At 47.0% G+C, this 112,086-nt stretch overlaps 1 protein-coding gene and 1 non-coding gene across 3 annotated transcripts; both read left to right on the plus strand.

Moving 5' to 3' along the window:
* The first annotated feature begins 9,401 nt into the window (after positions 1-9,401).
* Fkbp5 (FKBP prolyl isomerase 5) lies at positions 9,402-93,756 on the plus strand. 2 transcript variants are annotated; one of them, XM_057751236.1, is made up of 11 exons: positions 9,402-9,586; positions 47,278-47,403; positions 51,720-51,864; positions 62,608-62,750; positions 63,550-63,664; positions 75,551-75,707; positions 80,411-80,501; positions 83,382-83,465; positions 87,672-87,857; positions 90,386-90,625; positions 91,592-93,756. In XM_057751236.1, exons 2-11 carry the CDS (start codon positions 47,299-47,301, stop codon positions 91,694-91,696), a joined length of 1,371 nt encoding a protein of 456 aa, XP_057607219.1. In that variant the 5' UTR covers positions 9,402-9,586; positions 47,278-47,298; the 3' UTR covers positions 91,697-93,756. The 2 variants fall into 2 exon arrangements, with proteins under 2 accessions (XP_057607219.1, XP_057607220.1); XM_057751237.1 differs by lacking the exon at positions 9,402-9,586 and adding an exon at positions 10,478-10,499.
* On the plus strand, positions 32,260-32,365 carry LOC130862468 (U6 spliceosomal RNA). Its single transcript, XR_009055642.1, has one exon. It is a non-coding gene; the product is annotated as a U6 spliceosomal RNA (small nuclear RNA).
* Positions 93,757-112,086: the final 18,330 nt, after the last annotated feature.

Genomic DNA, 112,086 nt, shown 5'->3' on the forward strand with positions numbered 1-112,086 from the left:
TGACAGAAAATGTAAAATAACATCAGTAGGATAAACCTTCCTATCTCTGTCCAGTGAAGTCCAGAGGATTCTACAGTTATCAGAAACCCAGATTCCTTCTGTCTTTGTCATGCTGTCTTCAACAGGGAATTTGACCTATTGATCCAGCACAGTACTGGGCTCCTGCCATTGCATCTGCATTTATCTAGCAAAAAGATGATTTAAGGTGGTGCGGGGGGAGCTCCTTTTTTTTTTCTTGTTTTTTTTTTGTTTTTTTTTTTTTTGTTTTTTTTTTGAGACAGGGTTTCTCTATAGCTTTGGAACCTGTCTTGAAACTTGCTCTATAGACCAGGCTGGCCTTGAACTCACAGAGATTCGCTTGTCTTTGCCTCCCGAGTGCAGGGATTAAAGGCGTGCGCCACCGCCGTCCTGCGAGCTCCTCTCCTTAAAGACAATTCCGTGTTCTTCTTTTCTTCTCTCATTAGCAGAAGATGGACAAGGGAGGTTGGGAAAGGGAGAAGACGGTGCAAGGGAGGCTGGGAAACGTATCCCTTATTCTAGGTAGCCAAGTACCTACTCCAACATCAGAGGGGAAGGGAAATGAATAATGGAGGAAGAATAGAATTTTTGCTATATTCACGGAAATTTACCTCATTAAAAAGAAAAAAAGGGCAGTTTCAGGGCATTTAAACATCCTCCAGCCTCCACAGCACCAGGCATATGGTGCACGGACATTCACGTCAGCAAACCACCCATGCACATAAAAACACATACATATCAATTTTCGAGACAGGGTTTCTCAGTAGCTATGGAGCCAGTCTTGGAACTTGCTCTGTAGACCAGGCTGGCCTCGAACTCACAGAGATCTTCCACCTGCCTCTGTCTCCCAAGTGCTGGGATTAAAGGCCTATGCCACCACTGCCCAGTGGAAAGTACCATCCACTTGTCATTTGTATTCCTACGGGCGATGCTTCAATAAGCTGTATGTTTTCTACCACCTCTTTGGCATCGAGGGATTATTTTGGCTGGGTGAACTCCCAGAAGGGGAAGTGCTAGGTCAGAGACTGAGTGCTCACTGCCAAATTGCTCTTTGAAGAAGTTTCAACAATTTCTGCTCACCAGTAATACCTTTCCCGTACCCTGACCTTGCGGACATTGCCAGCCTCAGGTAGAAAAGGGCTATCTCTTTCGGATAAGAGCAGGAAGTGAGGTTTGTTTCTGTTTTTACGAGTCAGTTTAAACGTCTTTTCAAGTGTATGAATGACTTATGGATGTTTTTGATGATTTTTGGGTGTGTGTCAGGTGTGTATATGTGCGCTCGTGTGTGTGTGTGTGTGTGTGTATGTGTGTGTGTGCTTTTAGTTGGGAATTCCTCCCCTTCAGACACTCCCCTCCTGGTTTTTTTGAGACAGGGTCTCTCACTGGCCTGGAATTCACTAAGTGGTCTAGGCTGACTGGGACAGTAAGCCCCAGAGATCTGCCTGTCTCTGTGGGCTCAGCACTGAGATTATAATTGCATATTGCCATGCCTTGCTTTTTTTTTTTTTTTTTTTTTTTTTTGGTTTTTTGAGACAGGGTTTCTCTGTGGTTTTGGAGCCTGTCCTGGAACTAGCTCTTGTAGACCAGGCTGGTCTCGAACTCACAGAGATCCGCCTGCCTCTGCCTCCCAAGTGCTGGGATTAAAGGCGTGCGCCACCACCGCCCGGCCATGCCTTGCTCTTTTAAGTGTGATCTCTGGGCATCGAATTCAGGTCCTTGTGTTTTTGTGGCAAGCAGTTTTCAACTGAGCCATCTCTAGCTGTAGTCTGAACTTTTTTTCTTGTGTGTGTGGAGAGTGTCTAAGAAATAAAGTAGGGTGAGGACCCGAGTTTAGAGTCCAGCATTCCCACTGGCTAGCTCTGTGACCCCAGTTCCATGGGTACCTGTTTTCAGGTACACACACCCATACACATGCACATATGATTCAAAATAAAAATGGGTGGTGGCGCACGTCTTTAATCCCAGCACTTGGGAGGCAGAGGCAGGCGGATCTCTGTGAGTTCGAGGCCAGCCTGGTCTACACAGCGAGTTCCAGGACAGCCAGGGGTACATAGAGAAACTCTGTCATTCCCCCCCAACCCCCGCCAAATAAAATAAATCAATTGTTTGGGTTGTAAAGATGGTGCAGAGGTTAAAAGAGGACATGAGTTCAGTTCCCAGAAGTAAGATAAGAATCTGGGTTTCTTCACCTCGTTCCCCCCAGAGATCAAATCCGCTCTCACAACATGACCTATGAAAGCACATCTGGTTGACATTGCTCTGAGACGTGTGTATAGGCAGGATAGGGCTATGTCTATATTTTATATTACTTAATAAAACTGTAGTTATTATTATTATTGAGATAGTGTATCACTGTGTAGCACTGGCAGGCCCAAAACTCACCTACCCGTATATCCGGAGTGCTGGGATTAAAGGTGTGTGTCACCATACCTGGCAAAATCTAGATATATATTTTAACAATGTATTTATTTTTTATTTTATGTGTATAGTGTTTTGCCTGCATGTACATTTGTATGCCATAGCATTAAATATCCGAGGACATCAGAAGGGGGCTTGGAACCCCTGGAATTGTAGTTACGGACAGTTAGGAGCTGCCATGTGGGTGCTGGGAACCAAACCTGGGTCCTCTGGAAGAACAGCCTAACCTCTAAGCCATCTCTCCAGCATCAAAATAGAGGGTTTTTTTTTAAATGTCCATTCTAACATGTGTTGGTGATGATGGCCCTGCAGTACGCCGAAGCTTCTGGTGGGTACTGCGTGGTTCTTTTTCGGAGTTTTCCTCCACGTCTGTACACTCATGCTTCCAGAATAAATGGCAGCTGTAACCTCATCACTACTGCTATTGGGATTGCAATAATCTACGAAAACAAGACTCATGAATGGTGTGCAATGTTGTCGCGTGACTTTCCTGTGGAGACGTGAAGTCGTCTCTTCCTCCCGGGTAGAGCACTGACAACATCAAAAGCGATTCCACCTTCTCTGGGTGTCGTCGAATTCAATTCGTAGACCAGGTTGGACCCAGCTCACAGAGATCCACCTTCCTCTGCCTCAGGGCAAGATAAACCCTCCCTCCCTTGCTCAGGCTGCTTCTTGTTAGGTCGTGGATCACAGTCGAAGAAACCTAGCTAGTTACCATGCCACCTCCAGTGGAGGTGACTCTGATGCCTTGAGCAACTCGCTTCTTCAGCCTGAAAGTCTGCAGAGGATGACCAAGGTCACGGGAGGTCATCGGCCCTGGTTTAGATGTGGAGGCTTTGGGCTTCAGGCTCAACCTGGTACTGGAATATTGGGCCTTGGGACAATGGTCCACGGCGTCAGGAAGGGACAGGTTGAACTGTACTAGGTTACTGTATGTGCAGGTGAGACTGATGTCTGAGTCCTTGCCATACTTATTCCTTTCCCTTGAACCCGTCTTTCTTTAACCAAGCTGGAGGTGCTAGAATTGGTGCTTTGTTAATTGGAGGCCCGATTCCTAAAGAGTTAAATGGTCTTTAGGAATTTTTACATATGTGTGAACCATCCCGATAATCAGTAACATTCAAAGAGTATTTTTTATTTGTACTGTGTGTGTGTGTGTGTGTGTATCATTGGGGACTGAACCCAGGTCTCTGTGCACTTGAAGCAGGACCTTCCCCATCGCCCCAGCCCCTCCTCAAGGATTCAGGTCTTTAATTTCTTTCAGTGATGTAAATGTTCACGGTATGGGGAGTTTTACACTTCTTTTGTTGAGGGCAACCTGAAGTATGCTGTTCTGGGATTTGGCTAAATGATAGAAGAGCCGCGAGGACCAGGCCTTGACTTCAATGAACTACAAAAACAAAACACAATTTATTTATTTTAATGCACCATAAATGAGTTTTTTACATTCTGAATTTCATTTTGGATTATTCAGTGCAGGCACACAGAGTTACAGCTACTGGCTGTTACTGAGTGTGTAGCCTAAAGTCTTGCTGAGTTTGCTAGCTCTGAGTTTTGATGCACAGAATATCATATACCTGGGAAAAGCCATTCTATCTTTCGCTCCTTCTCCCTTCCTTTTCCCTTCCTCCTTTCCTTCATTCTTTTGGAAACAGGGTCTCTAGCTCAGACTGGCTTTAAACATACTGCATAGCCCACGATGACCTCAAACTGCTGGTCCCCGACTCCACTCCTCAAGTGCTGGGATGCCAGATGACAGATAAGTGCCACCACATCCTTTCTTTGTCTGTTTGTTTGTTTTCGAGACAGGGTTTCTCTGTAGCTTTGGAGCCTGTCCTGGAACTAGCGCTTGTAGACCAGGCTGGCCTCGAACTCACAGAGATCCCCCGCCTCTGCCTCCCGAGTGCTGGGATTAAAGGCTTGTGCCACCACTGCCTGGTGACGCAACATTCTGTTTATTCAGTGTTGCAGATCAAACTCAGGACTTTGTGCATGGCAGATGGCATTCTGCCAAGTGACCCCCACCATCACAGCCTGCGGGGAGTGGATGAAGTCATGAGCGAATGTGCGTTCATACCGTGAGTGTATCCACGTAAAGGGCCCCAGTGCCTCAGACCCACGGGAATGGCAGTCTTCTCCTGGTGGAAGTCCAGATGTTGACAGTTGTGCAGAAAGTGTCAAGTGTAGCCTTCTCTTCGCACTGACTGTTCCTCTGCAGAGAGCCCTTCTGACATCAGCCGGCACACATCCTGTTCAGATGCATATAGTAAACCAGCCCCTCCTCGAGAGCCGCTTATAATAAACATGAGTTTCTAGGCGTGTCGCAGCTCCATCCCAGCACGTGGCCCAGCCAATCCCAGCTTTTCTGCATATGTGTCCTTGGTTTTCATCTCCTTCACTCCAGCCGGGCAGCACCAAAGCTGGCAGGTCCTGACACCAGCCCAGGTTACTTTTTTTTTTTTTTTGGTTTGTTTCATTTGTTGAGACAGGGTTTCTCTCTGTAACAGCTCTGGCTGTCCTGGAACTCGCTCTGTAGACCAGGCTGGCCTCAAACTCACAGAGATTCACTTGCCTCTGCCTCCTGAGTGCTGGGATTAAAGGCATGCACCACCACTGCCCGGCCTCTTTTACTTTTTTTTTTTAAAGTATTTATTTATTAAGTATACAATATTCTGTCTGCATATAATGCCTGCAGGCCAGAAGAGGGCACCAGATCTCATTACAGATGGTTGTGAGCCACCATGTGGTTGCTGGGAATTGAACTCAGGACCTTCGGAAGAGCAGGCAATGCTCTTAACCGCTGAGCCATCTCGCCAGCCCCCTCTTTTACTTTTTAAAACCATATCCTTCTTTATGTATGTCTTATTTAACTGTCCTGACTAGTACACTTAGTCCAGCATTAAACACACATGGCCAGCCAGGCATGAGGATCAGGAATTTAAGTTCATCTTCAGCAACACAGCAAGTTTGGGACCAGCCTGGCTTTCATGAATACTTGACTCAAAAACAAACACAAAATAAAAGTTAAAAGTGACCAGAGTGGACATCCTTGTCCTGTTCTTATTCACAAGCACCCACTCTTTCATTATTATGATGTTAGTTATGGGTTTCCATAGATGACTTTGGGTGTAGGGTGGGGCCTGATTTTATAAATAAAGTTTTATACAAACACAGCCATGCAATTCATTTACATATAGCAATGGCAATTGAGTCAGTGTGACAAAGAATATGGTTTCTAAGCTTAGAATATTTCTCTTTGGTTCTTTAAGAAGTCCACTGGACAGGCTCCAAAACCACAGAGAAACCCTGTCTCAAAAAACCAAAAAAAAAAAAAAAAAAAAAAAAAAGAAGTCCACTGGAGTCGTTTTCAGTTTTGGGCTAGTTTGTTAGGAAGCAATATATAAGGAAAATGTCTCTTAGATTGAGGCCCCCCAAGCTGTGTCATTTAATAAAAGGGAACTCCCAGAGGCTGCAGAGGTGGCTTTGCAGGTGAGGTGCTGTCTAGTCTGACTAGCGGAGCTTCATTCCTGGGGTCCACATGGTAGAAGGAGAGAACTCCCTAAAGTTGCCTCTGACTGCCATGTGCACACCATGGCACACACACATATGCACACACAAACACGCCGCAACAACAAAGATCACAGGGCTGGAGAGAGGTCTGAGCAGCTGATAGCATGACCTGCTCATCCCATGGATCTGAACTCCTGCACCTGTGACTCTGCCCCAGAGGACCCAGGGATCTCTTCAGGGCTCTCGGAGCACCCATCCTCATGTGCCCTCTCCCCTACAGACACACACATATAAATAACAAGTAAAAAATCTTTAAAAAAGCAAATTAAATAGCAGTGCTGGGGCTATGGCTCAGGGGTCACAGAGGACCAGCGTCCATGTGGCGGTGGCTCACTACTGGATATAATTTTAGTTCTAGAGGAACCCATGCCCTCTTCTGCCGTTTTGTGGGCACTGAGCATGCACGTGGCACACAGGCATACATACATGAAAACAAAACACTCACATATAGAAAGTAAGGCTGAGAAACCTTTTAAAAAGTGAGGAAGAATTATAAGCTCTGGTCTAGCCTGTCCTGACCACTGTGCTCTTGTTTCACCAACAAAAAGTCCCATAAAACTGGAATTTGTGAGCTGAAACAGAGAAAGGAGATAGAGAACACCGAAGAATGGGGTGGATTGGGGTCAGCCCCGGGCTTAGACTGGAGTCCCAGAAGCAAAGAGAGAGACAAGACCTACACATTCTACGATTGAGATCTGTCCAGTATGGGTGACAAACCATTCGAAGGGACAGCCATGCAATGGCGGAGGCCCACTTCACTGTGTCTTCTGACTTCCCAAGCAGGCTCTCCTCCGTGTGCACAGCTGCCTCAGGAAAAGGTTCTCACACTGGGCTGGGGCTCTCTTGTGGGGAGCACAAGGGCTTTGGACGAGCGGAGTGTGAACACGGCCTCTGCCCACTTCCTATGCAGGCCACCCGGAGAAGGTTCCAATCTGCAGCGTCTCTCCCCCCTATTACATTTATTTCTTTGTGTGTGTGTGTAAAGTGGGGGAGGTGATGTGTGTGCCACACGGGTGAGTTTGTAGAGGGGAGAGGCCAACTTGCAAGAGTTCTTTTTCTTCTTCCATTATGTGAAACCCAGGGATCAAATTCAGGTCTCCAGGCTTAGCCACAAGGCCCTTTACCAGCTGAGCCCTCTCATTGGCCCTCCGCTGCAGCTCTCTCAATGAGTAAGAGAAAAGAAATGGATGCCACATGACAACAGCAAGCATCGAGTTACCCACGCTGTGGGAACAAACCTGTGGACACCGAGTGCTTTAAGACTGAGATGTGGTTTGAATTCTATCACAGACACAAAGGGCTATAGCACCGGATGTGCAATTTGCAGAAATCGGTGCAAAAAGAACACACAGGGCCCCTTGTTGAAAAATGACTATGTCAAGATGACCACAGCAGTACTTTAAACGGAGCACCGGGGACTTTCTTAGTGTGTGTCACTAAAAAAGATGACACACCCATGAAGCCAGCCTCGGTGACACGACCTGCAAAGAACGGCTCCATACGACGGGCTTCTCCTGCCACATCCAGGGCATCCATGCTTAGGGAAAATGCCGAGGAGGGTGAGTTTGGTGACCTGAGTGGTTTTTCTGGGGGAGTGGGTGGGGCCAGCCAGGCTGCCATAGGAGCAGAAGAACTGACTGTTCCCCACAGACTCTGGCCTAGAAAAAAAAAAAGCCTGCAGCTGTATCTACAGCCCCTGTTGTTTGCTGTGGTGTGTTACAACACAGCCTGGCAGCCTCCCGGGCTTTTCTTCCTCCTGGAAGAGTCTCCTCTCAGAACACGTGACAAGCCGACACAACCCTGCAGACTGGCCCACACTGCCCCTCGCTGTTCACTCAGCTCCTCAGCAGTTCCAGGGCTGCATGCTTTGTTAACTCCGGGCTGTCCCGTTCCACCTTCGGCCGAGTCCGTTCCTTATCAATCTCGGAAGAGTGGGTTCTATGAGACCTCATCAATGAAGCCCCTCCCCTGCCTCTCACAGGGGCACCGACTCTCTTCCCTGGAGAGAGCGCCCCACTCTTCTATGAAGACACGCACCACGAGCCCTGGAACATTACTCAAGTGTGGATGTCCCTGTCTGCTAGCTCGGAGCCTTTGTGGGCTGGCGCGGTGCCTTCTCACCTCCATGCGCCCTCCTCCACACAGGGCACACTTCTTGTTCTCTGTGGGCAGAGCAGACGTAGAAGCATCTGGCGTTAGTGAGCGGTGCTATCCACATCACGGTGATGAATTCACGTAAACAGCCCGTGGCCCTCCCGGGAGGCTGGTCCGGGGGAAGCTTCCAATTATTGGGAAAACTCAAGTGACTAAGACAGGACCCCTGCCCAAGAGGAGGGTCCTAGGTCAGTTTTGTCTTTTCTGAAGACAGGAAAGGAATGACCATTCTATCACCCAGCATGGTGACATAAAGAATGTCTTCCAAAATTCTAAATATGACAACGCAGAAGAAACAAAAATAACTAAAATAAAAGCAGTCACGGAGCCAGAAACCAGGGATTTTCATGTGTCTACGAGGCATTTCCATAGGCAATTGAGACTTTTGATTTTTCTTCTGAGCGAGCCAGAGAGAGAGAGAGAGAGAGAGAGAGAGAGAGAGAGAGAGAGAGAACACTCAGTGGCTGCTCTCCCAGGGGATCTGGGTGCCACCCCCAGCACCCACATGGCAGCTCACAACTCCAGTCCCAGGAGACCAGACGCCCTCTTCTGGCCTCTGCTGGGCACTGCATGCACACAGTGCACAGTCATACATTCAGATGAGACACCACAACACTCATTTAAAAAAATTGAAAAAAGGAACAGTTCACGCTCAAGTCCCCAGGTACAGCTCCTGCATGTCCACGGGAGTCACCCAGGATTGGCCACGTGGTTGGGGCAGGGGAACCCACCCTTCGGGCTCCTTCCCGTTCCCTTCACCTGGGCGACTGTGTTGGACAGGGCAGAGGCCCAGAGGAGCTAGGTGCTAACCTGGGGGCTTCCCAGTCTCTAAGGAGCATCCTGGAGTCCATGAGGTTGCTTCCTGGGGTCAGCATGGCCTGATCCCTCCGGCCTCGCGAAGGGCGGGCTGGGTGGACAGACAGGCAGGGCAGGCTTAGCAGGAGTGCGTCTGGAGGCCAAGGACGACGCCAAGAGGTGTCAGTCAGCTTCCTCCATCCCTCCTCTCCGGCCCCCACAAAGGGCAAGGGCCAGACACGTGGGCTGCTGCGGAGAGGCGGGGAGGCACCCGAAGGGGGCGGAGTCTATTTGCATAGACTGTGCGCGGCCACCAATGGGGGCAGGCGGAGCCATAGCCCGCGCGCCTTTTGGGGGCGGATTGACAGCCCCGCGGGCCTATGGGAGGCGGGTCCTGCGGCCGGTGGGGGCGGGACGACGGCGGGCGCTGCCCGGCGCACTAGCCGGCTCGCGGGCGCTGCCAGTCTCCGGCGGCGGTGTCCGGCGCGCGGCTGAGCGACTGGAGCGTGCGGTCCGGCGAGCGAGCGAGCGAGCGGACGGGCGGGCGGCCTGCTGGGCGGGCTGAGAGGCTGAGCGGCGGCGCGCGCCGCGGAGAGACGCGGAGCCCGAGACGCGGCGGCGGCGGCGACAGGTACGGGCGCCATGGCCGCGGGGATGGAACGCGCGCGCGCGCGCGGTGGACCCGGGAATCGGCCCGGCGCTGGCGATCCCGCCTCCGCCATCCCTCACGCGGCTTTCCCCGGGGCGGCGTGGACGGGGCGTGCGGCAGACGGGGGCCACGCGTGGGAGGCGGAGCGGCCGCACCTCGGGTCAGCGATCTCTCAGCGCGGCGCCGGCTCGCCCGCCCGCGCGCGGCTTTTGTTTCCCGCGCAGCCTGTGCACAGGTCCAGGAGCCCCGTGTCGCCACGCCACGCCGCCGCCGGGCGCGGAGGAAACTTGGCCTTCCGGAGCCCCGCGAGCCCGCACGCGCGCGCGGATAACGGAGCGCCCCGCCGCGTCCGCCGGGCCGTGCGATGGGCGTGCCGCCCGGGCGCCGCCCTCACCTGCCATTCCCGGGCCGGCTCGCCGCCGGCGGGCAGGTGACCCGCGGGCTCGGAAGTGGACGTGGGAGGGAAAGCCAATTAAAAGTTGCTTTTGGGGCCTCCGAGGTGGCTGAGCAGGGACAGGCGCTTGTCACCAAATCTGACGACCGGAGTTCGATCCCCGAACCGACCGTCGAGAGTTGTCCTCTGACCTGCACGTGTACACACACACACACACACACACACACACACACACACGCTCACACTCACTCTCTCTAAATATGTAAGTTGTTTTAGGAGCCTCCATTCCCTTCAGCCCTGGGACATCACAGTCCGGGCGTTAGCCCGTGACTCGGAACCCAGCCTTTGCTGCGCGCGCGCGCGCGTATGAAGCTAAGGGAGCACACTGCATTATGATCATCTTCATCATCCTCTTCGCTGTGGGTGAGCCAGGTTGGAGCGCCTGCGCCTCGGGTTTTGAATAATGGGCTTCTGCGGCGGCTGTGGCGAAAGCTTTGGAAGGTACAGGTCGTAAGCAGAGCGTGCAGGGCTCGGGACAGTGTGTTCCGCGCTTGGCCGCCTTTCAGTCAATTCTGCAGGCAGCAGTTGGGAGCTGGTGGTTTGGGGATTTTTTTTCCCCCCAGCGGACTGAGGTTGAGCGTTGAATGGGCACTTTCTTTGCCTTTCCTAGGGTAGGAGAGAGTTTATTTTCATTGTATTTCCATTTTCTTAGGGTAGAGGACAAGGGAAAAATTAAGGTGAATTTGGGTTAAGAATTTTGTCCCTTCTTTCCCGCTCTTGCTGTTAGTGTTTGTTGTTATTATTACTATAGAATTGTAGTAGCTCCTTCTCTTGTTGTCTGAATCAATTCAAGAAATAACTGAAACTATCTTATCCTGGTGGGACATTCTTGTTCCGTCGTACTTTCCCTTAACCGTTTTTCTGGTAGCTTGTCTTCCAGCTGTCCGGTATGTGCCGAACAGGCTTCTAAGAGCTTTCACTTTGTGGATCCTACAGAAATGGCATATTTTAGCTATTTTTAAATGGGAAGGTTAATAACATTCTTTATTTGTTAGAAACACGTGGTTTAGTTCTCTCCCTTTCTCTCTAATGTGTCCTGTTGGAACTGTGTTGGGTATAATCTGTACTTAGAGGAGTTGAACTCAGAGTAGTTAGTCTTTACTTAATTACACTAATTAATTGAGTGGCCATTTTATTCATCTAGCTAATTTGAGTTAGCTATTAGTTGGGACCACTCGAGATTATTTTAAATTAATGTAGGAATATTACTTTTAAATTGTTTTAAAACAGCAAGTTTATACATTAATGAGGTTTTTGTCATTCCAACATTTTTTAAAAGTTTGCTTCTCAATATTTACTTTTCAGTTATGTGACATGAGTGTATTTATTTTTATTCTCTTTTAAATTTTAATTTATGTATTTGTTTATCTGTCTGTTGTCAGTGTTGGTGCGACCACGCTGGCACAGGTGTGGCTGTCAGAGGACAACTCTGAGTTGTTTCTCTCCTTCCACGATGTGGGTCCTGGACTTCACTTTCAGGTGGTCTCCTCAGCAACCCCACCAGCCTAAGACATAATTTAATTCACTTCAGCATGAAAAACCTACGGTTTTGGATTAGGCAAGTCAGTTGATTTTGAAATTCTTCCTTGTTCTTGAGTTGGGAAAGAATGCGCATTCTGTGTTGTTAGTTCCTAAGGCATTTCAGTTTAGAGTGAACTAGCGTACTCCGTGGTGTGGAGAGGTTCAGTCTGGCTAAAGTTCCTGATGGTTCCTGAAGGCACATTAAGTGACTCTTCGCCATGTAGAATGGGCTGCTTCAAAAAGGGGGATTTCTTTGTTTTAGATGATTTAATTCCACTTTGGTGTTTCACTACACGAAGTTGGAGGGTTTATAATCCTGTGTCTTATGATGCTGCTTACATGTACCAAAAACCATAAGTCGCATTAATTTTTTTAAATTTGTTTATGCTTATGGGTCTTTCATCTGTATGTCAGTATGCTATTTGCATGTCTGATGCTGGCAGCATCAGAGGCCCGGAGAGGGCTCTAGGTCAGGAGCTGAAGTGTGGGTGCCCTGGAAGGGCAGCCGGGACCTCCCCGCCCTTCACGGCGTGTTTCATCTAGTTACACAGAGGCATAGGTGGCCTGTGCCTGAACTAGAAAAGTGCTTTTTGATGCCCATTTTTCAGGTATTTTAATTACTGATTTTTGTTTACTTTGTCTTATTTGTGGTAGACCAGATCACATAATTATCAACCACATTTCACTTTCAAAATTAGTGCACAAGTTGTTTCTCACATCTAGACACACACACAATATTAGGCTGTTTATTAGGCAGTTACCTTCAAGTGTAGCTCCTTTTGAGTCTGGATATTCCTGTTAAGTTTCTTTTCTCCTTCTTCCCTCACTTCCCTCCTTCCCTCCTTTTTTCTCTCCTAGGCTTGAACCCACTCCTTGTGCATACTAGGCAGATGCTGTACCCTTAAGTGAATACTATGACTGACATTAAGAACATGCTCTAAACGCCTTTAACATTTCCATGATTTCCAAAGAAGATACTGTTGTGCATATTTTGACACTCTTAAGTCTGTAATTAATGCACACTGAACCATTATCTCCATTTTGTCATGCATGAGCTTTTCAGCTTAACCAGTAACTAGACTTTTCCCTGTTATTTTATATTTCTGAAATTCTCTGCAGTATATTTTAATGCTTTTTAATTTTTTTAATTTTTATTTTTTATCTTTGCTGTCCTGGGGATTCAGCCCATGGTCTTATGGGTGCTAGACAAACGATCTACCATTGAGCCCTTTGGTGCATTTTAAAGTTCTGACATACGTGCTGCCTCAAATGTTTCAAACATTAAACCTCATGCATCGAAGCCTGGGTGGATGATATGTAAGTCCTGTATGTGTTGTCTTAAAACAAGGACTGCCTATGTGTGAGCTTACTTGCGAATAATGATTACTTTGTATAAAAGCCAGTTCTGTAAGGGAGACAGGCTGAAAGAATTTGTTAGAGAATGTAGTATTTATTAAGGATATTATAGTAGTATTTAGAGCACTAAAATTCCACTATTCAGAATCGTTTGTCCGTCATAGTTTGGTAAGAGAATTTGACTTGTGCTGTAGGGTACATGCCTTTTTACTCCCAGCATCCAGGACGCAGAGGCAGCCAGATCTTCACATGGAGTTCCAGGCCGTATGTAATAGGACTGCGGGAAGCCCTGCTACAAACAATACCACGGACAAAAAAATCCACCAGTGATAACTGTCTCCATTGTATGCATTAATCAGTATTTACTACTAGTTGTTCTGGAAACATTTGATTCGTTAGAGTGAAGGACCACCAAAGGGAGTGTAGGGTCTACACATTTGGTGTGCCTGGTTTTAACCCTTAGTTTGGAAGCAAAACCTTGTCAAAAGTAAGAAAAAGTGTTAGTTATTTTAGTTATCTGGAACAACCAGGCCAGCTTTCAGTAGTGAAAGTAGGAGATTGTAGATGTTTGGAGTTGCTGTGTTTTCTGTAACAAAGCTCAAGGCTTCATTGAGCCTCTCTCTCTCTTTTTTTTTCTTTTAGAAGAAGATACGATTATTACAGAAATGAAAATGATACATTTTCAGAGGGAAACAGTGGGTTTTTTAATACACAGTCATACAGCAATGAAAGGGAGCATCCACAGGCTCAGAATGTTTCTTCATATTTACAGTGTGGCACATTCGAATTGTATAGTTTTGAAATTTCTCAGTGTTCACAAAGAGCACAAGACGAGGAAAGATCAAAGACGAGAAGAGGTTGCATTTTCCCTCTCCCGGTTGCAAGCCTTCCTTTGGTGCCAGTGGTAAATCTCTAGAAGCATCTGTAGCACTCTGTCTCTGCCCGGGCTACTGTTAGTGTGTCTCCTGAGAATGTTCATCAGGGTGTCAGAGCAGGGCTGCACTTTCCAAGTTGTCTTTTAAAAGTCAGATAGATTAGTGTTCTTACTCCAGCATCTTTCAAGCTTTTTTTTTTTTTTAAAAAAAAAACTAACTAAAAATTACTATGAGAATTGTAATGACAAGCAAATTATCTAGAGAAGCCAACAGAGCGCTTGCTTTTCACCCTTTTTTTTTTTTTTTTTTTTTTTTTTGGATTTTCGAGACAGGGTTTCTCCGTGGTTTTTGGTTCCTGTCCTGGAACTAGCTCTTCTAGACCAGGCTGGCCTCGAACTCACAGAGATCTGCCTGCCTCTGCCTCCCGAGTGCTGGGATTAAAGGCGTGCGCCACCACCGCCTGGCTTGCTTTTCACGCTTAATATTAATAATTAACATTGGAGGAACATTTAAGATTTGGAGGGTTGGTTTTAATAGACTTAAGTTTGAGTGATGAGGTAAAGTTTTTATTTTAAAAAAAAGATTTGTGGCTGGGCGGTGGTGGCGCACGCCTTTAATCCCAGCACTCGGGAGGCAGAGGCAGGCGGATCTCTGTGAGTTCGAGACCAGCCTGGTCTACAAGAGCTAGTTCCAGGACAGGCTCCAAAAAACCACAGAGAAACCCTGTCTCGAAAAACCAAAAAAAAAAAAAAATAGATTTGTGTGTGTTTTAATGTTTGTATGTCTGGAAATGAAGTCCTTTCTCTTGTCAGCTGAAATTAATTATACAGGAGCATTAGAGTCAGTTTCCTCGTCATAGACTTCATGTTGTGGTGAGCTACTTTTTGGACTGGAGAGAACATTAGCGATTGAGCCTTTATCAGCATATATTCAGAATAAGCATGGAATGCTCTTCGCCTGTGTAAACTGTTTACTGATGAAATTGTTCCCATGTGTAAGTTTCGACAGAGTTAAAAAATCTTAAACATTTTGTGTTTTGTCTTTGGTGTAAAAAAATTCTTGTGCAGTAGATGGTAAGATCCCAGTGTTGTGTGTTTGGAAGAGATCTGTGAGGACACATTTGTCTTGCGGAAGTGCAGCACCAGTTCAAGTGGGAGAAAGATGTTTCTATTCTTCTGCTCCCGGATAGGTTGAAAATTAAGAAAAGCTAAAATGGTCATCTTTCCATCGTGGATTTTATTTACTTTGAATTTAGTAAGCTCTGCAAAATGAGTATTTGTGGGGCTGGTTAAGAGTGCTTAGTGCAGGGCTGGAGAGGTGGCTCAGAGGTTAAGAGCACTCACTGGCTGCTCTTCCAGAGGTCCTGAGTTCAATTCCCAACAACCACAAATGGCGGTTCACAACCATCTCTAATGAGATCTGGTGCCCTCTTCTGGTGTGTGTATACATAATAAATAAAAATTTTAAAGTTAAAAAAAAGTCTTGTAGAGGACCCAAGTTTGGTTTTGACACCTACAGTTCCAGAGGATCTGACACCTTCTTCTAACCTCTATGAGTACATGGTCTGCATACAGACATGCAGGCAAAACACTCATATACATAAAATAAATCTTTACAAAACAGTTTTGGGTTCACAGCTAATATGTACAAATATACATTGCATCTATGTGTGTGTGTGTATATACCAGATTATCAGTTGTCCACATTACATATAACAACATAATTGTGTATATATGAATATGCACACATAAATATATACACACATAATTGCTGTATGTATATCTGTATGTAGCTATCCATTCCAGTTTACTCCAGTGAACCTCTCCCCTTTTTCCCTTGTGCTCAGGAACAGGTACAGGTGTGCACAGCAGCTCGCCTGCAGTAGAAACAAACTGCTGAGCCCACAGCAGAGTAGCGGGAAAAACACAGGAACAGGCAAATCAGGACATGATGGTAGAAATGAGGACTGCTGCTAGGGGGACCGTGGGTCACAGGAAGGGGTTCAGGGGACCTTTATGGGATGATGGAAAAAGTGATTTACCTTTTAGGTAATGTTATTTTTCTTAAATTTTTTTTTTTTGTGTGTACGTATGTGTGGAGATTTACTTGCCCGTGTGTGTGCAGGGAGGCCAACATTCTCTTTCCTATTGCTCATCCACCTTCATTTTTTTTTTTTTTTGGTTTTTCGAGACAGGGTTTCTCTGTGGCTTTGGAGCTTGTCCTGGAACTAGCTCTTGTAGACCAGGCTGGTCTCGAACTCACAGAGATCCGCCTGCCTCTGCCTCCCGAGTGCTGGGATTAAAGGCGTGCGCCACCACCGCCTGGCTCACCTTCATTTTTAAAACCAGGAGCTTTTAGCCAGTCTGGCTGGCCAGTCTGCGCTCTTCAGACTGGTGTTCACGGTGTTCCAGGCCTGCACCACCATGCCTGCTTTTGCACAGGCACTTGGAATTCGAACTCAGGTTCTCACGCTTGCGCAGCAGACACATTACCCACGGAGTTACCTCCCGGTCTCTCTCTCATTTTTAACTTCCAGAAAAGTGCAAAATCAGTACAGAGGATGTTATACAGCTTTGTCCAGACTCCAGCTGGTTCCATGTGCTCAGACTCACTAAACTCTGCGCTGTATGGTGTGTACATTGCATTCTTAGTAAAGGAAAAAGTGTGCTGAAAGTGAGAAATGATCTTACCTGAAAAAGTGAAATAACCAACCATAAATTAGCTAATCAATTAATGACAGGGAAAGAGAACTGTCTCGGTGTGTGTGTGTGTGTGTGTGTGTGTGTGTGTGTGTTGCTTTTCACTGACATTCCGAATGTTTTTGTTGGAAGAGGCAGGGTCCAGAGGATGATTCAAGGCGTAGCTACGGTGAGGAAACCCTGCTTTATTTTGTCATCCTGTGTGTGCCACCAGGGACAGATCAGCCTAGCAGCAGCTTTCCTGGAATTGAAGGTGGCGTTCATTCTTACGAAAGAGTCGCACACCTACAGTGTGCTGGGTTCTGCATAGACATGTACCAGTTTTAGCGTTCCGGACCCTAGACAAAGGTGGAGGAGGCCAGAAAGCTTGGTTGTCATCTCTGGGTGGTGCTCTTTATTAGAGAGAGGCCGGCTTGGTGTTTGCAAACCGTGTTGCTCGGGGTGAGTCTCCCGTAGCCTCCGCATGACTAATAGAAACCAAACCTGATTAAGTCGTGGTTTAAATAGTGATGGTTTTAAACATCTTTCCCCTCTTGATGGTTTGTGTAATTTTCAGTGTATGTTCTTTGGCTCTTAGCTATTCAAGGTTAATTCTATATAATTTATAGGTGTTAGTTTATTTTTTACAAACAACTTTTTTTCTTCTTTTTTTTTTTAAACACCTCTGTGTCAAAGTTTTTGGTTATTTCTACGTTGGGAGATATTTAAAATATCTAGAGGGCTAGCCAGAGGCTTCAGTAGGTTAGTCACTGGTATATTTTTCCACAAAACCAAAGGTGCATTAAACAGAAAAATGATAGTTGTCTGCTGTCAGCCCAGATCAAGGAATGATTTTCTCTAAAGAGCATGTTGAGGGCTGGAGAGATGGCTCAGCGGTTAAGAGCATTGCCTGCTCTTCCAAAGGTCCTGAGTTCAATTCCCAGCAACCACATGGTGGCTCACAACCATCTGTAATAAGGTTTGGTGCCCTCTTCTGGCCTGCAGGCATACATATACACAGAATATTGTATATATAATAAATATTAAAAAAAAAGCGTGTTGATGATACTCTGAAGTGGCAGACTAGATCTTTTCTCCTGTTTATACAGTGAATTTCTATGTGCAAAGGTTTGAACTCAGGGTCTTTTATATTAGGCAGGTATTCTGCTGCCGTACTAACTCACCCGGTCCTATCTGCTGGATCTGGTTTTGTCAGTCTCCACTAGAGATAGAAGTTTTAACACACCTGTAGGTGATGCTGACCCCTCGTGTTTTGCTGGGTTGTCCACATAATCAAGTGCAGGCCCGGAGAGAGGAAAACAGTGCCCTCCACATTCTCCAGACTCATTACTTACCGACATTTTGATCAGTGAGCCTTTTGTTTTATTTTGGTTGGTTTAGTTGTTTTTGAGATAAAGTCCCACTCTTTAGTTTGGCTGGCCTTGAACTTGTGATCTTCTTGACAGTCTCCCAGTTGCTGGCATTATGATTGGTGTGCTTTTAAAACTTCATGAAATTTGGTAAGGTGAGATGACTCAGGAGAACCAGAGTTTGCTTCCCAGTACCCGTGTTGAGCAGCTTGCCACCGCCTTAACTCCGGCTCCAGGGAGTTCTGGCCTTCAAGGGCACCTGCACACGTGTGCACACTCCCAGTCAGAAATAAGCGAATACACATACTTAAGTTAAAGAAAATCTTGAAAGCTTGTTAGCTTCATACAGAGGGGAGAAATGGCAGCACTATTGGTGTTCCAGACTTTGTTATAAACAGAATCAGTACTGAGATCAGCTGAGAGATTTGGCTTTGGACAAATGGAAATTGTGAAACTTTTGTCTTTAGTTTCTTGTTTCATGGACTAAAAAACAAAGGTTGGGTTTTTTTTTTGTTTTGTTTTTTTTGTTTTTAATTGCTTATTATTAGGATAACTGCGCCTAACCAGTGTCTGTCGAATGCAGCGGCACTCGCCTAGGGAGTTAGGTTATCTTTATTGCAGTAGTTAGAGAATGCAGTTGTCCAAAGGTAGTACTCTTTCTTTCTCTAAACCCCTGGTGCTGGGGCTGAGAAGATTGCTCAGTGACCAGAGCACTGGTTGTGCATGCATGAGGACTGGAGCTCTGGCCCCCGGCATCACATAAAAGTTGTGTGCACGGCAGCCCATTTGTAATCCCAGTGGTCAGGAGGCAGAGACAGTATTCTGAGACCATGCTGGGCAAGTAGACCAGCTGAATCAGTGAACTTTGGGTTCAGCTGAGAGACCCTGCCTCTACTTAAGGTGGAGAGCAGTTGAGAAAGTCACCTACAGTAACCTCTAGCCTCCACATGCATGAACACATGTGAGCCCACACTCGTGATACCATATCCCATACACGTGCACACTCAAACAAAATGGACGCCTTCCTACACCCCAGCCCATGGTGTTGTTTGGAAGTGGACTACTGTAGATACCATCGCTAGCTGCTCTGCAGCATCTCCGCAATCGCCCCTTCCAGCCAAGGCAGTTCTCTTCAGTCTGGACTCTTTAGCCTTAATGACTCCATTATTCTTACTGGTCATTTTTGATTGCTTTTTAAAACCTCAGTGACTCACTAAATTCCTTTGTTTCTGACTTTTTTTATATACTTTTTTTTATATGCTTTTTTTTTTTTTTTTTCTGAGACAGGGTTTCACTGTGTAGCCCTGGCTGTCCTGAAATTCGCTCTGTAGACCAGACTGGTCTTGAACTCACAGAGATCCGCCTGCCTCCACCTCCCGAGTGCTGGAATTAAAAGCATGCACCACCACACCTGGTTTCGATGCCTCTTTTTCATCTTTCCCTTTGATTTTCCACTATGCTTGTCCTAGATTGATTGACTGGATAAAGCAAATCATCCCTGTCTGTCGAGAGCGTCATATATGTAAGCCATGAAGGCAATACGTGGGCCAGAGACGGCTTCAGTCAGCCTTGTGGTGTAGGCATGTTCTGGCTTCTGCTGGGGCTGTTGTTGCTCACCTTGCTTGCTTACTTTTGGAGCTGGGATCTCCCACTTTAGCCCGAGATGTCTGCAAATTCTTGGTCCTCCGGCTTGAATCTCCAGGGTGCTTTGAAAAGCTGTCTTTGCTGAGCATCCTTAACTCAAATGGAGATTACGCTCTGGCCTTCATGTGTGCTCGTTAAGTGCTCTCCCGCCGAGCTAAACGCCCGGCCCTAGAACTCATAAGGCCTAGATGAGTTTGTATCTAAGCTGTGTTAAAATCATGGGGACTCTGCCATAGGGACTTTTCACACTCCAAGTTTGGGTTACGGTTTACAGGTATACACCTCATGCCCTTCAGGTCCTGGAGTCTTTAATGGACTATGAGCTTGTTGGAAGCAGTCTCTACCTCTTGATTTTCACTCTCCAGCATTTAAAAGTGCTGCTTTCACAGTGAATTTTTTTTTTTTTTTTTTTTTTTTTTTTGGCTTTTCAAGACAGGGTTTCTCTGTAGCTTTGGAGCCTGTCCTGGAACTAGCTCTTGTAGACCAGGCTGGTCTCGAACTCACAAAGATCTGCCTGCTTCTGCCTCCCGAGTGCTGAAATTAAAGGTGTGTGCCACCACTGTCCGGCTCACAGTGAATTTTTTCATGGTGTTCTGTGGTGGCTGTGCAATATTACACACACTTTTTTTTTTTTGATGTCTCATGTAGCCAAGGCTGAACTTGAACTCACTGTGTAGCTGAACTTCTGGTCCTCCTGCTTCTACCTCCCGAGTGTTGGGATTGCAGGTATGTGTTACCGTGTCCAATCTTATGTGGTGCGGGGACAAAGCTTAAGACTTCGTGCATACTAGACAAGCAACCCGAGCTGGACCCCGCCCCAGCTAGGCGCTTCTAGAAACAGCAGATGTAGCGTCCGCAGGTCCGGGGTCTGTGCCTTCAGGAGCGCTTCTCTACCTGAGCAGTTTTCATTAACTAACAAGCACCACTGTGCTCAGATATTTTAGGGTCCAGTGTGTTCTTAGCAGTGTTAGGAAACAAGACACTGTCCTTTCAGAAAAGAGAACATAGGCACAAAGATAAATAGCAGTCCAGATCCCATGGTAACTGGCAAATTTCTGAAGAGGTGAAGAGGCATGGATAACTGCCAGGCAGATGGCAACTTAAAGAAGGTGACGGGAACGTCGAAGGACTAGTTAGCAAGTTGGCAGGCTGAATCCTTGCTCTGCTAGTAGGTTTCCTAACCTCCGCCCCGAGATCACAGAGAATTAGCCGAGTTCATCCTGTAAAGATGTTTGAAACAGCCGGGCGGTGGTGGCGCACGCCTTTAATCCCAGCACTTGGGAGGCAGAGGTAGGCGGATCTCTGTGAGTTCGAGACCAGCCTGGTCTACAAGAGCTAGTTCCAGGACAGGCTCCAAAGCCTCAGAGAAACCCTGTCTCGAAAAACCAAAAAAAAAAAAAAAAGATGTTTGAAACAGCCGGGCAGTGGTGGCACACGCCTTTAATCCCAGCACTCGGGAGGCAGAGGCAGGCGGATCTCTGGGAGTTCGAGGTCAGCCTGCTCTACAAGAGCTAGTTCCGGGACAGGAACCAAAAACTACAAAGAAACCCTGTCTCGAAAAATTAAAAAAAAAAAAAAATGTTTGGAGCAGTGTCTCCAGTGTCATTAGAGCAAGGGAAGATGCACATCAGAACCTTGAAGGAAGGAGAGGTGCCCTAGATTTGTTTACATCGGCGCAGCGTTCAGATGACAACCTGCTGGGGAACAGTCTAGCTCGGGAGCATGGCGTCTTTTCCATGTGGACTGAGAAAGCTCTGGGCGTGCATGCAGGGACTGTCCAGACTAGGCCAGTGGGATGAGCAGCACCGTTCCACAGGCTGGGTCTTAGGCTGGTAAAGGAGAAAGGCAGCGAGGGTCAGCATCACGCCTCTCTGCCTCCTGACTGCCTCACGCTGCTGCCATGGTGCACCCACCAAGGCAGGCTGCACCCTTGAACTTGGAGCAAAATGAGCCCTTTCTCCTTGGCTTTGTCGGGTATTTATTTTATCACGGCAGAGCCAGTAACTAACATGGGAGAAGGTGACTTTCATTCTGAATCACTTCTGAATCTGCACCTGACATTCATTTCTCGCTGCCTTTCTTTTTTTAAAAAATTATTTATTTTTATTGAGCTCTACATTTTTTCTGCTCCCCTCCCTGTCACTGCCTTTCTTGGGGAAAAAAAAGTAGTTGAAACTGCCGAAGAGAGAACTCAGAGGTTAAGGACACTTGTTGCTCCCGCAGAGGCTCCCTTTGATTCCCAGCAGCCACATAGCAGCTCACAACCGCCCGTAACTCCAGTTACAGGCGCTCCTGTGGTGTCTTCTGGCTTCCACAGGCACCAGGCACTCACAGGTACATATGCAGGCACACATGCATATAGACAGGTCTTTGCCTGGTGTGTGTCATACCTTAATTCCAGTGCTGGAGAGCCGGCAGCAGGCAGAGTTTGAGATCTGCATAGCAAGTTCTAAGCCTAGCCAGGGCTACGTCATGAGACCCAGTCTCAAAAACAAACAAAACCAAACCCTAAAACTTTACAACTAATTTTAACAGTGAAGCTAATGGCTGTTTATTGTGAACCATTATGCCTCTTTAATTTGTCAATTTGTTTTTGGCTTTCTCTCTTTATATTTTTAGTTGTTTATATAATCCTTAGTCTTTGTTTTAAAAGTTTGGTACTTTTTGGTGTTGGTTTTGTTTGTTTGGTTGGTTTTGGTTTTTCAAGACAGGGTATCTCTTTGTAACAGCCCTGGCTGTCCTAGAACTCACTTTGTAGACCAGGCTGGTCTCAAACTCACAGAGATCCACCTGCCTCTACCTCCCCAATATTGGCATCAAAGGTGTGCACCACCACCACCTGGCTGAGTTTGGTGGGTTTCTATGACTGGTTTCTCCCTACCCTTTAGACAGCCTAGATTCTAAATAACAAAGCCCCAGGGTGGAAAGGACAGGCAGAAGGGGGGAGAGAAGGGAGGAAGGCATTCTCCATCCAGCTGCCTTGTTTACAGGCGTGGAAACTGAGGTGCGGAAGAGGTAGTCGAAAGTTCAAGACCCACAGCTGATTACCGTGCAGGTTCTGGCTCTCCGGCCTGAAGAAGGGCTGGTGTTCCTGTCATTGCTGTGGTACTCAGCCGTCTGGGTGGAATTATACCAGTACTAATTCTACTGCCGATTCTCAAAACCAAGATAAAAAGTGCTTGTCTATGAGGAAGAGCACGGTAGTAATTCACCCTGTTGTGGGACGGTCATGGTTGGGTTCTCCGTTGAGCACTACTGTTCTCTGTTTAAAATTGCACATGTATTTAGTGTGTGGGTGATGTGCGTGTGCTTACGTTGTGACTCACTTGTGGAGGTCAGAGGACAGCTTTCGGGAATTGCTACAAAATCAGCTCCTCTTTAATCTTTAAAGTTGTCAGTTATGAGTGCTTTAAGCATTAGTTTTCTTTCCTTCCTTCCTTCCTTCCTTCCTTCCTTCCTTCCTTCCTTCCTTCCTTCCTTCCTTCCTTCCTTCCTTCCTTCCTTCCTTCCTTCCTTCCTTCCTACCTTTGTTTTCGTCATGATAGAGCAGATTCTCTTACAGCTTCAGTCAGGTGGTAGTGGTGAAGAGCTGGGTACCGCTGTTAGATGGGACCACCTCTGAGCTCCCGTCAGCTGCCTTCAGTCTCTCCTGTTTTGGCGTGAGCCAGGCAGAATGGCAAGGACCTTACTTGAGCCTTGCTTTCTTCTCCGATAAGGTTCTTGCCACACCAGTTACTCAATAATAACCCTTTCCTTTCACAGAGTGTGATGCCAGATCCCGGGCCCGAGTCCCTGTCATAGCGATTCCTTTTCCCTGGAAATGGATTGTTGTGACCTCTGTGAGACACTGTTCCCGCAGACAATACTTCTTAGTCACTATAAGCATAATTTTACCATGAAATCATCTCACAACTGGCAATTGTTTTATGTTCTATATTCTTTCCCACGATTAAAGAGAAAATGGCCTGAGTCACAGAGATACCCCAGACTTCTGCAGACTTTTCCATTCTTCCAAAAGAAGCAGGCTGCTGGACTAGATTCAGTTTTACTGAAATACTGATTTTTCTTTGTCATTTTTAGCCACTCTGAGATCGAATTGTATAGCCTACTAGTGTCTGTCTTCAGTCTTCCCGTGTACTCAGTGCTGTGCATCAGATCATTTACTGATTGACCGTACTTTGCTTTTCTTATTCTTTACTCCCTTTTCTGAAGGGATTAGAGGATTTTCCCCCTTCTTCCTGATCTGTTACTTTTATTAGATTTCTCTTTTATGATACCTTTTTTTTTTTAATTTTATCACAAGAGAAGAAAAAAGCTTCCAAATTCAATTTAAACTTTTTCTAATTTATTATAATTGGGGAGGGGCAGCACAGAGGCCGGGACAATGGTGTGTGTTGACTTGGTTCTCTTTCCGCATGGGTCCTGAGGATTGAGCTCAGTGTTTTACTGCTGGGTCATCTCACCAGAGCAGATTTGGGTTCTTTTGAAGGGTATGTGTGCATGGTGTGTGTGAGTGTGTGTGTGTGTGAGTGAGAGAGAGAATTCTGTTTTTTCTTTTTCTTTTGTTTTTTTTTCCCTTTTGATACTAGAGCTTGAATATGCCCTTTGAGCCACATCCCACTTTCCCAGCCCTAAAGTATTTTATTTGAAAAGAAGTCTGCTAAGGTATATATAGATGGTTGCTAGCTTTCCTTCTAAATTTACATAGCAGCAATTTTTGTTATCTTAATTCTTAGGATGTTATTAAAATAATTTGATTTATTTGGGTATTAATCCCAAGTTTCTTATACCTTGAAAGAGAAAGAGGAAATTGATTTTTGAGAGGATATTTAGAGACAGGGTTTCTCTTTGTAGCCCTGACTGTCCTGAACCTCTCTCTAAAGACCAGCCTGGTCTTGAACTCAGAGAACCGCCTGCCTCTGCTGCATACCTGGCCATTTTTTTTCTTTTTTGATTTGAAGAGTTGGTCGGGGCTTTCATATGCTAATCAAGTGTTTTTTCCACTGAGCCAGAAACTGAGGCTCCTGTCTGTTCTTCCTTGTTCCGTTCTTAAGACTGAGTCTCTATAGCCCTGGCTGTCATGGACTTCACTAAATAGACCAGGCTGGCCTCCAGCTCAGAGATCTGCCTGCTTCTGCCTCCATCAAAGTCGTGTGCCACTGCACTAGGCTTCCTGTGGATTTTTACAGACTACTGGGTTATGTTGTTTATGCACTTTTTTTTGTTTTTTTCGAGAAAGGGTTTCTCTGTTGCTATGAAACTAGCTCTGTAGACCAGGCTGGCCTCGAACTCACAGAGATCCGCCTGCCTCTGCCTCCCGAGTGCTGGGATTAAAGGTGTGCGCCACCACTGCCCCTCTAGGTTTTGATTTTTATCTCATTTTATTCTTTCATTCTAAGTGTCTAAGTTTTTAGAAGCCAATCATAATTATATGGAAAAATACATTTGAAAAACAAGAGTAAAGATTCATTTTAGAGCCTATATTCTGGATAAAACGGGTTAATAGATACACAGTGATTTGGAGATTTGGAGATAAGAACTTTTAGGTCATGACTTTTATCTTTAATTTGTAATTTATATGAAAGAGAGTTGATAATTTAAAACAAAAAAGGTAAGGATCATTAAAAACAAAGGAAAATGAACATAAATTACTTGAGGAATAATGAGCAGGATGAGAGACTGGAAAGGAAGAAAAATGTACACCAGCAATCTAAGGCCAGAGAGTGCCTGAGCATTAAATTTAGCTCCGAGCTTCCTGGCAGGCAAGTGGAAAAAGGAAACAGGATGAGTTTCATGGCTGTTGTCTGATAAAGAAGCTTATCAGCTTTTCAGTAGAGAAAAACCCAGAGAAGCCCTGGGTTATAAAGGAGCTGAATTCATACACAGGGAATGTACTTTCTCCCATGTACATTAAGTTTTTGCTGTTGCTGTCTTCCCTGCTGTAGTGACTTAAATGTGGTCAGACTCAGTTTGTGCCCCCTGCTGTGACTGTGTGTGTGTGTGTGTGTGTGTGTGTGTGTGTGTGTGTGTGTGTGTGTGTGTTGCCCCTGGGGCTGAAGCCGTTGACGAGCAGGAAGCTGAAAGCTAAGGTTCAGGAACTGCATTGTGTCTGGATTGTATGGAGAAAATACATAGTCCTTGACTGCTGAAGTCTGTGGTCACTCCAAGCTGCAGTTTGTATCGAAGTCTCTAGAGGTGGTTGTTGGGGATTCTGACGACAATACCCCGGATGCTTAAACATGATGCTAGATGCAGCGACAGCCTGTGGAGGAGATGTGCAATTCGAGAGGAAACATGCGGCAGATGACACGCGGTCCCCTCAGTCCCTCAGGAAGCAGCACAGCCGGCATCGTGAGCTGGTCAGGGATGCTTTGTCTTTAGTTTGGTTCTAATGAAAGGAGGCTTATCTTATTAGACGTTCCGTTTTACTCATAGCCAGCCCTGATGGCCAAGTTATATTTTCTTATGCTTCATTTTACTCTTCTCTATTTTATTAATACATTTAATACTTTTCTCAGTGTTCAGAAAATTATTACCAAAGTTAGCTGTTGCCCAGATATTTTCTAATTATTGTGGTATTGTAGGAGACGCACAAAGAATGTAGGATTTTGTTGTTGTTGTTGTTTTTTAGACAGGGTTTTACTATGTAGCCTTAGCTACCTGGGAGCTTACAATGTAGACTACCTGGCCAGACAGAGATCTACCATCCTCTGCCTCCCAAGTGGTATGCCCCCACTGAACCCTACTCCACATGTGTGCTTTTATGCACACATATATTAATTCTGTGGTTGTCGAGACCAAACCAAAGGCCTTGTGTATGTTCATTAAATACCTTATCACTGACCCTTGACCCATAGAACAGTTAGGTTCTGTTCCATAAATTGCTTTTCTCTTTTATGTCATTCTTAAATATCTTTACACACTAATTTCTATATAACTGTGAACTTATTTTTAACTGCTGCACAGTATTTCATTGTTGAGATTTTTAGTAATAAATTATTTCCCTGTGGCTGAGGAGATGACTCAGTAAAATGCTTGCCATGTAAGCATGGGAACCTGAGTTGGGTTCCCCAACATCCTTGTGAAAACCCAAGTGTATGGTGTGTGTCTGAAATTCTAGCCCTGGGAAAGTAGAGAAAGATAGATCCCTGAAGCTTGACGGCCAGCCAACCTGACAGAATTCATGCTGTATCCATGTTTAGTGAGAGATGTCTCAAAAAGTGACCGAGAAATGCACCCAACATTCACCTCTGGCCTCCATATACATAGACACGCGCATTCACCCCTGTACATACACACAGAAATGTCTTCGTTGTTTCTGTCAGAAGTGCTGTGTGTAGTAGCCTTCCACTAGATACTTGATTCTGAGAGTACCTGCAGTCAGGTTTCTGGACATGATGTCATTGGGCTAAAGGATTGCAGTGCACAACGCCCGTCTGCGCTCTATGCGCTACTATACAGTTCGCGAGCTTTGGGCAAGGGGCTGGAGATTGAAACACAGTAGTCACTGGTAAGAAGCCCCTTATTCAATAGCACCACGGAGGCTAATATACCCAACACAGTCAGGTGGGCCAACAGGTGAAAACCTTACCCTCTGATCCTCAAGGCCAAGGCAACACGTGCTCGTGAAGCAGAGCTGGTAAACAACTTTGACACAGCTTTCAGTAACTCAAATCAGAAGGAAAGTAAAGATCTCTAGCAGGGAAGAGCAGCTGGAGGCCAGGACTCCAAATGATCCCAACAAAGGATATTAAACTTTTTGTAGATATTAGCAAATTTGCTCTTAAAAACACAGTGCCAGCCTGCATCCTCACTAGGAATGTAAAGCGTTATTTTCTGGTGGGTATGCAGATTTCTTTTTATGGACGGAGTGAGGACTCTGCCCTTTACTAGTGATTGTTCATCCTTCAGTCACACTGTTGCTCAGTTCCCTGTATGGAAACAGTTCCAGCATCTGGGTCATTGAGAGGCTCTCCCGTGGACCCTGTGCTTCTCCGAGGTGAGACAGCAGTGTACAGACGGGAGATGGGAAGATGGGAGGGTGTACTGTGAAGTCCTAGTAGAGGGACCAGCAGGTGCAGAGCCCTGGAGAGAGGGAGCCTGGAGTAGGATGTTTGCCAGAGCAGCCCAAACCGAGTGCGAGAGGTGGGAATGGAGCGTTCTCTCTGATGGCCTGTGATCCTTGTGGAGGGCTGTCTGTGATGGGAAGCCGCTGGCGGGGTGCCATAGTCAGTTGTTTTAAGCCAGTCTGGTTGTCACTGTCCTTAAAAACGCTCAGTTCCCATTTCCTTTGGAGTAAAGTTCAAATGGTGTACTCTGGTACACAAGGTCCTTCAGTCAAGCCTCTGCTATTTATTTAGCATCGTCTGCGTCTTTCCCACATGTACCCTTCACTTTAGCCAAATTGGATCACGAGCAGTTCCTGGATGGGTCATGGTGATTCATGTCTTTGCTTCTTCCTGCGTGCTGCTGGCCCTGCAGGAAGCCCTCCCCCACCTGCTGTGGTCACTGGCTTGGTTTAGAGGGTCTTCAGCATTCTTGTTGGCTGGCCATGCCCTCTGCAGTCACTTTCTGCGCTAGCCACAGTCTTGAACTGTGCTGTCTTCCCTGCCCGCCTAATTGCACCCCCACCACGCCCTTGCTGGTTGAGAGCCCATCCGTCAATCCCATCTCCAGCACTTCCCGCCACGCTTTCTCTCCTGACTGCCTCATTGTGGGGACCTTAAACTGTGCTCTCTGCCGCACAGAAAACCCTCAAATGGTTTGCTTTAATTTCCTCTGTAGCTCATTGCGCAGAGTTTCTGCACCTTTCCTGCTCGGTTCCTATGCGTCTTGTGTAGAGCCAGAGAATAATTAGACAGCTCTTGGGTTTCAAGTTGCAGAAATGAGTAAACAATTAACTGGAATGTTGATGACATAGTAACCCCCATTCTTTGATAAAACTGAAAGCAGAGATTAGCGTATCCACTTGTTTGTTTTTATTTGTGTGTGTACGTCTGTGTCTGTGTGAATGATGTTCCGTGAGTGCAAGTCCTCGTGTCCAGAAGAGGACATTGCATCCCTGGAGCTGGGGGTGCTGGGAACCCAACTTGGATCCTCTGGAAGAACAGTAAGCCCTTTTGACTGCTGAGCCGTCCCTTGAGCCCCTAGTCTACCCTTTCTTGAGATGCCACTTGGTGAGGTATATTTAAACATAAATACTTGCTTTGTTTTGTTTTTCCAGGTGGGGTCTCTCACAGGCTAACCTTTGAGTCTCAAACCCAATATGTGGCTGAGGATGTCCTTAAACTGATCCTTCTGCCTCAGCCTCCTGAGTTCTGGGGTTACCTGTGTGAGCTACCATACCAGATTCATGTTTGTGTTTGTGGAAACCTAAGAAAGTAAAGCCAACTAGAAGGAGGGTCACAGAGCTGCTGCTGAGGCCGGACGTTCACTGTGCCTCACACTGCAGCGCTCAGTGCCGTAGGTCCATTCCCGGAATCCCAATGCATAGGAACTCTTTCTCCCAGAGCTGAGGACAGCCCTGAGCTATGCTCCAAATTCCAGTAATGTTAAACCTTGTTTGAAGTGGGAAGCTGAAGCTCAGAGTTGTTGCATGATTTGCTCAAGTTCATATAGCTCTTCTGTTGTCAAACAAATTCTTTTTTTGTTTGTTCTTTTTTGTTTGTTTTTTGTTTTTTTGCAGGGGGGTTTTCGAGACAGGGTTTCTCTGTAGCTTTGGTGCCGGTCCTGGAACTAGCTCTTGTAGACCAGGCTGGCCTCGAACTCACAGAGATCCGCCTGCCTCTGCCTCCTGAGTGCTGGGATTAAAGGCGTGCGCCACCACCGCCCGGCTTGGTTTTGTTTTGTTTTTGTGGGGAGTGCATGGTTTCTCTGTGTACCCCTGACTTTCCTGGAACTTGTTCTGTAGACTGGCCTCAAACTCACAGAGATCTGTTTGCCTCTGCCTCCCAGGTGTTGGGTTTTAAACATGTGCCACCACTGCCTGGTTGTCAAGCAAATCTTTTTTTTTTTAAAGATTTATTTGTTATGTATACAGTGCTTTGTCTGCATGTATGTCTGTACACCAAAAGAGGGTACCAGACCTCATTACAGGTGGTTGTGAATAATCATGTGGTTTCTGGGAATTGAACTCAGGACCTCTGGAAGAGCAGCCAGCAGCAAATGCTCTTAACCTCTGAGCCATCCTTCCAACTCCAAACAGATTATTAAGCAAGACTTTTGATTCCGTCCCACTCACAGTGGGCAGTTAAGTGCAGAAGTGTCACAGCGGTGTGGCTAGTGCGGACGGAAGCAGCACGGGCCCGTGTATTCAATGGGCTATTTCTATGATTGCTTTATTGACTAAACGTCAGGTATTGATAATTATTATTGTTCCTTTGGAATACAAAAACCAGTTTTTGTTTTTTTCTTGACCATTTCTTTTTTTTTTTAAGATTTATTTATTATGTATACAACATTCTTTCCATGTATGCTTGCCAGAAGAGGGCACCAGATCTCATTATAGATGGTTGTGAGCCACCATGTGGTTGTTGGGAATTGAACTCAGGACCTCTGGAAGAGCAGTCAGTGCTCTTAACCACTGAGCCATCTTTCCAGCCCTTAACCATTTCTTATATAGAATAAAAATCAAAATAAAAACCGAGTGTGTGGGGGTGGTAGTGGCCCACATCTTTAATCCCAGCAGTAAGGAGGCAGCAGCAGGCAGATCTCTGAGTTGGAGGCCAGCCTGGTCTACAGAGCGAGTTCCAGGACAGGTAGGGTGACACAGAGAAACCCTGTTTCAAGACAAACAACTTGGTGTGATGGCATACTCCTGTAACACTAGCACCTGAGAGGCAGAGGAGGGAGAAGCTCACTCTGAGTGTGGTGCCAGCCAGGACTATGTAGTGAGACTCTATCTCAAAGAGGGGGAAAAAAAACCCGGAAAAAGAAAGGAAAAAAATGAAATATGATGCTTCAGTTATCCAGATCACCACAGTCATAGTTTTGATTAGCATTTAGAATATAGTACCTGCCATTTTGGAAGATTTTATTATCAGTTAATGTAGTAGACTCTCATAGTGTCATGGGAAAACCATACTTTTCAAATGTGAGACCATTGTGATTTGTCCAACAATGCTGATTCTTTAAGACTTTAGCTGGCTCTCTCCAGCCCCCAATCAGAACACAGACTTCTTATCAGATTGGAATGTTCATCCTAGCTTATGCTCCTTTCTAGCTAACTCCTTTAGCTCATAGTAACCTGCCTCTTTTCATCTACGGTTTGCCTTGGGGCTTTTTACCTTTCATTCTCTCTGTTCTACTTCCTGTTTCCTCTGCGTCTGTCTGGCCCCAGGCATCTGCCTCTTAAGCCTAGATTCTTTCTCTTCCTTATTCTCCCTGCCTGCCCGCCCCTCTACTGCTAGCTGTTGGCGGTCAGCTTCATATTAGCCCAACCAGGTGCCTTAGGCAGGCAAGGTGCAGCAGCAGCACATGTTTACATTCCAACAAGTGCAGTGTAAACCAATGTAACACATCTTTATTTAATTAAACAGTTACTCTGCAGCACAAACAAGTTGAACACATTTTTACTTAGCTAAGCGAATGTTCTGCTCTACAACACTTTACCTGTTGAACTCCCACTTGTCCTATCCATGTCTTTTTCTGGCTTAAAAGTGGAATTTGTAGACTTGTGCTTCTGATTCTGCCCAAAATATAGTCAGAGAGATTGGATTTACTCTCCTGGCTACAGTCACAAAGCAAACGGAACATGTGAGACAACTCCAGACACCAGTAAGCCAGCCGCAGGGGGAAGCATCCCTGGGGACAAGCCAGCAGGTAAGGCCTGCGGCCACACTAGACTCCCAGAGAGCTCTTGTCTGCTGAGGCCAGAGAGGACAGATAGGTGGCCTTGGAAGAGGAGAGAGCTCACAGGGTGCTGCAGAACTGTGCTTATTCCATTTGCTCTGCAAATGGGCACTGCTCAGTTGTGTAGAAACCACTCAGTCAGAGAAAGAGCCACCCAAAACAGCCTGTTTTTCAGAGTCAGATGTGGTTGCAAATGCCTATACTCTCAGTACTCAGAAGGCATAGGTGAGTTCAAGGCTAGCCTTGGCTACACAGTAGCAAGACTTTGTCAAACAGAAATGTTTGTGTTACTACCAACCAAACTAGGAAAGCCTTGTGTTGCACAGAACACCAGGGAGGGACTCAGAAGCAGTTGCCTTAGTGGTGGGCGAATACAGACTCCTTATCCTCCCACACAGCTCCAGGACAGGCCTGGAAAGGATCGATTGTCTCCAGGTAGCTTAACCAGTACAACCTCCCACATTTAGAGGAATGCAGAAATACCTGGTGCTCACCAGGGCCAAATTCAGTTAGCCTCTGCTGAACAATCTCCAGGCTCGCAGAGAAGCAGGAAAAGTTAGTCAATAGAAACAGACCCAGAAATGCCTCTGATGATGAGATTATTAGACCCCGAGGCAGTTGTTAGGAAAACAGAGGAAAGACTGAGAGTGTTGAATACCGATAGGAAAACCATGACCCCGTTTGAATGGTGGAGTGAGACCTACAGTGTGTGCGGACAGTAACACAACCAGGGGTTAGCAGACAAAACAGTGCAGGAGAGACTCTAGAAAACTGAGGCCTTCGCAGTGTAGACTATCCAGGTATAATCAGAGACAGTTTAAAAAAAACTGGGAAAAAGGAGTCAGCTACGAGACTATCATGAGGACATGATGTTTATATCATTGTAGGTTTTAAGAGAAAAGGAATCGTGCTCGCTTCGGCAGCACATACACTAAAATTGGAACGATACAGAGAAGATTAGCACGGCCCTGCACAAGGGTGACACGCAAATTCGTGGAGCGTTCCATATTAAAAAAGAGAGAGAGAGAGAAAAGGAATTATGTTAACTTTTTTTAAGGGAAAAATTGCCAGGAATTTCAAAATTTGGCCAGAAAAAAGGGAAAATGTAAAATAGTTGTTGTTAATAGGAAATGCAGTTAGAAGATAGATTCAGATAAACACTGTGTCCATGGTCACATTGAGTCCAGACGGCTAAAATCTCTGCTGTAAGTGTGGCGACTCGCTATGGGGGTACAAACATAAATAAGATAGAAAAGTGAGCCATGCTAACACCGTCTAACGGAAGCTGGAATAGTCCTGACTTACACCAGTTCAAGTTTAGAGCCAACAAGGTTGCCAAGAAGAGGCTGAGTCCCGTTCCCAGCACCCACATTGGGTGGCTCACCTCCCCCCACGCACCTCCAGCTGCAGGGGGGGGTGACCTCTTCTGGCTTCTGCTGCCATTCACATGCACACATGAATGTTAAAGAGACGAGATTACCAGGAATAAAGACCTCGTGTTAAAGGGGTCATTACTGCTAAATATTTAATAGTTTGAAATATTTATATACCTATAAAGAGAACTTCAAAAGACATGAATCAGAATCGGATGGACCCTGAAGAGGTCTCTAGTTACCCTTGGAGACTGCAAACCTGACCACTTATCAACAGATTTTAAGAAAACAGGTAGAGAAAAACAAAGGCTAAAGTAAATAGAAGAAACAGATCAAAGATAAAGCTTAAATCAGTAAAGTAGAGAATAGAAAGACAGCAGGGAAAGCCAGTGAAGTAAAAAGTTGTCTCTTGGAAAATACAAACATGGTCTGTGAACTTCCAGCCTGAGGAGAGGAAGAGGGCGCACACTGCAAGTTGGGCATGAAAGTAACAAAAATATAGAAGACGCAGTTTCAAAGAGAAGATAAAAAATAGTATTATGAGTTGCTTTCACTAATGAGTAGACAGATTCAGGACAGCAAGGCTTAGTTCAGAAGCAGTGAACAGCCTGCGAAGGGCGTCATCTGTGGAAACAAAGCCAAAGGCTGGATTCCTCCAAGGAAAACTAAGACCTACATGGTTTCCCTGAGGAATCTTCCAGATGTTTTAAGAACCGTAACATCAGTTTTTTTTTTTTAATATTTATTATGTATACAATATTCTGTCTGCGTGTATGCCTGAAGGCCAGAAGAGGGCGCCAGACCTCATTACAGATGGTTATGAGCCACCATGTGGTTGCTGGGAATTGAACTCAGGACCTTTGGAAGAGCAGGCAATGCTCTTAACCTCTGAGCCGTCTCTCCAGCCCCCGTAACATCAGTTTTGCACTGACTCTCAGATAACAATTGACAGACTATTTCCTAGCTCATTCTGTGATGCCAACATTACCACAACGTCAAATAGATTTGATCAGAAAAGAAACAACCCTTAAGAACATAGCCCACATGGTGGCTCGTAACAGTCCCAGGGGATCTGAACCCCTCTTCTGACCGTGACAGGCATCAAACATTTACATACTGCACAGACATGCATGCAGGCAAAATACATCCATAGAATAATAAGCCCTTCAAATTTGTTTAATAGAAAAAACAAAACTGGGGATTGCAGACGGCTCAGCCGCTAAGAGCACTGACTTAGGTTCAATTCCCAGCACCCACATGGCAGCTCACAACTGTAACTCCAAGACCTTAGACCTAACACAGACATACTTACAGACAAAATCCAATTGCACATAAAATAAAAATAGGATTTAAAAGGAAAAAACCCAACTTTTCACAAAAACTTGGAGCAAATTGATCTTTGTAGTTTAGAAAATAATCCTTTTTTCATACTATACTCTTGGTATGTGGAGGTTTAGGTAGGTGTATATAACCCCTTTTTATTTTTAAAATTTGCTGTCTAAGTATTTGATGTCATCATTCCACAATAACTTAATCCTATAGCTTGACTCTGGATTGTGACGGACTCCAGGATCATGATTAATGTCTCATAAACTGCAGAGACCCTTAGTGTTTGCTAGTAGCAGGATTTAGTTGTAGTGGGCGTCCTAGAACGGAGGTGTGACCGATGACTAATGGCCAGTGGTTTCATCCTGGTTAAACAAAAAGTGCCAACAGTACAGGAACGTATTTTAAACGCTCAAATTCTGAGATATGAAGCCGGGCGGTGTTGGCGCACGAATCCCAGCACTCGGGAGGCAGAGGCAGGCGGATCTCTGTGAGTTCGAGACCAGCCTGGTCTACAAGAGCTAGTTCCAGGACAGGCTCCAAAACCACAGAGAAACCCTGTCTCGGAAAAAAAAAAAAAAATTCTGAGATATGAGTAATACCTGTTTGCCAAGTGGCGGTAGATTTTAACCCTCAAGGATTAATTCCACCCGCAGAGGGCAGCAGAGTGGAACCAGCCACGGGAAACAAGATGGCCGTTCAGCACAAGATGGCACAGTAGCATGCATGAGCTCAAACTTGGGGAGTCTGACCCCAAGTGGTTTGTTTTAGGCTAATTTAAGCACAGCACAATCTGGTGAAAACTATTCTTCTGCACAATCCCTTGTGTACAACAAAGCATGCCTAAGTCTCTAAGGAACAAAATAGAGGTCAGATGTAACTACATCGACTGGCAAGTACGTCTGACACTCCCGTCAAGTTCCGTTCTATAGACTGAGAAAGCTTACGAGGAGTGTCCAGTGCTGGGCGTCCCCAGCCACCCATAGCACGGAGGTCACCAGGCTAGAAAGTAATTCTGTTCCGGCCTTCTGGGGGGAGAGGGACATGGGCTTCGCATTTCTTCCCTTGAAGGAGCAACCCTAACTATTTAATATTCCAGGTTCCCCCTACTGCGTGTCTGTGAGCACAAAGACTTCTGTGTCCCCTACAAAAAGTAAATTCAGTTGATCATAGACTTAAATGTAAAGCAAAAATTTATGAAATTTCTGGAAGAAAATCTTTGTAGCTTTGGATGTAGCAAATTTTTCTGAAGTAAAATGAGTAAAAGAAAACACAGTGGAACTAGTTATGGTGACGCTCCTGTAATCCCAGCGTGAAGAGGTGAGGCAGGAGAATCATTTGAGTTCAAGGGTAGTCAGCGCTACACAGCAAACAGACCAGAATCTGCCTAGAGACCTGAGCTGGGGAAGAAGGAAGTAGAAATTGGGTGACGGATCTGTTTGTTATCTGGATTGTGACGGTGGCTTTACGGGGATGGGGAGAGTGCACACACACGCACACACCGTATGCAGAGTATGAGCGATTTGTTGTGAGTTTCTCACAGTCTGACAGTGATGCTTATACATCTTCACGTTTACAGTAAAGCACTGCAAGGGCCCCAGTCTCGTTTCAGAGAGATGTGCCAGTGAGGAGTGAGGAGGAAGAATGCCGTGTGTATTGTTTTCTTGCAATTTCAGTGTGTCGTGGAATTGAAAGACCAGGTAGCCGGGTGGTGGCTGTTCACACTTTTAGTCCCAGCACTTGGGAGGCAGAGGCCAGCCTGATCTACAGAGCGAGTACAGCCAGAGCTACACAGAGAAACCCTGTCTCAAAAAACCAAAAGTAAAAATGAAAGAAGACAAAGACAGACAGACCAGGTTAGTGCCCGGTCTGTGTACTCTGACATGTTGAAGGCATTTTTAGAATATCTATGAAACGTTAGATTTTTACTTTACTATCAGATTAGAATTTGGCTATCCAAGTGGATGGTAGAGAAAGAAAGGACAGAGCTGTCGGGGAGCCCTAAATGTGGCATGAAGGAACCTACTGAATGGTGTTGGTCACATGACTGGGTATCTATAATAAGCAAATGAATGGCTCCTGAAAGACTTCGGATGCTGCTTCACAGGACAGAGGGCACATTGTGGTGTGTGTAAGGCGAAAGACTGGATAGTCCAGCTTGTCCCTGCTTTGTCACAAGGTTGCTTATCTGATGGAGGAGTTACTATGATATAGATATAAATAATTTGCATTGGTATGATTTTAAGGTCAATTTTGTTATAAGTATATGTATTTCTAATCTTGATTAAGGTATTGTGATTGTATAGTTCATTTAAAATGGTAATATAAATATAGGTTGTTAATGGATAATCATCGATAATAGTAAAGCTTGTAGTCATGTTAGTTAGATTTTCTAGATATGTATAGATATATTTCAGATAGGCATTCTTCATATCTTTCAAAGGCTACAAAATATGGCATTTAAGTGTTTTAATAATTTAGGGCTTTTTATGACAATGAGACACATCTGCTCCTGGCAGCACCAATCTACTTCAAGAGAAAGATGGACACCAAATTGGCTCCTTAAGGAGTTTGATAGCCATTTAGGCAAAAAACTGCTCTTACATGGACTGATACATAAACTGGACACAAAGAACCCACAGAGAGAGGACTGCTAAACTTGCCTAAAGGTGAGATGGTCTTTCGGGGTTCCTGATTCATAAAAGAGTCTGCGAGACATTCTGCAGGACACAGCAAAAAGTGACTAAACTGTCTTTAAAATTTCCTGCTTGATAAAAATGTCTGCTGGATATTATGGGGCTAAAGGCTAAAGATGGATGCCCCAACGGGTACAGAGGAACTTTGGGTGACTGTCCAGGCAGTGAGATGTCTCTGTCATTTCTAGAGTTTTTGGATCTCTTGTTTGCTTAGGTAATATTATATCCTTCTGGAGTCTTTGATGGAGTTAAAGAATGATTAGTTATAGTTATAGTTTTCATTAGTTATGATAAAAGATAAAATAGATATAAATATTGTAACTGTAATTCTTACTTAATAACTGTTCTGTTATATGTAATTTTACTATGTTAAAGTTAAAGCCTTTCTTTTTTGTTTAAACAAAAAAAGGGGAAATGATGGAGGAGTTACTTTCATTTAATAAAGAAACTGCCTTGGCCCATTTATAGACCAGCCCTTAGGTGGGTGGAGTAAACAGAACAGGATGCTGGGAGAAAGAAGCCGAGTCAGGAGTCACCATGATTCGCCCACCAGACACAGACGCAGGTTAAGATCTCCCTGATAAGCTACCAGATCATGGTGCTACACAGAATATTAAAAATGGGTTAGATCAATATATAAGAGCTAGCCAATAAGAGGCTGAAACTAATGAGCCAGGCAGTGATTAAAAGAATACAGTTTCCGTATAATTATTTGGGGGCATAAGCTAGCCATGCGGGCGGCTGGATGCCAGGGATGCAGCCCCGCCGCTCTTATTACAACACTTATCGAAGCATAGGGGGTTTTGAGACGGGGTTTCTCTAGGTAGTTCTGGTTGTCCTAGAACTCACAGAGACTCTTACGTGAGTTCTTAAGAAGAGAAACTTTGTGGTGGCAGGCGGGAGCTGTGACTACAGAAGAGCAGTGACAGCACACTGGCTGTCGGGAATGCGCTTGTTAGCAAGCACCAGGGCCTGAGTTCAAATCCCCGGCACCCACATGAAAAGCCACTTGTGGTAGTGTGAGTCTCTGGGCCTGTTGTCCAGAGTCCAGTCAAATATGCATTGGTTAGGTTCAGTGAGACCTGTTACAAAAAATAAGGTGGAGAGCACCTCAGGAAGGCACCTGAAGCCCACCTCCAGCCTCTACAGCCGGGCGGAGGTGGTGCATGCCTTTAATCCCAGCACTAGGGAGGCAGAGGCAGGCGGTTCTGTGAGTTTGAGGCCAGCCTGGTCTACAAGAGATAGTTCCAGGACAGGCTCCAAAGCTACAGAGAAACCCTGTCTCGAAAAACCAAAAAAAGAAAGAACAAGGAAATAAAGAAATGCAGCATTTGACGATGGAGGAAGGGGACCACTGGCGAAGACACTAGGCAGCACCTAGAATCTGGGGAAGGCCAGGAGAGCAGTTCCCTTTCGGCCCATGGGCAGGATGCACCGTGCTTGCTCTCTTTCCTGCACATCTCTCCTCCAGAAGTGCAGGTTTGTAAGCTATGTGGTTTCAGGCAGTGAGGCTGGACATTTGTTAGAGCAGCGACAGAAGCTGGGGGAGCTCACAATTGCCCCCCCCCCCCGCTAGAATGGAGAGTTGAGCTCTAGAATACTAAAATAATTTTTTATTCTTTGGGAATTTTTCCCTTTCCACCTGTCAAATCTGACTTCCATAAAGCATAGATTTATTCATTACAGATAATTTCTAAATATAAAGTCTCAGCTGGAGTGTTGTTTTAGCCTAACCCATGCAATTTATAGCTAGAGAAATTGAGGGCAAAGGCTCCGCAGCCAGTGCCTGTAGATAAGGGGTGCCTTCTGGCCTTTCAGCCTCCGTGCCCAAAGCTTTTGTTCTTACGGGAGGAAGGCTTGTTCTCTGATCCAAAATGCTATTCTTTGTTTAAAGAGCTGATTTATTCCATGTGCTCACAAACCTTCATATCTCCAGAAATTAGAAAGGTATACAAACTACAAACAGATGCTATATATTAAATTTTGCTGTAATTTATCTTTAAAGTGCAGGAAATTTATTTTTAGCGATAACTTAGAAAGTATTTATTAGTGTACTTTTTAGTACTCTAAGGAAATCATTCTTTTGCATTTTCAACTCTTATGATGAAGCCTATTTACAGTTTTTCTTTTGGACTTAAAAATGGCCTTTAAGAAACACAGGGAAAAGAGGTGCTTTTAACATCTGCTTGATTTACATTGAAATGTCTGAATGAGAGTGGTTTATTACAGGAGAGCGCAATATTTTATTTATGTGTATGGTTGTTTTTCCTGCACGTATGCCTGTGTACCATGTGTGTGTGGGCGGGGCGGGGTACTTGCAGAGGCCAGATGATGGGGTCAGATAGTATGGAGCTGGAATTACTGGTGGTTGTGAGCTGCTGTGTGGGTGCTGGGACTCAAACCCGGGTCCTCCGTAAGAGCTGTCAGTGCTCTTGACGGTGACCCTGCTCCGGCTCTGGGACACAATGGTGTATGGAACTTTGCTTCTGGGTTTCTTTCCCTCATCACAACTCTTCCCCCATCGCTAGCCAGTGTGTCCTCCAGAGATGGTGAGGTGCGGTCCTGGCCCTCTGCTTGCTGTGCATGCACAGGTGTTCTTCAGTACACTTCACGCCTACATGGTTAGTTATGCCCCTTTTTCTTAGTTATCGCTCCTGAGGAAAAACAAATCTTATTTTTAATTTTAAAGTTACGATTGGGTACAGCATGATTTTTTCCCAATTTAGAGAAGTCTAGTCAGCTCGTCATGGCATTTTAGCACTGATTCTGTATCGTGCCTGGTGTTTTTCTGTCATCGTTTTAACTGCTTTTGAAAATCACAGTCCTCACCATTTGTCAGTACTGCTTATGTGCCCTTTATTATAAGTGGTGGAGCTAAGAAAGGAGCACACTCTACACTGTGGGGCTTATTGCCTTCTGGTGGTCTGTTCCTAGAAATCAGCAGCAATTGGAACTAAACTATTAGGTGTTAATGAGTCACCTCAAGTTAATAACCTACCACTCTGCTACCAAGTAGAAATTTGATTTTTTTTTTTTAAGATTAAAAACACGGAGGCAGGCATGGTAACACACCCTTTTAATCTCAGCACTTGTGAGGAACTTGAGGTTAGCCTGGTTAACTTAGCAGGTTCCAGGCCATCAAGGGCTACATAGTGAGACCCTATCTCAAAAACAAAACCAACAACACAGACCAAAGTTGCAGAGATTCATTCTGCTGTCTCTGCCATCACCAAATGTAAGTTTCCCAGAGATGCTTGTTTTTGTTGTCATAGTGGAAACATTAGAACAGTGCCTAGCACAGCATAGGCTTACATTCCCCTCTTGGGGTTCACACTCAGGACTCAATATCTCAAAGCATACATACAGACGATGTGTGTAGCCATCTTAACCGAGGGGAAATGACGAGAACAGACACTTGACATTTAGGTGCTATGTCTGTGCAGTTGTAGTCAGGTGACTCTAGATGTCTGCACACATTGTTAGCTGCAGGTACAGTGACACATTGTAATCAGGTGACTCTGTACACATCTGCACACATTGTTAGCTGCAGGTACAGTGACACATTGTAATCAGGTGACTGTAACCAGCTGCACACTGTTAGCTGCAGGTACAGTGACACATTCAGATCCAAGCAGTTTGTCTCATCCCTAACTCAGTACCTAGGAGACCAAGTCATCCCTGGGCACCACAGTGACACACTTTGTCTGCCACAGTGGCGTGGCAGTGGTGTGCTTTTTGAATGAACATTCATCTAAGGAAGATTTCCTCTGTAGTTTGGTGACTTGAGTGTTTAATGCTTCCAGGCTTAGCTAGATAACTGTCAGCTGCACATACACGTAACTCATCATTTTACAAACTATAGCATGATGGTTCACATTTCCAAATATTCAGACATTTTTATAATTACCCACTTAAGGAAATACTTTGATTTGGAGCTGGAGTGATTGCTCTTCCAAAGGATCCAGGTTCAGTTCTCAGCACCCACAGCTGTCTGTAATTCATCCCAGGGAGTCTGACACCTTCTGGCCTTTGTAAGCACCAGGCATACGTGTGGTATGCGGACGTACATTCAGGCAAAATACCATGCACATAAAATAAATTCCTATTTAAAATAAGAATATGTTTAAAAGAAACCTTTTTATTTCACAACACGGTCAGTTTAGCTGTAAGTAGGCACCTGTGAGTAATTACTGCCGAGACTTTCAGCGTCCTTTTCTTGAATTGTTACTTTTCATTCTCGTTCCTCTTTCCCGTATGAGTTTAAACAGGACTTGTCCTTTACACAACTAAACCTTTACCTCCCTCTGCCCAGAGCATTCGTTTCTTCTAAAACCCTGCTGCGAATACCAAACTTTCCAGCTGTCGTCTTGGCATCTTTCTTCATCCCTCTCCTGCTTAACTTTCACACTCAGGAGAACCTGCCGTCCCTCTCCTGTCCTCACTGCTGTCCAGTGCTCTGAGAACACGAGGGAAACTCAGCTCTTCACGTTGTCTTTTTAAACAACCTTTTTTTTTTTTTTTTTTTGGTTTTTCGAGACAGGGTCTCTCTGGTTTTGGAGCCTGTCCTGGAACTAGCTCTTGTAGACCAGGCTGGCCTCGAACTCACAGAGATCCGCCTGCCTCTGCCTCCCGAGTGCTGGGATTAAAGGCATGCGCCACCACCGCCCGGCTTTTTAAACAACCTTTAGCAAATGCTTACTTTGAGGAGGTGTCCTGTCTTAGTCTAAGGAGGAGCTGAAGAGAGAGGTGAAGTTTCACAGTGCTAAGGAAAGTGCGCAGTCAATTAATAAACATCATGTGAAGATGAAAACATGACTAATTGTAAGAAAGTCTCTGGAACAGACTAAACAAAATATTGGCCATAGCTACTGACCAAATGGTGATCTAAAAATTCCATCAAAGAAAAGCTCTTCCCACACAGAGCGAAAAGGACAGTGGAGGAAAACTGAGAGAAGCCGTGGTTCTCAGCCACATCTCGCTTCACACAGAGACCATGCAGTGTGCCCTGACGCCGGCTTCACACAGAGACCATGCAGTGTGCCCTGACGCCGGCTTGGAGTCCCGGCACACACAGCGTTTCAGAAGTTCTGCAGGTAATCCGAAGGGCGACAGTGTTAGTTAGCAGCGTTAGTAAGAAGCCCGAAGGATGAGACTTAAAGGCCTGACATCTGTCCGGTAAGACTTAGGAGCACACCGTGAGGATAGGAGACCTGCAGGGTACTTCTGCTCATCGGAGTGTCAATCAGCTTCCAAACACTGTTGCCTCGGGGATCTCTGGTGTGGACACTGGTATGGGAACTGTGTCAGTGTGGGAGGTTCAGCCGTTTGGTTAGTTAGCTGAAGCTCTCAGTCCCCTGCTGATGATCTGGGGGGATCTGGGTGGACACTGTGTCAGTGTGGGAGGTCCAGCCTTTGGTTAGTTAGCTGAAACTCGTCTCAGGTGCTTGCTGACTAGCACTTTGAGAGTGCGAGCTTATCTGTCACGTCCATAACAGAAGGAACTGTGTGTTCCCTTTCTGCGGCACTGGGAAGCAATTTCCCCCCTTTAGCTGGTGCAGTACAATAAGCTTTATCATGAATTAATAATAGCATTAGGTAAGAGTGACTTTAAGTCCAGACTAAAACTGGGGTGGGGAAAGAACACAAGACTCCATTGGAAAATAGTGAAACTTCTTCAGTTTGCCTTTAAGGGTTTTAAGAATTGGCCTGTCTTTTTTATGTAACACAATAAAGTAAAAAGATTATTTGTTTGTTTGCTTACAAAAACCTGTACTTCTATTGGCCTAAATGGAATTCAGGAGAAATATTTGGAAAATTTAGTTTATTTCTTTATTCTTTTAAGATTTATCTGTCTTGGAAACCCGAGAAAGGGTTTGTTTTCTTGTTCTGAGGATTCCTGGTACTTTTCTTCACATGGACGCAACAGTACTGTTAGGAGCCGTTCTCTGAGCTTTCTAGTACTTGCATTCCCTTAAAGGCTGAATAAGTTCCTTTGTCAGGTTGGCATTTACAGAGCCAACAAATTGGCGCGTGGGGATTTGTTACTTATTTGAATAGCAAGCCAAGTTTTTTTTCCCTTTTCACCTTTTAATTTTAACTTAATTATTTTTCTTTTGAGAATTTCATTTATGAATACTTATTTACATCATTTCCCTTTTAATTCCTCTGTGCCCCCTTCTCAGATCCATGCCCTATTCTTTAATTATTATTGTTACGTGTTTGTATGTATAAATTTATAAATACAACCTTCCGAGGTCATGTAGCTTTGCTTGCGTGTGTTTAGGGCTGACCTTCTTGAGAGGGTCTTGTGTAGCTAAGGCAGATGCTTAACCCCTGGATCTTCCTGCCTCCACCTCCGAAGGACTGGCGTTGCAGGCGGTGTATGCTGCCGCCACCACCAGCATGCACCTGGCTGGAGAAAACATTTTTTTTCTCTCTTTAATTAGTTAATTTTATGTGTATGGGTGTTGCTTGCATGTGTGTCTGGGTCCCCTCTGCGTACGGAACCCATAGAGGCCAGAAGAGGGTGTCAGATCTACTAGATCTGAGTTATAGATGGTTGTGAGCCACCTGTGGGTGCTAGGAATCCAGCCTCAGTCCCTGGTGCTCTCCACCACAAAGCCGTCTCTCCAGCCTTCCAGTTAAGTAATTTTTAGAGAAACAGCCCATAAATAATGTATGCCTCCCATTCAGCACCGTGAAAGTGTTTATCTGATTGTTGCTGCAATGGACTTTGGTTGTGACGCATGTCACCTATTAAAAGGCTATTGCTTAGACTGGGTTTCTGTTCACACTCATGACCCTTTTGACCAAGTAATTCTTATGTAATCCCAGACATCGGGTATATTAAATAGGTGTACAAACTGAACATTTATTGGTAATAAATCAGTAATAGTTTACTGTAAAACTTCTTTGGTTTGTGTATATATATATACATATATACGTATACATATACATATATATGTATTTGGTGGGGGGTGGTTCAAGACAGGATTACATCTCTGGCTGTCCTGGAACTCACTTTGTGGATCAGATTGCCCTCGAACTCACAGAAATCCTCTTGCCTCTGCCTCCCGAGTGCTGGGATTAAAGGTGTGCGCCACCTTCGCCCAGCTGGTGTACATATATTTTTACTGTTTGTTAAAGATGAAAGCAGATATGCATACCAACAGATGGTCATGTACATTTGTTGTACAGTCCAACTCAAAAGATAGACTGATTTGATATTCCATGCCAAGAAACAACAGTAGAAAGATGATAGTGTTCATTGTATGTCACTAACCCATGATGTTTCTATCAGAGCAGAAAACAATATGTACAGCAAAACTCTGCTTCTTATAGCACGCAGTAGCCTGCATTCTGAGCCAAGCGGTTGCAGGCAGTCCTGTTTGGTGTTGCTTGGTATGGTGGCATGCCCAGTCAACTGCACATGTGTGCTCAGAACCAAGACCTCAGAGTTCCGTAATGTGGCATGGCCAGCACTGCCAGACAACTTGGATTCCTTGAATTGATTTTTGAATGGACTTTGGGCCATTGTGCATTCAGAAACAATTACTGCTGGTTAGTTTTTCTCTACCTGGTGTGAGAACACCACTCAAGTTTTGGTGTTGATACACATCACCTGTTAAAGGGTTTATGTCATTGTGTTGGGAAGGGACCTTTCTCCTGGGTTGGGAAGGTCCTTTCTCCTGGGTTGGGAAGGACCTTTCTCCTGGGTTGGGAAGGACCTTTCTCCTGGGTTGGGAAGGACCTTTCTCCTGGGTTGGGAAGGACCTTTCTCCTGGGTTGGGAAGGTCCTTTCTCCTGGGTTGGGAAGGACCTTTCTCCTGGGTTGGGAAGGACCTTTCTCCTGGGTTGGGAAGGTCCTTTCTCCTGGGTTGGGAAGGACCTTTCTCCTGGGTTGGGAAGGACCTTTCTCCTGGGTTGGGAAGGTCCTTTCTCCTGGGTTGGGAAGGGCCTTTCTCCTGGGTTGGGAAGGTCTTTTCTCCTGGGTTGGGAAGGGCCCCTCTCCTTTCCTGGTATGTAATCTAGAGTGGTGCTGGATACCATTTTCTCAAGAATTTTTCACATAGTAGTTTTAATTTCTCCAGTGCTTTGATCGTGTGTTGTGATGATTGAGGTCCGTGTATCTGTGAGAACCTCAAAAACATATTTCCATGGATACTGACCATAATCTGCTCCCCGCAGATACGTACAAGGCCATCTCTCTCTGCTGTTAGGTACTTCACACAAGTTTCTGCGCGTTAGAAAATATGTCACGAACATTGGGTTTCCAGAAGCTTGTCTGATTTTTCTTATTATCTAGTCCAGCATCATGTAGACTGGGTACTTAACTTTCGTTGTTTGTTTGAGAACAGTTTGTTCTAGCTTTCACTTACCCTGAGCCAAACACTTGGACCTTTTATTCTGGAATAAACTGTGCTAGGAAATCCAGAGTGGGGGTTTGGCCCTCGGGTTTCAGTGCTCTCTCTGAAGATCTGTCAGCACAGCAAGTTTCTCACAGTGGAGAAAGCTTAGCTTGTTTGGAAAGGAGTTAAAATGCTGCATTTCATTTGTCTGGTCAGTAGTTGTATCGATAGAATGGTCTTTCACAGGATAGAAGTTGTTTTGTTTGGTTTTTTGACTGTAAACAGAGGACCCAGGGTCTGTTCTTACCCTAATGTGGAAGTGGTCAGTTCTCAGCTGGTTCGTAGTGTCCTTAACCTCAGGCCTCAGGAGGCTGAGGCAAGAGAGTGTCCAGATTGAGGCCATTCTGGGCTACGTAAGAACCTGTTCCAGGAAATCATTGGTAATTCTTGATTTTTCCTGCTCAGTTATGGAGCAGTATAAAATTAATCAAAGCAGTAGAAAGTGTGTTTTGTTTCTCCTCTTGATGATTGATAATATTTTTTTTTGTCCTTGCATTAATGTGGGATGTCCTTCTGTATATGTGTTGCTCTTATTGGTTAATGAATAAAACTGCTTTGGTCTATGGCAGGGCAGAATATAGTCAAGCTGAAAGAGATACAGAGAGAGAGAGTAGGCAGAGTCAAGGATGCCATGTAGCTACCCAAGAGGTAACAAAACCATGAGCCTTGTGGTAAAATACACATATTAATAGAAATGGGTTAATTTGAGATATAAGACACCTAAGCCATCGGCCAAACAGTGTTGTAATTAATATAGCTTCTGTGTGATTATTTGGGTCTGGACGGCCGGAAATGAATGAGCAGTCTCCGTTCACATTGCATGAAGAAGTGTCAGATGACATTAGCAGTAAGAGCTACTCATGTAGACAGGATGGTGGCACGTACCTTTAGCCCCAGCACTAGGAGGCAGAGGCAGGTGGATCTCCATGAGTTCAGAGGCAGCCTGGACTACAGAGCGAGTTCTAGGACAGCCAGCGCTGTTAACACAGAGAAACCCTACCACTTAATTCAGATCTCCTTGTGAGAGTAGAGTCTTTATTCTGATGTCACTTCTCTGCACAAAGGTTTAGAGTAGCCCAAGTAGGAGCAGAGGGAGGACTCAGGGCTCTGAATATGAGCAATGCGTAACCGTGTTCCCCAAGACCCTTTAACTCTACCAGGAATGCCTCATAAATTAAACATTGAATCAGAGCTAAGGAAGGGTAAAACATGGGCAGAGTGACTCACACGTAGGCAGTGGAGCTGGCATGTGGGGGAAGAAGAAGGAGCTATCAGGTCGGTGGTGCGGGAAAGCCCTGGGCTGGCTGCGGAAAAGGACTTGGTCAGTTTGCTCTGTGTGGTGTGTGCAGAGAATAGCAGAAGCTGAATCTAGAGTTTTTTGAGAGACACCTTGAGTGACAGGGGAAAGGGAACTTTGTTCTCTCCTTTCTGTGTGTGTGGGGTGATTTTGTTTTGATTTTCCTTTTTTTTTTATTTTCTTTTTTCTTTTTCTTTCCCCCTTAATATGGTATCTTATTCTCCAGGCTAATCTGAACTCATTAAGTAATCCAGGTTGGCCTGGACTTTGTAACCCTCCTGCCTCTTCCTCTGAGTTCTAGGATTATAGGCGTGAGCCACCACTCCCAGCCCCTAAAACCTCCTCCTGTAGCTGTCAGAAGTGAGCGGTGGAAAGTGCAGTCTTCCAGAAGGTTCAGCGATGACAGGGGCTTGCATTCTTGAGCCTCGGGTCTCTGCTGTTTCTTAACCTCAGTGATGCCTGGCTGATAACTCCCGGCCTTTAGCAGAGCACCGGAGAAGCTCTTAGTTCTCTCGAAAGAGAAGGATACTGTAACGTTCTGAGAGGGCAGCGTCTCCCTGCAGAGTCGTCTGATGGAGTATAATTAGCAGCAGATCCGGCTAGTACTACCCTCTAATCTAGGACCAGGGCTAGACGGGAAATTGAAGAACTGGGTGATGTTTTACTGACCTGTCTGATGACATCAATACATGCGTGCAGTGAATACTTTGTTATTATTTCTGGTGTTTTAACTCTATTAGTCTTATGTAAGCTCAGTTCTCGGGGGTTTTTCAGGCACATTAAGAAATGATATTTTCACTGCAGAAAATACCTTTCTTTTGGCAGGTTTTCTTCTTATAAGAGACAATGACTACTGATGAAGGCACCAGTAACAATGGAGAAAACCCAACAGCCACAGTGCTTGAGCAGGGAGAAGATATTACTACCAAAAAAGACAGAGGAGTACTAAAGGTAAGGCACAGAGGGGTGTAACGAGGGAACCCTGCTCTGCAGAAGGAAGAGGGAGGGTTTGTCCAGCCTTTTTGTGGAGGGGCAGGCGGGCTGGTATTTTTAACTAAGGCGAAGTAGTAAGCCCTACAGCTCAATTCTCATCTTTCTTCATAATGGGGTTCATCTCAGATTGTAAGTGCAGCTGAGACTGTGCTGGGTCACACACATCTTATGTCCTGTAGAATAGCCCAAGTTACACTTGATTCCAAGAGACTGCATCCTCTCCTTACTTTAGAGCATGCATGTGGATGGATTGCTGTCTTAACTACTGTTCTAGTGTACTGAAGCTACCCTGTAGCTGTGCTAAAGAATTTATAGAGGAGAAGCAGAGGACTTAGCTTTATATACAGGTTCTGTTTCTATGTGTCATGATGTAGAACAGGCTGTATGTTTGAGTCATCCTTCCTATTTATTTAAGCACAATAAATACTTTTTCATTGTGTGTGTGTTACATGCTTGTGTACACGAGTTTTCATTGTGTGTGTGTTACATGCTTGTGTGCACGAGTTTTCATTTTGTGTGTGTGTTATGCTTGTGTGCACGAGTTTTCATTGTGTGTGTTACATGCTTGTGTGCACGAGTTTTCATTGTGTGTGTGTTACATGCTTGTGTGCACGAGTTTTCATTGTGTGTGTGTTACATGCTTGTGTGCACGAGTTTTCATTGTGTGTGTGTGTTACATGCTTGTGTGCACGTGTACTTGCCCTCTGTCAGGATATCTTTCTCAGTCACTTCTCCACTTTATTTGTCTGTGAGACAGGGCCTTTCATCACTCCTGGAGGCCACTGTTTTGGTAAGACTGCGTAGCCAGCAAGCCCGTGGGTTGCAGACGCCCTCTGTCATGAATAGGTTTTCACATCGGCCCTAGGAATCTGAACCTCGGTTCTCCTGCTTGCCAGCATGCACTTTACCTGTGAACTATCTCCTCAGACTCCTTATAGTTTGTAGTCTGCGTCTCAGCAGCCATGTTCTGGAGGCATTACCCTCTTAATAATGTGGTTCTGCGGATGGTACTTAGGGCGTCCTGGATGCTAGACAGGAGTATCACCAGCTTTGTATGTTTGAGACAAGGTCTCACTAAGTTGCCCAGGCTGCCCTTGAATTCACACTGTAACCCAGGCAGATCTTGAGCCTGTCATCTTCCTCCCTTAGTCTCCTGAGTAATTGGGATATAAGACTGTGCCAGCAGGGTGGGCCAAATTCTCCCATTTCACAGGAGAATGAGCTGCAATCAAGAGGTGCAGTAACTCGAACACGTTCAGCATTTGCCTGTCCCACGCTGTCGTCACACGTTTTATGTGGTTAATTTTCTCTGATGAGCTTATCTTGCATATTCTTAATGTTCCTGCCATGCGGAATTCCAGCCGCTCCTGTGTCGGCACTGGTGGGTTGGTCCTGTCTCTCCTTGCTTATGTGGACGCCTGTCTTCTGTGCTGGTCTCCTGAACTTCCATGCGTTCCTGTTGTCCTACCCTCTGCTGTCAGTCCATGTTGTCTTCTTCTGAGGCTTCCCCTCCAGAGCTCTAAGAAACTTCTCAAGACACTGGAGACTTTTCAGGCTGTCCACAGCATCTCCCTTACTTTTTTCAGTGTGCCACATCCAGAGACCTGGCCTGCAGGTCCCTCAGACCTTGTGTATTCTGTAACAGGATCCTGGGTGATTCATAAAAGAGACGTTTATTTTGGCTTCCAGGGCCAGAGCCTGAGAAGTCCAAGAACACGGCACGCTTGCACCTCCTTGTTCACTGTGGAAAGCAGAGGGGCGGGCAGGCAGTCTGGGAGGCACAAACAAGAAGCAGTCAAGGTTTTTACAACTTGTGTGGTGAACCCAGTCCTTCCACCGGGAGATCACACAAGCAAGGCATTAATTCCACCTAAACCCACTTCCCTCTTGAAGTCCTCGTGTCCCAACACGAGGCTCAGTAGCAGTCAGATTTCAACATAGACTTTAGAGAGGACAGATCGCAGTCATGCTTGCTTCAGACCACAGTATCCCTCCACTGGGGGTGCACATTGCTGCCTAGCCTGCTCAGAGCCCGCTACATAAACAGAGAGTAGACTATAGTCTCCTATGTTCTAGGGAATAAATCTAAAGACAGCAAGTTTTAGATTTATTAGGAATGTTTGTGGTTTGACGATCTTTAGGTCATAACATCTATTACTGTCTAGATCCTCCAAATCACCATGAGGATTTTGGTGAAGATTCAGGGATCTGGCAGCTATTACCTGGAGCATTTGTTAACGTCTTCTATTTGTAAAATTTATAGTAATACTAATCAAGAAAAATAAAAGTTGGGTTTGCATTCTTCAAATTAATTAAGACTAGATTTTTATCTTTAAGACAACGTAAGACTTAAGCACAAGTTTCATCTTGCCGGGGAGACAGACAAGACAGATCCACACACAGAACACACACGCGTACCCGCCACCTGCTCCGCCACCTGCTCCACACACAGAACACACACGCGTACCGCCACCTGCTCCACCACCTGCTCCACACACAGAACACACACGCATACCCGCCACCTGCTCCACACACAGAACACACGCGCGTACCCGCCACCTGCTCCGCACACAGAACACACACGCGTACCCGCCACCTGCTCCGCACACAGAACACACACACGTACCCGCCACCTGCTCCGCACACAGAACACACACGCGTACCCGCCACCTGCTCCGCACACAGAACACACACGCGTACCTGCCACCCGCTCTGGAGTGATGCTGTCGCATCTGTTTCCATTGCAGCTGGCCTCTGACTCCCACAATGCATCCCATATGCCTGGGGATTCTTAATAGTCCTCAGGTGCAAATCCCCACCCATGCTGTCACTGGGCCCTAGTGTCACATGCAAGTTGGAACCAGAGCTTCTTAAGGATTTCAAATAGGTTTTTTAAAATTACTCTTTTGAATTTTTTTCTTTTAAGGCCTGGAAGAAGCTATGTGATAGTAGTGCATACATTTAATCCCTCAGGGAGGCAGAGGAAGGATCTCTGTGAGTTTGAAGCCAGCCTGAACTACCACGAAGTTCCAAGATAGCCAAGACAACACAGAGAAACCCTATCTTGAAAAATCAAACAGAGAGAGAGGCCTGGAAGAGCAATATTGCCTTTTTTCCTTTACAAAATATTTGAGCCTATATTGGGTGGTGGTGGTGATGCATGCCTGTAATCTCAGCACTCTAGACGCAGAGACAGGAGAGTTCTGTGAGTTCCAGACTAGCCTGGTCTCCAAAGCAAGTTCCAGGACTGCCAGGGCTACACGGAGAAACCTTGTCTCAAACAAAACAAAACAAAAGATCGGGCATTTGAGTTGAGAAAGTTGAGAAATCTAAGTTCATGATGTTTATGTGGTGTTTATGTGGGGTGGGGCTGCAGAGACACATCTCCAAGAATTTAAAAGCAAGTAATTATTTAAATGAAAATCAAACTCTTCCCAAAGAGGATGTTATCAGGTGTTAACTGCTTGCTGTTTTAGGTACTGCTGAAAATGACCCTGGATGCTTGACAGGCTAAGTTGCACCACCACACTCCAGGAATGATTTTTCTTTTCCAAGAATTGACCAGCTGCATTAGAATAAAAGAAATATTCTCGATTTTACAATGACCAAATATTTTTCATTTTGGAGTTATTCTTTTTCTTTTCTTTCTTTCTTCTTTTTTTTCTTTTTTAACTAGAAAACAAGTTACTTGGTATCATCCAAGTCTAGATTTTACAGATTGTTCAAATAATGGAAATGTGCCCTGTTACATCGGGGAATAGCAGAGTAGAGTCGTGATCTATCTTTAGCAAAGGGGGAAGTAAGTAAGCTTTGCTGTGGCTGTTGAAGAGGTGTTGCACGCTGTGGCCTATTCGGTTTGTGTACGTTTAGTCTGCCCATCCGTCTGTGTCTTAGGAGATTTTAACATCAGAGTGTGGAGCATTGAGCCAGCCAGCTGAGGCACCTGGTTAATTCTGTTTTGTCTAAGATAAGGTTTCACAGTATGTCCTAGCTGGCCCAGAGCTTACCTTGTAGCCCAGGCTGTCTCCTGCGGTGATCCATTCACCCCTGCGCCTGCCTCGTTATTTTGAGAGAGTGCTGCCGTAGTAGTAATATTGACTGTAACATGAAGGGTTAGGAGAAGACTGTTTTCCAAAAGGGCAATGAAGAAAACCTTGAGGAACGAGAGGGAATTGGCACATCTGTCTGGGCACCGTGGAGTAGCCTGTGTGGCCTTTTAATTCTTTTATAAATTAAAAGCTCTACATTTTCCCCCTTGTGCTTGTGTTTTCTAGATTGTCAAAAGAGTGGGGTCCACTGATGAGGCCCCGATGATTGGCGACAGAGTCTATGTCCACTACAAAGGACAGCTGTCAAACGGGAAGAAGTTTGATTCCAGCCATGATAGAAATGAGCCCTTTGTCTTTAGCCTGGGCAAAGGTAAGAGGCAATCTTTGCAATGTTGTTTAGATTAGTTTCTGTTTGTATTCTGTAGAAGCAGTGAAGCCTGTCTCTGGCGAGTGTGGCCCACAGATTGCCCAGGAGTCTCTGAGATCCTTTGGGATCCGTGGTATCAGACAGTGGGAAGAGGATGTCTTTACAGCCGACGTTCGCACTGGCCGACTAACACCTTCGGGGGCACAGACCCCTGGTGCCTTGGTGTGAGCGTGACAGAGACAGCCGTCTCCGCCAGCAGCCACTGTGGTACCACTGCCTCTCCCTCGGTGTTCACACAGAGGGGGCTATCGGCTAGCAAACCCAGCCTGCGAGCCACATGGTGCTGCTGCAGTGTGGACGAGCGGCACGAGCAGAGCCCTTGTGTGCACGCCCATCTTCAGGGAGCCTCTGCACTTGTAGTTGGGAACAGGAGAGCTCCGTGTTTCTGTGAAACCCCAGCTATATGTGAGAGGGCAGTCTGATTACTCAGACTTAGCAGGCATTTCCTGACAGGGAATGAGGTAGGCCTGCCACTCTGAGGAAGACAGCTGACAGTGTTTGTCGCTGCCTTTTCACGTAAAAGGTTTTAAAAATTTGTGTCTGCTGTGTGCTTACAGCTTCCTCAGACATAAGCCTTTTCTGTGAGAGAGCCATGGGTATGAGTGAGGGATTTTTCTGCTAGACGGTGGGTGAAATTGGTCACCGTTGGAATATCTTCCTCACTTGGCAGATACATAAGGTCAAGTGTGCACAGGTCGTCCATTCAGAGTACACGCTAGGCCGGTGGTGTCGGCACAATACAGTCTGAAAAGACCTTTGATGAGCTCTCACATCCCGCGTTGCAGATGACCTTTTGACTCCTGTCCACTTTTGACACAGTCACCTGAGAAGTCTGTGACCCCGCTTTTCTACCATTTCCTAGCTCTCTGTGCGGGTTTGTACTTTCCCTACATCTTCAGTCAGAAGTAAACAAATGAATTCATCTTGGCTTATATTAAATGAAACACGGTTCACTTTTATGTCACTAGAAATGACAGCTCAGGACTGGGGTGTTCTTCAGTTGTTAGAGTGCTCCCCTAGCGTTTGGTCCTTTGTATAGTGGTACAGGCCTGTGATCCCTGCACTTGGGAGACTGGAGGCAGGAGGGTCAGAAGCAGTGTGGTCTCAGTTGACCGTAGAACAAAGAAACCCAAGCCAGGCATATAGACACTCTTCCCAGCAGTTGGGGGTGTCCTAGTTAGGGTTTCTGTTGCTGAAACAGAACCACCGTGACCAAAGCGGATTGGGGGAGGGGTTTACTTGACTTAGGCTTCCATGTTGTAGTCCATCCCTGAAGGCAGCGAGGACAGAAAGTGAAGCAGGGCAGGATCCTGGAGGCAGGAGCTGATGCAGAGACCATGGAGAATGTTGCTTACTGGCTTGCTCTTCATGACTTGCTCAGCCTGCTTTCTTATAGAACCCAGGATCACCAGCCCAGGGATGGCCCCACCCACAGTGGGCTGCACCCTCCCCCATAGATCACTAATTAAGAAAATGCCCTATAGACCTGCTTACAGCCTGATGTTGTGGAGACATTTTCTTAATTGAGGCTCTCTCCTCTCAGATGACTCTAGCTTTGGTCAAGTTGACATAAAATCACCCAGCACTGGAGGCATGTTAAGACTGTAAGTTCAAGGCTGAGTTGGACTTCACAGCAAGACCCTTTCTCAGAAAAAGAGAAAAAAATAAAAAAGATAGTCAGGCTATTTAGATTTTATATTAATATTTTCTAACAGTAGCTACTTCAAGATAAAAACTAAAGGTAGTATACATGCCATCTGGCGCTCACTGACCTCACAGTATTCCTTTCCCAAGGAAATGTGTAGAGATAGTCTAACAAGAAGTTCCATGTAATTTGGGGAGTCTAGTTTGACTTTAGTATTTTGTTTTGTTTTGAGACATAGCCTTCTCTATGTAGCTCTGCCTGTCCTAGAACTCGCTCTGTAGGGCCGCCTGCCTTTGCCTCCTGAGTGCTGGGATTAAAGGCGTGCACCACCACACCCTGCTGGCCATTAGTATTTAAATGGAACTATTATGAGCCTGACTGTAAAAACTTTATTGAAAACTGCATGGACAGCAGAGGGCTGTGCGTCTACACTGCTCACGTGCCCATTGTTCGCTCTGTAGCCTCCTTACACTGTCTTTCATCATCTTCACTGATGATTGAATGACTATTTTATTACTATAGACTATGGTGTGATGTTGAGATGAAAACAGTGCGTGTCATTGCGTAGATCTGCCTAACGTCGTGCACACTTAGGTGTTTATTGTTGTTATTTCATCAGAAGATTACTGGCTGGCTTTAAAGTTTTCACTGCAGTCACAATAAAAACTATTGTGATGTCTCATGTTGTAAGTCTTACTGTGCAGGCATATAAACCTTCTGAAGCAATGCTTAGCCGGCCTCTTTGTCCCGGGATGTTGGGAAAGAAACTCTGAACCAGTCTATGGACTGGTTGTTACCACTGTGAAGTGTGTTACAGGATAGGAGGGGGGACAGTTTCCCTTGTGTGTTTATTGTTATTTTGTTTGGGGTGGTGGCATTCAAATTCATTCTTTCTCAGAAGCATTCTTCCTTGACTGTAAAGTACCAAGTAAAACAAAGCAAGTGCTTTCTTAAAATTTCCTGTCTATCCACGTCACATTTTGGGGGTCAGAAAAATTAAATGTCCAGTTTCCCCAACATTGTTATTGCTTGAAAGACTTAACATTGTCTATTACTCCCTTGGTAGAAATCACTAAGTATACAGCTTTTAAATGTATCCCTGCATTTAAAGTGTGAGTGTGTTTAGAATCTGCTAGCATGAAAGTGCTTTTGTTCATGTATGAGGAGACGGAAGTACAAAGAGGTTATGTATGGTGTTTGTTCACTTGTACACAATGACTCAGCCGTGACTCAGCCCCCGGGTAGTGTTTCTGAAGTTTCGTCAGACCGTAGGTGTGAAACAGCCCAGTCCAGGAGAGCCCACATGTGCGCTGTGCCTGCTCTACACCAGCTGCTCTCCTCAGGGTTTAGAAGAAGCAAGTTGCATGCGCTTGCTTGATGGGGCCGTGACGTTAATGTGTGCTTGGAAGGAAGCTTATTTTATATCATTCTGCTAAGCCTGAAAGACATTTTACACCGGTAAAATACACTTACTAGAAAGGACTGAGTGTGTGCCCAGTGTCAGGAGCTGTTTGTGGTTGAGCACACGCTCCTTCTGTTTCCGCGGGTCCCTTATTCCTCTGCAGACAGCTCATGTGTGTGCTTTCCCTGCGGTTCAGAGTACACGAGCGTGTAAGGAAGGTGATCTGAAGTAGTTCACTTTCCCGCTGAGATACTGTACCACTTTCATGCGATCAGATTTTAATATGCTTTTAGGAAAGAATGAATTGGTCCCTTACTGTGCATCGTATGTGATTAGCAACTTGATGTGGAATAAAAACCAAAGCCTACGAGCAAAAACTGACACTACCAGAAGAAAACAAGAAAAGCTTCATGTCATTAGATGTGGCAGTAATGTTGGAACAATACGAACACCAAAAATATAAACACAAAAGTTTTTTTTAGGGGCTGGAGAGATGGCTCAGCGGTTAAGAGCATTGCCTGCTCTTCCAAAGGTCCTGAGTTCAATTCCCAGCAACCACATGGTGGCTCACAACCATCTGTAATGAGATCTGGTGCCCTCTTCTGGCCTGCAGGCATATGTGCAGACAGAATATTGTATACTTAATAAATAAATAAAAAATATTTAAAAAAAAAAGTTTTTTTTTAAAAAAAGTGTTTTCTCCTCAGTATGGGATACAGTAACTGAAAGGATCTACGGAATGGACAGAAGGCTGTCTAGGAAGCAGCTGGTCTCTGGTGCACGGTGAATATGCTCAATACAACAAATAGTCTTAAAAATGGAGGAGCGGAGCCAGGGTCGCACATGCCTGCAATCCAGCCACTCTGGAGTTTGAGGCAGTGTAGTGCCAGGGGAGCAGGCATACAGGTGTCCAGTTGACGCGGGAGGGTACCCGGCATCATTTGTCACTAGTACAGCCAAACGCAGGGCGATGAAATTCTTACACGTTTGATGGAGGAGTTACTTTCATTTAATAAAGAAACTGCCTTGGCCCATTTATAGGCTAGCCCTTAGGTGGGTGGAGTAAACAGAACAGAATGCTGGGAGAAAGAAGCTGAGTCAGAAGTCGCCATGATTCTCCCACTCCAGACAGACGCAGGTTAAGATCTTTCCTGGTAAGCCAGCTCGTGGTACTACACAGAATATTAGAAATGGGTTAGATCAATATGTAAGAGCTAGCCAATAAGAGGCTAGAACTAATGGGCTAGGCAGTGTTCAAAAGAATACAGTTTCCGTGTAATTATTTTGGGTAAAGCCATGCGGGCGGCCGGGTGCCGGGGACACAGCCCCGCCGCTCATATTACAACAGAGTTTGCATGGATGCTGTTTAAAAGATGGAGGGAAGGGAGCATTGATGAGGATAGGGGAGATGGAGGAATCTTTCTCTTCTCTTGGAAGGTAGGATGATGCCACCTTTATAAAAAGGCATATCCCAGCACTCATGAGGCAGAGGCAGGTGAATCTCAAAGTTCAAGGCCAGCCTGGTCTACATAGTGAGTACCAGGACAGCCAGGGCTACATAAAAACCTGTCTCAAAAAACTAAAAAAAGAAAAAGAGGAAGAGAAGAAAGAAGGGGGAAAAGGAGAAGAAAAAGAAGAAAGGTACTGGAGAGATGGCTCAGCAGTTAAAAGCACTGGCTACTCTTCTAGAGAACCTGGGTTCAATTCTCAGCCCCACATGGCAGCTCACAGCTGTCTGTAACTCCAGTTCCAGGAGATCCGATGCTCTCCCAAAGACATATGTGCAGGCAAAACACCAATGCACATAAAATATAAGTAAATAAATCATTAAAAATAGTTTCAAAAAATAAACACAAAGACTCACTTATGATGCAGCAGTCCGCTTCTGGATAGGTATCCAGAAGAACTGTGTGAAGGGTCTCATTTATACACGTTCACAGCACCTTAGTGACCGAAAGGGGCAAGCATTCGAAGTGTCATCAGCAGGTGACTGGCAGACATTGTGTGCAGCCTGACTTGGTCTTGAAGGAGAAGGAAAGTTTGTCGTATACTACACCGGTGATCAACCCCAAAGACATTATGCTACATGAAATACTCTGGTCACAAAAATGGACACTTTGTGACTCCATTTGTATTAAGTATTTACAGAGTGGCACTTTCCAAAACACAGAACAAGTGATTGCTGGTGACTGAGGGCAGGGGGAAACGGGGTGTGTGATCCAGGTATAAAGTTTCAGATGGGCAAAATGAGAGCATTCTGGAGCTGAGTCACACAGCCTTGTAGGTGTCGTCACACCAAGTGCTCCCTGAAAATGTTTAAGATTAAATAACTGTTTGCCACAGTTAAACATGTTTGGAGTCAGCAAGAGGAGTTATGCAGTAAGAATCACTAATGTAGGCAGTTACTAATAAAGCAGTCTGTATTATAAAGGAAAGTGTCAGGTGAGTAAACTTTAATGCGTTGTTTAAAGTATATGGGGTTTTTGTTTTCTCGAGGCACTGTTTTCTCAGTGGAGCTATGGCTCTCCTGGAGCGCACTCTGTAGAACAGGCTGGCCTCAAACTTGGAGGCCTGTCCCTGCTCCCAAGTGCTGGATCAAAGATGTGCTCCACCACCACCCAACTCACATGGGTTTTTTAACCAGAATACACACACACACACACACACACACACACACCAGTACAGAAGAAGGAAAAAAATACAGTGTATTGCTCTTATCCTGGGGTTTGGTGTGCATTTTATTTACTTGTGTATTGTGCAGATGTGTGTCATCTTCTCGTTTGTGTGCATAGGTGTAGAGATCAGATGTCAGCCTTGGGAGCCGTCCATATTGCTTTTGAGTTAGGTCATTGGGACCTAGGGCTCACCCATTCAGCTACACTGGCCGTCCTGTGTGAATTGGGATCTTGTCTCTGTCTCCCAGTACTGGGATTAGGTAGCACACGTACAAGGCCTGGCTTTTACATGGAGCTGAGGATGTAAGTCAGAGCCTCATACTTGATGCACTGAGCTATTTGTCAGCCCCTGTCTTGAAACTCAAGTTGCCAGTGTTTATGTAAGTATAAGAGATATAAATGTATGGTATTTGATATTTTGTTGCAAGTGGACTAGAACTAGAATTGATACATTGTGTTTGAAATAGTAAAACTGAGGTCCATATCAAATATAAAAATACATTTTCTAGATTTTTTTTTTTTTCAAGACAGAGTTTCTCTCTAGCTTTGGAGCCTGTCCTGGAACTAGCTCTTGTAGACCAGGTAGCCTCGAACTCAAAGAGATCTGCCTGCCTTTGCCTCCTAAGTCCTGGGATTAAAGGCGTGTGCCCCCACCACCCAGCTTATTTTTGGCATAGTCTATCTGCAAGCTAAAGACCCTAAAGATGAAGAGTCTTTGAAATGTTTATCTGTCTGGCCCAGTGGTTCTCCTATGAACTGCACTCAAGGGAATGCGCTCGGCTGTGCTTAACTAGGTCCGGACTAGATTTTGCTCTAGTCGTTTGCAGACCCTGAGTGATACGACGGGGTCCTGCCAAGCAGAGCGGTTATCCCCAACTGTGCCCACGAGTGACCTGGACATTGGTCCTCTCCAGAGAGAATGTACATAGTGAGCTCCGTGGAGCATCGGAGGATGCATGTAGAAAGGACGTCAGTAGGATATGGGGGCCTTCTGAACAAGCAGAACAGTGAGGATGCAGGGTGAGCCTCCTCTTAAGAATGACGATTTCTGCCTGGAGCAGAATAGGACTAGGGCGGCCCATGTAGGATGCAACAGTCGCCCGTATCAGCCAGGAGAGGGGGCTGTTTGGTTTTTTGTAGGATACACAACGACCTTTTTTATCCAAGCTTAGATAATTTTTTAGGTGTTCTTGTTTTGTCTGGGTTTGTGATGGTTATACAGTGACCTCGTCTGATGTTGGTGTTTTATAAGCTTGTTTATGCTCAGTGGGAGAACAACATGGCCTTGATGTGAGCCCCAGGCCAACCTCTGACAACACAGAGGCCTAACTGCATGTGTCTGAGCACTGGCGAGTGCCAAGGAGTACATTTTTAATTTAAACCTAACTATGTGTACTTTTTCCAAGTATCTTGTTTCATTAGATATAATGAAAAACTAGATAGGGGCTGGAGAGATGGCTCAGTGGCTAAGAGCATTGCCTGCTCTTCCAAAGGTCCTGGGTTCAATTCCCAGCAACCACATGGTGGCTCGCAACCATCTGTAAGGAGGTCTGGCGCCCTCTTCTGGCCTTCAGGCATACACACAGACAGAATATTGTATACATAATAAATAAATAAATATTAAAAAAAAAAGAAAAACTAGATATAAGAGAAACTTGTAGGATACTCTAGAAAGGTTTGTTACAAGAAATTCTAAAAGCATCCTTGAATGAGAGGTGGGTAAAAGAATTAAATTAAGTCACCCTCAGAACACTTCACCAGAAGAACCTACATACTGATTGCCTGTATCGTTCAGCTCTCATTCCACATCAAGGTAACATTGCTATAACCTAGAATGGCCATACTCACAGACGAAGCCTTGGTCGCTAACACACTATGAATTACTAGGTTGTCCATGTTTTATAAAATGAGTTATGTATGTGTTTGCATAATTCTTCACTTAACAGTTTACTGACATACCAACCAATCTGGATCATATCAGCTACAGGCTTTCACTGTACAAAGGAAGCCATGTGGAGTTAGTGATGTGGGATTCCCCTCTGTATGCTGTGAATACCATTGGTTAATAAAGAAACTGTCTTGGGCCTGCACAGGGAATAGAGATAGGTGGGGAAAACTAAACTGAATGCTGGGAGGAAGAAGGCGGAGACAGAAGCTATGTAGCCCCGCTGGAGACAGACACCAGAACTTTAGCCTGTAAGCCACAGCCACGTGGCGATACACAGATTAATAGAAATGGGTTAAATTAAGATTTAAGAGTTAGCCAATAAGAAACTAGAGTTAATGGGCCAAGAAGTGATTTAATGAATACAGTTTCTGTGTGATTATTTCGGTTCTGGGCGGCCAGGACGAGCAAGCAGCCTCTCTACAACAGTTAGAGTCAGGACTGCTCAGTGGTCGTCGATGGAACAATACACATTACAAAAGATGGGCTGCTGTGCTTACTAAAGGTCATGTGTTCAGATGTCTTTGAGAAAATAACTTTTATTATGTGAACTATGTTGAGAAGACTGCAGAGCCAAAGAACAAACCCTCCCAGTTTTAAGACTAGGCATGTAACAATTCAATACACAAGCAAAGATTATGTCTATAATTTAAAGGACATCGATAGTTCCCTGGGTTGCCAGGATTTCAGAGGTTTTCCTGGTATTGCTCTTCAGAATCCAGGTCGGGGAAGTGGTGTGGTGTGCACACCTGCAGTTCCAGCACTGGGGAGGTGGGGGCAGGACCGTGAGAATTCAGGGCGATCCCTGGTGACGAAGGAGTTGGAGGTCAGCCTTGGGAACATGACAACAGTGACAACTCAAGTATCTTGGTGTGGCGATACCTAGTGCACTGCAGAGTTCCTAGAGGAGAGGAGGAGGCGTGAGCTTTCACATTGTTGTCCCTGGTGGGCCCCTTGGTTTCAGCAGACACACAGTAGTGCACCCAACGATAAACACATGTTTGCCCCATGGGCTCTAGAGAGATGGCTCGGTGTGAGGTGTCTGTCCTCAGATTATTAGGGTTGTGGATATTTGTTCTGTTGCTGTTCTAAAGGTGTCAGCGGTGAAGTGGAAACACGGTGTTTGAAGGGTGTCGGAAAAACAGCCTCAGTCCCAGGCTTTCAATCTCTCCCAGTGATTCCAGGCCGCTCTCAGAACTGAGTGTGTGCACAGATACATTGAGATAGCCATTTTGTAAAGGCTCTTGGGTATTAGTTGTTACCAATTGAACTTCACCTAGGAATTTACACGCTAGATACACTTGCATAAAGTATCTAAATATATATCCTCATTACAAGGTTGTTGGTAATACATTTCTCCATAGGAGATTGTAGTACTGTGTAGCTATTAAGAATGAGGTGGGCAGGGCGGTGGTGGCGCACACCTTTAATCCCAGCACTCGGGAGGCAGAAGCAGAGGCAGGCGGATCTGTGAGTTTGAGACCAGCCTGGTCTACAAGAGCTAGTTCCAGGACAGGCCCCAAAGGGGAACCTTGTCTTAAAGAGGAAGAATGCGGTGGGAGCTGGGTGGTGGCGCGTGACTAATGCCAGTCCGGGGGGGTGGGGGGGAACAGGCGGATCTTTGAATTCTAAGCTGGCCATGTCTACAAGGCAAGTTCCAGTACAGCCATGACTGCCATGACTATACAGAAATCCTGTCTCAAAAAGAACGTAATAAATAAATATAGAAATGAGGAGGACCGGCGAGCTGGGGCGTGAAGAAAAGCACTATTTCCTACCAGTTTTCACGACTTCATGTGCACTGGAAGAGCTGGGTGCTGTTATTTAAGGTTTTAGGGTCAGGGAACAGATTAAACTTACATAAGTCTTCAAAGCTACTAAGGGGCAGACCTGAGGTTGGGATCTAGCACTCTTAATCCTAAAATCTGTGTCCTCCCTCTGGGAATAAAGAAGATGAAGTTGTTAAATAAAAAGGAGTTCAGAGTTGAATGTTAAACTGAAGTCTGGAATAGCAACAGCAAATGCTTTCTACCTGCTTTCGTACATACAGGGTCCAGTTCTCTGTCACTCCACTTGTCCTACTTTAAAGGCTTAAGTGTTTTTATTAATTTTTAAAGTACAAATGTGTGTGTGCGCGTGTGCGTGCACGTGCGTGTAGGTCAGAGAGCAGTCTTGCCAGAATCAGTTCATTCATCTTAACACTTGAGTTCCAGGAATCAAAACCAGGTCAGCAAGCTTGTCAACAAGTAGTTTGCCAAGTGAGACATCGCTCTAGCCCAAATGTTAAAGGTTTTAATTGATGATAATCATCTCAAGTGTGTTTTGTTGTTGCTTAAATTCTCTGTTGTTTCCCAAATGGTTGGTGACTGCTTACAATGAGACATTGTTTGTTTATTATGTGCATTGATGTTTTGTCTGCACGCATGTCTTTGAGGATGTCGGCTCCCCTGGAACTGCAGTTACAGACACTTGTATGCTGCCATGTGGGTGATGGGAATTGAACCTGGGTCTTGTGGAAGAGCAGCCAGTGCTCTAACCACTGAACCCTCTCTCCGGGCCCCACAAGGAAGCCTAGTGAATGCTGCACATGATAAGAGCTGTGTGTATTACCCGAGGGCACGCCTGTCATCCCAGCATCCTCGAGACAGGCAATCAGCAGGAGAACTGGGAGTTCTAGCCTAGCTTGTGCTAGACTATATGGCTGACCCAAAAAAAGACACTACCCAGATACCGTGACACAGTGCTGGGGAAGTAGAGGCAGGCAGATCTGTGAGTTTTTGGACAGCCAGGCCTACGCAGAGCAACCCTGTCTTGAAATCAAAATCCAAAGCAAACACCCGAACAAGAGCTTGTAAGTAGTGACAGCGTACAGGCAGCCTGCTGCAGTCCTGCAGTCGAGCAGTAAAGCCGAGGTTCTGGAACTGGCAGGGAAGCAAACATCCAGATTTTATAGTTCTTGTGATTTGACAGACTGATTTGACCTTTGTTTGAAGCAACCTGTTTTCTTGCTTTCTCTTAGGCCAGGTTATCAAAGCCTGGGACATTGGCGTGTCTACCATGAAGAAAGGAGAGGTCTGCCACTTGGTGTGTAAACCAGAATACGCCTACGGCTCTGCGGGCAGCCTCCCGAAAATCCCCCCGAATGCGACCCTCTTTTTTGAGGCAAGTGTGTGTGTCGTCACCTGCCTTGCCGGCATGTGCTGAGCTGTCTGCAGCAGTGGGAGAGGAGCCGAGTTTGCGCTGAGAACCCGCTCCGGCTTATTTATTTTTGAGCTTAGCTTCTTGAATTGTCTCCCCCACACCCAGGGGATGTGCCTGTGCTTTCTTAGCCATGTGTCTCGTGTGTCTCTGGCACTAAGTGGGCATATCCAAACAAACAAAAGATGCAGATTTAGAAATACAAGCTCTGGTCAGCAGGGGCAGTAAGACATACTCAAAACTGACAGGCCGGAAACGGTGGTGATAGACGCGTTAAAATGGGAAGTTGTGAAGGTCACGACTATCCGCTCATCATCAGGAGCTGTAAGTGCTAGGGTATTGTTCAGCCTGTGTTGAATTAGTTGCACATAATTGGTAAAACTTGATTGTTATCTAGCGAGGTGAAAGTGTGTCTTCAGTCAGCCGAAGGCCAGATTCTTAAGTTTCCTATTTTAGGATGAAAACTTCATAAATCAGGCGTGGAAACTGGTAGCGTCCGAGTCAGGCAAAGCTGTTCATCGCCGGCACCTTGTGGCCCTGGCCTTGTGCCCACGAGGCCGCTGTCCTAGTGTTTCCTGCCTGCCTTTGCTCTGCGCCTCCCAGGATGCGGTCCTAGACCTTGTCATTCCGCGGAGCCGTTTCCAAGTGGTGCACAGTGCATTGTTTGCCTTCTCTGCTTCCTCTCCCTGAGCCATAAAGATAAAGATGGAGTTTAGAGTCTCATAAAATAACTGGTCAGCTGACTTGGACTTTTCTGTTCTAGATTGAACTTCTTGATTTCAAAGGCGAGGACTTGTTTGAGGATTCAGGCATCATCCGTAGAATCAAGCGGAAAGGAGAAGGCTACTCCAACCCAAACGAAGGGGCGACGGTGGAGGGTGAGTCCTGCTCTTGGGGGCCGTTCTCCGTGGTGTGAGACCTGCATCTGCCAGGACCCCAGTTCCAGAGAATCCAGCACCTTCTTCTGCTCTCCAGGGTGCACACATATACGATATAAAAAATTGATAAAATAACTAGTGCGTTGAATATATATCTCAAGAACAGTTTTAGATTCAGCATTCATCTAATAGCTTTATTTGTTAAATACTAATTTAATGTGCGTTCCAGGCATCTGTCAGCATCTATAAACTCAAAAACATATATACAATAGTCCTGTCTACCAAATAATTCTCAGTCCCTAGATCCCTGGAGGGCATTTTTCTCTGTCTTTCTCACAGTAACTTAGAAGGTGAGATTTATTATCCCCGAGTGAAGAAAATTACTTCCGTGATGTCATATAAATGGCCCAAGATTGCGGAGCTGCTGAGCAGACCGGTGGAGTTGGGCAGCTGTGTTCGTTCTGTGTGGGGTTGCCTGGGATCAAGTGCTGTTTTCCAGTTGCCAAGCCAACCTGGAGCTATTTTCATATCTTCCTCTGAAGACTAGGAAACGGAGTCCCTCCCCGAGCACACCATACACTGATCGCCCCTACTTACATCAGTCCTGCCCACCTGCCTGAACTCAGGGTTTTGCTTCTTTGCTTGCTACTTGCAGCATCTGCTGTGTGTCTGACACGCACTGGGCAGTCCATAAAACCTTCTGTACTGAGCTGATGTCTTCAAAAGGGAGTCGTGAGAAAGACGCGCTTCCGGAAGAAACCAAGTCACTAAACAGGGACATTTAGAAAAGGCTCATTCAGAGGAAAGTCTACCTAAAACAACCAGAATAACCGAGTTTTTAATTTCAGCATGTACATACTGTTTGGACTCATATTTCATTACACAAGTCTAACAATTAAATCAGGTTTAGTATTTTCTCTCTTTCTTTGTTTTTTGTTTTTTGATTTTGGTTTTCTGAGGCAGGGTTTCTCTTTGTAGCCCTAGCTGTCCTGGAGCTCACTATTTAGACCAGGCTGACCCTGAACTTGATCTGCTTGCCTCTGCCTCCCAAATGCTGGGATTAAAGGTGAACACTCCCATGCCCAGCTTCATAATGTTTTGGTGGTGGATTTTTTGTTTTGTTTATTGTTACTGCTTTTTTATTTATTTTGGTTTCTTGAGGCAAGGTTTCTCTGTGTAACAGTCCTAGCTGTCTTGGAACTAGCTCTGTAGACCATGCTGGCCTCGAACTCACAGAGATCTGCCTACCTCTGCCTCCCGAGTGCTGGGATGAAAGGCGTGTGCCACCACCACTTGGCTTCATAATGTGTTTTTAACTGGGGGGCTTTTGACAACTAAATTAAAAAGAACAGTTTTCCCAAATTATAGCAGTACAAAACTACCACTTGTAGAGGTGGCCTTGAAGCCGGTGAGACTAAACCTTGATTTGGGTGTTCAGTAAAAATCATATTTTTAACTTTGTTTGGAAAAAAATTTAGATTTAGAGGAAATTTGCAGGCTGCTTCAGACTGTTTTTCTCCGGGTATTAAGATCATATGCATCCACGGGGCATTTGTCATGAGCAGGAATTTTGTTTCCCACACCCACTACCTCACTAACTCTTTTCTAGTCCTGTAGTCCGGTCTCAAATTCAGAATCTGGACTTGCATTTAGCTTTCATGGCTTTATTCCCTTGCAGTAAATTAATCTTCATTTCCTATGGCTGACACTTTTGAATACAATTTCCATTTGATAGACTATCTCCCAGTTTAGGTTTGCAGTAAGTAGATTGAGGTTTGGAAATTACTGTGTGGGTGATGCTGTGCCCTTTGAGTTCATCTTCAAGAGGCTGTGGTGTCCTGGCTCGTGGTGATTTCTGGGCTGGGGTAGCAGCCCCATGCTTCTCTTCTGTCCACTTGGCGTTTGTAAGGGCTGTCTCCTGTTAGATCCTCCTTTACACCTCACACCAGCAGTGCTTTGTTCTCTGTTTGCTCATCTGGAACTTCTTTTTCCAGTAGATTCACGGTGTGTTTACACACGCAGTCCTAGACTACACGTCACATCACTTCTGAACTGTCATGTGATACCTAAGAGTTTCGCGGTGCAGTGGGACTGTTGGCCAGAGGGTACACGTAGGCTTTGGAGGTCGTGGACTGGATACAGTGGGGCTGTCGGGCATAGGGTACACATAGGCTTTGGAGGTCGTGGACTGGATACAGTGGGGCTGTCGGGCATAGGGTACACGTAGGCTTTGGAGGTCGTGTACTGGATACAGTGGGGCTGTCGGGCATAGGGTACGCGTAGGCTTTGGAGGTCGTGGACTGGATACAGTGGGGTAGTCAGACATAGGGTACACTTAGGCTTTGGAGGTTGTGGACTGGATACAGTGGGGTAGTTAGGCATGGGGGTACACCCTGTGTTCTTTTCTTATCCTTTGTACTATATTTACAGAATGTTGTGCTTCCTTTAACTGGATTTGTGGAAAGGAACCCTTGACTCCGTTCATTTCCTACACCGTATCCTTGGTCACTTTGTCTCTAGGAACAGTGGTTCTTCAGTCTGTATCTTTGTCATAGCAGCAGGCTTTGCTTTTGAGGGGTGCGTGGACTGGATGGAACGCTGGTAAATCATCACCATCTGCTGCTTTGTAGCTTTGTGGAACTTATTTTTTCTCAAGATCTGCTTTCTACTCTTACCAAAATTCTCATTGTTATAAATCAGTCAGGTTCTATTCTTCTGTGCCTTTTCTTACCAAGTAAAATTGCTGTCTTGTCATGTTTATCCAGTGTTGTCCTTATCCATTGTAAAGAAAAGTCACCGCGTTCTGAGTGCTCTGCCTGTCGTGATTGTAACGACCGATGCGGTTGCCAGTGTGACCACACTGCCACTGCTAAGCTTAGACGATCTGACTGTCCTGAAGTGGGCTCTGAGGAGCTCCCATCTCTGCCCCAGCTCCCTCTCTTTGGGGTTTCTGATTGCTGGTGTTGGTGATGGGCTCCTTTGCCTATGCTTTCAGCTGCAGACAGTGGACGGTGTTTTCAGATGTTCAGTTCCAACTGCGATCTTCAGGGTCCTGCTGTGGGAGAATTGCCTTTCCCTTCCCTTCTCACCTCCTAACCCAATAGAATGATAGGTGGAAGAGTGAGGGTGAGGGAGTTATTTGTTTGCTGTTGTTGTTTTGTTTTGTTTTTCAAGTAAGGGTTTCCTGTAGCTTTGGTGCCTGTCCCAGAATTAGCTCTTGTAGACCAGACTGGCCTCGAACTCACAGAGATCCTCCTGCCTCTACCTCCTGAGTGCTGGGATTAAAGGCATGTGCCACCATTGCCCGGCTGGGAGTTACTTTTAAAAAGAGAAGCTCCTAGTAGTACATACCTTTAAACCCAGGTTGGAGGATCTTGTGGATTCAAGGTCAGCCTAGTCTACTAGTGAGTTCCTGGATAGCCAGAGCTACATAGTGAGAACATGTCTCAAAAAAAATTTTTAAAAAAGGGAGGAATCGGAAATTCAAGTTTATGAAATATATACAATGCCAGATATGGTGGCACACATCTTTAATCCCAGCACTCAGGAGGTCGAAGTAGATATCTATGAATTTGAGGCCAGCCTGATCTACATAGTGAGTTCCAGGACAATCAGGGCTACACAGTGAAACCCTGTCTCAAAACATAAAGCAACAACAGCAAAAATGAAATATATAAGCCGGGCAGTGGTGGCGCACGCCTTTAATCCCAGCACTCGGGAGGCAGAGGCAGGCGGATTTCTGTGAGTTCGAGGCCAGCCTGGTCTAGAAGAGCTAGTTCCAGGGCAGGAACCAAAAGCCACAGAGAAACCCTGTCTCGAAAAATCAAAAAAAAAAAAAAAAAAAAAAGAAAGAAATATATAAATGGACTTAGACTGATGGAAACTGAATTCTGCAAGTCCAACCCAAAGCAGGTGTTGAGAAGACCTCTGTAGAGGTACATACCGTTCTTCTCAACAAGCTCGGGCAGAACTCCAAGCTCTCCCAATCAGCTGGTTCACAGGAGCCAAAACAGGCTATGGGGCAATCATCATTGCTATAAAGCAGTATGGGGCAGCTGCACCAGCAAGCGTCTACTGTAGTAACTCAGCCTTGGCTCGGCCCATTAAAATAAAAATCTCAAAGAGACTGGCAGAGGCAAATATTTTTTTAAGCTCCCAGGTGACTGTAGTTTGCAGCCAAGGACTGAACTAAGTGCCTGAGGATCTGTCGCTGTGACTTCTGACTGCAGTAAGAGACTAGCCTCCAGGAGACTCCAGGTGTTAGGCTTGGACTGCAGAACAGGGATGTAGGGTGTCCTTGCACTTCTGAAACAGATGTGTTGGGCACGGCAGCTGTCCACAGCACTAACAGTGCTGGAGGGCTCAGTCTCTTCCCATACATCAGCAGGAGCAGGGCGTCCCCAGCCTGTGTAGGTAGCTGCCTAATAAATACTTAAGAAATCTTCACCTGTGTCCTTCACGGGCCCCCTTTTGGGAAAAGGCCACTGTGTTGCCTGCATAGAATAATAGTGACAGGTAGGTGCAGTCATTGGACCTCTGAACCTCCCTGGGTCCTGTGTGCAGCCAGCAGGGATTGGTCAACAGGAATGAAAAGTGTCAGGGGAACTGGGAGAAAACACAAAGGTAGCTAAGATGCAGATCACTGTCTTTAGTTTAAGAGCCAGTTCAGAACTCAGAAACAAACAAAACCACCCACCCAGGCTTCTGAAATGGAAAGGAGGATAAGAAAGTCTGGAAATTGATGTTCATTAAAATTGAAGGTCCGGAAGGGCAGCAGGGTGAAGTGGACAGTGTCCTCCGCATCTGCGTTGGTGATGTGGGTAACGGGCAAGAGCATCTCGGCGTGCGGGGAAGAAATATGTGAGTGATGGGGCTACAAGAAAGTCATTACCCCATCAGCCACAGGACAGAAATCTGCCAGGGACCGGCGACAGTGACAGGCAGGAAGAAGCAGCTTTAAGAATGTAATAGAATATGCTAGAAGGATGTCCCACACAGCTTAAAAATGATTGGGGAAGCACTAACCCAGCAAAGAACATTAGCTGTTTCCTGGCAGACTGGAGCCTGGTGCCCAGTACCCAGGTTGGGTATTCACAGCCCCCTGTGACCCCAGCTGAAGGGGCCTCCTCGGGCATCTGTGCACATGGGTGCACCCACACAACAACTACACTGGAGATGGTAGAACAGAGGAGAAGACCTTGGAGCTCACTGGCCAAACAACACATGTCAGGGTCTGTGAGAGAGCCTATTTTAAAAACCAAGGTGGGCCCTAGGGTTGTGGCACACATGTAATGCCAGCATGTAAGAGACAGAGGCCGGTGGATCTCTGAGTTTGAGGCCCGCCTGGTCCACATAGTGAGTTTCCCGGACATCCAGGGCTACACAGCAAGACTCTGTCTCAGAAACAAAAAAGTTGGAGAGCCACTAAGGAAGACACTCAACACCAACCTCTGGTGCCTTCATGTGGCGTGAATGAATGAATGAATGAATGAATGAATGAATGAATGAATGAAGAGCATCTGTTAAAGGCACCAGGGCTCATAATGTCAAAATGTCATCGTCAAGCCGTTTGTTCCTTGTAAATGAAGCAGGAAAAACAGATCAGCATGGAAATGGAGGAGGGGAGGATTCATGGATGTTTGTGCTGAGGTCAGAGAGAGCTGTGAGTTCTGCTTCTGTGCACACACTTTCCAGATATTTAGTGCTGTCCAGCAGACGACCACAGAAGGAAATCACAGGCTCTTGGAGCCATTTCATTTGTTTTTACAAGATAGAGCAGTGTGTTCTTGATCTAAAATGCAGTGTGCGTTCTTCTTTATGTTGTAGAGTTGTGTTCTTTCCTCCAGACAGTATCTCCAGGTTCCTGAGTGAAATCATATTTTAGAGAATAGTCTGGAGTTTTGTTTTGTTTTTTGTTTGTTTTGGTTTTGGTTTGGTTTTGGTTTTTACTAAAAAGAAAAAGAACAAACCACCCATGTATCGTTCATTTTCGGAGAGTTGTACAAAACAAAAGCTCTGGGTCAGTGGTGAATTTGATAGCCTCCTGGAGCTTATTAAAATCAGGGTACTGACTAATAGATTCAGAAAGGAAAATTCCTATAAATTAGTAAAAATTGCCACCATTCCCTTAAAAGCCCTGTTTTCAGATTAGTCACTAAGTAAATCCTTACTTTTGGGCCCTGGGCTGTGTGCTCAGTGCTGTGCTGTACAGAGACAGAGACAGGGACCAGCCCTGGGCTGTGTGCTCAGTACTGTGCTGAGCAGGTCTGGCTCAGCCAGTTGGGCGTCTTATGCTTCACAACTGTGCAGACATTGGGTGCAACCTTCTTTTTTGGTGCAGTTTTTTGTTTGGTTGTTTTTTTTTGTGTGTGTGTGTTTTGTTTGGTTGTTTTTGAGGCAGGATTTTTCTTTGTATCTCTGCCTGTTCTGGAACCCACTCTGTAGATCAGGCTGGACTTAAACTTGCAGAGATCCTCCTGCGTCTGCTTCCCATGCTGGAACTAAAGGCGTGCACCACCGCCGCCCAGCCATCTGTACAGCACAGCATGTAACATGTAGTGTTGGGTGAATCACGGCTCATCTGAACAAAGAACCATGTCTATCATTTCCCGAGCTCCCTTCCGTGTCCACACTAACAGAGTTCTGTTCTGTGGTGGACTCCCTGGCGGGTGTGAAGGAATGTTCTTCAAGGGCTTTAATTTAGCATTTAACTTGTTTTTTGGTTTTTTACATTTTTTTAGAAAATTGTTTTATGCACATGTGGTTTTTGTCTACATGTTTGTCTGTGCACCACATGCGTGTCTGGTCTCTAAGGAGGCCAGAGGTGGGCATCATATCCCCTGAAACTGAAGTTGTGGACAGTTGTCAGCCACCATGTTGGTGTTAAGAACTGAACCTGGGTCCTCTACAAGAGCAACAAGTGTATCTAACAGCCAGACCATCTCCCCAGCCCCTTTGTTTTCTTTAGAGACAAGGCCTCATGTCACTAAGGCTGGTCCTCTTGCCTCTCGGTCTCATGTGTTGTGGTGATCAGATGTCCCCAGAGTTGCACTTGGCACTGTGTCCACTCTGAACTTTTAGTTAGTTATTTGTGCTGTGTGAGGATTGTACCCAGTGTTTTGAGAGCACTGACTAGGCGTTTTTCTACTGGATGATATCACCAGGCTCCTGAGTACTTTATTTTTTCAATTAATTCCCGTTTGTCGTCGTTGGTGGTGGTTTGCTTGAGACCAGGTCCCACTAGGTAGCTCTTACTGCCCTCCAACTCGCTGTGCAGCTCTGTCTGGTCTCACGGCAGTGACCCTCTGCCTCTGCTTCCCAATGCCACTGCGCTTGGCTTTGGAGTGCCTGGTTTATCCCACAGTTACAAGTTAGCCAGGGTTGTTAGGTGACAGAATGGGGCTGATTAGTATCAAGGTCTGGCTCGCGGTCCGCACTGTTGTGGGGGAGAGGGGTGAGATTGGAAATGTCACATGCCCGCCCGGGGCAGGAGTCTGCCTCTCAGTGGGTAGAGCAGACTGGCACAGAGCAGGAAGGGAGACCCTGAGGGGAGGTATCTGACCACCACACCTGATAGAGACAACATCCTGTGATCAGTGTGCCTCTCTGCTTGCCTTCCTGGGGCTTAAGCACATCTGCTCTCTGGGAAACCCTGCTCTGTCGGGAAACAGATCCAGAGAAGCCCTTTCCACATGAACCAGGCAGCAGAGCCTCGCCGGGTGTGAGTGACCCGTCATAGCGTGGTTTTCTGTAGCCAGATGACCAGTCTTTCCTGGTAGTAATGCCGTCACAGCAGTCCCATTCAGATCCCACGACCCAGTTATTGTTTTGGGAAGGAGTGCCGAGCTATCAGACACCAGCTACTATAATTAGAAAGGGGAAAGCGGACACTCACCAAGCTAACGTCTTAGCTGTGGCGTTTGCAGCACTTTTTAAAAGTTAACCAGCCTCCTCCTTGATTCTGCTTCCTGAAATACAAGCTGTACGGTTTGGGGGTTCTTGCATTCCAGTTTTTGTTACTGCTGTGCGCTCTCCTTCCCCCCCCCCCCACGTTTTAATCAGAGAACAAATTGCTGTCAGCACATTGAGTTCATGTGCCAGCCACATTCAGAACAGGGTGTTCTGTGCTCTTCAAAACAAAATTGCTCTAGGGCAGTAAGAGAACAATAAGTCAGAGCTCCAGTTGAAATGATGTTTTGCAGCGACCGGGCTCACTTGATGTGGTTACACTCTGGATTGCACAGCTACACTTGGGTAATTTGGTTTGGTTTGACTTTGTGGGGTTTGTTGGAGCACCCCCTTCCAGGTTACATTAGACCTTCAGTCAAGAAAAAATATTGTCTCTTTTTAACTTGCTTATTTCCCATAGCCAAAAAAGCCCTAAGTAGAAGCATCCTGTATGTACTTCTGTTCACTTCGGACACGTCATAGATCATTTACTTCCTGTAAATCATGCTGGATGAGATTAGCAACAGACCTCCTGAGCCCTGGAGGCTGAGCTCCCGAGTGAGTCATGACGGTTCTTATTAAATATTTATTAAGTGAGTATTTGTACTATGGAATACAAAGTCAAAAGTACTCACGGGTCTCCCAGAGACAGAGCAGCGGAAATGGGCTTCGGAGGAACTGGGTGCCTCTGTATAGATCACTCCGAGAGTCTTCCCAGAGCCCTAGTGGTGAGTTCTTGTCAGCAACCGTGGTGACGGTCACAGCAGTGTTCAGAGCTAGCTAGTCCAGCCAGAGAGATGGAGAATCGTGGGCTGTGCTCACCCTGCTCTGATCCTGCATTTTTCTCTGACATCCCCAACTTCATATAACGAGGAGATGGTGCATAGATGTCTGAGGCGGAGTGTATGTGGGAATGCCACTTAAGATGTTTAATTACATTTTTATTTATTTATTATGTGCGTGGGTGTGCTTGTGTAGATGAGAGGATACCTTGTGAGAATTGATTCTCTTCTACCATCTGAGGCCCAAGTGCTGAGCTTGGCTTGTCAGGCGGAGACAGCCACCTCTACCTGCTGAGCTAGCTGCTGCTCCTCCAGAGGTGGTGTGGTTCCCAGCACAGGTGCTGGACTACTCAAAATTACCTGTAACTCCAGCTTCAGGGGATTGGATGTCCTCTTCTGGTCTCTGTGGATACCTGTACACATGCAGCTTACACTCAAACACATACATGCATAAATTAATAATTTCTTTTCCTTTTTAGATGTGTGTCTGTGTGTGTTTGCCTGAATGTAAGTTTATGTACCACATGCATGCAGTGCGCACAGAGGCCAAAAGGGGGCTTTGGATCCCCAGGAACTAGAGTTACAGACAGTTATGAGCTTCCCTATAGATGTTAGGATTTGAGCCCCAGGTCGTTGGCAAGAGCAGCAAGTGTTCTTAAGCACTGAGCTCTCTCCAGCCTGTGTTTGCTTTCCTAACTGTGCCTTACTTCATTCTTTTTTGCTGTGCACAGAAGGCGAACGTCTGGAATTATTTGGTAATTTCAAACACATGATGCGCTGCAGATCTGTCTAGGAAACTGACGTGTAATCGGGGATCCTTCGCAGGAGTGCTGGGTTTCCTGCTTTGAAAACACATTCAGACTTGATCGACCAAAGCTACAGCAAATGTACTGATCGCTTCCTCCCCACTAAAGGCACTGGGCTTTCCGAAGGAGGCAGTCATCTAACCGTAAACGTCAGACTTCCCTGCCCCCAAATCTGTCGAGGTGTAAGCGGCTAGGGTGATAAATCTGAGCACTAGACAGGCTGTTAGTAGTGGATGGGCAAGAGCTGTGCTCAGCAGGTCTCTTGTGGAGAGTAACGTCCATTAGTCTAAATTCTATTTATTTATTGTGGTTCTAGGCCTTGAGCCTGGCTTTCTACTTGCTAAGCAGGTACTATGCCACCAAGTTCTATCCCTACCCCTCTCTTTACTTCTTACTGTGAGATAGGCCATAGCTGTATGAGTGAGTCTCCTGCCTCAGCCTCCTGAGTGGCTAGGCTTACAGGCCTGATCAGGCTCAGATTAGATGCCCAACCTGCTAAGGATTCAGTTTCTTTAAAAACATCACCTTCTACTCCAGGAAAGAGAGAGACAGAGACAGAGAGAGAACCATGTGCTCCCAAGCCTGTGGTGAGCATCTATTTTAAAGTAAAGTCAAATTTGCTGTTAAAATGGAAGAGGTTGCTGGCAGTACTCACTGCTGCCCAGCTGGGTCCCTCCTACACTGTTCTCAGCCTGGTGTTTCCATGTTAAACATGCGCTCAGAGGGCAGGGGGAATGTTCTACAAGTTAGCCATTAGTTTATCTAGAACATTCCAAATGTGATTATACTATAGAAGGCTTCATATATATTAACGAGTATGGGATATAAAACGAGGCTTTTTACCACGTCCTGACGTCAAAGCTGGCCGTAGCCATTGTTTGAAGGAACTGACTCGGGATTGGATAGACAGCAGTCGGAGCAACCAGAGCAGTATCCATCCTAGAGCTTTGTGTCCTGACTCTGGTGACCGGGGCCCTGCTGTCTGTAGCCCACTGCTCTTTACTCTGGTGACCGGGGCCCCGCTGTCTATAGCTCGCTGCTCTTTACTCTGGTGACCGGGGCCCTGCTGTCTATAGCTCGCTGCTCTTTACTCTGGTGACCGGGGCCCCGCTGTCTATAGCTCGCTGCTCTTTACTCTGGTGACCGGGGCCCTGCTGTCTATAGCTCGCTGCTCTTTACTGTTCTGACTCTGGTGACCGAGGCCCTGCTGTCTATAGCCCACTGCTCTTTATTCTGTGGAGTTCCTGCTTCTCAGCCTAGGCCAGATGGCTGATTGTAGGAATTAGCTTTAAAGCTGGCTTCTGAGCTAAAACAGGAGACTGTAGAGGTCAGATAGTGAAAGTGGAGTGAGCTGGGATTGGATCTGTGCTTGGGAGATGACAGTTGTCATAGGACATGGAATTAATGTCTCGGGGAGGGTGGTTTCTCAAGTCTCTGAAGTCACTTACCTAAAAGCAGTTAAGCAGCCTTAGGAAGAATCCGGGGCTGTTCTGTCTCCCAAGCCATTCGTCGTTCTCACTGAGGAAGAAGACCTGTCTGAAAAGGCATATGGAGCCGGGCGGTGGTGGCGCACATTTAATCCCAGCACTCGGGAGGCAGAGGCAGGTGGATCTCTGTGAGTTTGAGGCCAGCCTGGTCTACAAGAGCTAGTGCCAGGACAGGCTCCAAAGCTGCAGAGAAATCCTGTCTGAGAGAGAGAAAGAGAGGGAGAGAGGGAGAAGGAGGAAGAAAAGGCATATGTAGCATTAGCACTAAAATTAGTTGGAGCTGCGATGTAACTCAATGACTGATGGCTTGCCTTACATGCACAAGTCCCTGGATTCAGTCCCCACCACCATACAAAATAATTAGAGCAAAATGTGGTGCATACCTGTGATAATATGTGTGTAAAATTAATTAATAAGTGTGTAAAGCACTTGGAAGGCAGTGGCAGAAAAACAAGCATTCCAGGGCAGCCTGAGCTACACAAGAAGAGACTGCCTCCAAAATCCAAAAGTGCTCCTCATTCGGCATGGATGCATTATTGCAGAAACAACCTTCAGTCCTAGGTATTATTATTTATTTTTGCTCAAGCATCTGAAACCAAGATCCTGTTACAAATGGTTAAGCCATTGCATATAGTCAAGACTATATGCATTCTCATAATTAGTGTGTTTAAGCCAGTATTGTGTGACTCTGTGTCACGGGGAAGAAAACTAGTAAGTATTTAACAAAAAACAGAAAAAAATACTCTTGTTCTTAAACTGTCAGACTGGGTGGGCAAAGCTTCTAGAAGACACTGGGTGTGTCTTGTGGACAAGAGGGGAAACCGTGTTGCTGTGTGGCTTGTGACTGTCCTGTCTCCTCCCCAGTCCACCTGGAAGGCTGCTGTGGTGGCAGGATGTTTGACTGCAGAGATGTGGTGTTCACTGTTGGCGAAGGAGAGGACCACGACATTCCAATTGGGGTCGACAAAGCCCTGGAGAAAATGCAGAGGGAAGAGCAGTGTGTTTTATATCTGGGACCACGGTAAGAGCAGCGTTTCGGGACACGGTGGAGCTCGCTGCAGACCAAGGGCTGCCCGCTCGCTCACTCAGTGTTCTTCCCACGGTGAAGTCATTTCACTAGTCAGGGGACAGTCGGGATGTTTGGGGCCTCACAGCACCGTGGAAGTTTCTGAGTGGTTGTTTAAGAATAGCGTTGTCCCTGTACCGTGGCGCCACATCAGCAGAGACCGGCTTGTGCTCTTCTCTCTTTGAGTGCAGCAGGCGGGTGTTGAGAGTTGCAGTAGCGCGTGATTTACTACACTTGAGTCCATGCCACATTCTTATATGGAGTCCCTGAAGGAAGAAAAAACCAGCTTGTTCTTCCTGGATCTAAAGGCAGCGGAGATGACTCATTTTTGCCTAACTTTTTCCCGTCATAAGGATAGCCATTGGCACTTCCAAGCTTAGAACTACCCGGCACTGACAGTCTCTTGTGAAAACATGTTTTGTATTATTTTTAGATCTAAAATTATAACATAAATTCAACTCTTCTATCTTGAGAAATGGACCCCTGAGAGAATCCAGGGGTGCCGCCTGCGTGCAAGCGCATCTGCTTGTCCAGAGTAGCCTCGCAGGCTGCAGATTGCCACCGGCAGAATCAGAGTTCTGAGACTCTTTGGCCTGCCCTCACCTCTAAGTGGTCCAGTGATAATAATGCTAATCTTCTCTGTAATCCTGTTTCCCAGTTTTCTTAGCCTTGCCAACACTTCCTTGAAAATTCTTCCAGAGTACTGCATCCTGATTCTAAAGCTGTCGTGAGACCCTTTTGTCTGCTGTTTCTCTCACCCCTATTCTTCCACGGCTGTAGTCCTATGTCGGCTTATTGATGCACTGTGCCATAGTTCCCTCTACAATGAAGCTATTTCTTTTTGGCTGAAAGTCCCCCCCCCTTACAGAGGTTCTTCATAACCTACAGTCCTTTTTTTTTTTTTTTTTTTTTTTTTGAGATATCTTCTCACTTTTTTAAGCTCTGGCTGCCCTAAAACTCACTGTGTAAACCATGCTGGCCTCAAACTACCCGCCCCTGGCTCCTGAGTGCTGAGATTACAGCTCCCTAATCACTTTAAATCTGACATTGCAGAATTATAGTAGTGCTCCCCTCAGGTGCGTGTATGTTCCAGGGCTTTTCTCACGGTTGAGTCTATAGGGATCAGCTCTGTAAAGGGTGAGCATTCACTAACTCATGCCCCAGACCTTTAGGTCTTAGCCCAGCTGGTAAGACAGTAAAGCAAGTCAGACGTTTCTTAGTGTATCTGGTTCATGCAGGTCACACTGACACGCTTTCTCCTCAGCCCACCTTGGTGGCACGGGGCGGGTCGCCTAACCCGCCTAACTGCCTTGCAAGGTTGCAGAGGCCTGCGTGGAGAAGTCAGGTGGAGCCTCAGCAAACCCCCGCGGGGGGGGGGGGGGGGCTTCCTCATTAGCTCCTACCCCTCTCACCCCAGGCCACAGGAAAAGAGTCTCTGCGGAACAAAGGGTAGACTTTTCAGATCTTTTCAGACATAAAAACTATCAAGTTCTCATAAGTTTTGGTATATAAAGTTTTTTTTTCCTGCCTGCCCCCTGGGGGGATGGTATGTTGACATATCTCTGGGGTATTTTGTTGGTATATTGAATTCTGTGAAGTACATTCTGTGCAGTGCTGTCTACACTGTCTTCATGTGTGTGTGATGCTTACATGTATGTAGACCATCCCTATGCACCAGGTATGCATAGGGGTTGTATGCGTGCAACATACGGACTTGTCTTGTTCAGATAAAATGCTGATTCAGTTTGTACTCTGAGTGGTCTTCTGTATGCCACCTTCACACACACACACCTTCCTTGACATCCACAGACTCCTTGACAGGATGTTTTCTTAAGAAACTAACAAAGCATCCAGTTTTCTCCCACTGGGGCGGTGTCTTTTCTTCAGTGTTCTCTAGAATACTGAGCCTGGCAGTCCCTCCTGGAGACCTTCCCACTCCAAGAGTTTTTCTCACTGTTCTTAAATGTATTTTCTGTGCTCAAAGAAATGATTAAATATTGTGACTGGTCTCTCTTTTGTTTTAGGTTAAGTACTGATAACTTTTTTCTCTTTCCCTCTTTTTACTTTATGCCTCTTTTGTAACAATCCCAAACAAAACACAGGCTGTTAAGAGTGATGACTAACTATGGGCCAGCCGTGTGGGTCCCCAGCCCCCTCCGGACAGTAGGGTCTGAGCTTGGTACTGTCTCTGTGACCTCTCAGGAAGCACTTGCCTCTGGCTTCAGCTTTGTCTGTAAGGAGCAGCTGGTGAGAGCCCACGCAAGTGCTGCTGTTCCCTACAAGGCCGGCTGGCCCTTGACCGCTTTCTGTGTCTGCCCTAAAGGCAGCTGTTGCTCAGGTGTTGACTCTGGACTCCATTTCTGATGTTTCATCTTCCAGTCAGGTCCTGCTTTGCCCAGTCTGAGCCAGTGTGAGTCGGGCACCTTCTGTTTAACAGAGTCAGGCTAGCTGTTTCTGGAATGGATGGGTGTGCATCTGGTCTCCCAAGATGTGTCCACCAGTCTTAGCAGAATTATTTTTTTAGCCAGGAGAGACAGTACAAATAATCTTCTTTAATCCCCTGGTAATAGTTAGGCTGTGTCTCCTTCAAACCTGTCCCCACACTCCCCATCCCCCACCCCACCGCATAGTGGAGCCTCCAGCGAGAGCCCCTCTTAGGCAGCCCTCACCACTGTTGATGTTTAGGGCTAGATAATTCCTGCTTGTAGCAGAGGAGGATTGCCTGTGTCATGACAGTGTACAGCAATATTCCTGGACTGTCTCTGCCAGCCACTAGTGGTCCTACTCAGATCTCCAAGCATTGCTAAATGTCCCTGACAAAGAAGGGTTAAAATCAGCCCAGTGAACCGCCTCTGTTCCAAGCAAATGCTGTTCATCTGTTGCATTCGTCCCTACATAGCAGAACTGCGGATCCTAGCATCTCTCAACAGCAGGCTTAAGAAGCACCCACCTGCCTGCCTCTGTTGCAGCAGGTGAGACAGCCCACTCTCCCCGCCCCAGGGAGAAAACCAGGTGCCATTTCCTAGAATTGGCCACTGGCAATTGTCCCCTCTCCTTTATTGCTTTGCTGAAGATGCCCTTTGCCTGTGTCGGGGCTGCCGCACCCATTTCTTCCCAGGCGCCCGTGCCTCTGCTCCTGCTGCCCATGGTCTTGTGTAGCAGTGGAGGTGAGTGAGTGAGCAGGCCTTCCTGAAAATTCAGACGGGATGGAGGAGTGGTGTGTGCAGCATGGTGTGTGCGTTCTTCCCCAGTTCCTATCCTCAAGAAGACCCAAGTGGGATATTACTAGCCTTAAACCAGTTTTGACATCTTTCAAACCATGACCAGAAAGTTTGGATTAACTGAACTTTTTGTGCCATTTCATATTTCAAGAGTAGCTTGGCTCATAGCAGATAAAAACGATGTTCCGGTGAACCCCTTGTTATATACTGAGCACTGTTCTGATTTTTTTTTCTTTTTTCTTTTTTCTTTTCTTTTTTTTTTTTTTTTTTGAGACAGTGTTTCTCTATTTGTAGCCTTGACTGTTCTGGAACTAAGATCTGCCTGCCTCTGCCTCCCAAATGTTTCAATTAAAGGCTTGGACCACCAAACCCAGCATAGGGCAGTGTTCTAGATGCTGGGAAACCCTAAAACAGACAGATCTCCATGGGGTTCTGTTCTATCGGATACATGCTTCCCAAATACATTTAATTTGTTTAACATCTGAAGCAGTTCCCTGGACCTAATTTACAAAAGCTTGCTGTGATGGCATACCCCAGTAAACCAGCACCCTACTTAGCAAGGCCTTGTTTCTCAAAATTAAATTTACATAGCTCCGGATTTATTTTGTCTTTTTTTAACTTAGTAGGTTTTGGCTAACGGGTATTTACTGCATCTTAAACAGGATAATTAAGAGGTGTAAAAGTTTGTATGCCTCTAAGTGGGGTGCTAGGCTGCTGGCTGTGGCCATGTGTTCCGTTCTGTTTTCAGTGCCCCTTTTAACTCTTTAAGAGCTGTTTTCTTAGGCAGCAGTGCTTTAGAGTGAGAAGCTTGTTCTGAAACAAAGACTTGAGGGACCTCAGACGTGAGAGTGGGAGAGGCCATGTGGGGAAAGGTTCCAGTGGGAGGGGAGGGGCGCGAGGGAGTTGGGGTAAAATGACAGGTTTGTTACAGACAAGTATGAAACTGCCAAAGAACAAGAAGCAACAGTCATAGACGACAAAATGTTGAGAGTGATTTGAACAGAACTGTGTTGACTTTAATGATCCTAGTAGCCGACTCCTCTGTCCTGTGCCCATAGAGCTTAAAGGGAAAAAATCCCTCGTAGCAAAAAAGGAAAGGATTAAGTCGCAAATCAAGCAGAGAAAAAGACATCAATATTGAAAAGCATATCAAACAGACTGTCCCAGGTAGTACAGGAATTATATATGTGTATAAGAGACGAACATGTGTGTGTGTGGTGCGCGCTCATGTGTGCGCGCGTGTGTGCGCGCTCGTGTGCGCTCATGCGCGTGCAGCTGGATCTAAGAAAACACAGCAGTGAACCGCGGGATGTTTCTCCTTCTGGTCAGCCTCTACTGGGTCTCTGATGGTGCTGATTCTACACCTCAGAATACCAAAGGAAGTACCTGGAAATGCATCAGTTCTTTTAAAGTCTTGTTTTTCCCTCTCCATTTCAGATATGGTTTTGGAGAGGCAGGGAAGCCTAAATTTGGCATTGAACCCAATGCTGAGCTCACGTATGAAGTTACGCTTAAGAGCTTCGAAAAGGTGAGAAAAGCGAACTTCTCAAAAGTCGTGGTGGGTCTCTTCTCATACCCTTCCCGTCGCCGTGTATTAGGCGGTTTGACTAAGTGGTATCTATTTCTGTGCTTGCTTCTCTTTCCCCGTGATTCCTGCCCCCACCCCGCCACTTCTGCACATCAGCCTGGGAGGCTGATGTAAGGGTGGATATAAGAGGAGCTGGTATTATTTTGTTACTGTGTGTGTCAGCCTTTGTTTTTCTGCTTCTTTTTTTTTTTTTTTTTTTAACTCTTGGGCAGAATCCAAGACTTGTTCCCTTATTTGTTCCTAGGCTTGTTCTTTTTCTCCTTTTTTTCCTGGGTTGAGGACAAAAAAGTTCACGTACTGCCAAGCAGCTCCTTGGGGGAGGTGGGGGTGCAGCTTCTCAGGGCCGAACGGATTGTACCCTTCACAGGAGTCTCAGAGAGGCCTCCGCTGGGGCTCCAGGTTATGATCCCAAGGTCTCAGCCTTGGCGCCAGCAGGGCTCCGACTAGGGACAAGAAACAAACCTGCTACCCAGCTGTTCTCATGCTGGTCCAAGAGTAGGGGAGGAAATCTGCCATGGCCTTGGACTTGCTCACTCCCACCCAGGGCTACCTCTGTAGGTTCCAGCTGCCTTTACTGGGCAGACACACCGCATCCCCCATAAGCTAAGTAGGCTGTCATCCTCAGCTGTATCTCCAAGTGACCAACATCCCACTCTTCGTTCCCGGAGCTCCTCAGGAACGGCCCTTTTTATCTTTCTTCCAATGCTGCCACAGCCCCGTGATCTGTACATCAGGTTCTCGCTAGGAAATGTCTTCCGTGTCATACAAGATTCCAAAGGACAGTTGTCACCTCGTAGCCTGTAAGTCTGGGAGAAAGTAGTAGGGTTCTCCCCCACCAGCATCTGTCCCCCAACACACGTGCTCTTGTCACACCGTTGCTTCTTTTGAGGGGTGACCTCCTTTGAAGGCCTCCAAGCTCAGGAGTGATCTCCTCGTGGGCTTTTATTGCGAAGATGGCGAAAAGAGTCTTTAGCACACGATTGTCAAGGCCTTTGGCTGTCCTGACCCTTCTTACAGAGGCCCTACCCTCTGTCCCATGCCTTCTGAGAGTGTTCTCACTGTCACGCTGCACCAAACTCATGCTGCCACCTCTCCACAAGTGTGCCTGTTCACGGCACTGGGCGGACGCACAGGCAGAGGCCTGTGATGTCTTTGGAATTCACCTGCCCCAATCCCCTGCCTTAAAGAAAGGAAACTGAAGTCAGAAGCCAGATGTGGTGGTGCACACTTATAATCCCAGTGCTCTAAAGGCTAAGGCAGAAGGATGGCATGTCTCAGGCCAGCCTGGGCTACATAGCATGACCCTGTCTCAAAAACTTCAGTGAAGCTCTGACAAGATGGCTGCCCAGGTAAAGCACCAGCTGCAAACCCAGTGGCCTGAGTTTGTCTCTAGAGTCTCACAGAAGGGGAACTGACTCTGCAGGGTGCCCTCTGACCTCCACAGGCACACACAGTGCGCATGCACACACATGTAACAGCACAGAAAATCCATAAAGCTTTAGGAAGAACGCAAAGGAAAACTGTGTTGAAAAATAAATAAAAATGTTACTTTCTTAAAAATAGGTGGGGAGTGATAGAGAAAGAAATTAACATTGGCCGTGGTCTTCACATAGGTCCACACTCATTAGCAGTGTTTGTTGATTTTGGTTTCTCGAGACAGGATTTCTCTGTGGAACAGCCCTAGCAGACCTGGAACTAGCTCTGCAGGCCAGGCTGACCTCGAACTCACAGAGACCCTGCCTCCCAAGTGCTGGGATTAAAGGTGTGTGCCACCACTGTCCAGCTCCACTTGAAAGAAATTGTGGGGGGTTTTTGTTTTGTCTTTTTTAAGATGTATTTTTATTTTGGTATCTATCCTGCCTGTATGTTTGTGTGAGGGTGTCAGATTTCCTAGAACTGGAGTTACAGACAGTTGTGAGCTGCCAAGTGGGTGCTGGAATTGAACTCGGGACCTCTGGAAGAGCAGCCAGTCAGTGCTCTAAGCTGCTGAGCCATCTCTCCAGCCCTCCATTTGAACTTTCTAATTCATATGTACTAAATAGAGCCAACCACGCCTATTACTTTTTCCTAGAATAGCACAGTTATTCCGCTGTGTTCTGTGATCTCAAATTCAGCTGTATATATGGATTTTTTTTTTTTAAGTGCTGGGGGTTGAACCCATGGTGTCAAGCACACAGAACAAGCACTGTTTTACTGAGCACAGCCCCGGAGCTGCTGTTTCTAGACCTGTGTGTACTACTGTGGAGGGTCGGGTACACATAACACAAACCATACTTCACCAGATGACGGTGAAGTCATCATGTGCAGCCTGCAGTGATGGTGTCCCACCAGCTGCATCTTTCCCGTCGCATTTTGCTGAAAATCCCCCAAGTGAAAGCAGGCATTGTGGTGTGCACCGGTCACCCCCTCACTGGAGGATCAGAAGTTCAAGGTCATCCTTGTCTGCCCGGTTAAGGTGGAGGCCAGCCTGAAATACACACTATGCTGTCTGGAAAAAAAAATTCCGCAAGCTGATACTATCAGAGGCCATAACACATCTGGTTGTGTGAATAATGAGACAGCTGCCTGATCTGGAGTTTGAAAAATTCTCTGTGCATGCGCAGCTTGGCCTGGACCATCAGTAATGATCCCACTTCAGAGCCGGAAAGCGAGTAGCTTGGTCCTCCCCGAGGCTAGAGTGCAGTCCATCGGCAGCATGGGAGCTCGGCCTGCCAGTGTCTTTGCACTGGGTATCTTGTAGAAGTAGCCTCTGTCTGTTCTCTAGGCTTCAGCTGGTGTGCGTCCTGCTCATCTGTCTAACTGCCACAAATCTATACACAGGCCAAAGAGTCCTGGGAGATGGACACCAAAGAAAAGCTGGAGCAGGCTGCCATTGTCAAAGAGAAGGGAACTGTGTACTTCAAGGTGCGTGAGTCCCTGTAAATCCTTCCATGTTAAGCTGTGTATTCACGTGTCCGTGAGCTGTTTACTGTAGTGTTCCCTGCTCTTCATTCTGTCAGCACCTTTTTTGTGAGAATAACCCTCGGTTTTCACAGGCCTGCTCTTGGCAGTGAGAACAGAGTACTTTAGTGTGAAGGAGATACTGCCCTCTCTGTAAGTGTCCTCAGAGCAGACTACACCTGGCCGGCTCACCCGCACCGTAGCACTCAGTGCCTAGCAGGTCCTGCTTGGCCCCTAGTCAGCGAGCAGTAAGTGTGGAGAGAAAGGATGCAGAGTGGTTGTTACGGGTCAGAGTTCACAGCAGTGACACATGACGGAAAAGAACATGCAGCAGTGGGCTTGCTTTCCCATACGCACAGCAGAGCCGTCTCCTGGTTGTTCGCATTACAGTTTCCAGTTGAGAAACGAGTTACCTTTGCGTTCTATGTGGGAACAGCAGTTTTCACAGCCCGTCAGTATCTTCAAAATAAGTCTTAAATAGTTGAGAATATTGTTGTTTAAGACAAGGTTTCTGGACAGGCTGTCCTGGAACTTGCTCTGTGGACCAAACCGGCCTTGAACTCATAGAGATCCACCTGCCTCTGGATTAAAGGCGTGCGCCACCACTGCCCACCTTGTTTGATGAGTTTTATCTAGAAATGCATCACTGCTGCTATAACTGAGCAGCAAAATAAAGATGCCTCTAGTGGTGGTGGCTGGGTGCTCAGAACGGCCTGGAGACTGGCATGGGTGACTCGGCATCCAGGGCCCAGCACAACCTCCCAAGGACCTGCTATGAAGACAGGTCTGAACCTTGCAGTGGCCCTGAGTGACAGCTACTTCCCCGGAGCCTTATCCATGGGACCTAGGAGCCAGTGCTTTATCCTACGGGTCCTAATCCTAGGTGCAAAAAAGAGATTTCAGAATGACATGCAGCTTGCTCGCCAGTCTATTCCCAAATGCATGCAAAGACTTAGTGATAAGAATTCAAGAATGGCTCTGCTCTGCTGGGTTAGGTGATGGTGTCCGAAGGAGCTGACTCAGTTCCCTGCCTTGTAGTAAAGAGATTGACGTCAGAAGCTGCTGTGGTGGCACACACCTTTAATCCCAGTGCTCCAGAAGCAGAGACAAAGGCTAGGTCTCCATAGCAAGTTCCAACCAGCCAGGGCTCCATAGTGAGGCCTATCTGGAAAAAAGAGTGAGTAAGAGAGACTGCCCGTGTGTTCTTCAGTTATCTTTCTTTTTTTTTTTTTTTTTGGCTCCCCGTCGGGGAATCGAACAGTTATCTTTCTTGTACTGGCAGTCTTTTAAAAAAAAAAAAAAAAATCTTTTTTTTTTCTATGGCTTGTTAAAGAAAATTCATTGTTTTTTGTTTTTTTTTTCCCATAACACTATATATAAAGTGGATGCCTGAGTCAAGTGTTCATGAGTCAAGTGTTCCAAGATACGCTGCTGCATATACAGCCTCATCTGCGGGAGGGGGCCAAGCTGAAGAACTGTGAGACTGTAGTCACTCCAGAAAAACATTGCCAGAGACAGTATAGATGACTGGGCTTTTTGTTTTGGGGGGTGGTTTATCTGCTTCTCACTTTGAACTGAAACCCGTCATTGGGTCCTAGGATTGTCTTAGTGCGTGTGCACGCTGCGTGTAGTAAAGATGAGCTTGGTTTATCCCAAGTGATGCTGGATCATCATTTTAGAGCATGCTTTTCACTGTGGGTGAAATCCAGAGACTTTTTTTTTTTTTTTTTTTTACTAAGTATACAATATTCTGTTTGTGTGTATGCCTAAAGACCAGAAGAGGGCACCAGACCTCATTCCAGATAGCTGTGAGCCACCATGTGGTTGCTGGGAATTGAACTCAGGACCTTTGGCAGAGCAGGCAATGCTCTTAACCACTGAGCCATCTCTCCAGCCCCCCCAGAGACTTTTAATAATAATACATGCGTTTGTTTATTCTTAACAAAGATGCTAAACTAATGTATGAATCGTCAGAAAGCATACAGATGAGCCGGGCAGTGGTGGCGCACGCCTTTAATCCCAGCACTTGGGAGGCAGAGGCAGGTGGATCTCTGTGAGTTCGAGACCAGCCTGGTCTACAAGAGCTAGTTCCAGGACAGGCTCCAAAACCACAGAGAAACCCTGTCTCGAAAAACCAAAAAAAAGAAAGCATACAGATGGGAGCTCTGCACGGGAACCGGAACATTAGGCCTTTGCTTCTCCTATGATTGAGATCACTCACCTGTGTTGGTTGGGCCACATCAACGTTACAGTGATGATACGTACACAGGTTTCAACATGTTCTGAATCTTCCTAAAATCACCAATCTGGATAAAATATGGATCGTCAGTCACACATATGGAACATGGTATTTTTAGCATGTAATTTGATAGACAAGATCTTTCAAAACGTTAGTCTGTTGAAGGGGAAATTAATGAAAGGTTCGAAACCGCTGACCTAAGGGCTTAGCTCAGAACGTCTCTGAACATTCTGTCCCGCCAGAGTTCCTGGAGGCAGCTTCCTAATGATAGATCACAGCGGTGATGCTCGCTGGAGCTGCAGATTCCAGCAGCGTTGGTGGGCTGCCTCCTGTGCGTGGTCCCTTCCCTTCGCAGCACTCACTAGCAGCTCCAGCTCCCCAGGGTGGCGCACACTGCGTGCAGAGGTGTGGTCCTGCAGAGGTGGGCTGTCCTGCGGATTTGGACTTCAGAACATCTGCACGTTTTTACCGACCTGCCAGTTTGGTTCAGTGCTATGAGCAAAGTAGGATTGAATTGTGCTCTTTGTTGGAACTTCCTTTCCACCTCGGAACACTTGAGGAGAATCAGGAAATGATTGTCCTCACCTGGTTCTGACCTGGCCTGTGAAGGCTGGGCTCACTGCTGTGTGCGGGTGTCTTGCGCCCCCTAGTGCCCTCGGGAAGGAAGTGTGGCCGGCTGGCTGGCTGGCTGGCCCTGGCCGTGGCGAGAGCTCCACACTGAGTGGAGTCGGTCTTCTGTGGGTCTCAGCAGTGCTAAGTGGGTGACCCTGGGTTGACTGCCCTCCTGCCACCTGATAGGAAGTGTGCTCTACGCAGACTGTACTCGCCTGCTGCAGAAAAGAGCCCTCGCCTGCATTGCGGCTTCATGTGCGAGATTCCCAGATGCCGCTCCACTCACGGATTAGTTATTACAGCAGTCAGCACTAGTCAGCAGGGCCAGGGCCTGTGCTGGCCATGCCTGGGATTCTGCTTACTCTGGAACAGCACTTCTCAACCTGTTGGTTGACCCCTAAAGGGCCACAGCATTAGGAAGATGGAGAACCACTGTTCTGGAAGCTGAGGCAGGGAGACAGCAAGTTTGAGGCTAGCCTTGACAACTTAACAAGGCCCTGTCTGTCTAAAATAGAAACGAAGGCTTGGAGATATAACGGGTAGAGTGCCTGCTTAGTGTGTGTGAGGCCTTGGGCTCAGTCCTTAGTGCTGCGGAGGAGGGCGGCAGGACAAGCAAGAGTAGACTAGTCTGCTCTCACGCTGAGTTTCGATGTTAAGGTTACTTAGACTGTATGCTGCCAACCAGCTAGGTGTGTTCCCACTGCCTGTGGATCAGCACACCGTACTCTGGCCCACTGCCATTTTACTTACAAGTAAAATGATGCCAGGGCACAGCCACACTGCAGTACAGCAACCAGGGCACAGCCACACTGCTGCACAGCCGCCAGGACACAGCCACACTGCTGCACAGCCGCCAGGACACAGCCACACTGCTGCAGTTTTGCCTGTGTTGACAGGTGCTGCTGTCACACTACTGCTGAGAGCTGGGGACTTGCACAATCTGCTTTAATAGCCTAGGCTTGCTGTCTGGGGACACGTTACCATATTGCAGTATTTACTATGCAGTGTTGAATGCCAGGAGAAAAGAGAAAAGTCACCCCCTTTTCCATAAGCCATACGGCTCACCAACCTTTTGAAAGACTGTTGAGTGTTGGCTTCAAATGGTGTAACCACCTGCTGCCAGAAACCAGCACGCTGTGGTGTCAGCCTGCTGCAGGCTACTTCCCAGGCTCGCACAGGACTAGGAGGGGGCAGGAGAGCTGAGGCCTGAAACTGAGGGACACAGAGCGGGGTTGTCGTGCAGGCCTAGTCCTCCTGAGGACTCAGTTCACTCTGTCCCTTCTAGAGCACAGTACCAGTCATTACTGGCTTTCTCCTAGGGCGGCAAGTACATGCAGGCTGTGATTCAGTATGGGAAGATAGTGTCCTGGCTGGAGATGGAGTACGGCCTATCGGAGAAGGAGTCAAAAGCCTCTGAATCGTTCCTGCTTGCAGCCTTCCTAAACCTAGCCATGTGCTACCTGAAGCTCCGAGAGTACACCAAAGCTGTGGAGTGCTGCGACAAGGTGGGGAATGTCGTGTCGTGGGCTGGGGGGCCATCTTCTCCCTCTGCCTCTCTCGGCTGTCTCCTCTGTGCTCAGCATGAGCTGGGACACTCAATGGATTGGGCTAGACGTGGACTGGTTTGTTGGTTTGTTTGTTATGGGCCTTTGTGAGCCACCCCATGTGGGTGCTGGCCGCTGAATTCAGACTCTTAGCCACTGAATGATTTCTCCAGCTCCCTCCCCCGTTCTCTAAACATTTATGTGGGTGTGGGTGGTTGTGTGCAAGCCATGGTGCACACTCATGGAGAGCTCTCGGGAGTCAGTTCTCCTTCCACCGCCTGGGTCCTGACGACCAAACCCAGTAGTGCCCCGCCCCCAGTCGCCACTCTACAACAGCCCTCCTCCCTTCACGCGCACATACTAGCGCCCGTGTCTATGTTTTTCAGACAAGGGCTCAGATCCCAGTCTGACCTCAGATTTGCTGTGTAGCCACAAATGACCTTGAAGTTCCGATCCTCTTGCCTCCAGCTCTTGAGGGTTGAGATTACGGTCACACACCACAATACCATGGTGGTGGGGGGGGTGTTTTGTTTTTTGGTTTGGTTTTTGTTTTAAGATAGGGATAAAATTCAGGATTTTGTATGTACTGAGCAAGCTGAGCTACAACCCCGCTGTCCATAGATTCAGGGCTGGAAAGATGGCTCAGTGGTTCTGAGAGCATTTGCTGTGCAAGCATGGGCAGCCAGAGTTTGAGTCTCTCTCAGTACCCACATAGTAAGCCTGCCTAGCCCACACAGAGTGGGAACACTGAGTAGATAGGAAATCGGAAGGTCGTGAAGGCTGTTGGCTGCCATCCTCCCTGAAAATTAGGAGCTCCAGGTTCAAAGCAAGACCCTGCCTCAAAAAGGGTAAGGCAGAGAGTAATAGAGGAAGATCTGTGGTCTCTGGTGTGTGCGTGCGTGCATGCGTGCGTGTGCATGCACACCCATAGACTTACGCACAATACACATAAAAAATAAGTTTAAAGCTGATTAGAGAAAGATTTGGACTTAGTTGTGTGAAGCCAGGACTCCCCTTCCCATCAGATGGGTGCACTCGGGTGAAAGTCTCGTCATTGTATTTGCACAGGGTGAATTCATACAACTAGAAGTTCTAGAGATTTTAGGTGGGGCTCAGAGAGGCAGAGTAGGTGGAGCTATGTGAGTTTGATGCCAGCCTGGTCTACAGAGTGAGTTCCAGGACAGGCCCCAAAGCTACACAGAGAAACCCTGTCTCAAAAAAAAAAAAAATTGTAGGTGGGGAGGAAGTGGCTCAGTAGGTAAAGTGTCCGTCACAGAATCCTGCAGACCTGAGCTTAGGCCCTGGCACCTTCATAAAAGCTGTGCCTGAGGAGTGAGATCAGCTCCGTGGCTAAGGGCACCCGCCGCTCTTACAGAGGACCCAGGTCACATGGCAGCTCACTTTCCGTACCTCCAGTCAGAGAGTCCACAGGCGTGCAAGTGCACAGACATGCATGTAGGCAAAATGCCCACACAAGTGCAAAAATAATAATTACTATTATTATTACTCGGGGCCACCCATGCCTGTAATCGCAGTGTTGGTGGGGCAGACTGGCAGATCCTCAGGTCCCACTGACCAGCCGGGCTAGCAAGAGACTGTCTCACACACAAGGAGGAAGGCTCCTGGAGGTGGACATCTGGCCCATGTACACATGAGTACACATACACAAATCTGGCTGGGGCACTTGTCTTACACTTAGTTCAAAGGTTTCCATTCATGTTTGGCTGGCACTGTTGCTGTGGGCAGAGAAGGGTGGCAGAAGGGCACAGCAGAGGAAACAAAGCCACCTCTAGGGCTTAGAGTGGCACACACTTTTAATCCCAGCACTCAGGAGACAGGGACAGGTGGATCTCCCACGAGTTTGAGGCCAGCCTGAGTTCCAGGACAGCCAGAGCTACATAGTAACACCCTGTCTCAAAACAAACAAATAAACAAACAAAAAAACACCACACACCCCTTTGACCTTCCTCTAGTCCAGTGGTCCTCAACCTTCCTAACGCTGTGTCCCTTTAATACTTTAATACAATTCCTCATGTTATGGTGACCCCCAACCATAAAATTATTTCATTGCTACTTCATAACTATACTTTTGCTACTGTTATAAAATTATAAATACCATATTCAGGATATCTGGTAATGTGACCCCCAGATTGAGAACCACTGCGCTAATCTCTTACTGTCCTGGTCAGTAAGGACACTCTGATGGAGTTGCCCTCAGAGTCCAGTCAAGCCTCCCATTAGGGAGCAGTGCTTCAACACAGGAGCTTTGGAAGAGACATTTTATACTAAACGATTGAAAACCAAAGTGAATCTGATTATTACGTGACCGTTATATATAACTACGCTTATCTTAGGGTATAACAGCTGCCTTCCCACCATCTCAGCCCCCTCGCCCGACTCCCTCCATCTGCACACTCTACTAAATTCATTTTTAATGCCCTCAAGTGAGAACTGCGGCCAGCCTTGTAAACTGCGGACGTCTCTTCTAGGCCCTTGGACTGGACAGCGCCAACGAGAAAGGCTTGTACCGAAGGGGCGAAGCCCAGCTGCTCATGAATGAGTTTGAGTCAGCCAAAGGTGACTTTGAGAGAGTGCTGGAAGTGAATCCGCAAAATAAGGCCGCGAGACTGCAGATCTCCGTGTGCCAGAAGAAGGCCAAGGAGCACAACGAGCGGGACCGCAGGGTGTACGCCAACATGTTCAAGAAGTTTGCAGAGCAGGATGCGAAGGTATGTGCAAGGCCCTGGCCCTCGGCAGCTGAGCTGAGCTTGCCCGGGGGAAGGCTAAGTCCTTGAGATACACCAAAGCTCTTGCGTTTTAGGGTTTGGATTTTTTTGTTTGTTCATTTGTTTCTTATAAGACTCTATAGACCTGAGTAGCTTCAGCTCACTGATCCTCCTGCCTTTGCCCCATAAGTTCTAGGATTACAGGCGTCAGTCACCAAAACAAGTTAGCTTGTTATTTAAAAATATTAATAAGCCGGGCGGTGGTGGCGCACGCCTTTAATCCCAGCACTTGGGAGGGAGAGGCAGGCGGATCTCTGTGAGTTCGAGACCAGCCTGGTCTACAAGAGCTAGTTCCAGGATAGGCTCCAAAACTACAGAGAAACCCTGTCTCGAAAAACCAAAATAAATAAATAAATAAATAAGTAAATAAATAAATAAATAAGAAAGAATATTAATAAATTCAGCCAAATGGTGGTGACTCACACCTTCAGTCCCAACACTGGAGAGGCACATGCTGGCGGATCTCTGAGTTCAAGGACAGCCTGGTCTGCAGAGCGAGTTCCAGGACAGCCAGGGATGCACAGAGAAACCTTGTCTTGGAAAAGAAAAAAAAAATCTAAGCCCATCAGTATTTTTTCCAAGTAATAGCTCCTGGTTGAGATGTCCAGCCTGACGCGGAAGCAGCTGTGTCACTGCTGCGCCCTCACCAGCGCTGTCCGTGAGTGCCAGGCTGACAGTAGTCCTTCTGAAGATGATCGGCTTCTTGCCCCAGTCTGTGCTCCATCCCCAGATCCACTACCTAGGACTTAATTATTCAACAGCCACCTCGGATAGCAAGCTCCTCCATTGTGTGCCACCACCGCATTCACCAGCTGTGCACCCCCAATACAACATCCACGTTTGTAAACCCGATAAAACCTTCTTGGGAAGGCCGGGGTTAATTTCATCTCCACCTCTTTTAACCCCCAGGAAGCGGCCAGCAAAGCAACAAGCAAGAAGACTGGAGAAGGAACGACTGGTAAAAGACCAGAGAGTCAGGCCATGGGAGAAGGGAAGGCCGAAAGCCATGTATGACGCCAAGCCAAGGAGGGAAGAGAGTCCTGACGCCCTCGGCCCTCCTCGCTGGGCTCACACCCAGCTCAGGACTGAACAGTGTTTAGTGTAAGGTTTGTTACAGTCTCTGGGATTCTGGAAGCAAATGGCAAAACCAGTAGCTTCCCAAAATAACCACCTGCTGCTGCCTGGGGTAGGGTGGAGGACACGCCAGGAAGCAGACCAGAAAGGGCCGTTGGTGTGGAGAGACCAAGCCAGCGCTCAAGTCCAGCTCATTTCAGTTTGTCCCCTTCAGTGCCCAGCATGGCGTCCCTTGATGATCCTAATGCCCGGCTGCTGGGAGAGTTTCCATCTGTAGCACTGCAGGAACCCCCGAAAACCTAACTCAGTGATCTCTGCTTTCCTCCTGGGAGGTGGGCAGGGTGGAAGGTGAGGTTTTGTTGGAAACTAACTCAAGTGCTGAGAACATAAGCCCAAAACGAGGGATCCCCAGGTCCACAGTAGACTCGCAGGTCACTGCCTGCCTGCCCAGCTTCCCGGGTCCCTTCTCAGACTCTTGAGTGTGGCTGTCAGTCCCCAGGCTAGCCCTCCCTGATGAGAGCGACTTCTGTGTGGAGAACAGCGGAGTGGCCTTGCTTTCCCCGCTGTCCCTCCTCTTAGGAATGAGTTCGTGCTCAGTGCTTCACGCTGCTGCTGCTGCTCAGCCTCGTGTTTCTGCCTCGCTGTGAGGAGCCTGAGGCTTCCTCTTGTCCTAGACATGGAGTGGACTGATGTCCACTAAGACTGATGTGGTCACTCCTTTTTTTTTAAATTGCTTGTAAGCATGTTAGTGCGCTATGGAAGGAACTTCACACTCCTCTATCATGCAGAAATACTTTTTCACTTTTTACTTTTGCTTAGGTTTTGAAAGGCAGAATCTATGAGGTTTGAAATAGACAGTTCCTCTTAGAATAAGGGTACCTGGAGGTGCTCTCCCCCTGTTCCACAGCCTCTTCATTCTGGTGTGCACTGTAAACGATGCTGGCTCCCCATGCAGGTACATCACACCAAACTCTCCAGTACTTGGGCATTGGATCGGGGCACGTTTTAAATAGTCATGTAGTTGGATTTTAGTCCTACGGGTAATGGATGGGATTGAGCAAGCCTTGCTTCTCCACAGCCAAGAAACCCCCAAGGGGATGCACCCAGCAGCCCAGGGAGCCGTTACCTAAGCCTGGAAACCTCGCTTTCCTAGCCCTAGGAACATTGGCAGTTGCATTTATATGGGTTTTTATTTTTATGGTGGTTTTAATAAAGTAAGGCTCATCTTTAGGACCTTAAAACCTACAAATCAAGTTGTTGCCCGCTGTTCTGATTTAATTCTACGTGCAACAGATGGAATTAAGTTTTGAGGAATTTCATTTACTGGTGACTAAAACCCCTTGAACTTCACACTTTACGCTTCTTCCTCTTTCCATGAATGTTTTCAACCCTGGTCTCCCCTAGGAGGTACAAAGAGCTGGAGGTGACTTCTCTTATTTAACTCTCCAATGTCCATAGTTTTGTTTACTAGACCGCAGAAACAGTGGGGGCATGGCGAGAACTTGAGTCTAACAGGTTAGGCCAGTTAGCTTCTTGTAGGAAACCTCACCAGCTATCTCTCAAGTGTACGTCCTGAGCCAAGGAGACCGGTGCCGGGAGGGGGCCGCATTAGAGGTTCCAAACCAGCACCCCTGGCCATGTTCCTGTAGTCAGTAATTCAAACAATTTATGTGGAAATCAGAAGATGTTGTCAAACCGCTGTTAGATGGGATAGAGTGATGGATGACCAGATGATAAATTTAAATTTTGGTTTTTAAAAAATCTTTTAGAATCTGGGAGTAGTGGTGTACTCCTTTAATCCCAGTACTCAGGAGGCAGAGGCAGGTGGATCTCTGTGAGTTCCAAGCCAACCTAGTCTACAGAGCTAGTTCCAGGCTAGCTTGGTCTACATAGTGAGTTCCCGGACAACCAGGGCTACATAGTGAGACCCTGTCTCAAAACAATACAAAAAAATCACTTAGATGCATTTTGTGTTCCTTAAATAAATTTTTTAAAAAGTGGTTTTTCATTGTTCTCAGGGTTTTTTGTTTGTTTGTATGATTTTTGAATTTTACTTTTATCTGTGTATACTTGAGTGTATGTGTGTACTTGGAGACCAGAAGAGGACTCTGGATCCCCTAAAACTGGAGTTACCAGGAGTTGTGAGCCAGATGTGGTCCTGGGAACCAAACCCGAGTCCTGCCGAGCAGAGCGCTCGTAAGTGCCGAGTCCCCTTTCTTCCCTACCCGTTCCTTCTTCCTGGTCCTGTCTCAGAGGGCTTTTTATGAGTGTGATTTGTGTGTGGGTGTTTACCTGCATGTGTACCCGTGTACCATGTGCATACAGTGGCCGAGGAAGATCCCCTGGAACTAGAGTCACATGGTTGTGAGCCATCATGTGGGTGCTGGAAACTGAACCCAAGACCTCTGCAAGAGCAGCCAGTGCTCTTTACCTCTGAGCCATCTCTACAGCCATCATGCTGTGAACAGTGGATCGTCTGATCTCAGAAGCTCAGCAGAGTGGCCTTGTTCTCGTCAGTGACAAGACGCCACAGCCAGGCAGCTATGTAATGGGGATTGTTAGGAGCTCGCAGTTTCGTGGTGGCAGGAACAAGTTCCGAGCCACCATTGCCCCAGTACATCTTGCAGGCAGGACAGGTGTGGGTGGAAGGTTTTGTGTCTGCGTTGGTGTCCCGGTCCCACCGCTGAATGTCTTATGTGGGTACAGAAGATGGCTGGTTTGGTCTCCCTGTTCTCCCGTTACCAGGAGTCCTTGCTAAGGCTCCAGCGCACTAGGTTTCCACATCGCTTCCCCAGATGCTCCCCAGTTCTAGCTGTCCCTCCTTCCCCCACCTGGACACTACTGTTCCCTCCTTACCTGCAAGGCCTACTTCCCCTCCCAGAGAGCTCTGCATCCCGAGGGACACTCGCCCACTGCTGGTGGAAGTTGTACGGCCGCTATGGAAGCCAATATGGCCGGTTCTTAAGAAAATTGGGAATCCATCTACCTCGAAACTGAGCTATACCACTCTTGGGCGTATACCCGGAAAGACTTCATCCTACCACAGGGACACTTGCTCGACTGTGTTCATAGCAAGTTTATTCATGATAGCCAGAGACTACAGCCCGGGTGTGCCTCAACTGGAGAATAGATAAAGAAAATGTGGTATATTACACAGTGGAGCATTATTCAGCTGTTAAAAAAAATGAAATTTTCAGACAAATGGAGGGGACTAGAAAAAAATTAGCCCCAGTGGGGCAACCGAGACCCAGAAAGACAAACGTGATATATAGTTCCTTACGAGCGGACATTACTTGTGAAGTGAAGGGTACTCGTGCTACGGCCCATAGACCCAGAGAGGCTACGTAACGAGGAGGGAATCTAGGGGGCACATTGATTGTTCTTTCCATCTAAAACCTAAATCTGGACTGAGCAGATGTCTCAGTGGGTAAAAAAATCTGAGGAGCCGAGTTCAGCCCCCAAGTTCCAACTTGGTAGGGGAGAGCAGACCAGCAAGTTGTCCTCTGACCTCTGCACATTTACAGTTACAGAAAATTATTATCTTAAAAACATCATGCAGCTGGGTGGTGCTGGCGCACGCCTTTAATCCCAACACTTGGGAGGCAGAGAAGAGGATCTGTGAGTTCGAGGCCAGCCTGGTCTACAAAGGGAGTTCCAGGACGGCTCCATAGCTACCAAAAAATATGTCTCAAAAAATAAATAAGTAAATAAATAATAAAAGCATCATGCATATACATTAATTTAAAGGCAAAACATAGGGCTGGAAAGATGGCTCGGCAGTTAAGAAAACCTGCTGATCTTACCGTGAACCCAGGTTGGGTTCACAGCCACAACCAGATCTAAGCTCAGCTCCAGGGGGTATGTTGCCTTTTCTGACCTCCACAGGCAGCTACATACAGGTGAGCACATGAACTCACACAAGCACACACGTACACATAAATATAAATGACTTTCAAAAATAAACTTATAGCACACCACCCCTTAAGTCAGCTAGGCATGGTGGCACCCACCTTTTAATCTCAACACTTGGGAGGCAGAGGCAAGTGGATCTTTCTAAGTTCAAGGCCAGCCTGGTCTCCAGAGTGAGTTCCTGGGCAGTTATACAGAGAAACCCTGTCTTGGAAAACAAAAGCTCTTTTCCACAATCAGAAATACAGACTTACTGTTCATAGACATGTTCCTAAGAATTGATCAAGTCAAAGGGAAATTGTGAATATCTGATGTCAAAGGAAAGAAACACGATACAGATTGCATACAGCATAATCTCACTTAGATAAAAGGAAAGATTTGGGGGTCTGTTCATACCCAAGTTATCTCTGTGTGTTGAGAGTCTATGTGGATTCAGTCTTGTAATTCGTGGTTCCTATTTTTCTGGAGCAAGGCATTCCCAGCATCCCCTTTCTAATCAGAAAGCCCTACAGGCAGAAACCAAGCCATGGGCTGATGTCACTTAAGTGAGGAGCAGCGTCCTCTGTCGTGAACTCCTTGCCCCTGGAATGGCTGGGGGCCTGATCCTGCGTTCATCTGCAGATGACTGCACCTCAGCAAACACCTGTAGGGTTCTCGATTTGTTTTAAAATAAATCCACTTCCTGGATTTTTTTTTTTTTAATGAGCAGGAAGTGAGGTCTTGACCCCATCTGGTTAATGATGTTCTGGCCAGTTGAGTGACCTCCTGTGTGTGTACATGCTCTGGGCCAGCAAAACCAGCTGAGGACTGAAGCCTAAGACCCTGGTGTGCGCGCGCGCGCGCTCTCTCTCTCTCTCTCTCTCTCTCTCTCTCTCTCTCTCTCTCTCTCTCTCTCTCTCTCTCTCTCTCTCTCACACACACACACACACACACACACACATCAGATCCCAGAGCAACAGCAAGGAGCCCCTCTGAGGCTTTTTTTTTTTTTTTTTTTTTTTTTTTTTGGTTTTTCGAGACAGGGTTTCTCTGTAGCTTTGGTGCCTGTCCTGGAACTAGCTCTTATAGACCAGGCTGGCCTCGAACTCACAGAGATCCGCCTGCCTCTGCCTCCCGAGTGCTGGGATTAAAGGCGTGCGCCACCACCGCCCGGCCCTCTGAGGCTTTTTTTTTTTTCCTTTGATTTTCTTAAAATGTTATTTTTATTGTGCTATACGTTTTTCTCTGTTCCCCTCCCTGCCTCTCCCCTCCCCTTCAACCCTCTCCCAAGGTCCCCCTGCTCCTAATTTATTCAGGAGATCTTAAACAAAAGCTCTTAACCCCAAGCCAGACATGGCATGGTGGCACACACCTTTAATCTCCTCACCCAGCCCTGGCACCCTGTACCCAGAGTCTGGAATGTTTGGGTGGAAAGTTCCACCCCAAGCCTCCTCCCCTGGGAGCTGCCTCAGTCCAGACTCCACCTCTGAGAAAGCTTGCCAAATGGTGACCCCTCCTCAGAGATGCTCAAGACCGCTCCCACAGGGTATTTAAACTGCCCCCCAAGAGGACAAACACGTGGTTTCCCAGTCTTCCTTCCCCATCTCCTCTCTGAGGGCCTGGAAGGCCACCCAGGAGCACCATTCAACCTGGGCTTTTTCTAATTCGGTTTGATTTGGTCTGATTAGGATGATTGCATCGGTGGGGAGGTTTATTGGGTGCAGAAACTTTTCAAGGTCTACATAGTGAGATTCTTTTCCAACAAATAAATAGCTGGTGGTGACGCACGCCTTTATCCCAGCACTGGGAGGCAGAGGCAGGCCAGGCTGCTCTACAGAGGAAGTTCTAGGACGGAGAGGGCTACACAGAGAAACCCTGTCTCAATAAATAAACCTTAAACCCACACATCCACTGTTGTCCTCTGAAACGCCAAGGATGTCTCTTCTAAAGATGACCTTGGCCTATACATGAAGTTAGTACAAAGTGACGCAAACACCCAGGAGATCTGGGCACGAACACCTTGCTTCATTGCCCCCGTGCCCAGCCTATGGCACACCACCCAGTTTGGTCCATGGTAGATACGCATTGAATGGTTTGCTCCTTCCCTTTTCTTGGAATGTGGAGGCAGAACACACCATCTTCCAGCCATTGTGAACCCAGATGACCAACCAGCAACTTGACCTTGAGGCCGCCTTAACTGCAAAATGGGTTTGTGCTCTTTAGGGGATACTCACCTGTTTTCACTGTGTGAATGTTCGTGTACCTGTGTGTGCACATGCATGGCAGACCATGACAGTTTGCAGAGTTGGTTTCACCTGCCATGTGGGTTCCAGGTCATCAGGCTTGGCAGCAAGTGCTGTGGCCTGCTGAGTCATCTCACCAACCCAATAATTCAATAATTCTTTTTAGGTTTTGTTTTAAAGATGATAGGATATTCCTCTGTAACCCTGACTGGCCTGGAACCTGCTATGTAAACCAAACTGGCCTCGAGATCACAGATCCACCTGCTTCTGCACCTGACCCAAGTGCTGGAGTTAAAGGCGTGCGCCGCCATGCCCAGCCACGCGGCTTTTTATGTGGATGCTGGAGTGAACTTGCACAATGAGCCCTTTGCTGACGCAGCCATCTCCCAGTCCCTTCGTAACAGTTAAGTCAGTAGCTCAATGCCCTCTCAATGTGTGTAACCCGTCTCCAAAATGGCCATCTCCCAGCTCTGCAGCTGTCGCAGTAAACCGTAAGTCCTCGCAACGCTCCCCACAGCCACCTCTCCACGTCTCTAGGGTTAACTGTGAGCAGACTCAGTTTCTTTTTTGTACTGCTGGGCATCGAACCCAAAGCCTCACACTGCTAGGCAAGGGCCTTCTTGCTGAGCTACACCCCAGCCCAGGACCCTCTTGTCTTTCTGGTTTTTTTTTTTTTTTTTTTTGGTTTTTCGAGACAGGGTTTCTCTGTGGCTTTGGAGCCTGTCCTGGAACTAGCTCTGTAGACCAGGCTGGTCTCGAACTCACAGAGATCCGCCTGCCTCTGCCTCCCGAGTGCTGGGATTAAAGGCGTGCGCCACCATCGCCCGGCCCTCTTGTCTTTCTGTGACTGAACTCTTCCACTTAGCATTTGGTTCTGTGTTGAAGCAGGGGCCAGGGACTGAATGACCCATTCATCTGTGGGCGGAGGCTGTTTCCCCTTTTTTTATACTGGTGAAAAAGCTGATAGGAAGAACCAAGTGAGTGTGGTGGCCACACCTGTCATCCCAGCACATAGGAGGCGACGGCCAAAGATCGGGAGTTCAAAGCTGGCCTGGGATACTTGAGACCCTGTTAAAAGCAAGACAGCGTGTAGTGCTTGGAACACAGAAAAATGAAAAAGAACTTTGCGTAGAGAAAGAGCCTCACTGCCTTGCTTTCAGGGACTGTAATGCCCACTGGTGTGTGTGGTGTGTGTATTACATGTCTGAATGGGTCAAGTTCTCCCTTTTGACTGGACTGACTGGTCCATGAGATTCTGAGATCCACCTATCTACGTGGACGTGGTACCCACGACACTCACCTAGGGTGTACCACTATACCACGCGTGCCGGGGATCCGAACTCCGGTCCCCAGTGTAAAGCAGGCGTTTTTCCAACTGAGCCATCTCCCCAGTTCCTTAACGCCCTTTTGACAGACAGAACCTTTCCACTTCTCTGAGTTTCCATCCTCCATACAGCCTCTGGGAGGCATACTGAAGCGCTTAGAATTTTGCTCATGAAGCATCCTCCCAGCAAACACACCAGCTAAGACTGCACATGGCTGTTGGGAAATCCTGGGAAGAGATGGGTGCCGACCACAGGTTCTTCATTGTGTCCGCAGGGAATGATTTGAGGTTTTCATTTGGGTTTGTTTTGCTTCTGTATTTGAAGTTAGGAAATAATCTCTCTCTTGGCATGCGTGTGTGCAGGTGCATTTGCACAGGTGCACATGTGAGTGACTGTCAGAAGCTGACACCAGGTGTCTGCCTCTCACACGAACCCCAGGCTTGTCACGTTGGCTCCTCAGGATGGCCACATTGCTTGGAGGTCCCCTGTCTCTACCTCACAAGCACCGGGATTGTCAAGTGTCTGCCCTTGCTCTTTGAGCAATGTTTCTAGATTCAAATGGACCTGTGTAGCGTGTGTATTTTCACGGCACATGCTACAATCAGGGAACAGTTGCCCCATATGAAATCCCATCTACTGCCCGTGTGTGTGTGTGTGTGTGTGTGTGTGTGTGTGTGTGTGTTTGTATAGAGGTCAAAGGAGGGCGTGAGATTTCCTGAAGCTGGAATTACAGGCAGTGGTGAACCGCTCTTTGCAGGTGCTGGGAAATGAGTTTGGGTCCTTGAAAGAGCAGTAGCAGCCTCAAATGTTGCGCCATCTCCCACCCCCAGGCTGTGCCTTTTTAAATCCAGACATAACAGCTCTCACCTCCCCTCTGGCTTGCGGAAGCTCGTACACGTGTGCGTGTTGCATTTTTGTTTTGGAGCTACCGGGTTGGTTTGATTTCATGTTTTGCCCGCGTGTGCGTCTGTGCACCACGTGTGTATCTAGTGCCTGTGGAGGCCAGAGGGGAGTCAGATCCCTGGAGCTGGAGTTGCAGATGATTGCGAGCTGCCATGTGGGTGCTGGGAACTGAACCTGGGTCCTATGCAAGAGCAGCCGGTGCTCGTAATCAGTGAGCCATCTCTCCGGGCCAAATTTTTGTTTTTATTCATCCCAAAGTATTTTCTAATTTCCTTCATATTTTTTTTCTTGGACCCTCGACTTGCTAAATAGTGTGCCTAATTTCCACATATTTGTAACTTCCAGCCACCTTCTTTCTGGTAGCAATCTGATCTCATTCCTCTGTGGTCAGAGCACATACCATGTACGATTCTGTTGGGTTCAAATCCTTTTAAATGTATTGAGACTTTCACAGCCGCACATGGTCCGCCCCAGAGAATCTGCCCTACTTTTACAAACATCATATGCATGCTTCTGCATGGCATTTAAAGAATTATCGCAGCCGGGCGGTGGTGGCGCACGCCTTTAATCCCAGCACTTGGGAGGCAGAGGCAGGCGGATCTCTGTGAGTTCGAGACCAGCCTGGTCTACAAGAGCTAGTTCCAGGACAGGCTCCAAAACCACAGAGAAACCCTGTCTCGAAAAACCAAAAAAAAAAAAAAAAAAAAAAAGAATTATCGGTATTGCATTTTACTGTGTGTGTGTGTGTGTGCGCGTGTGTGTGCGTGCGTACACACGTGTGGCAGTCAGAGGACAACCCAGGGGACTCAGTTCTGTGTTTCCAGCAGGAGGGGCCCCCTTGCTGGGCCGGGTGACATTTTGATTAGTAGCTGTGAGGTCTGCTGGGTTCCAGGGCACCCTCAGCCTGTTCTTTTGTCCAGTTGTTCTGTCCCTGGGTGGAAGTGGATTTTAGTCTCCAGCGTGACTCTTGAGCTGTCTTGAATCTGCCTTTGGCCCCTCCAGCGTGGGTTTGTATATATTTTGGGGCACACAGACGATTATAATAACATCCCTCCTACTCTTCATCCTAAGATCTTTGGCTCTTCATTCAGAGGTGCTTGCTGCTCCTCCAATGGCCCTGGGTTAAGTTCCCAGCACACCGCATCCATGCAAGGCAAGCTCACTGCCGAATGAGTTAGCCCAACCCCGTCCGCAAGCTCTGTCTTACCGCACTGCCCTGCCTGCCACTCCCCATTACCGCCTTAATTTGTGTTAAATAATATAAATATTTTCTAGTGTGGCATTCCAATTTCCTTGTCTTTTATTCTTTGGTTTCTAGGTATTGGTGATCCTAGAGCTGACTGTGAACATCTTAATTTAATAGAATATAATTTTGAGCTAATACCAATGTAATTTCAATAACATATAAAAACTTTAGCCAAGCCAGGTGATGGTAGCATAGTCCTTGAATTCCAGCACTCGGGAGGCAGAGGCAGGCAGATCTCTACAAGTTCAAAGCCAGCCTGGTCTACAGAGTGAGTCCCAGGATAACCAGGCTACACAGAGCTTCTCTGTCTCAAAGAAAACAAAACAAAAAACTTTAGCCAATCATAGTAGCAAGTGAAGGTATTCCAGTCCTTGGGAGGCGAAGGCAGGAGGGTTAGGATTTCAAGGCCGGCCTGGGCTGCAGGAGACCCTAACTTAGGGGGGAAGATCAGTTTATCACCGCTTTCCCTCCCCAACCCCTTGCGCCAGGACCCTTACACAGATAACGCTTCTGATCAGGTGAGCCAGACAGTATAGTTTGTTATTTGTTTGTTTGGGGGTTTGGTTTCTCGAGACAGGGCTTCTCCGTGTGGCCTGGCTGTCCTGGAACTCTATAGCCTGCAGTGCACGAGGCCTGTCAACACTTTAGGCGCTACCATATAGCTCGTGAGCCTCAGGCAAGGGGCTGGAGATTGAAACACACAAAGACTCATAGAGACAGAGACACGGACCTCTAGTCACTGGTAAGAAGCCCTCTATTCAATAGCACCACGGAGGCTTATATACCCAACAGACAGGTGGGCCTCTGATCCTCAAGGCCAAGGCAACACGTGCTCGTGAAGCAGAGCTGTAAACAACTTTGACACAGCTTTCAGTAACTCAAATCAGAAGGAAAGTAAAGATCTCTAGCAGGGAAGAGCAGCTGGAGGCCAGGACTCCAAAGGGTTCCAACAGTAGACCAGGCTGACCTTGAACTCAGAAGTGCTGGGCCACCTTGTCCAACCAGTGTTCCTAGCTACTGAACCGTCTCCACCCCTTGTTTCTACGTGTGGATTTGAGTTATGGTATCCTGCCTCTGCCCTTTATTCCACCTAAAGGGTTCTTTGGCCTCCCCCGTCCCGTGGCTATGGAGTTTGTTTTTAGTTGAATGTCAACAGTGACCAAACCATTTTAAGATTACATCCTAGAAAAGGATCTGGGGAGAGGAGGGTTTTATCACTGGCCTTGCTGGGGATGCCAGGAAAGGCTTGTTTGGCCTTGTAGCCATCTGACAACCCAGCGGGTCATAGGCTGCCATAGAGCAGCTCCCCGCAGCTCCAGGACCAGGCACTTCCAAAAACCAAAGGAAGAAGAGCCCGGGGCAGCCACAGGCATGGGGTCAGTTCACCAAGTGAATGCAGACAGTGCAGCTCGGAAGGGCAGCCGCTGCCGGCCCCCAGGTGTCTTCAGCTGGTGAGGGTCACTGCCCACCCCAGGGGAAAAAGGCCCCGCCTCTCCCTGCCCTTCAGTGAGACCACCCCGCCAGCCGCACTCTCCACCCTCTGCCACAGCTCATAGGCTGCACGCACGGTCCCATCAGCGGCCGGCACCTTCTGCGCAGACCTCCAGCTCTGTCCTCCCTAGCCCAGTGGGGCCTGATTGGCAGCTTCCCGCAATTACAAGTAAGCATCCTCATAGGAAGCCCCGAGTGCAGGCCTGCTGCGCGGCCTTCAGGTGACTGGCTGGCCAGGAGGTGGGTGGACATCTGGAAGGAATCTGGGTCCTTCAGCTCAGCACAGTGAGGGGCCCTGAAGAGCATGCTGGGGTTGGGGACCTCAGAGAAGCACAGACTCACTCAGTTACCAGCAGTGACTCAGCTTGTGCACGAGGGAGGAAGGGCAGAGGCGGGCTGGGCAGAGCAGGGCTTCGGAGGGAAACAGAGCAGCCAGCTGCTCAGGAATATGGCTCTTTTTGTTGTTGTTTTGTTTTTCTCGAAACAGGTAGTAGTCCTAGCTGTCCTGGAACTCACTCTGTAGACCAGGCTGGCCTCGAGCTCACAGAGATCCGCCTGCCTCTATCTCTGGAGTGCTGGGATTAAAGGCGTGCGCCACCACCACCCAGCGGGTTATTGTTCTTAAAGTTCTCCTTCCTTGGTGCAGGCACCTTAGATCCCGGCTGCTTCAGTCCCTAGAGACGACCATGAATTAGTCATCTGGGCCGGAGGGATGGCTCAGTTAAAAGTGCCAACTGCCCTTATAGAGGACTTGTTGAGTTCCTAACACCAGTGCCGGGTGGCTCACAGGCACCTGTAACTCCACCCCCAGGAGACGTGGGCTCCGTGGACACCTGCGTTCCTGACCTGCTCCCACTCCAGGTCGCTGGTGAGGAAAACCTGACCTGGGGCCGAGGCTGTGGCTCAGTTATTAGTGTACAAAGTATTGTTGTACAATATACTTGTACAAAGTATGGCTCCAACCTAGCTCATTGCAGACTTGACGTGCGCATCTTTAGTGCAGCTCTTGGGAGGTGGAGGCAGGAGGATCATTGGCTCCAACCATCTTCAGCTGCGTAGCTGGTCAGATCCCCCTCGAGATCCTGTCTCTAAAATAAATAAATAGAAAAAGAAAACCAAAACCAGGCAGTGGTGGCGCACATCTTTAATCCCAGCACTCGGGAGGCAGAGGCAGGTGGATCTCTGAGTTCGAGACCAGCCTGGTCTACAAGAGCTAGTTCCAGGCCAGGCTCCAAAACCACAGAGAAACCCTGTCTCGAAAAACCAAACCACCACCACCACCACCACCCCCCAAAAAGAAGAAAACCAAGTCAGAAATGGTGGCACATGCGTTTAGTCCCAGCACTGGGGAAGTGTTCTGTGGGCGAGGAAGGGGCGCAAAGGACATCCCAAAGGCTGGGCAGGGGGTGAGGGGAGAGGTGGGAGGGGCAGATAAAGGAGTTTGTTGCCTCTGGGCTGGAGACTGACTGGGATTATCATGGTTGTCACCTCCTGAAGGGGCTCCACTGCCTGGCCTGCTCTGCCCTGGCCTGCCTGGAAGCCAGGGAAGAGAGAAGGGGATAGTTGGGGTGTGTGGGTGGCTGGGTGGAGACCCACCTGCTGGCTACAGACAGGAGATCCAGCCCTGGAGACTACAGAGCAGCTGGGCCTCCTTCATTCCCCTAGGCCATTCTAGTCTCTACAGCCCCTTGTCCTTTGTCCCAGTGACCTGGCTTCAGAACTTACCTGGCGGTGGCCCATCCAATAGTGAGGGAGTCCTAGCTTGGAGGTTATGCCTTTGGGGTCAGGCACAGACATGCTGACCACAGAGAAGAGCACTCTGAAGGGCACCTCCCAGAGATCCACACTTGCTGGGCCGTGCAGCCCAGAGGTGCTCAAACTGAAGGTAGAAATGAATACAGGATGAGACCCAGCCAGGAACACCGAGATTCCACCAGAGGGCGGAAGGAGACCTCGGGTGGCTGATTTGGAGAGAGGCACTCAGAGGCTAAAGCTCACTCCTTTAGGACCTGAGACACCACCCAGAAGGGGCTCATCCTGGTGCACCATCACGGCCTGGCTTAAATATTTGAGATTTTATTTGTTTATATTTATGAGTGCCGGCATGAATAGCTGTGTGTGTTTACAGTGCCAACAGAGGCCAGAAGAAGGCATCAGAGCCTCCGGGATGAGGTGTAAAGCGCCAGGTGGTTGGGGAATTGAACCTGGGTCCTCTGGAAGAGCAGCTGGTGCTTTTAATCACAGAGCCATCTCCCTATCCTAAAAAAAAAAAAAAAAAAAAAAAAAAGGCATTTTTAAAGATATCATTGTATGAGCAAAAACCACTGGAGGAAAGGGCATTTTAAAACTATTTTGTGCATGTGTGTCTGTGTGCACTTGTGTGCTGGAAGGCACACTCACGTGACAAGTGTTTGCTAGCAAAGGCCAGAGGAGGGTGTTGGATCCCCTGGGGCTGGGTTGTGTGGGTGCTGGGAGCCAAACTCTGGTCCTCTGCAAGAGAAGCAAGTGCCCTTAACCTCTGAGTCATCTCTCCAGCCCCAAGAGACCTATTTACAAATTTGTTTCTTTTTTTAAAAAAATAATTATTATGTATACAGTATTCTGTCTGTGTGTATGCCTGCAGACCAGAAGAGGGCACCAGACCTCATTACAGATGGTTGTGAGCCACCATGTGGTTGGTGGGAATTGAACTCAGGACCTTTGGAAGAGCAGGCAATGCTCTTAACCTCTGAGCCATCTCTCCAGCTCCCTATTTGTTTCTTGTATGTGTATGGGTGTTCTGCCTGCGTGTATGTCTGTTCACCACATATGTTCCTGGTATCCTTGGAGACCAAAAGAAGTTATGGTCCCCTGACACTGGAGTTACAGACAGTTGTGAGCTGCCATGTGGGTGATAGGGATCAAACTCCAATTCCACGGGATCTGAGGAGGACATCAGGCACACACCTGGTACACATACATGCATGAAGGCAAAACTCACGTAAAAAATAAACAATACACACACATATCAGGATGTCCAGGCATCTACCAGAAAGCTCTGGGCAGGGCATGGTGCCACTGCCTACAGTCTAGCACCTGAGTGAGAGGCAAGAGGACCGGGCCAGCTTCTGCTGGGTAAGGAGGCTGAGGTCGGTCGCCAGCCAGGCAGTAGCCAGGTAGCGTGCCTCCCTAATCCCAGCACTGGGGAGGCTGCGGCAGGGGAATGGCGAGCTCCAGGGCAAGTGACCAGCCGACCCTCTTAGTGCCAGGATTCCAGACGGCAAACAAGAACTGTGGGCTCTCTATGTGCTAGGAATGGGCAGTGAGCAACAAAAGCGCCCCAGAGCCTGGTGTGGCATCGTACCCTACGACAGAAGCATGGGAGACTGGGCGGAGGCGGGAGATTGAGGAGCTCAAGACTGTCCTCAGCTACAGTCCAGTCTGGCTGCATGACAGCCCTCAAAAAAAAAAAAAAAAGGGCTGGCTGGCAGGATGGCTCAGTGGTTAAGAGCACTGGCTGCTCTTCCAGAGGACCTGAGTTCAATTCTCAGAAACCACATGGTGGCTCAGAACCATCTGTAATGAGATCTGGTTTCTGGCCTGCAGGCAGAACACTGTATACTTAATAAATAATTAATTTAATTAAATAAATCTTTAGAAAAAGAAAAGATGGGCCGGACGGTGGTGGCGCATGCCTTTAATCCCTGCACTAGAGAGGCAGAGGCAGGCGGATCTCTGTGAGTTCGAGACCAGCCTGGTCTACAAGAGCTAGTTCCAGGACAGGCTCCAAAACCACAGAGAAACCCTGTCTCGAAAAAAAAAAAAAAAAAAAAAAAAAACACAGAAAAACCCTGTCTCGAAAAACCAAAAAAAAAAAAAAAGAGAGAGAGAGAAAAGATGAAATACAGAAGCTGGCTACAGGCTAAGATGACCTGCTCAAGTTTAATCTTTAGATAGGACCTAAGGACCTCCCCTCAAAGTAATTGTTAAAAACTATTTAAAAAAAAAAAAAAGCCAGGCTTGAAAAGCTGGGTGTTTGTACTTTAATCCCAGTACTCGGGAGGCAGACGCAGGTGGATCTTTGTTGAGTTCGAGGCCAGCCTGGTCTACAGAGAAACCCTGTCAAAAACAACAAACAAAGCCAGCCATGGCTGTATGTTCCTGGAACCCCAGAGCTGGCAAGCAGAAGATGGCAGGCCATAGAGGAAGACATCCAAAGTTGTTCCCTGGCCTCCTGGTTCTCCACACCACACACATCCGAAATTAAATGTAAAAATAAAATACAGAAATACAGGGCTGTGAGCAGCTCTCTGTGCTAAGGCACTTGCCTGCATGTGTGAGCCCTTAGGTTCAATCCAGCCCCAAGATAAGAAAGCAAACTAAAATCCTGTGTGAAGATGTGCTAAGAAAGTCTCAATACATCATCTCAGAGGGTAAAGGTCACAGGGAGCAGGGGACACCCTGTGTCTGTGGATCAGAAAACTCAAGTCTGCTTGATGCCAGTAATCCTCCAGCTAAACAGCTCGATGCAATGGCTCCTGGAATTTCAACTTTGTTGCTATTACACTTATTTTTTGTGTTTGCCTGCATGTATGTAGGTGTACCATGTGCGTGCAAGTGCCCAGGGAAGCCAGAAGTGGGTGTCAGCTCCCCTGGAACTGAAGTTAGGGATGATTATAAGTCACCACGTGGGTGCTCTTGACCACAGAGCCATCTTCCCAGTACCCACTGCTGTTCTGATGCAGGGAATCATGGAGACCAGGCTGACCTCAAACCCTCTACATAGCTGAGGATGACCCGGAACTCTTTGAACTCCAATTTTTTTAAAAAATATTTTAAATATTTTTTTTAAAATATTCTCAGCATTCTGTCTGCATGTATGCCTGCAGTCCAGAAGAGGGCACTAGCTCTCACTACAGATGGTTGTGAGCCACCATGTGGTTGGTGGGAATTGAACTCAGGACCTTTGGAAGAGCAGGCAGTGCTCTTAACCACTGAGCCATCTCTCCAGCCCTGAACTCCAATTTTTATTTATGTATCTGTGCCACACGTGTCCAGGTTTCCTCGGGAGCCAGAAGAGAGCATGGGATCTCCCAGAGCTAAAGTTACAAACTGTTGTGAACCACTCAGCGTAGGCGCTGGGACCAGAGCTCAGGTCCTCCGGGAGAGCACAAAGAGAGCGGAGTCATCCTCCTCAGCTCCGACCTGGAGCTCTCGATTCTCTGTGTCCACCTCCCAGGGCTGTGGTTAGAGGTGTGTTGCCACGTTCAGAACCCGATGCTGAGGAAATGGAATGTTCATGAATGTTCGCATGCAAGAACAAGAAGAAAGAGTGAGGAGGGACGGGGAGGGCTGTGGCCTGACCAGGCTTGAAATGGCTCATTTTCCCACCACTGACCAGCTGGCCCTATACTGACCAATCCACAGTTGTCAGCGCTGTAAGGACCCCAGCCGGCTTGTTTGGGACTTGTAATAAATCTGAAGTTATTGACACTGCCCAGTATTCTCTGAAAGATTGGAGAATATTTCTATTCTCCGAATAGAAATTCTATTTATGTATAGAAATTCTATTCTGTGTATAGTGTTCTGCCTGCATGTCCGCCAGAAGAGGGCACCAGATCTCATTACAGACGGTTGTGAGCCACCATGTGGTTGCTGGGAATTGAACTCATGACCTCTGGAAGAGCAGCCAGTGCTTTTAACCACTGAGCCATCTCTCCAGCCCCCTAGTTTGGGAGGTTTCTAATACACTCAGGACACTGCCAGATCCTTTTTCAAAGGATCCTTGCCACAATTCAGTCAAAAGATCTGTGAATTACCTTAGGTCCAAACTGGGTGAGAAATTCTTAGTTATTTTTTTTGTTGTTGTTGTTTAATAAGATATCTGACAAAAAGCAATTTCATGAAGGAAGGGTTTGGGGGTCCACAGTTTAAGAGTAACTTCCATCTACTAAATTATTGCCTACCATCTAGTTTTTGCTTTTGTTTTTCAAGACAGGGTTTCTCTGTGTAGCCCTGACTGTCCTGGAACTCACCCTGTAGACCAGGCTGGGCTCAGAGATTAGCCTGCCTCTGTCCCCCAATGTTGGGTTCGAAGGTGCGTGCCACCATGTCTGGCTTTCAAGCTCTTTTTGTTCTACCACAGAAATAACTGAGCACCCGGCACCCCGGGGGTCCCAGGGCAGGAACCTTGTATCTGAGTCTAGGGCAGCAGCAGAAATGCCAAACCCAAAGGGTGAGGGATGTCCAAAGCATTGGGTGCCAAGAATAGGGGTGCAGGGAAGACAGCTCTTGGGGGTTCTCCAGTAGGGTGGGCAGAGCCACTTACAGGATGAGATGCCACTTACAGGAGTGTACAGAGAATCCGCAGTAGGGTGAGGGATCAGGGTGGGGGCACCCAGGGGCCCAGGTCACCACAGGCCTGACTGGAACAAATGTGTGGGCTTAAGGCAGAGACCTTTGGGGAAGAGAGAAGGGCATGGAGCAGTCCTGGCTGGGTGGCAGGAACAGAATGGGGGTGGGGGGAGCAGGGGAAGCAACCTCCCCACCCGTGTGGGGGTGGGGATCAAGTCTTCTGGAGAATTAGAAGATGGAGGGGGTATCACAGAAGACAGCCCCCCCTCTTCTGTCCCAGGCCTTGTTCTGAGGATGGGGAGACAGAGGAGACAAGGGAAGGGGCCAGATGGGGATTAGGGGCAGGGAGGGGGCACTGGGCTGCTGTGACAAGGGGAACCTAATGAGATTAGTCCTGAAGGAGGCAGCAGAGCGGGTGGGCAGAGCGCTGAGCAGCAGGAACCCGGGCTGCCTGTCTGTGTGGGCTGTGCAGCAGCCCGGCATACATTGGGGGTCTCGCTGGGGCCTGATGGAGGCCAGACTGCTCACCCAGCTAGACTACCCAGAACTGTGACTCGGACCCCTTTCCAGACACGCTCAGACAAATGAGGGGATATGAGAGGCCTGGGGATGTCGGCCCAGATCTGAGTGTTACCTGCCGGGGACCAGGGTGGGGGAGGGTGACAGGGGCAGGTTCCATCTGGGGAAAGATCAGAATTTCTGAATGAGCTACGCAGCCCCCCTCGGCCCTGCCAGGAGGACGGTGAGAGAAGCTTTGCAACCATAGGAAAGTAAACCCAGTCTTGGGCGTGTGCCCCCTAGCATGCACAGGCCCTGCTCCATCTCCAGCACCCCATAAGTACTTTTTGGGGGTACACACTTGTCACCCCAGATCTTGGGGGTAGGGACAGGAGGACCAGAAGGTGGAAGTCCTCCTTAGCTGGACAGTGAGTTCAAGGTCAGTCTATGACCTTGTGTGGTTGGGTTTGTCAACCCTGATACAACCAGGTCATCTGGGATAGCGAAAACGCCTGTCAGATTGGCCTATGTGCACGTCTGCGGGGCCTTCTTGATTGATGATTGACATGGGAGGGCCCTGGGCATATGGTTCTGGCTCTAAAAACCAAAAAAGAAGAAAAGAGCGAGTGAGCGAGATGGCTCTGCAGGTAAAGGAGCCTGCCACTAAGACTATGACCTGAGTTCCAACCCTGAGACCCAGGTGGTGGAGGGAGGGAACAAGTTGCAGTATGGCGTGCACCCGTGGGAACGCCTGTGCACAGGCTTTTGTGGTTGTACACAAAGTAAATGTGCTTTTTTTTAAAGGTCTTCAAGCCAGGCGGTGGTGGCGCACGCCTTTAATCCCAGCACTCAGGAGGGAGAGGCAGGAGGATCTCTGTGAGTTCGAGACCAGCCTGGTCTACAAGAGCTAGTTCCAGGACAGGCTCCAAAACCACAGAGAAACCCTGTCTCGAAAAACCAAAAAAAAAAAAAAAAATAGCCGGGCAGTGGTGGCGCACGCCTTTAATCCCAGCACTTGGGAGGCAGAGGCAGGCGGATGTCTGTGAGTTCGAGACCAGCCTGGTCTACAAGAGCTAGTTCCAGGACAGGCTCCAAAACCACAGAGAAACCCTGTCTCGAAAAACCAAAAAAATAAAAAAAATAAAAATAAAAAAAAATAAAAAATAAAAAAATAAAAAAATAAAGGTCTTCAAAATGATTCTAACAGAGTCTACCACAGTGATGCCAGGCCTGTCCCAAGTAATAGAAAGCCGCTGACGCATGAATCTCAAATCCTGATTCACCGATCTGAAAATTCCAGGCTTTTTTTTTTTATGAATAGCTGTGTATTTATCTATTTTTATTGCTATCACAAATTGCCCAAAGCTGAGTAACTTGATAAAGAAAAAGGGTTTATTTGGCTCAATTTTGTAGACTGAAAATCTAACAGGAAGTACCCCGTCAGTTTAGTCTTTGGTGGGGGACCCATGGTGGATGCCATCACGGGAGAAAGAGACCATATCAGCCGGTTTCCTGTCAGACCGGCTGGGTCCCGTGATCCCATCACCTCCACATGGTCACACTGAGAACCACCCGCCCAGCCTGTGGGCCATGCGCTCCCAGCTGTCACCAGAGCAGAAAGCTCAAGTCCCTTTCTCCAGAGCCTTGGGAGTGGTCCTTCCTGCACCGTCAATCCCGGGCTTACCTTTGACCAAGTACTGAGTCCTCAAGTGCAATGACTCAGCACCCATGGGTGCCGGTCTGCAGGTGATAGGCGCATGCTAGGGCAGGAAGCGACACTGGGCAGGAGGTCTGAAGCGGGTCAGAGAAGAGGCGTGGCCGGGGACAGCGCAAGGTGGATGGGAGGAGGTTGTCTTCAGAGGCTGGTGGCCGGATGGCGATTTCAGAGGTGGGGCAGTTTCGGGTGATGACAGGACCAGGGCGTGGCTGTGGCAGCATCGTGGTGGAGGTGTGACAGCCACGTGCCAAAACATCATTAAGACTGGAGAAGCCTCAGGATGCCAGGGCAGCGTGAGTCACAACAGCGTCTGACTCAAGAAGCCAGTTCAGGGCTGGGGGCTGACTCAGTGGCTAAGAGGGCTTGCATGAGGACCTCAGTTTGGACCCTGGCGCCCACATAAAAGCTGGGCGTGGCCACTTGGCCCGGGAACCCAGCACGGGGGAGCACTAATGTTGACTTTAATGTCAGTTTGTTGTAGATTAGAATAACCTGCATGGTGGGCCCCACCTGAGGAAGTGTCCAGGTTGCCTTGATTGACAGACCCTAGCTGTGGATGGCACACACACACACACACCCACCCATGGTCCAGGTGAAGCAGGTGCAGCCTGAGGAAGAGTGCCTTTCCCTCGAGCACTCCCTCTTCCCACAGAGCTTATTTGCCTGTTGTGAGCCCTGTCCTTCCC

The sequence above is a fragment of the Chionomys nivalis genome, chromosome 19 (genome assembly GCF_950005125.1).
Source record: "Chionomys nivalis chromosome 19, mChiNiv1.1, whole genome shotgun sequence".
Lineage (NCBI taxonomy): Eukaryota > Metazoa > Chordata > Mammalia > Rodentia > Cricetidae > Chionomys > Chionomys nivalis.

What these genes read in the sequence shown, in the direction of transcription:
- Fkbp5 (XM_057751236.1), top strand. Translation starts at nt 47,299, where the DNA reads ATGACTACTGATGAAGGCACCAGTAACAATGGAGAAAACCCAACAGCC. An exon ending in TGTCTTTAGCCTGGGCAAAG is followed by an intron (nt 51,865 to 62,607) that starts GTAAGAGGCAAT and finishes GCTTTCTCTTAG; the next exon opens with GCCAGGTTATCAAAGCCTGG. An exon ending in CGAAGGGGCGACGGTGGAGG is followed by an intron (nt 63,665 to 75,550) that starts GTGAGTCCTGCT and finishes TCTCCTCCCCAG; the next exon opens with TCCACCTGGAAGGCTGCTGT.